This window comes from Malus domestica, chromosome 07 (assembly GCF_042453785.1).
Source record: "Malus domestica chromosome 07, GDT2T_hap1".
Lineage (NCBI taxonomy): Eukaryota > Viridiplantae > Streptophyta > Magnoliopsida > Rosales > Rosaceae > Malus > Malus domestica.
The window spans coordinates 33,283,109-33,418,868 of record NC_091667.1 but is presented as its reverse complement, the minus strand read 5'-3'; the positions used below and the strand labels follow the sequence as shown (position 1 = coordinate 33,418,868).

General features: G+C 36.8%; 9 protein-coding genes, 1 long non-coding RNA gene, 1 other non-coding gene and 3 pseudogenes across 15 annotated transcripts; 8 read left to right on the top strand and 6 right to left on the bottom strand.

The window, feature by feature from the left end:
- The first annotated feature begins 17,596 nt into the window (after positions 1-17,596).
- On the top strand, positions 17,597-18,920 carry LOC103440099 (protein HOTHEAD-like). Its single transcript, XM_070825824.1, has 3 exons — positions 17,597-17,676; positions 18,322-18,386; positions 18,562-18,920. The coding sequence occupies exons 1-3, from the start codon at positions 17,597-17,599 to the stop codon at positions 18,918-18,920; spliced, it is 504 nt and encodes a 167-aa protein (XP_070681925.1).
- A 12,058-nt stretch (positions 18,921-30,978) lies between these two features.
- Positions 30,979-31,688, top strand: LOC139187537 (protein HOTHEAD-like). The gene is made up of 2 exons (XM_070825823.1): positions 30,979-31,496; positions 31,628-31,688. The coding sequence occupies exons 1-2, from the start codon at positions 30,979-30,981 to the stop codon at positions 31,686-31,688; spliced, it is 579 nt and encodes a 192-aa protein (XP_070681924.1).
- A 1,797-nt stretch (positions 31,689-33,485) lies between these two features.
- On the top strand, positions 33,486-33,608 carry MIR399J (microRNA MIR399j). Its single transcript, NR_120966.1, has one exon. It is a non-coding gene; the product is annotated as a microRNA MIR399j (primary transcript).
- A 5,330-nt stretch (positions 33,609-38,938) lies between these two features.
- LOC103439697 (pentatricopeptide repeat-containing protein At4g38010-like) lies at positions 38,939-42,120 on the bottom strand (annotated as a pseudogene).
- Positions 39,016-41,067, top strand: LOC103439696 (uncharacterized). Its single transcript, XM_008378285.4, has one exon. It carries the CDS (start codon positions 39,016-39,018, stop codon positions 40,936-40,938), a length of 1,923 nt encoding a protein of 640 aa, XP_008376507.1. The 3' UTR covers positions 40,939-41,067.
- A 1,885-nt stretch (positions 42,121-44,005) lies between the features above and the next one.
- On the bottom strand, positions 44,006-45,680 carry LOC103439698 (transcription factor TCP19-like). Its single transcript, XM_008378286.4, has 2 exons — positions 45,610-45,680; positions 44,006-45,305 (listed from the first exon to the last, which is right to left on the bottom strand). The coding sequence occupies exon 2, from the start codon at positions 45,290-45,292 to the stop codon at positions 44,204-44,206; it is 1,089 nt and encodes a 362-aa protein (XP_008376508.1). The 5' UTR covers positions 45,293-45,305; positions 45,610-45,680; the 3' UTR covers positions 44,006-44,203.
- Positions 45,681-47,826: 2,146 nt separating this feature from the next.
- Positions 47,827-50,198, top strand: LOC103440098 (peroxidase 66-like; annotated as a pseudogene).
- A 688-nt stretch (positions 50,199-50,886) lies between these two features.
- Positions 50,887-51,393, bottom strand: LOC139197891 (uncharacterized). Its single transcript, XR_011583267.1, has 2 exons — positions 51,278-51,393; positions 50,887-51,170 (listed from the first exon to the last, which is right to left on the bottom strand). It is a non-coding gene; the product is annotated as an uncharacterized lncRNA (long non-coding RNA).
- A 3,651-nt stretch (positions 51,394-55,044) lies between these two features.
- LOC103439699 (MADS-box protein AGL42-like) lies at positions 55,045-67,855 on the top strand (annotated as a pseudogene).
- Positions 67,856-73,360: 5,505 nt separating this feature from the next.
- Positions 73,361-99,293, top strand: LOC103439695 (MADS-box protein AGL42). Of its 2 annotated transcripts, XM_070824974.1 has the most exons (8): positions 73,361-73,504; positions 73,643-73,837; positions 78,279-78,360; positions 97,815-97,876; positions 97,969-98,068; positions 98,172-98,213; positions 98,664-98,705; positions 98,873-99,293. In XM_070824974.1, the coding sequence occupies exons 2-8, from the start codon at positions 73,656-73,658 to the stop codon at positions 99,077-99,079; spliced, it is 717 nt and encodes a 238-aa protein (XP_070681075.1). In that variant the 5' UTR covers positions 73,361-73,504; positions 73,643-73,655; the 3' UTR covers positions 99,080-99,293. The 2 variants fall into 2 exon arrangements, with proteins under 2 accessions (XP_070681075.1, XP_070681074.1); XM_070824973.1 differs by lacking the exon at positions 73,361-73,504 and having other exon boundaries at positions 73,635-73,837.
- A 6,693-nt stretch (positions 99,294-105,986) lies between these two features.
- LOC103439694 (uncharacterized) lies at positions 105,987-110,051 on the top strand. 2 transcript variants are annotated; one of them, XM_008378283.4, is made up of 4 exons: positions 105,987-106,766; positions 106,985-107,073; positions 107,227-108,333; positions 108,759-110,051. In XM_008378283.4, exons 1-4 carry the CDS (start codon positions 106,550-106,552, stop codon positions 109,515-109,517), a joined length of 2,172 nt encoding a protein of 723 aa, XP_008376505.2. In that variant the 5' UTR covers positions 105,987-106,549; the 3' UTR covers positions 109,518-110,051. The 2 variants fall into 2 exon arrangements, with proteins under 2 accessions (XP_008376505.2, XP_008376503.2); XM_008378281.4 differs by having other exon boundaries at positions 105,989-106,766; positions 108,756-110,051.
- A 5,621-nt stretch (positions 110,052-115,672) lies between these two features.
- On the bottom strand, positions 115,673-119,342 carry LOC103439693 (uncharacterized). Its single transcript, XM_008378280.4, has 7 exons — positions 119,002-119,342; positions 118,867-118,898; positions 118,145-118,242; positions 117,936-118,018; positions 117,394-117,471; positions 117,222-117,320; positions 115,673-116,183 (listed from the first exon to the last, which is right to left on the bottom strand). The coding sequence occupies exons 1-7, from the start codon at positions 119,089-119,091 to the stop codon at positions 115,923-115,925; spliced, it is 741 nt and encodes a 246-aa protein (XP_008376502.1). The 5' UTR covers positions 119,092-119,342; the 3' UTR covers positions 115,673-115,922.
- A 511-nt stretch (positions 119,343-119,853) lies between these two features.
- LOC103439692 (probable fructokinase-7) lies at positions 119,854-123,554 on the bottom strand. The gene is made up of 7 exons (XM_008378279.4): positions 123,275-123,554; positions 122,194-122,438; positions 121,540-121,752; positions 121,237-121,434; positions 120,978-121,118; positions 120,517-120,633; positions 119,854-120,301 (listed from the first exon to the last, which is right to left on the bottom strand). The coding sequence occupies exons 1-7, from the start codon at positions 123,294-123,296 to the stop codon at positions 120,161-120,163; spliced, it is 1,077 nt and encodes a 358-aa protein (XP_008376501.1). The 5' UTR covers positions 123,297-123,554; the 3' UTR covers positions 119,854-120,160.
- A 6,350-nt stretch (positions 123,555-129,904) lies between these two features.
- LOC139197478 (uncharacterized) lies at positions 129,905-135,511 on the bottom strand. Of its 3 annotated transcripts, none has more exons than XM_070824971.1 (6): positions 134,839-135,511; positions 134,552-134,601; positions 131,575-133,209; positions 131,358-131,488; positions 131,215-131,290; positions 129,905-131,131 (listed from the first exon to the last, which is right to left on the bottom strand). In XM_070824971.1, the coding sequence occupies exons 3-6, from the start codon at positions 133,196-133,198 to the stop codon at positions 129,972-129,974; spliced, it is 2,991 nt and encodes a 996-aa protein (XP_070681072.1). In that variant the 5' UTR covers positions 133,199-133,209; positions 134,552-134,601; positions 134,839-135,511; the 3' UTR covers positions 129,905-129,971. The 3 variants fall into 3 exon arrangements, with proteins under 3 accessions (XP_070681072.1, XP_070681073.1, XP_070681071.1); XM_070824972.1 differs by having other exon boundaries at positions 134,552-134,592; positions 134,839-134,884; XM_070824970.1 differs by lacking the exon at positions 134,839-135,511 and having other exon boundaries at positions 134,552-134,655.
- Between the last annotated feature and the right edge of the window lie 249 nt (positions 135,512-135,760).

The window sequence follows — 135,760 nt, the reverse complement described above, 5'->3', positions numbered from 1 at the left end:
GCACAGACAGTACTACTTTTTCTTCCAATACTCCCCCTCAAGCTGGATCAAAAGGATTGATTGATCCAAGCTTGAACAAAATCCGTTGAAATGCAGTGAAAGATATCCATTTAGTAAAAATATATGCGAGCTGATCATGGCTTCGTGTGTAGTAGGTATCGATAACGTTGGACTGAACTTGTGCTCGAATATAATGACAGTCAACCTCTATATGTTTTGTGCGTTCGTGAAAAACTGGATTTGATGCAATGTGCATCGCAGCCTGATTATCACAGTACATAGCCATTGGCTGACTATGGGAGAAGCCTAAATCCAGGAGAAGACCCTTGAGCCAAATGAGTTCGCAGGCTATAGAGGCCATGGCGCGATACTTAGCCTCGACGCTAGACCTTGCAACAACGCTTTGTTTCTTGCTTTTCCAAGTAACCAAATTGCCTCCCACAAAGGTGCATAAACCAGTGGTGGATTTACGATCAATGGAGTTGCCCGCCTAATCATCATCGGTGTATCCTGAAATCTATGTATGTCCATTATTTTTCATCAATATTCCGCATCCAACAGAACCCTTTAAATAACGAAAGATGCGATGAACAATTTTGAAATGAGCCATGGTTGGAGAATGCATGAATTGGCTAACAATACTCATGGCATAAGAGATGTCAGGACGTGTAATGGTAAGGTAGATGAGTTTGCCAACCATTCTCTGATAGTAGCTCAGATTAATGATTGGATCACCATCAGGTTCCAGCTTAAGATTGGTAGCCAAAGGTGTTCGAGCTGGCTTGCAATCCATCATTTCAGCTTCTTGAAGAAAATCAAGAACATACTTGCGCTGATTTAAGAAGAAACCTTTACGAGAGTGTGCCATTTCAATTCCCAAAAAATATTTGAGATTGCCAAGATCTTTGATGGCAAATTGGTTGCTGAGATATTGTTTGAGGAAGGTAATTTCTGAAACGTTATCTTTAGTCACAATAAGATCATCCACATATATGAGCACCACCAATTTTCCCGCTGAGTTAGTTCGAACAAACATTGAGGAATCAGCATAACTCCTACGAAACCCAACTTGTTCAAGAACAAAACTAAGCTTACCGTACCAAGCTCGAGGAGACTGTTTTAGACCATAGATTGCTTTGTGGAGTTTGCACACCAAATCTGTGTCATTGGATTGAGAATAACCTAAAGGAAGTTTCATATAAACCTCTTCTTCAAGGTCATCATGCAAGAAAGCATTCTTGACGTCCATTTGAAAAAAAGGGCATGCATGATTAATTGCAGCTGATAACAACACCCTAACTGTGTTCATTTTTTCAACCGGAGCAAATGTCTCCTTATAATCCACACCATAAGTTTGAGTGAACCCACAGACAACCAAACGTGTTTTGTGTCTCTCAATGGTGCCATCTGAGTTAAACTTGGTCTTATAGACCCAACGACTTCCCACTGCTTTCTTATCCTTGGGAAGTTTGACAACCGTCCACATGTGGTTCTCATGAAGAGCTTGAAGCTCGTAAGCCATGGCTTTTCTCCACTCAACATGAAGATTAGCCTCTTGAAAGGTTTGTGGCTTACGGACCCCAGTGATAGTACTTAGAAACGCAACATAGGTAGGTGAGAATTTGTTATAATCAATGGCATTAGTCAAGGGACACATGGCTATATAGGTTACATAATCAAGTAACATGGATGACGGGTGCCTTTCTTGAGCAGGATTGCGACGGACAACATCGGGTTGATCTGGGGAATGAACTATTGAAGGAGCCTCGGGATTTGAACTGGTGGTACTAGTAGGAGTGACTTGAATTTCAAGTGTTTCCTGTGCATTGGTGACATCTTGTTCAGTTTGCATTTGTTGGGATATTGACAATGCAGGATCACTAGGAGAAAATGTTGGTGCATCACAACCAGAATATGACATAGGGAAGAGTTCATTTAGATGATCCCCATGCCGAGAATAATCCATAGGTCGTGAAAAATAAGGAATGCCTTCATCAAACTTAACATCCCTTGAAACCATCATTTTTTGAGTTGTGGGGTTGTAGCATCAATACCCCTTTTGCGTGGATGAGTAGCCTAGGAAGACATATTTTGCAGCTCTAAGATCCAATTTGTCATGGTTTGGGGCTTGAATATGAACAAAACATGTACACCCAAAAACCGAGTTACTTCATTTCAAGACTTCGTAGGGTGATTTGAAGTCCAAAACTTTACTAGGTAATCTATTAATGAGATAGGTGGCTGTGAGCACTCATTGGGACCAAAACTTCTTTGGGACATTCATATTGAACATAAGTGCTCTAGTTTTCCGAAGAATATCCCTATTTTTTCTCTCAGCTACCCTATTTTGTTGGGGTGTTCCAACACAACTTGTTTGATGTAGAATGCCATGCATGCTCAAGTACTGTGACATGTTATGGGACATATATTCGGTGCCATTGTCTGATCTTAAAACATGAATGTGTGAAGAAAATTGAGTGGTGACAAGTTTATGAAAATCTTTAAAAACATTCACAACTTCACTTTTAAGTTTCAAAAGATACAACCAAGTGATCCTTGTGAATCATCCACAAAGGTTACAAAATATTTGTATCCATAAAAGGATTCCAAAATGGGTCCCTAAATATCGGAATGCACGATTTCAAAAGGATTACTAGCTCTTGACATAGAGGAAGTAAATGGTAATCTAGCAAACTTAGACAAGTGACAAACATCACAAGGATTTGTAATTTTACAAAAGCTTAGAAACAAAGTGGACAAAACTCTTCCAGATGGATGCGCTAGTCGTTGGTGCCAAAGTTGTTGTTTTTGCACTAAACTTGAATTAACTTGAAAGACTTTGGGAACTTGGGTTTCCTGGGGTAGATAATAGAGACCATTTAAGAGGAAACCCTCACCAATCATCTTCTTGGTGGCTAGGTCCTGAAAAATAACATTGTGAGGAGAAAAGATAGCAAGACAATTGAGTGAATTTGTGATTTTTCCAACAGATAAAAGTTGGAAAGGAAAGGAGGGGACGTAAAGAGCATCAGACTCTACGTTGTTAGAGATCAAATTCACTTTTCCCTTCCCTAGAACTAAGGCACCCTTGCCATTGGCAACTGATACATGAGAAGGAATTGGTAGTTTTTGAAAATCATGCAAGGTTGTAAATTTATTTGTCATATGATCAGTGGCACTTGAATATATAATCTAATAATCATACACACTACCAACTTTAAGAGCAGTTGAAAAGGAGTTCAAGATACATGAGATGTCTCTTGAAGGTATGCATTTATTTTCAGCCAAAAAGCCTGCAAATTTTCCAAGTAATGCTGTCACATTGTTGTCACAATGGTGGATTGTCCCATCATAATCACTACTTCCTTGTTTCTTATGAAGAAAAGCTGCAAATTCATTAATTAATGCAGTTGGGTTGGAAGTGAAACCTGAAACCCCTTCTGTAGACGAGGAGATTGCATGATTTGCATGGTTGGCTTTGAAATGAGAATGATTGGATTTGAAAGGAGAATTGTGAGAGAATTTTGAAGGGCCCTTCTGATCCTTTGACAACTTTAGTTTTAATTCCGGATGTAAAATCCAACACCAGTCCATTGAATGTCCACTCGCATTGCAATAACTGCACTTTAAGTCTTTTCTCTTTTCCTCGACACCCTTATGATTAGAAGCACAGACCCTGACTTCTGGCATGTATGGCTTGGCTTTTATGGTCATTACCTTTTTGCGTACATCCTCTTGCTGAATAATAGCACAAACACTGGAGAATGAGAGCATATCATGGTTCATCAAAATATGGCTTCAAAGGTCTTCGAACTCAAAACTGAGACTTGCCAAAAGCTGGAAGATTTTGTCTTCCTCAACCCTTTTAATTAGCACCGCAACATCAATGTTGTGAGGACGATAGACATTCAATTCATTCCACATGGTTGTTAGCTTCCCAAGATGTTGCACGAAGGATTGTCCTTCCTGCTGCAAGCCAGAAATATCTCTCTTTAGTTGGAAAACACGAGTTGAGTTGTTTTGGTTTCCATACATTTTTTTGAGATTCTTCCAAAGATGCATGGATGACTCAGCTTAATTGAAAATCTCGACAATTTTTCGCTCCATTGAGTTAAGCAACCACAACATGACCAGCTGATCTTTGCACAACCAAGCATCGTAACTTGAAGAAGAGATTTCAGGTATTTTAATGGCTACATTGACATAGCTGAGTTTAGACCTAACAACCATTTCCCAAGGAAGATAATTAAACTCGTTTAAAAGCACTGAACTAAGACGTTGGTTTGGATTAACCTCAACATCAGATAAAACTGAAGGTGGAGAAACATGGGAACTTTATCTTTTAAGACTTACAGAACTTTCTTCAGCCATGGTTGTGGGTTGAAGAATAGCTCAGAGAACTATCAAAAAAATATACAGAGATAAGCCTGTTAGGGTCAGTGCTCTGATACCATGTTGTAAATTGAGAGTTTCAATATTCATGCAACATCATAATTGTATAAGAGTCATAGTCAAAATATATATACAAGAAGAAAGAAACCGAAACCTATGGCTCATTGATTTACGCCTAGTCCTAGTCAGCTAGTTACAATCCATTGAAATAAGGACAAAAGATAAAGCCTACAAGCTGAAAAAGCTGATGCCATGATGCACAGTGCACGGTACTACTTTAAAAGCCTGCACAAACAGTACTACTTTTTCTTCCTGCTGAAAAGCTGCACAGACAGTATTACTTTTTCTTCCAATAACATGCATAATGCAAAATATATTCTTTGGTTGCTCTGCGGGTGGTCTAATCTCTTGGAAGTTGGCATGGTGGCTCTTCGCTTTCGATTTGCTGATTGAAAGACATTAAATACACTATAATTCGTTTTATTTGGGTGATAGGGGTGTTAAGTGTGGATGATTTTGAAGTAATCCTCTTATCTAGTTTTGGTAGGTGATCATGTTACATGTTTGATGACCTAATCCCAACAAAACCATCCACGTGCTATGTACTTGAAACATCCATGTACACTATGGATAAAGTTGACTAGGCTTAAGCAAAAAAACAAAGTACCATAACCAAATGTATACACTAATAAACAAGAAAATCAAATTAAAAAAAAAAAAAGAGAAAATAAGTTTGGTATGATCTCAACACAAAATACCCTAGCAGTTATTTCTAGCATTATTTAGTAAGAAAAGTTAAAAGTGCTTGTTGTTAGTGAAGTAACTCATAAAAAATTTCTTAAGATGCATCTGAATTCTTAAAGCAGATATGTAGCTGGGTTGGGTTTTCTATTTTTTTTTTTAAAGCAACCTTTTAGAAAAGTTGGGGCCTTAATTGTGTTAGTAAATGAATTTTTCTTTTCTTTTCAAAATTATGGATCATAAACAGCATAAAGTAGAAGCAGCTATATACATGCTTCTCAAAAAACCTTTTTTTTTTCATTGGAGTCAGGTGAACTGTATGTGTTGGAGCCGATTTCCAACCATCAAGGAATGAAACCTGCGCAAGGCAAAAACATGTAAACACCATGAGTCCGAGCATCGGGGAGGGTGGTTCCTAGCGTGGAGGCTCAAATGTTTAAGAAAGAATGGTGAAATGTATTTATGGGTTATGAGTGTCTTACCTCTGGTAAGGAGTCACCAGGTGTATCTATAGGCCCTGCAGAGTCAGTCTACATCACCTAACATTCCTCTCAGTGACCGGGAATAAAGGGGGCCTACGAGGAGACCATTTGACATACGGGTGCCAAGTCAAAGAATGACCGTTTGTCTCTTCTCCATCGTGGGCTGAAGAAGCGGCTATACCAAACTTCATAGCCTAACACTTCACGTGGCCAAAAGGTACTATGCAGTTTAATCTGTGCAGTCTAGTACCTGGATGGAGACAGCTGGCCAAGTTCTTACTCCGGAGTGGACCGACTCACTTCGGCGGTAAAGTCAGTTAGATTCGATCATACCGGGAACCACCTGGTTAGATCAATCCCCATTGAGGGGTAGGCTTGGCCTTTAAGTCACTCCAGGTCTTGCCCTAAGGAGTGTGCGTATATTATCCTCACTCCAGAAAATGGTATTTTTGGGTCTTACTGTACCAATGAATGAAACTTCCATATTGACAATATCTACCCCATATTTTTCTTGCTAAAAGCACTTTTAGCACTATAGTTTACGAAACACTATATGCTTTTTTTATATCTGTTTATTCTCACAGCACAACAGAATCAGTTTAAAAAAAAAAAGGAAAAAAACACATGAACGGTGAACCCCAGCTTGCCCATAATATGTTGGGAAATGGCTAGAGGCAAATTTTGTTGCATTAGAAGTTTTTTATTTAAATTTTGTTGCGTGAATCCTCTGCATTTAAGATTTAGATCAATTTTATATGTTGTACAGTTATAGTCACCAATCAACCAAATTAGAATAATATGAAATGGAAGTCCATTGACTATTACGCTCTCCATTTCTCTGTTATTGTATACATGTTACTTACGTACGTAGACAAGTTTGTTATGAGTTCATGTCTCTTCACATTTCTCACTCTCTGTACATAGTGTAAACAGAAAGAAGCACAATATTCTTGCACAGAAAGAAAGAACAGTTGTAGAGAGAGAAAGTATTTCTTTTGTATTGAATGAATTACTATAGATAATTCCTTTACAGTTATATGTTGTATATATCTAATTACATTGCTTAGTTCCAAAGCTATTATAAGACTCATAAGATCTTGACACTTGTCATAATCTCTACTTCACATAATCTAAACAAACTTAACCACCTCACACATATAATATCTATCATCCTCCCTCAAGCTCAGGGTGAGGCTTGCCAAGTCTGAGATTATAACAATGTGTTTGAAACAAAGGAGTAGACAAGCCTTTTGTTAGAACATCAGCAAACTGTTTATTCGAATAAACAAAATGTACTTGCAGAAGCTTTTTAGCAACCCTCTCACACACCAAATGGACATCAATCTCAATATGTTTTGTCCGCTGATACATCATTGGATTATAGGCAAGGGCTATTGTGGACATATTATCACAGAACAATGTGGTTGGACATGGAACTTCAATCTGCATAAATTGTAGAAGCTGTTTAATCCAGTCAATTTCAGCAGAAGTGCTTGAGAGTGCTTTATATTCAGCCTCTATAGAAGACCGAGAAACTGTATTTTGTTTCTTCGAGGACCAAGAAATAGGATTAGGTCATAAATACACACCACTAAACCAATGGTGGATCTTCTGTCATTAAGATCTCCAGCCCAGTCAGCGTCACTGAAGGCATGTAAATCTAATTCCCCTTGTGTGAATTGAATGCCAAGATCTGTAGTACCTTTCAAATATCTAATAATGCGTTTCACAGCAGCATAATGAGAATCCATAAGACAGTGCATGAATTGGCACACCTGATGAACTGAGAACGCTATATCAGGATGAGTGAAAGTGAGGTACTGAATAGCACCTACAATACTTCTATATAAAGAATGATTATTGAAAGGGTGACCATCATCATTGAGTAACCAATTATATGGTAAACAAGAAATAGAGCAAGGTTTGGAATGAACCATGTCTGCCTTGACCAGCAAGTCTGAAACATATTTGGATTGAGAGAGAAACAATCCACTGGAATTTTTAGTAATCTGAATCCCAAGAAAATAATGAAGAAGGCCTAAATCTTTAATATCAAACTCTATGGTTAAAGCTGTAATTACTTCAGTAATAGCCTCAGAATCACTGCCAGTAATTATAATATCATCCACATACAGTAGAAGAATGACCACATACTTTCCAACATGCTTAACAAACAGTAAAGGATCTGAATATGTAGAAAGAAACCCCAGAGAAGGAAGAAATGATGTAAAACGATCATTCCATGCCCTTGGAGCTTGTTTTAAGCCATACAAGGACTTATGTAATCGACAAACATGTGTGGGGTTAGTAGGATCACTAAAGCCAGATGGCTGTGACATATAAATTTCCTCTTGAAGTATGCCATGACAAAAGGCATTCTTCACATCAAGTTGACACAGAGACCAACCAAAATTTGTTGCCAAAGCTAGGACCAACCTCATTGTGGTAGGTTTGACAACAGGGCTAAAGGTTTCCCCATAGTCAATGCCCTCTTCTTGATTGAACCCTTTGGCAATAAGTCTTGCCTTATACCTAGAAATATACCCATCAGCATGTTTCTTGAGTTTAAATACTCACTTGCAGCTTACCAAGTTCTTGTGTGTTGGCAAGGGAACCAAATACCAAGTGTTCTGAACTTTGAGAGCTTGCAACTCTTCTTCCATAGCAGACAACCACAAAAAAGACTTGAGAGTTGACTTATATGTAGCCGGTTCAGTCTGAAACAAATCCACTAGTAAATTATCTTGAACAACTGAAAGATAATACCATTTTTAGCTCTTGTTTGCATATAGTGAGTATTCATAGGAGGAATGAGAAGAATAACCTGCAGATGATCAGGTTGAAACCCATGCTGAATCTCAATACCATTCTCACAATGATTCTCAAAAGTAGACTCATTACATGTATCTGAATATGTCCCAGATGGTATCTCAGGAACCACAAGAAATTATTGATCTGTTGATGCAGTAATGGATTGTAAGGAAGTACTGTGGAAACCACTGTGATGCTTAGAGCTAGATGACATAATATCAGACAGAGTAGTGGTCCTAGGTAATGGGATTGTAACCAAACGATTCTCCCTATTAATGCATATAGAAGGAGATAAGGAGATGAAGACATGTGTAGAAGTAGGATTGGGGGAGACATGATGTTTTAAAGATAAAGTGGAATACGGAAACTCAGACTCATCAAACACTACACGTCTGGAAATGTAATATTTTTCATGAATAATGTCATAACAAATGAACCCCTTGTATTTTGAAGCATAGCCTAAGAAAAGACATTTTGCAGTTTTGGGTTGTAACTTGGTGCTGTTGTAGGGTTTTAACAATGGAAAAATTGAACACCCAAAAATCTTGAGATGATTAATATCTAGAACAGCATTAAACAATAGTTCAAATGGAGATTTTTGTTGAAGGGTAGGTGATGGCATTCTATTAATAAGGTACACAACAGTTTGGCATGCAAATGACCAAAAAAATTGGAGGTAAGGCAGCTGTTTGTAACAAGGTGATAGCTGTTTCAATAATATGCATATGCTTTCTCTCTGCTAAACCATTTTGCTTAAGGGTATAGGGGCATGACAATTGATGTTTTACTCCTTTATCCAACAAAAATTTCTAAAAAGGTTTACTGAGATACTCACCCCCACCATCACTCTGTAAGGTTTTAATCGAAATGGCAAAATGATTTGAAATAGAGTTATAAAAGCCAACAAACGTGGAAAAGACATCATTTTTATTAATAACAGGAAACAACCAATAATGTCTTGTGCATTCATCAATGAATGTCACATAATACCTAAAACCATCTATAGAAGTACAAGAAGATGGACCCCATACATCACTATGAACTACTTGAAAAGGATGAATTGACTTAGACACAGAAGAAACAAAGGACAATTTACAAAACTTGCCTTCCAAACATGTATGACACGTCACATACACTGAGTTAGGTAATACAGATAGATGACATTTCTTTAACATGACAGAAACTACTGAATTGGAAGGATGATCTAATCGATGATGCTAAAGGCTAGAAGAGACTTGGTGTCCAAGATATGCAGCCTGATACTTTGCAGGGATAGCTTTATGCCTAGCCGAAAGTGGAATAAGGTACAATCCATTACTGCAACGTTCTTGAAAGAGGATCCTCCATGTGGCCTTGTCCTAGATCCAAAAGCAAAAAGCATCATAGATCAGCCAGCAATTATTATCGAGACACAGTCGATGCACATATAATAGGTTCTAAGACAATCTATGAACATATAAAACAGAATTAAGCTACAAGAATTTTAATGGAGTATGTAGTGTAAATGAACCAATATGAGATATTGATAAACCTGCACCACTCGCAGACTGAATCATTTCATTAGTGGGATATGGGGAAGCAAGGGACATATTACTCATATCAGTAGTCATGTGTGAAGAAGTTCCTGAATCAGTGAGCCAAAACTGTTGATGAGGAGCACTTGGTTCACTGGACTGAGTATTTGTGACATGCATGGCTGTAGGAGATGAAGATGACATATTTGAGTTCCTAAAATGACAATATTTAGCACTATGATTCTCTTTCCCACAAATTTGACACCCCTCAGAAACTGCACTATCATAATTTCGAAACCTGCAGGTAGGAGCCAAGTGTCCAAATTTCCCACATATCTGACAAGATGTACCAGAAAAACTCTGTTGCCTTAGTGGAGATGTACCAAGAATTCCAGGTGCTTGATTCACAGTATAATTCCCATCGTTAAGCTTAAAGTTCCCAAATCGATTCTAAGAATTATACTGAAATTTGCCATTGTTTTTGTTCTTGTTGTAGGTTGGCTTGAAACCAGAAGAACCTCCATATGAAGTACCATTTAGAGAAGTGTCAATCTTGGAAGATTCACCATAAGACCTCGAGTCAATGTTATTATTTTTGGCGACCATTTCATAGAAATAACATTCTCTCGACCCTTAATGATTGATTGTATGGTATTATACTCAGAGGATAGACCATTCAAAGTTAAAATAACAATATCATCATCATCAAATTGAACCCCAGCAACAGCAAGATGATCACGAGCTTCTTTAATCCTTTACAAATACATAGAGATCGAATCGGTACCTTTCTTAATGTTTTGCAATTCCGACTTCATTTGAAAAATTGTGGCTCGAGTAACAATCGAAAATTGTTCCTTGAGTCGAACCCATAAATCACGAGCACTAGTACTACCAATTGCACATGAAACAGCAGAAGGAGAGAGGGTAGTGGTAATCAATTGCATCAATGCCCGATCATGCATTTTCCAAATCTTGAATTCATCATTTTCAATTGTCGAAGGCACATCGCTTGAAGAAATAAAGGAATCTGCAGAGTTGGATACCACAAAGCGAGTTGGACACGAATGCGACCCATCCACAAAAACCATGAGACCATAGCCTTCAAGAAGCAACTCGATTTGAAAATTCCAAGTGAGATAATTGGAATCGTCAAGCTTAACAGTCATAGAAGATAAAACTGTTGATATAAGAGACGTTATAGGAGATTGAAGAATTTGCAACTGTGCAGAAGTCACCATTGTAGCAAATCAGGAGAAAACCCCAAATGAAAATTTCTCTGAGAACTTAGAACAAACACTTGGTGTGCAGAGAAGAGAAGGCACCTAGTCGAGGAAGCAGAGAACGATCAAGATCCCAAGAAGAAGAGGAACGACCGTCAATGGAAGCAGTTGAGAGGAAACAGAAGAAACAAGATCAAAAAACCGTCAAGCACGAAGCTTTTCAGGCGAAAGATACCATGTAAACAGAAAGAAGCACAATATTCTTGCATAGAAAGAAAGAACAGTTGTAGAGAGAGAAAGTATTTCTTTTGAATTGAATGAATTACTAGAGATAATTCCTTTACAGTTATATGTTGTATATATCTGATTACATTGCTTAGTTCCTAAGCTATTATAAGACTCACAAGATCTTGACACTTGTCATAATCTTTACTTCACATAATCTAAACAAACTTAACCACCTCACACATATAATATCTATCATATAGAACACCAACGCGAAAGGCTACACATCTCACTTTTCTTCTTTCTCTGTGTTCTAAAGAAACAAATATATGGCCCTAAAAACAGAACTCATGAGTAATCATTTCTAAACAACAATGGGCCGGGGTTGGGCTAATAATAAAGGTCAGGGACTAGGTTTGAAACCAACAAATGAGTTCCACTTCTGTTTTAATTGAAATTTTCTGTTGGTTTACAATTAAACGACATGCTATCATGTTCAAAAATTAACTTATCTTTTACATTTTTCGAAAATAATAGGAAGTTGGTTTGATGGACGTTCTTAACTTATCATAAATGATAGACTTTTTTAGTTTCGTTTTATTCTTAAAACATTTAGCTTAAGTGCTCGTTTTGAAATGTTTTTGTCTAAACGATTTTAGTCATTAAAGATTTTATTATCTTATAATTCACTCCAAGGAGAACGACTTCCATGAGCTTCTTCGTAAGTGATTTTTTCTTTTAACATTTGGAAGTGGCATGCCCTTAATCACACCCTTACAAGCTCTAAGTCAATAAACATTTGTAACGATTAAGTGCATGCAAATCCTTTAAGTTATGTTCATACCCTTTAGCTGTGAGTACTCCAAATACAAGACCTTATAGGATAATCGAGGGCTAGTTTCCCTCTAATCGTTTGTACCGGGGGAAGGGTAGGATGTAGCAGTTATATGAGTTGGCCTTGATGTGTAGTTCTTTTCACCCAATGCTTATGCCTATTTCAGAATAAATTTAAGAAAAGAAAAAACTTTCTGTTTAATCTCGATGTGCATCGTCCTAAAGTCATAAAATAAACCTGCCTATGTTATTTTATACTATTGATGTTAGTGTTTGTGTGTGTTTTCAGTATGTATTTCAATGGAGGTGGTCTTCAAAGATGGAGAGAGTTACAGAGAGAAGAAGCTGCAAAAAATGACTCTTCAAATTTCATTCATAATTCTGCAAAATACAAGCTAACCGTTATGTTGAAGAAAGGAAGGGAGATCCTTCACTCTTCAACATACAACACAATCTTAGCCATTCATTGCTATCATCCTAAGAGATGATGCCACTTGGCTTATTCTACTACTTAGGCTAGACACAAGATTAAAAAGCCATGTGGACTATGATCCAAAGGCTCACATTCAAACTGAAACAAAACAGAGAAACATAGTTCTTGTTACCAAGTGTCAGCTAAAGGATTATACACCAACACTCCCTTCTAATCCTTTGGCTGATTTAACTCCAAGTAGCTCCCTTAGATACACAAATCGATCTTTAGGTAAAGCCTTAGTCAGTATATCTGCAATCTGCTCCTCTGTCCTGCAGTACACTAACTCAATCTCTTTGGCTTGAATTGCTTCTTGGATGAAGTGGAACTTCCTGTTGATGTGTCTTGTCTTTTGATGAAAGACTGGATTCTTTGCCATAGCAATAGCTGATGTATTATCACACAAGATCTGAGTTCCTTCCACTTGTTCTTCTCCAAAGTCTTCTAGAACAAATCTCAGCCACTTTGCTTGTGATGTAGCCTCTGCTGCACTAACATATTCTGCTTCTGCAGTAGACAGTGCCACAGTGTTTTGTTTGATTGAAGCCCATGAGAACATACCCGATCCTAGTGTGAATGCATACCCTGAAGTACTTCTCATATCATCCTCACTTCCAGCCCAATCACTATCACAGTAGCCGATTAGAGTAGTAGCTTTTCCCCTTTCAAAGACAATACCAAAATCGATTGTTCCCTGGATGTATCTTAGTACCCTCTTAGCTGTTCCCATATGTTTCTTAGTGGGATTATGCATGAACCTTGCCAACATACTTGCTGCAAACATCACATCAGGCCTAGTTGCAGTTAAATAGAGCAGACTTCCAACAAGCTGCCTATATTCTCCTTCATCCGCAGGTTCACTTCCATCAACTTTACTCAACCTCTCATTCATTGCAAGTGGAGTAGCAACTGACTTGCATTCTTTCAGACCAAACTTCTCAATTAGTTTCTGTGCATATTTCTTTTGGTGTATAAAAATGCTGTTCTCAGTTTGCAGCACACCCATTCCAAGAAAATGATGTAATAAGCCCAAGTCAGTCATCTCATAGTGTTTCATCATGTCATTCCTGAATTCTTCAAGCATTTGTGGACTGCTACCAGTATATACAATGTCATCTACATATAGAGAGACAATAATGATACCTGAGTCCTTACTTGTCTTAACATACAAAGTTGCTTCACTTGAACTCTTTTCAAACCCTGCATTATTGAAGTATGCATTAATCTCATCATACCAGGCTCTTGGTGCTTGTTTCAAGCCATATAGAGCCTTGTTCAACTTGTACACCTTTGTTTCTTCACTTTCCTTCACAAAACCTTGAGGTTGCTCAACATACACTTCTTCTTTCAGTACCCCATTGAGAAATGCAGACTTTACATCTAATTGATACAAGTTCCATTTCTTCTGTGCAGCAAGGGCAATTAAGGTCCTAATTGTATCCAACCTTGCCACAGGGGCAAAGGTTTCATTATAGTCGATTCCGGGCTTTTGTGAGTAGCCTTTAGCCACCAACCGAGCTTTATTCTTCTGCACCGTGCCATCCAAATTAAGTTTGGTCTTATAGACCCATCTAACACCAATAACAGGCTTGTCATATGGTCTCTCAACAAGCTGCCATGTGTTGTTCTTCTCAATCATGTCCAATTCAGTTTTCATTGCACTCCTCCATGAATCATCTTTGACTGCATCCTCATAACTTTCTGGTTCAATAACACACATGTTGCATTGAGGCATGATTTCATTGATACTTCTCCATTTCTTCGGTGTATCATCATAAGTTGGAGATCTCTCAAGCATATTCTCACTTTGAGAAACATTGTATTCTTCAAACTGAGGATCTTCATCAATCTCACAGATTTCATTAGCATTCTTATGTTCAGTGACTACTGGAAATGTCACTCCAGTATCTATATTGCAGTTCCAATCCCAAGATTTACTCTCATCAAATGTGACATCCCTTGAGAGAACAATCTTCCTTGAAATGGGATCAAACAATCTGTAGCCCTTCTCACTTGAACCATATCCTACAAAGATACACTTGTGACTGTTTTCTTCCAACTTATGTCGGAGATTGGAAGGGATATGCACATAGCACAGTGAGCCAAATATCTTCAAATGAGCTATTCTAGGTTTTCTACCACTGTAAGCTTCAAATGGGGTTGACTTCTTCAAAGTTTTGGTAGGACACCGATTGATCAAATAGACTGCAGTGTTCACTGCCTCTGCCCAAAATGCATATGGAAGGTTTTTCTCATGTAGCATTGACTTTGCCATCTCCACCACAGTCCTATTCTTTCTTTCGGACACTCCATTCTGTTGAGGAGTGTAGGCCATAGTCAACTGTCTCTGAATTCCTTGATCATTGCAGTATTTGTCAAACTCTGCAGAAAGGAATTCTCCCCCTCGATCACTCCTAAGACATTTAACCCTATATCCACATTGTAACTCAGTCATTGCCTTGAACCTTTTGAAACATTCAAATGCATCAGACTTGTTTCTCAGAAAATACACCCATGACATCCTTGTGCAGTCATCAGTAAACAGCAAAAAATATTTGTTTCCAGAATGAGACTCTACTTGCATTGGACCACAGAGATCTGTATGAATCAACTCCAGTGGATCTTTAGCTCTCCAAGTTGAATGAGAAGGGAATGAGTCTCTGTGTTGTTTACCCAACATGCAGCCTTCACATACACTTTGGGACATTTCTAGTTTAGGTAATCCATGCACCAACTCCTGTTCTTCAAGTACCTTGAGACTTCTCTCATTCAAATGACCCAATCTCTTATGCCATATCCGAGCACAATGAGTGATACCTGCCCTTAGTGCATACTGTGTTGCAGGCAACATTGTCAAAGGAAAACATCGATTGTTGGTCATATGTACCCTCACTACTAAATTATCCAGTGACCATCCATAAAAAATATTCACTACATTACCTCCAAACAGCAAATAATAACCATTTTCCATCATTTGCCCTACACTTAGAAGATTCTCCTCAAGTCCGGGAACAAGCATTACTTCTTGTATATGTTTTCTTCCCAATTTAGTTTCAATCACCAAAGTTCCCTTTCCTGCCACTTCACAGATTTCTCCAGTTCCCATCTTCACTTTGGATGTCAAACCTCTCTGAATATTGACCAATAATCTATCATCTCCTGTCATGTGGTTACTACAACCACTATCAATGTACTATGAGTTATTGACTTTCACATCAGTCACTGCATTGCAGGCATAAAACAGTGATCCTGTTTCTCCCATTTGCTTCACATAATTAACTTTCTGCACGCCCCTATTCTCATGACAATCTCTCATGGAATGACCTGGCTTACCACAGCCTGTGCACTTTGGTTTACCTTCATACCAACACTTCCCATAGTGCAACCTGTCACACCACTTACAATCACCCTGAGCATTGTTTTGCTTCTGAACATAATTAGGCCTATGATCCCAATTCCTTTGAATAATGTTCTGTCTCTGAGGATAATTTGGTTTGTGATCCCAATTCCTTTGAGTATTGTTCTGTCTCTGAGGAAGGTTTGATTTATGATCCCAATTCTTTCCCCTTGATTTCCAACTCTCTTGAGACCTTTGATTCCCAGAAAATCCACCACTTTTGACACCCTTAGATGCTACATTTAGACTTGTAAATGCCCTCTCAGTCGAAGACTCAGTATGTAGATCAAGCCTCTGTTCAAATCCTTTTAGAGAAGCTACAACCTCTTGGACCTCAATAGTTTCAAGATCTCTAGAGTGCTCAATTACAGAACAAATTGCATCATATGTTTTCGGAAGACTAATAAGTAATTTCTGCACAATTCTCTCCCTAGATAGTTCTTCTCCATAACTTTTCATCTGATTAATAATATCAAACAATCTAGAGAGATACACAGATAATGATTCACTGTCCTTCATACGAGTATATTCAAAATCTCTACGTAAACCTTGCAATTTTACATTTCTTACTTGTTTATCTCCTCGGAATTCGCCCTTTAGAGCATCCCAAGCTCCTTTGGATGTTTCTTCATTCACGATTCTGGGAAAAATCTGATCCGATACTGCACCTTGTATCATTCCAAGCGCACGAGCATCCTTCATCAAGATCTCACTGAACGACACTCCATCCGGCATCTCCTTCTTCGTCTCATCGACCACAGCTTTCTCAGACTTCGGATCTGGTGGTACAAACCCATTTTCTACCAGCTCCCACAAACCATACGATTTCAGTATAGTTATCATACGAATCCTCCAAAATTCATAGTTCTCTCCATTGAAGACCGGAGCTCTAAGCTCGACATTTCCGGACCCAGCCATATGAGACTTGGATACACGAAATCACAGTTTTCAGGTTCGATTGAAGCTCAAAGATGTAGCTCAATCGCACAGATTTCACGCCCAGATTAGACGATGAAACCAGGCTCTGAGGCCATGTTAGTGTTTGTGTGTGTTTTCAGTATGTATTTCAATGGAGGTGGTCTTCAAAGATGGAGAGAGTTACAGAGAGAAGAAGCTGCAAAAAATGACTCTTCAAATTTCATTCATAATTCTGCAAAATACAAGCTAACCGTTATGTTGAAGAAAGGAAGGGGGATCCTTCACTCTTCAACATACAACACAATCTTAGCCATTCATTGCTATCATCCTATGAGATGATGCCACTTGGCTTATTCTACTACTTAGGCTAGACACAAGATTAAAAAGCCATGTGGACTATGATCCAAAGGCTCACATTCAAACTGAAACAAAACAGAGAAACATAGTTCTTGCTACCAAGTGTCAGCTAAAGGATTATACACCAACAATTGAGTGGGATAATATTGATTAATTCTCCCACATTACAATTAGTCAGATTTATAATTCAAGGAACTATCCAATAAAATTTCCACCCAGAGAAAGGAAAAAGAATGGCTTCTTCAGTTCTTTGTTCACTTTTTCCCCAGAAAGAAGAACTCACATCTGGAAGCAAACCGAGTCAGGTTCGCAGGTAACTGACTACGTTAAAAGACCACCATTGATATCTTTGAATTAATTGGATTCAACCAATACCTCTCCGGGCAGTTGAGCTACTTCACAAAAGTTAATTCCACTTAATTAGACCTAGCTACCATAAACTTTCGATCAAGGCATGCAAAAACAAATACTGGGTGGGTGTACGCAGTTGAATAAATAGGACAATATATGTAAGATCCAAAATTCATACCATTAATAAACATTTCAACTTTACGTGATGTCTTTATATATTCCTCAAATTTCAATAATAGTTATTGTTCTCATGCATGGGTCCATGACTTTGAGATTTGTAACTTCGACTGTGCAACAAGGAAGCGACTAATTAGGGTTTTAACTACTGATCAAAAAAGGGAAATTGTGTGTATGAAGAGCTTTGAATCTTTACATGATGAGTAGGTGAAAATTTATGTTGTTCAATTAAAAATGTATGTATAGGTCTGTTTTTGTGCACAAAGAACGTTAGCTAGGCCACTAGGCCTTAGTGTTTAGGCTTATTTAAAGGTGATTAGCTAGTGTGGTTTTGGTAATTAGTTTGAAGAACACCCCCAGATCGTCATAGATATATTTCAAAATTAATAGTATAATCTCTGGGTATATTAGAGATCACAATGTGTATTAGATTCTTTGGAGCTTATCTTCTTGCTGGAATTCTCTTGTTGCTTCCCATTTGTTATTCTGATAAAGGTATGAATATTGTACACATTAATTGTTACAAAATTAAATAAATGCATCACCAATACGATTAATCGTTATTTTTTACTATAAGTCTGTGTACAGCTCCGGACTATACATTTGTTAGAGAAGCAAAATCAGCCCCAGCAGTGGTTCACTTTGACTACATAGTCGGGATGTCCATTAGCCGCCACTCTCTCTCACGGTGCCAGTTTTTTAGTCCTGGAAAGAGGCGGCTCGCCTTACGGCAATCCGAACATAATCAACATTGAAAATTTTGCCCCCACTCTTTTGGACACCTCTCCCACATCCCCAGGCCAGCACTTCACCTCCGAGGATCGCGTCTTTAACATCTGCACACGCGTGCTGGGTGGCGGCTCAGTATTGAACGCCAGGTTCTACAAGCGCGCCAGCACACATTACATCAGGGAAGTAGGTTGGAACCAGGGAATGGTCGATCAGTCGTATGAATGGGTTGAGAAAGTGGTGGCTTTTGAACCGGAGATTTTGCAGTGGGAGAGTGCTTTCAGAGATGGTTTGTATTGAGTTTCAAGGATTGAATTGTATTTCACTCATAAGTTCTTTTACAATTGTACAGCAATATATAAGAGGATTAACCTCTTGCTTTACGCCACAACAGGTTGCTTAGGAAAAATAAATAACAGCCCCTTAAATTAAGGGAGTTGACAACTTGCTTTACACCACAACAAGTGGCTTAGGAAAAATAAATAACAGCCCCTTAAATTAAGGGAGTTGACAACTTAGATTAAGAAGTTGACACCCTTGAAGTAAGGAAGTTGTCTGGCTTAGGGAAAATAAATAACAGCCCCTTGAATTAAGGACCATAAGCTTCCCTTAATATTCAGAAACCGACTTCCAATACTCCCCATCAAGCTGGATCCAGAAGGTTTATGGATCCAAGCTTGGACAGAAGCCATTGAAACTGATGAGAAGCCAAGGGCTTGGTGAAAATGTCGGCCAATTGGTCGAAGCTTCGTGTATACCGTGTCTGAATTACCTGCGACTGCACATGTGCCCGAACGAAATGACAGTCAACCTCAATGTGTTTCGTTCTCTCGTGAAACACAGGATTAGATGCTATATGCATGGCTGCTTGATTGTCACAGAATAAGGACATAGGAAGAGTTGCAGAAAACCCTAAATCACACAGAAGACCCTTGAGCCAGATCAACTCACACGCAGTGGAAGCCATTGCACGGTACTCAGCTTCAGCACTGGATCTGGCGATAACAATTTGCTTTTTACTTTTCCAGGTGACCAAGTTTCCACCGACAAATGTACAGTGGCCGGAGGTGGACTTACGATCGATTGCATTGCCTGCCCAATCAGCATCACAATACCCTACGACTTGAGTGTTGTCATTCTTCCGCATGATGATACCACGACCCACTGAACCTTTTAAGTAGCGTAAGATCCGTTTAACCAGAGTCAAATGTTCAAGAGTTGGGGAGTGCATGAATTGGCTCACAAGACTTACAGAATAGGTGATGTCGGGTCTAGTGATTGTGAGGTAGATCAATTTTCCAACCAATAGCTGATAATGGGTGATATCAGTGAGTGGCGTGCCCTTCAAGCTAGGTTTTTGCTTACTGTCAAGTGGAGTGGTGGCTGGTTTAGCATCGCTCATGTTAGTGTCCTTGAGCAGATCCAAGATATACTTTCTTTGGTTAAGAAACAGTCCTATGTGTGAGGTTGCCACTTCTATACCAAGAAGGTACTTCAATATCCCAAGGTCTTTAATTGCAAATCTTTGTCTGAGAGACTGTTTAAGAGTGGAGATCTCGTCAGTATTATCACCAGTAATTATCAAATCATCAACATAAATCAGCACAACTAATGTGCCCACAGCTCCTGTGCGAATAAATAATAAGGAATCAGTGTTGCTGCTTTTGAAACCAACACTAGTGAGAACTAAGCTTAGTTTGGCATACCAAGCTTGTGGGGATTGCTTTAGGCCATAAATGGCTTTGTGCAATCTGCACACCACATTCGGTTCATTGCTTTGTGGATGCCCTGGTGGCAATTTCATATAGACTTCTTCTTTGAGATCACCATGCAAGAATGCGTTCTTCACGTCCATTTGGTACATGGACCATCATTTGTTTACAGCTACAGACAATAACACTCTTACTGTGTTCATTTTGGCCACAGGTGCAAACGTTTCTTTGTAATCCACCTCGAATGTTTGAGTGAATCCCCGAGCCACCAGTCTTGCTTTATGTCTCTTAATTGAAACATCTGACTTGAATTTGAGTTTATAAATCCATTTACAACCCACTGATTTCTTGCCTGTTGGAAGTTTTGTGATGCTCCAGGTATTGTGTTGATTTAGAGCTTTAAGTTCTTCTTGCATTGCCTCTTTCCACACCTCTTGGTTGTTGGCCTCGTGGAAATTCTAAGGCTTATGGTAACTGGATATAGTACTTAGGAATGCAGCATGATCCGATGTCACTCTCTTGTATGACACACAATTGGAGATAGGATGTGTGGGTTTGTACATGACAAAATCCTGAAGTCTTGTGGGAGTTTTTCTAACACGCATTGGATTGCGTCGAGGAGCTGGAAAAGTTGTTTCACACTCGTTCGCATCATCTTAATTGTCACAATTGTCATGCAGTGTATCCTCAGAGTGAGACCCTTCATTGCTATCTTCATTAGGAGAAGCATCAACGTTGACATAACTAAGCTCGCATTGTTGTGGTCCTTCCAGTTCAATTCTTGGTAGTGGGAACACATCCAAGATGCCATCCCTTTGGGCTATGATTTCACTTGACTTGCTGAAAAAGGGTTAGTTTCATGAAATCGCACATCTTTGGACACAATCAACCTCCTTAGTTGGGGATTATAACACTTATATCCCTTTTGTGTAGAGGAATAACCAAGAAAAATACATTTGGCAGCTCTAGGATCTAATTTATCTCGGTGAAGAGATTGAACATGCACAAAACGGATGCAGCTAAACACTCTAAGATGTGAGAGGTCAATTTTCCTTCCTTTCATGACCTCGAGTGGAGACTTGAATTCCAAGACTCGGCTGGGTAATCTATTGATGATATATGCAGCTGCCATAACGCCTTGAGACCAAAATCTCTTTGGTACATTCATTTGTAGCATTAGTGCTCTTGTTTTTTCAAGTAGGTCACGGTTTTTGTGTTCGGATACACCATTTTGTTGAGGTGTTCCAACACAACTTGTTTGATGCATGATGCCATTAGTGCTCAAATATTGTTGCATGATATGGGACATATATTCGGTGCCATTGTCAGACTTTAAGGTTTGAATTTGAGAGGAGAAATGGTTTTTAACAAGGTTATGAAAGTCCTTAAAAACTTTCATAACTTCATTCTTAGACTTTAAGAGATATAACCATGTGACTCGAGAGAAGTCATCCACAAAAATCACAAAATACTTATAGCCATCAAATGATTCACTAGTTGGTCCCCATACATCTGAATGAACTAGTTCAAAACACTTACTAGTTCTAGACAAGGAAGACTTAAAAGGTAGTCGAGTGGATTTAGACAAGTGGCATGTTTCACATGAAATAGCATCCTTTCCCAAGTTTGGAAATAGAGTTGACAAAATGGGTGAAGAATGATGAGCTAAACGTTGATGCCACAATTGATTATCTTGAATGGGGTTGAGCTTGGCTTGAAACCTTCTCGGATTGCTATTTGATATGTAATAGAGACCATCTAAATAAAACCCTTCACCAATCGTCTTCTTGGTGGCACAATCCTGAAAGATAACATTGTGAGGAGAAAAAAATGGCTAAGCAATTCAAGGTATTTGTGATCTTTCCCACAGATAGAAGTTAAAATGGGAAAGAATGAACATATAAAGCCATTGATTCAATTTCGTCTGACATTAATTTTATTTTTTCCTTTCCTAAGACCTTTACATTCTCACCATTTGCAATTGAAACTTGAGAAGGGTTTTCAAATTTTTCAAATTTTTGAGACTTAGACACATGGTTGGTCATATGATCTGTGGCACCCGAATCTACAACCCAAAAATCATGCAACATATTTATTTTAAGAGCAGTTTTAAAGGCTTTCATGATACCTTGCATGTCCTCTTGGGGTACGAGTTTCGTGTCTGCCAAGAACCCTGCAAACTTGCCGAGCAATGCCGTCGAGTTCCCTTCTTCTATGCTACCAGCATGATCACTTCCAGCACCTACTTTCTTGCTTTGAAGATATGACATAAACTCGTTCATGAGTTCAGCTGGATTCGCTGTGAAGTTCTTGAGTGGATCTGGCCCATTGGAGGTGGAGTTAGACGCATGATTCGCTCGATGTGAAGTACGGTTCATCCTTTGCACACCCTTGCTGTCCTTCATGAACTCAAGCTTTAACTTTGTGTGTAAAATCCAGCATGTGTCTTTGACGTGAACCGTATTATTGCAGTGTTGACACTTCAAGTTCGGATGCTTTCCTTTGTACCTCTTTTCGTTGGTTATATATGCCCTAGCCTCAGGTACACTAGTCGTTGTACCCATGTTCATGAGTTTCCTCCTTACTTCTTCCCGTTGAATCGTCGCACACACACTGGTGAAGGAAGGAAGCTCAGTGTTCATAAGTATGTGACATCGAGGGTCTTCATACGTTGAATCAAGACTAGACAAGAGTTGAAATATCTTGTCTTCTTCTGCTCTCTTTCGTAGCAGTGCTGCGTCGGTTGTATGAGGGCGATAGATTTCCAACTCATTCCACATGCTTTTCATGCTTCCTAGGAGTTGCACAAACGATTTGCCATCTTGCTGCAGATCAGAGATGTCCTTCTTTAATTGGAAAACCCGTGCAACATTGTTTTGGCTGCCATATATTTCCTTGACCGCTTCCCATAGCTGGTACGAGGATTCTGAGTAGCTGAATATTTCAGCTAATTTACGTTCCATGGAATTCAAGAGCCATGACATAACCAGCTGATCCTTGCTAAGCCAGGATTCATAGTTTGGTGACGAAGCATCAGGTGTTGGAGAACAATTTAGAAACAGAAATAACAGAAATACAGAACTTGAAATATTTATACTTTATTACTCAAAAATACTTGCAATACAGAATGATACACAACGACTATAGAAAATTAAATATGAGAATATCAAAAGTACTAACTTGATTACAGAAGGTAGAGGCTAGCATAAAAGCTATGTCCTTCGAACAGTAATTCCGTCCCACTCTTGTGCTTGTGGTTCTACAACGTCTGCTCGACCAGGATACAACTACCTAATCCTACAACCCGCACTGGATTATAGAATTCTAGCGAATTGCTTTGTGTGTTTACTCTCTCTGGAAAGTTTGTACGGAAGAAAAGGAAGAAGAAAGGATGATCGATGATGAACTGAAGACTCCAGTTATATAGGCTCTTTCATACCTCTTCAAATACCTTTTGGATGTATCTGAAGCTTTACAACTCTTTACAAAAGGTTGTATCTTTAATCAAAACGTTTTTAATTAATTTAATTAAAAACTTAATTCGAAATTAAAACTAATTGATCAGATTAATTTTAATTCTTAGGCCCCAAGTGCCCCAAGGCCCTTGTCTTGATTAATTAATATTAATATTATGGTATAATCATCAAGCCCAATCCACAGAAATGGTGGCCCAAGCCTCAATTCCCATTCCAAGTGGTCCAACACATAACTAATATTGTAGAAGACAAAAAGTATATAAAGGTACTTTGGAATCTTGTTTTCACCAATGTGGGACAAGAGTCTCAAAACTTCCAACAATACCCCACATTTTGAGACGACTATTTAGTCTTAGAGAAACTAAGATACGAGAGTAAACAATAGATGTGACATACATCAGGAAAGGTGTCTTTTGGACTTGAACCTACCTTAGTATATACTTATCGGATTTACTAGATGACGCAGTGAATATAAAATCTTGAATTGTTCATCTCCGCAGTAAACCTAGACAATAAGCAAAACATATGCCACACCAACACATCGCAAATTCATACGTTTGTGTTCATTTTGGTCCTGAACAAATCCTGGATTCATGAGAGCTTTAGAGAATGTAGCCATATAAATCTCATAAATGCGACCCCACATTTTTTCTCATATAGGTGATATTGATTAAGAATAAGCTGCTACTATTCCACTTGACTTACAAGTATCAATATCATTAAACTAATGTATCCTATACTCATCAGCAGTCACCACACTTCTTCCATCATAGGAATGGGTATGTAAGTGTGTTTCTTCTTGAATCTAGCCAAACCAGTTGGCCTATTGAACCTAGACCATGGGATCTCCAATCAACTAGGTTAGGTTTCCATTTAGCAGTTTCATTTTACTCTATTGGCTTTAAACCCATTCCCCTCAATGTATGCTTAACTTGCTCTCTAGATAAGCCTTTAGTAAGCGGATCCGCAATATTATCTTTTGACTTGACATAGTCAATAAAAATTACACCACTAGAGAGCCATTGCTTTATTGTATTATGTCTTCGTCTAATTTGTCTAGACTTCCCATTGTATACACTATTTTTAGCTCGATATTGTGCAGCTAAACTATCACAGTGTATACATATTGCCGTTACAGGTTTAGGCCATATGGGAACATCTTCCAAAAAATCTCTTAGCCACTCAGCTTCTCCTCCAGCCATATCGAGGGCTATAAATTCCGATTCCATTGTTGATCAGGCTATGCACGTTTGTTTGGAGGATTTCCAAGATATTGCTGCTCCTCCTAAAGTAAATACATATCCACTTGTGGATTTCGTATCACTGCTATCCGATATCCAATTCGCATCAGTAAATCCTTCAAGCACAGGAGGATACCTTGTATAATGCAATCCATAATTTATTGTATGCTTTAAGTATCTCAATACTCGAATTAAAGCTTCCCAATGATCATGCCCAGGATTGCATGTATATCTACTCAGTCTACTTACTGAGTAAGCTATATCAGGCCTTGTACAATTCATAATGTACATAAGGCTTCCAATGACTTGTGAATATTCACGTTGAGATATAGCATCACCACTATTTTTCTTTAGTTTGCTATCGGCATCATAAGGAGTAATTGCATCTTTACTTTCCAAATGACCATACTTTCTAAGTGTTGCTTCTATATAATGGGATTGCGTAAGAATATAACCTTCTTGGTTTCTTTTGATTTTTATACCAAGAATCACATCAGCTAGACCAAGATCTTTCATATCGAAACTTGATTTCAATATCTTCTTGGTCCAATGTATTATCTCTTTGTTAGTTCCCATTATAAGCATATCATCTACATATAAACACAACATAACGCAAGCATTATTTTGAGTTTTTGTGTAGACACACTTATCACACTCATTTATCTTAAAACCGTGTGTGATCAGAACATGGTCAAATTTTTCATGCCATTGCTTTGGAGCTTGTTTAAGCCCATATAGCGATTTCACAAGTTTACACACTTTGTGTTCTTTACCTTTAACTACAAACCCCTCGGGTTGTTCCATATATATTTCCTCATCTAAGTTTCCATTTAAGAATGCAGTTTTTACATCCATTTGATGTATTTCCATGTTATGGAGTGCAGCTATAGCAATCAATAATCTTATTGAAGTAATTCTCGTTACAGGTGACTATGTATCAAAGAAATCCAAACCATGTTTTTGACGGTATCCTTTAGCTACCAAACGAGCCTTATATTTGTCAATTGTACCATCTGGTTTTAATTTTTTCTTAAAGATCCATTTGTACCCAATTGGCTTATTGCCAGGGGGCAAATCGACTAATTCCCATGTATGATTTTGCATAATGGAATCTATCTCACTGTTAACTGCATCCTTCCAAAATGGAGCTTCAGGAGTGGACATGGCCTCCTTGAATGATTGAGGTTCTGTCTCGGTTAATAAAGTAACAAAATCAGGCCCAAAGTCCTTTCGGATTTTTGTCCTTTTACTTCTTCTAGGTTCAAGTTCTTCTTCTTGAACTCTAGACGAGGTTGAACCATCATCATGTTCTCTAGGTTCATCAGTAACCTCAGATACATCATCATGTATTCTCTTTTTCAATAAATTAGACTTGCCTATTTTGTATGGAAAAATATCCTCAAAAAATATTGCATTTATAGATTCTATAATAGTATTGACATGTATATCACTTATTTCGGAATGAAAAATTAAGAATCTATAAGCCGAACTATTAGATGCAAAACCAATAAAAACACAATCAATAGTTTTAGGTCCTAATTTTGTTCTTTTTGGCAATGGAACTTGTACTTTTGCCAGACAACCCCACACTTTAAGCAATTTAAACGTAGGGGTTCTTCCTTTCCATAATTCATATGGTGACTCCTTTCTCGTTTTAGGTGGAATTCGATTCAAAATTTTATTTGCAGTAAGTAAAGCTTCACCACACAAATTGTGTGGAAGTCCAGAACTATTCAACATAAAATTGATCATGTCTTTAAAAGTCCTATTTTTCCTTTCGGCAACACCGTTTTGTTGTGGTGTATAGGGGGCTGTTGTTTGATGAATTATGCCATGTGTGGCACAAAATTCAGCAAAAGCATGAGACTCATATTCTCCTCCCCTATCGGACCTTAAGACTTTAATCTTCTTGTTAAGTTGATTTTCAACTTCTGCCTTATATGTCTTAAACATATCCAAGGTCTCGTCTTTGCTATGAAGTAAATAAACATAACAATACTTACTGAAATCATCTATAAATGTTACATAATAATTCTTTCCACCACAAGTTGGATATGATCTAAAATCACACAAGTCACTATGAATTAAATCTAACAAATCATTGGATTTTTCATGCACTGATTTAAAGCTTTGACTTGCAAATTTCGATTCTGTACAAGTTTCACATTTAACATTATCTAGATAATCAATTTTGGGCAGCAAACCTAAATTATGCATTCTAAAAAGAGAACGAAAATTTACATGTCCTAACCTAGAGTGCCATAAATTAGACGAATCAACAATATAAGCAGAAGCATTATTTATTTCATTCATAGCATTAGCAAGTACATTGAGTTTGAATAATCCATCAGCAAGGTAACCATTTTCCCACAAACATTCCCCCTTTCGTTAATACAAACTTATTGGACTCAAAAACTAGTTTGAATCCTTTATTACTAAGGATAGGACCAGAAACAAGATTCTTCCTTATATCGGGGACATGCAGTACGTCAAGAAGGGTCAATTCCTTTCCAGAAGTGAATTTCAGAACACACTTCCCTATTCCAGCCACAACAGATGAGGATGCATTTCCCATAAACAGCTGCTCGTTTCCCTCTATTTTCTGGTACGAAGAGAACATATTTCTGTCACCACAAACATGGCGAGTTGCACCGGTATCTATCCACCAATCAGCATGGTCAGATACAAGGTTGATTTCAGAAATCATTGCAGCCAGGGCATCCACATTGTTTTGAATCAGGTTTGCGCGGTTGTTGTTGCCTTGATTTCCAGGACCTTGATCCCTTCGATGGCGACATTCTTGAGCCCTATGGCCTTGCTTTCCACAAACCCAGCAACTTCCCTTGATTTTCTTGAAGTCTTTGCCTTTCGCACCAGGGATAAAGTGGTTTTCCTTCTTCTTAGTTTTCTGGAATTTTGGCCTTTGCTTTGATGAACTTCCTTCAACAACATTCGCCTTGGCTTCCATACTCGAAACCAGGCCCTTCTCATTCTTTCTGTTATCTTCCTCAATTCCCAGCCTTACAATGAGATCCTCAAGGGTCATCTCCTTTCGTTTGTGCTTGAGATAACTCTTGAACTCTTTCCAAGAAGGTGGCAGTTTTTCGATAATGGACGCCACTTGGAAAGACTCATTGATTACCATCCCTTCAACATGAATGTCATGGATGATTTTCTGGAGATCTTCAGTTTGAGAGACAACAGACTTGGAATCCACCATTTTGTAGTCCAAAAATTTGCCCACGACAAATTTCTTTGAACCAGCATCCTCGGTTTTATATTTTTTCTCAAATGATTCCCACAGTTCCTTGGCTGTTTTGCACACCACGTAGACATCATACAATGAATCATCTAATGCATTAAGAATATAGTTTCTGCAGAGGAAATCATTATGTTTCCAGGCATCTATAGTCGTCAAAGTTTCTGCAGAAAAAATATTTTCTCCATCTGCAGTAGGTTCAGTCTGGTGCACAACATTAGCCAAATTCAAGGTTGTCAGATAAAACAGCATTTTCTGCTGCCATCGTTTGAAGTCTCCGCCCTTAAATTTCTCAGGCTTCTCAGAAAGAGGTTTAGTTCCAGATTGTTCCATACTGTTCGAAGATTGTTGGAGAACAATTTAGAAACAGAAATAACAGAAATACAGAACTTGAAATATTTATACTTTATTACTCAAAAATACTTGCAATACAGAATGATACACAACGACTACAGAAAATTAAATATGAGAATATCAAAAGTACTAACTTGATTACAGAAGGTAGAGGCTAGCGTAAAAGCTATGTCCTTCGAACAGTAATTTCGTCCCACTCTTGTGCTTGTGGTTCTACAACGTCTGCTCGACCAGGATACAACTACCTAATCCTACAACCCGCACTGGATTATAGAATTCTAGCGAATTGCTTTGTGTGTTTACTCTCTCTGGAAAGTTTGTACGGAAGAAAAGGAAGAAGAAAGGATGATCGATGATGAACTGAGGACTCCAGTTATATAGGCTCTTTCATACCTCTTCAAATACCTTTTGGATGTATCTGAAACTTTACAACTCTTTACAAAAGGTTGTATCTTTAATCAAAACGTTTTTAATTAATTTAATTAAAAACTTAATTCGAAATTAAAACTAATTGATCAGATTAATTTTAATTCTTAGGCCCCAAGTGCCCCAAGGCCCTTGTCTTGATTAATTAATATTAATATTATGGTATAATCATCAAGCCCAATCCACAGAAATGGTGGCCCAAGCCTCAATTCCCATTCCAAGTAGTCCAACACATAACCAATATTGTAGAAGACAAAAAGTATATAAAGGTACTTTGGAATCTTGTTTTCACCAATGTGGGACAAGAGTCTCAAAACTTCCAACATCAGGTACTTTGATGCTTCCATTTATGAACCCCAACTTGGACCTTCCACCTAGCACCAAAGACACAGCTCTCGACCAAGGCAAGTAATTAAACTCATTCAACACGACTGAGCTTAATCTTTGATTTGGGTTGACGTCCACCTCATGCACGTTCATGGAGGAAGGCACCTGTGAGCTTTCAGCTTCGGATATCAGCAGATTATCTTCAGACATTTTGAGGGTTGAACACGCTCGAATAGCAGTATAGCAGACGCAGGTTAATTTTCCTGCTCTGATACCATATTGATTTTCAAGGATTGAATTGTATTTCACTCATAAGTTCTTTTACAATTGTACAACAATATATAAGAGGATTAACCTCTTGCTTTACGCCACAACAGGTGGCTTAGGAAAAATAAATAACAGCCCCTTAAATTAAGGGAGTTGACAACTTAGATTAAGAAGTTGACACCCTTGAATTAAGGAAGTTGTCTGGCTTAGGGAAAATAAATAACAGCCCCTTGAATTAAGGACCGTAAGCTTCCCTTAATATTCAGAAACCGACTTCCAATAGTTTGCTTGAAGTGGGAGTCTTGCCTCACAATGGACCTCACAATGGGTTTACCTAAGAGCATTTGTATGGGACTAAAGTTGGTGGGACTATTTTTTATGCAGATGGACATAGACACACAGCTCCAGATTTGCTTCAGTATGCAGACCTAGAAAGATCACTGTTTATTTGCATGCAACTGTGCAAAAAATGTTGTTTAGAAACATTCCCGGTAAGCGTTTACTAACCAGTTGGAAAAATCATATTTTTATATAAAAATTGTAGAATATAGTTTTATTGTTTAGCAGTTAGCTTATGGTGCTACTTTTTGTGCAGGATGACTAAGACCACAAGCTTCTGGTGTGATTTATAAAGATGCATATGGTATTAGGCACCGTGCATACCTAAAGAGGAACTCAAAGAAGAATGGAATCGTCTTATCAGTCCGTGTGATTGGAAGCACTTAGTTGTTGATGCTGAGCGGTGTGGGGCCTGCCTTCCATTTCCGAGCCCACGGCATCTAGGTGATAGCGGACTGCCCCATGGTCGGCCAGGGGATGGCGGATAATCCAATGAATATTCTGCTCATTCCTTCACCTCAACCAGTTGAGGTCTCCCTCGTTCAAGTTGTGGGCATCAAACAGTTTGGAAGCTACATTGAAGGAGCTAGCGGATTGACCCTTTCCATTCCTTCGGCTCATAGGCCACTTTAAGCACTTTTTGAGTCAGGTTTCCATTTCTTTACTTCTATTCTCGTCTTGCCAGCCTTTGCATTTTGGGCTAAGATATTAAATTTTTGGGTAAGTTTCATCGGGCCCAATTACCATAGGTAGGGTTACAAACAAATGATCAATAGGCTTCAAGCCATAGTTTATACAACTTGATATGTATTATTATTCTCAAGCTATATTTTCTATGAAATATTTTCAAATGATTCTATATAGTTTTAGATATAACAAAATGAAACAATTCGCCATCTCAATTTGTTTTCGCTTTTGCAGCCTGAGCACCATCCTTTTAGAGCTTCACCAAAAATCATGGCTTGGGCAGTTGATACTGTAAACGAAATTGTCAATAAAACTCTCAGAGCCGGAGTCATACTTGAAAAAATCATGGGTCCACTCTCCAGAGGCCATCTAGCGCTGAGGAACACAAACCTTAATGACAATTCATTTGTCACCTTTAACTACTTCAAAGAACCAGAGGACTTAAGGAAGTGCATTGAGGGAATGAAGACCATTATCGATGTTGTGAACTCCGATGCCTACTCAAAGTTCCGTTACAAATACATGCCGGTCGAAGCTCTCATTGACCTGATGTTGGCTTTACCGTTGAACAGAAGGCGAAAACATGCCAACGTTACATTCTGTTTGGAACAATTCTGCATAGACACTGTATTGACCATATGTCACTATCATGGAGGTTGTCGAGTTGGGAGGGTTGTTGATAAAGGATATAGGGTTCCTGGCATTGATTCTCTTAGGGTGGTTGATGGATCGACGTTTTATCGCACCCCGGGTACTAACCCTCAAGCTACTGTTATGATGCTCGGAAGGTAAGTGTGTGTGTGTGTGTGTGTGTGTGTGTGTGTGTGTATATATACACATGTGGAATAGTCATGTTAAGAAAAATAATAAAACTGGCATTTTTGTTTTGTTTTTTTTTTTTTTTTTGTATGTGGTGCAGGCACATGGGACAAAGGATTCTGCATGATGGATTACTCCGTGGATCGAAGAAGAAAAACTGATCTGATCACCCTTGTTTCCCAAAGAGAGTAGATTAATGATTGTTGGAATACATGTCACTCAGATATTTGATTAAAACATTGTATAGAATATAGATTGGAACCTTAGGAGTTAATAATCTATATTGTTGTTCTCATATTTTATTTTCCTATCAAAATATATAATTTCCAATTAGCTAGCCCCCTTGTGATTATTCAGTTCACTAAGACTGTTGATGCACAAAACCGGAGGGGTCTTGGAACAACGTAAATCCGACCGTGAATCTGCAAGAAAGTAAATAATACAAGATGTATCGTGGTTCACCCCAATGTTTGGGTTACGTCCACACTGATATTGTATTTATCCGAGATGTTGAAGAGGGAAAGAGAGAGCCTCTTAATAGAGAGTGAGGCTTTTGAGGGTGGGAGTCAGGCCTAAGGATTGGCCTTTCCCAATGAAGAGAGTGAGGAGTCCTTTTATAAAATAAGGGCTCCTCACTTATTACATATTTGCCCCTTCATTTATTACATAATTACATTTGAGTCCCCCAAGTATTTATACGAGATCTAAATACGGAGACCCTAAGTATGATATAAACAAAGACCAAAAGGTAAGCATTTCCGCTTCTGTTTTAAGAGAATAGATAGGAAGGAAACAATTAGGTGCGGATGCTAGAAATTGTAGATAGAATTTGATGATCTAAAGGCTGCTCATGCTTCATGTTGTGTGTCATCTACGAGAAAATTTGCACTTCGTCTGTTGTTCCTTTGTGACCAATAGGTCACGGGCTCGAGTTATGGAAACAGTCTCTTTGCAATGCAAGAGTAAGGCTGCATACAAATGCACAAATACAACAAACGTTTCCCCTCTCCCAATCCTCACAAAACAAAGAGCTTTGTTGACTCGAGATCACCATTTATCCATTGCATGAAACTAGTGTCTCACATTTGTGACATCATAATTCATATGAGTAGTACATGACCATAAATATAGACCCCATTGCAAGAAAGTTGTTTTTTCGAGTGCTAGCTAGGCTTGTTCTAGTTGTGATCATTTTGAGAACTGACTTGTAAAAGGAAGATTGAAAATTTGTATCAAATAAAGAAATGCATTGCTCTTAATCATGGTTTGGTTGGAAAGAGAAATATACAGACACACTAGGTAAGACTGAAATGAACACATGTCTAACTAGCAAACTACTAAAGTTAAATAAATTTGGAGATTCAATAATGATGGCTAATTTCATTATAAAAGTGAGGAAATTTTGTACCCAAGACACAAAATGCTAATAATATACACATGAAAAATGTTGGTTAGGTCCAAAGCTCGAAACCTTCTAATATAATTACACAAAAAAAAAAAAAAAACATAAAACCACGAACATTTGATAGGAAAAAGAGAGTAGAGGGATAACCTGAGGATATGCTATAAAGCCACTGCAAAAGCAGCCCTTGATGGATGTCCCCAAAGCATAATCCTTTCATCTACTTTCTCCTGCTTTCAACTTCATTGCATGGACTCAGAGAGTGGAAGAATCTCACATGAAAGGATAAGGCATTTTCAAGGCTCAGATGAGGAGGAGAAAATCTAGCAACAGGGAATGAACTCCAACCAAATAAAGCCTCTGCAAAAGCAGCCCTTGATGGATGTCCCCAAAGCATAATCCTTTGGATATGCTGTTTCTGCTAACTACTTTTATTCCGTCTCTTCGACTTTTAGTATTTGATCCCAAATCAAACAACTTATATAACACGTACCGGCAGGGTCATCGTTGAAAACCCAGAAGCAGAAAGCAGAAGCAGCTATGCAAGAAGTGCTTGTCTAATAAGCAAATCAGTCATAGGGCTCCTCCCTCTTGGCAGGCACTGGTGTATGGTGCAACTACAGTCACTTTCATTGACCTGCCAAAGGAGAGTTGCCCTGCGATTGCTTTGGCTTAATGAACTGTGCAGTCTGATCATGCGGCAGAGATGCAGTGCATACGAATACTACAAGGTATAATAGCCAAGGTTGACTATCCGATATACGTAAGTGTTTTGTACATACTTGGTACAGCTTTAGTGAATTTATTTTGGGTTGTTTATGTAGTTTCAATTTTTTCATATTGCCTAATAAGTTTGAAATCGTATGAATTATGTCCTTGAGTTGGTTGATTGTCTGGTCCTTCAATATTAAATTGGTATTCTGGCGAGGCATGGAACCGATTTATAGGCTCATGAACAAAAAAGCCCACCGTGTAGCTTCGGCTTAAATCAGTGCGTTATCCCAGAACGACTTGTACAAATGGTGCGGTGTGGCCTATACACCCAGCTCAGAAACAGGTCCTACATATGACACGTTATTAGCTTAATGAAATTTTGGACGTCCCAACATATGAAAGATATAAATTGATGCAAACTCAATATTTCAAGGTGAAATAAGAAATTTGAAACCTCATAGCTTATTTCGAAAATCATCTCAAACTTGAAGAAAGTAAAATATAGTTGGCCTATTAGTTCTAAATGTAGGACGCAAAATCATTTATGGATGCTATTCCGAATCCAAAATACAACAAGTGCAAGGGAAGATAATAGAGTTGTGCATCATCCATCTTGCTCGCTTTGTGTTGTTGGTGGGGCATGAGATGATTTGGTTTTATGAGCATCCTAATTTAATTGTTGAGCTCGTTCTAGAGGATTAGCTATACTATAAAATTATGGTATGGAATACTATTTTTTATTTCATCTTGATTGAACACAAGATTTTTATCAGGGCCCAACTTAACCCTATCCTCTTTTGTACGGTTTCTTCCTTGTGAGTTGTTTTTTAACTAAGCACGCAAAGTTGCTTTTACCATGTGGGGTTTGCACAACGCAAGAGCACATGTGTAGGGAAATAGTGTGATTATTGTCGGTGGAAGCCATATAAACAAGCAGTTACCAATTTCCCAAGCGAAACGATTTTGTAGAAAAATTTCTACAGCTACTTTGACACCAAGGTAAGTGGACTACTAGACAAATAAAACCACTTTTTCAAAGTGAATGATGTTTTGCTTCTTTTTGGTAAAGTTTGTTTAAGGAAAGAAAGCAAATTAATTAATAGTTTGGGGTAATATTTGGTAATAGCCAGATCCCCCCACACCTGGATGTGTTGAATGGGCTCGTGATTTTATGTTCCACTTCATTCCATCTTTCTCAGAATGTCGTTCTCGAAGACTTTGCAGTCGTTCATTTGACAATCCTCCATATACTTACTGAGATTTTTAATGGCCAGTAATGTTTTCAAAAACCCTACTTCTCTGTAATGATCATGCAGAAGATGTGTTGATCTTGATACATAAATATTCACCGCATATAATTAAGAACTGGTAGAAGAAATGTTACATGACTGACGTTTCTGCAGCTGCTTTCTTCCACTTCTCACCTCAAAAGAAAAAAAATAAAGCTTTTCTGCGAGCTTCACCTTCACTTACAATTGCATGAGAATGCCGGCGCTTTTCCGGTACGAGATATCACAGGGCAAAGAGAGGCTGAGAGTCTTAAGACCCTTTAGCTCAAAATTCTTATGATTAGGCCGACTGGTCATATTCGGCCTATGGCTGTCTTGTAAGAACCAGGCCCTCAAAAGACCAAGGGAAAAAAAGAGAGAAGATTGACCTTCAAAAATTCGAATTCAGTCCAGAAATCGTGGGTTCCAAGCAATCGCGCGCAAATGGGCTTGGGATTGGTTTGAGCTTAATTTTTTAATTTGTTGAACCACTTGAACTACAAACTTTTCTTTTCGAGCTTGGGTTCAATTAGTGGAAAATCTTGGTTAATTGTAAGCATTGAATGAATATTAAGGCGTAGTATAGCTATCAAGAATAAAAGCTCATGTTATAGGTCTAGTCAAGGAAACCACATGATCTTAATCGTTTGCCCTACTTCAGGGTGATAATATAGGCTAATATAATTTCAAATGTAATAGTTCACTTTTAATAAAAATTAAGAAAGTGTGAAAATTTACTGGAAACATCTTAATAAATTAAGGTTATATTCTTGATCGCTTTGAAACTTTGAACTTAAGATTTTCTTTTTCAGAATGTTGGGAAGCCCAACAATCCTTATTACATTTCATATACAGATTGAATAAAGCTTTCTGACAAAATATATTCATGTCTTACTTTATTTTTTAGGGTAACTACATTTGACACTCTTACGATTTGAAGTGATATTTAAAATCGGCCATAAGATTTCAATCTTCTCACATTGCACCGTAAGGTTTTGTAATTGTATTAATTTATACTTTTTGTCTACTGAATGCCTAATTCTCCATTGAACTTATGAGTTTTTTAGTTAATTTGGTACAAATATGGCATTCATGTCAATCCAATTAGGGGTTACACACTCACCATATCATACATTTAATGAAGATTCAAATAATTTGTTTGACAAAAGACATAAACTGATACAGTTTTAAAACTTCAAAATATAATGTGAAAAAGTTAAAACTTCGTGCTCTAATTTAAAAATCGCCAAAAACCTAACAGGTGCAAAATGTGGTTAGCCCTTATTTTATATACGTATAGAAGCAATGAATATTAGAGTGATATTTGTATACCTTGTGGCCCAATGGTAAGCATTGGCTAACTAAGTAAACTTTGTTTATTTTTTTTATATATACAAGCGACATTGTGAAAGAGGTGAGAATCTCAAATACAATAATGAATACTAAATGTTCTTAAAATAAACCACCTAAACTTGAAACCGAAACCAACAACATTCTTTTTTTTTCCTTCTTATAAAATAATAACTAACTATAGTCTATAGTCAAAAGAGTGTGAATATTGTTTATTTTAAGACATATGACTACTCAAAGCACATATGATTTTTCCTGCTTACACATTTGAAACTTGGAATTCTAAAACCCTAAAGGTATATTCAAAGGTGGATATGGAAATCAAACCAGAATTTTTTCAAACGATAAATTTTGTTAGATTAACTACCAACTGAATTAGAACTCATGCCGTCATGCAAGGGTCAACACTTTTTCATTATTGTGATAAAAGATCACTTGCAAAAATCAAACCAGATAGATTATGACGGATTTTGCATGATTAACTTGAACTAAATATCTTTCCCAAATAAAATATAAAAAATTGAACTAGATACACACAAATACAGACGGAGGTGGATTGTCTACTCTCCCATTTTTATACTCTTCCCATTTCCTTTTGTTTGTGTGGTCACAGTTAAACCACGTCAATATTTTATATTGATTTTTTATAAAAATAATAAAACAAAAAATAATAAGAATATAAAATATTGACGTAGCTTAACTGTGACCACACAAAACAGAAGAGGATGAGAAGAATATGGAAATAGAAGGGCAGACAATCTCCCTCTAATACAGACACAAACACAGGGTGTGAACCGTGTGATGTGATCAATCAAATGGTTGTTGTTTCTTTATCTTTAACTTTATCTTTTTCTCTTTTGCTTTTTTCATCTTTCCGAAACATCAAGGACATTTCTAGCTAGTAGTAGCTGCTGACTTTCTCTTTGTTCACTTGCTCTTTTCTGATTTAGGGTTTCTTTTTTCTTCACTTAGTATAATACATGCGCTCGACGTTTTTTCCCCAAATAATTAAACCTAAAAATATAGATTTTTTAGCTAAAATGATAAAATAATTTTTCACTTTGGTCTCTGACAATGAAAATCTATAGAACTGAACTTTAAGTTTGTTCATTGTAAATCATTTTAGTCACTTTGTGAATAATCTATCAATCTCCTCATTATATTATCACGTGAGTATTTTTGTCAAACCAATCCCTCCACTTAACGAAGATATTGACTTATTTTTCACGGAATTACCAAAATCATTTATGGTAGACAAACGCAGTAATAACTTCTATTGATTTTCAATGTTAGTGATCCAATAGATAAGTTGTATCAATTTTAGTGAGTATTTAGGCTAAAGAGGCAAAAATATATGCCAGTTTTTTTTTTTTTTTTCTAATCATTTTTGGCTCGAAAATGATGTTTTTAAAATTATTAATATTGTACCCATTCAATTTTGGACCACTGATATTAGATAGAGATAGAGTGGGCAACTTTTGTAAACCATTATTTGCTTGAAAGATGAAACAATGATGCTGATTGCTGACATCAATATTATACCACTCCCTATAAAAACAAATTTTTCTTCCTCACTTCCATCCACATCCATTCCACATCATGTTGGTCACATATATCAAATTATTTATTAGTTTCACACATATTTCATGTAAGTTGGCATGAATAATGTGCTCACTTAGTTACATCTGAATTCCAATCCCCCGTTTGACACACATAATTGATAAGAAGAGAAAGAGTTTTTCTATGTAAAATTTAACCTAATTATTCCAAAAATTAACACAACGAATGCATTTCTGGCCACAATTACAGAAACAAAGCAAATTAAGACGGTTGGAACCTTTAATAAATAATAAATAAATTGGTTTTTAGTACAATTGGCATGCAAAATTTGTACATCGGCACAATCTATGGAAATTAAAAGAACTATTCAACCCTCAGCTTTAAGTAAGTTGGAAGCATTCATAGAGATTACAGAAGCAATGTTGGCCAGCACCGATGATGCGGGCCACAAAGAAAAAAAAGGCCCCTTTTGCCTCTTGCTTTCTCTTGCCGCGTCTGCCTTCCACAAAAAGACATACATCACTCTGCCGGTGCTTGGCAATTATGAGATTAAAGTTTAGCGCGTTTAGAGAGCTCCTTGTAATGCACTAATACATGATTACCACTGTTCATCATGGTCTTACCGACGCACGCCTCGTTGACTAAATGACGAGTTCGGATATAGTCGTTAGGGTTAGTCTAAGTGGTGAGTGAAAGTTGGGTAACATATTAGAATTAAGATAGGTTCAGGGTTCGATTGAGTTCAATGAAACAAAGAAAATGATTGGTTGAGATCCAATCCTTGAGTGTTAGTTTAAGTGGTGTCAAAAGTTAGTACCGGGTTAGAATTAACATATGTCTAGAGTCCGATCCCTCCAATGTAACAAAGAAAATGAATTGTCTAAATCAATTGACCTTTGTGACGAGAGAGAGTGGTGAAACTAATAGGAAGGTTTAATTGGTTAATCATGAAATTAACTATAGAAAATGTCAACTAAGTCACCTGGTTAAGCAGATTTTTTCAAGTGTAATGACCTGTTCAAACTAAAACTACATGTAAGACAAAGTAGACTCCTGCACTTTTTCTTAACCAAAAAACACTTCTTACAAATACAAACCATTGGCAGATGATTTAATCAAAACAACAAACAAAAACCACAGAACAAAACGCGCTTCATCATAATTGTAGAGAGAGAGAGAGAGAGAGAGAGAGAGATGCAGTCACCTTGTTTGAAAGAGTTCACAGAATTATGCCTCAGCGCCTGCTGGCCCAACCCCTTACATAAGCAGTCAGCGGAGCACCACCGCACCATATCCAACTCCGGAAGCACTTCTGCCGCTTGCCGCCGTGACTTTGCGGCCACGACTTCATCATCCATCTTCCCAAACACCGAGTTCACCAACCACGAGTCTCTCCCGTCATTGCAGGAGTCCTTCACAGACTTCACAAATGTTTATTCCAAATACCATGAAACTGAAGAAGTTGATCAAATAAGAGCTAAAGAGTACGCCCATCTCTCACAGTCAAACCACACCTGCCTTGATTATATTGGCATCGGCCTCTTCTCATCTTCCCAGATGCACAAGCACGAATCCTCTCCGCAAGTAAGCTCCGATTTCCCCTTCTTTAGTGTATCGTACAAGACAGGGAGTTTGAAGACGCAGCTGCTTCACGGCGGCCAAGAATCAGAGCTTGAATCTGCAATGAGTAACAGGATTATGGAGTTTCTGAATATATCAGCAAATGATTACAGCATGGTTTTCACCGCCAACAGAACATCGGCTTTTAAACTTGTGGCGGAATCTTACCCGTTCAAGACTTGTAGGAAGCTGCTGACAGTGTATGATTATGAGAGTGAGGCAGTGGAAGGGATGATTAACAACTCAGAAAAGAGAGGAGCCAAAGCCATGGCGGCGGAGTTTTCGTGGCCCAGGCTGAGGATTCAATCGGCAAAGTTGAGGAAGATGGTTGTTAGCAAGAGGAAGAAGAAAAAGAAAAGGGGGCTTTTTGTGTTCCCTGTACATTCTAGGATAACAGGCTCCAGATATCCTTATGTATGGATGACCATGGCGCAGGAGAACGGGTGGCATGTCTTGGTTGATGCTTGTGCATTAGGACCAAAAGATATGGACAGCTTCGGCCTCTCGCTCTTTCAACCCGATTTCCTCATTTCTTCTTTCTACAAGATTTGTGGGGAAAACCCTTCTGGCTTTGCATGCCTCTTTGTCAAGAAATCTGTTGTTTCAGTCCTAGAAGTTTCCACAAGTACAGGAATTGTAAATCTTGTCCCGGCAAAGCAATTGCTTCAAATAGCAGGGGATTCTTCTGGTACCGACACAGAGCTGGAGCAGATATGTAGACTTGGCATGCAGCTAGATGCATTAGGCACGGCAAGTTCTTTCTCCGGTCTGATATCCAATCATACAACTCAGGCAAGAAGATTGAAACAAGAACGCTCTGAGAGAGCTGAAGAAGCTGCAAACTGGGAAGAAATCGAAACGTCTTCAGAGTTTTGGAGATCAGAAAAACATGCCAATTTAATGAAGGATGAGAATTCCAGAAGCAGCGGTAATGGGGACCTAGAGGTTGTATGCAGGGGGCTGGATCTAGTGGATTCACTGGGGCTAATGATGATTACTAACAGGGCAAGGTACCTGATCAATTGGCTGGTGAGCTCATTGAAAAAGCTTAAGCATCCTAACAGCGAGGGAATTCCTCTGGTTAAAATCTATGGGCCAAAGATCAAATTCGACAGGGGACCAGCTCTGGCATTCAATGTATATGATTGGAAAGGAGAGAAGGTTGAGCCTATTCTCATACAGAAACTAGCTGACAGAAACAATATTTCTCTTAGCTATGGATTCTTACACAACATTTGGTTCTCGGATAAGTACACTGATGAGAAAGGGAGAATCCTAGAGAAAAGAGAAAGCGGAGTGAAGGGAACGGGTGCTAACAAGTTCAAGGCGAAATCTGATCTAGGAATTACCGTGGTTACAGCTGCACTCGGATTCTTGGCCAACTTTGGAGACGTATACAGGCTTTGGGCTTTTGTTGCACTGTTCCTGGATGCAGACTTTGTGGAGAAGGAGAGATGGAGATATACAGCTCTTAATCAGAAAACAGTTGAAGTGTAAGTAACATCTACACATTTTGTTTATTCTAATTGGTCTGCAAGTGTAGACATTTGCAGAAAACTGATGTATTCCTTCTTCCTCGGAAAGAGTTTCAGAACCTTCCAAATAATTCATTGGCTTGTTACGTGATCTCGTATTTTGTTACCTAAATCTTATCCTTGCAAAAATTCAAGTTTATTACAGAATACTCTAAAGCTCAAATCATCGAATACCCGCTCTGGGCCATTTCCTAAAGTATCAGAATTTATAACATAAAAATAGAGACAAATGAGAGTATATACCTATCTTATCAGGAATGGATGGGGAAAATCCCCTCAAGGTAGACTTGTTTAGCAAGGATGTTCAAAAACATATGGATATCGTCCTTTCGAGGGTGGCTGGTATCTCCAACTACAAATTCATGGGCCTTACCATCGACCTCTATAACACTCGACTCGGGGGACTTCTGTATTCCTTTCTTCTTCGTCAACTTCCTTACCCTTTTTACATCCACCCATCTTCTATTTATGGCATATATGTTTGATAGGAGCACATACGCCCCGCTATCTTGCGGCTTTTTCAGGAGACGGTCTAATATTTCTTGAGAGAGCTCAATGTCACCTTTGGCCTTGCAAGCACTTAGGAGAGCTCCCCATATCAGCACATCAGGTTCCATGGGCATAGTGTTTATCAACTCCCTAGCTTCACCCAGAAGTCCAGCCCTACAGAGCAGATCAACCATGCATCCATAGTGTTCTAACCTTGGGGAAAGAAAAGAATGTAAGGTTGGCTTATCATCTGATAAAAGGACCGACAGCCTTCGTCAACCAAACCAGAATGGCAGCAGGCAGTCAAAATGGCTAGAAATGTCACTGCATTCGGTCTAGTTCCAGACCGAGTCATTTCTTCAAAAGTTTTGAGCGCCTCATGCCCGTGTCCGTGCATTGCTAAACCACCTAACAATCCGTTCCATGTAGAGACATTCCCACAATGCAATCCGAAAGTCTGCAATGCCATAGGTGTACAGCCACACTTTGCATACTGTCAATAAGAGAGGTTCCAATATCGACATCCCATTTGATACCATTACGTTCAATATACTCATGCACCCATCTTCCATAATCAAGAGCCCCAAGACTGCCACAAGCCCAAAGCACACTTAGCAAGAATAATTTTATCAGGCTCAATGCCTAAACTTTGCATATCACGGAGCAATTCATTACATGTAGATTTTTTTTTTAAGTTGTTATGTATTATTCTTGTTTTTTTTTTTAATTTTATAGAGAAGAATTAGACGGAATTAGTTTTTTTTTTTTGTCAAAAGTCGTTTGTGAGGCACCAACTCCCTTCCAAAGGAGAAAGGACCATTGCACTCAGAAAATCCCCGCCTGGTTGTTATTTATTATTCCAAACTCATTATTTTCGTCTTTGTTGTTTTGAGGGTAGGAATTTCCTCACTTTTGTTTTGATCAAACATCATATATGATGTTAATTTTGTTAAAATGAATCCCTTGATTATTTTTCAAAAGAGTAAACTCGTCTTAATATTCCTACTCACAAACTTCGGTTATACTAGTCATTCATGTTCGCAAGAGCGTGGCCCAGTAGTAAAAGACGGATTACGTGACTTCTTTAAAATTAAAAACTGGAGGTCTCGGGTTTGAAACCCGTTGCTGGTGTAGAAGTCAGTGTGGAAGCCAGACTTGTGGCCAGAGAAAGGCTGAAATGCCTCTGTGAGTCTTTCCAGTTCCCGGAAGTAGTGAATAACCATAGCTTATCATCAGTTGTCTTTTTTTTTTTTTAAAGGAAAAAAGAAAAGCCTTCCGAATACAGGCAAAACCCCAAATCCAATCACTGCCAGGCCTTTTGAGCACACACATGTTAATGGGCCTTTAAGATGTAAACTGACCCGGCCTGTTTACCATGTCTTGGTGAGGATTGCCAACAAAACTACAATCAGAAGAACCCCTAATCAAGGGACACGTGTTACGATGGACAGCCTGGAATGATAAAACGATGGGCAGGGACCACCACGATCTATGAGGGGTCAGCAGTAAGAACAAAAGCAGCCGGACCCGAATTCCTATGGACACGTGGTCCGATCGCATGACCGCACTTCGTGGCCCACCTCAATTTTCTTTTGTTGACCCCCACAAAACTTGCACGTGTACAACTCAAATCTAAAGCGACTATTTAGAGCTTTCTAGTGATTAAATCTTTTGCATTATTTTTGTGTGCGGCTTCTGTAATCTTCATAGTAAATTGATGTGTTTCTATAGTCTCTATCATTAATTAATACGTATTAAGTTTATGATAAATTTTAGAATGATTAAATTTGTTAGAGTAATACTAAGAAGATTAGGGTTTGTTTGGTATTTTATTTGAAATTTTTTATCATTTCTCAAAACATTTCTTAAGAACATTTCTTGAAAATAATTTTCTTTAAGACTCAAAAACTTGATTGGTTTGCAATTTAAAATTTTTAAATCTTACGACTTAAACTAGATAAAGAGATCTAAAAAGAGAGGGTCGCAAAAAATGAAGAAAAATGAGAGAGTATGAAAGAAAGTAAGAGATGATTGAATGAAAGTGAAAGAAGAGGGAGGATCAGACAAGATAGAGACTAAGGAGTGAGACAAAAGAACCGAGATAATGAAGAGAACGGATTGAAAGAGTGACGAAAAAGGTAAAAGAAAAAAAAAGATAGATTTGGAGTGAGAGGGGAGGAGAGAGAAAAGAAATGATTGAATTTAAGTTTAAAAACTCTAAAAATCACTTTTTATGTTTTTAGATAATAGATTATTTTTTTAATTAGTTTTGAGTTCAATTTTTTAAAATAATTTTACCAAACAAGTTTGTAAGCCTAAAACTTGAAAATTGTTTATGAGTTTAAAAGGTTGGATTCAAGTAGAATACTAAACATATCCTTAAAGTTTCTGAATCAAGTTTACAAACTAATTATTATGGTTGTATATAATTAAATTATTAATTAACGTCCTTATTTCTCATTTATTACTTTTCTAATAAAATCATTGAGTAGTAGCCGCAAATCATAATTGTTGAATTTGCTTGAGACATTACATGTAGATTGTCGCAGAGTCTCCATTTATTTGATGAGAAATGCAAACTTTGAACCTAAGGCCACAAAGTAGAGGCAAAAGCCGAAGGATTTGATTAGTACAAACCAAAAGAGACAAAAGCAAAAACAGAAATGCTTTTGTGCATCTTACTATAAAGGCCTAAACCCTCTAAAAACCCTAGAAATTAGTTCACTCAAAACTCCGATTCAAGATTCCGAGTATGTCGTTTGTGCATTTGCAGCCTGCCCCATGAACTGAAGCTCCTTCTTATCATAAATCTCCAACGAAAAATCCCTCAGCATCTGAGTGGCGGAGCTCGGCGGAGCATCGGCGGCGGCTGCAGCACTGGTCCCCGAGGCCGAGTCCAAACTGTGTCCCAAACTAGAAGAGCAGGTCCCACCACCACCCGCGGCTGTGCCGCTCGACATCGAACCCGAAGAAGCCTGCAACTGCCCATCTCCGCCGCTAACACCACCAACTTGAACCCCAGGTTGGAATGCAGAGACGAAATCGGACATGGGTCTGGGTTGGAAATTGAAAATCGGCGCCGTGGAATCCGCCGTCGGAATAGCCCAGAGCTGAGGCTGGTTCTGAATCGCCCCGGAGTTCGGAAACATGAAGAAAGGCCCAGCCGCGCCGGTTGCTCCGACTTGCCACATAGGCACCAAGCCACCTCCACCGCCGCCGTACGTCATTGGTGCTATGGGTGCCAACCCACTAGGCAGAGAGTTCTGGTCGTGCGCGTCAATGAACTCACCCGTGGAACCTCTCATCTTCTTTCTCTTATTGGGTATTTCAGTAATTTCACCGTTGGGTCTGGCAGGGGAAGTAGTGGGTATCTTTAGAGTGCCGCCGACAGAGATGGCGATAGCGGGGACGGTACCTGAGCCGGTGGCTTGAATGATAGCAGGCTCGGCGTGCTCCAGTAGCCATCTTATGGTTTCGCCGTCGGACTTGTGGCCGAGTTCCCGGGTCAGTTGAAAAATCCTGGCTGCACACACGGCGGGCATTCGGATCCTCCGGCCCCGGCCCTCCACCTTCGTGTGGCGGTCCTTCGACGACCTCCTAGCCGGTTTCAGCGCCGTAGAAACGGGTACCGGAACAATCCCCATGGACAGAGATCCCTGCGGGTCTAAATGTTGAACTGGGTCCGTCAGCTCTTCCTTCATCGTCAGCGCCGTCGCCGGTGGGTCCGCCACTAATGGGCCAGACGCTGAGGTGGTGGTGTTGTTACTGTCGCCGCCGTGTTCAAGCTCGTTGCTTTCTTCAAGGCTCTGCCTTTGATTCGACTTCATCTTCTCCAAAAATCTGCCGGACTTCAAGAATCTCAGAAAAATTGAACAACCCAGAAAAAACCCAGATGGAAAAACACAAAATCAAGCTGAAAAAACGAGGAACTCAAAAGAATTTAAGAGCAGGAAAAATCTGGGTTAGCTGCAGAAACAGTGCAAGAACAGAGTACGATTTTTTTACTGGGATTTTAAATCTCTCTTCGTACTTTAGGATTAGATTGGATTAATGAACTAATTACGGAAAGAAAAATCAAATACTTGAACAATTATGAAACTGAAAAGGAACAGTAAAATGAAAGGTTGAGAGAGAGGAAACGAACCCTAGAGAGAGAGAATCAGAAGAGCCCCCACTTTTCCTCTTTTTTCTCCTTGCGAGCCCTACCACTGAGGGGGACCCCCCGAAATGCTTTATTTATCTATTTATAGGGGAAGGGAATCCAATCAACGGTTCTGGAATTTGCACACACATCATGACCCATGCAGATGCTGCCACGTTGTTGAGTCTTGTTTTGTGGGTTCCGTACCTTCAGATTAGGACTTACATGCATAGTCGCTTCATTTTGATGAAAAGGATCGTAGCAATCAGAACATGCCACGTGATCATCAAGAGCACTCATCACATGCTTTCCATATTCTGACCAATAAAAGTAGGATTTTATTCCCTCTGTTTTTTGCCCCTTCTCTTCTCTTTCTCATTCTATTTGAACGGTCACGGTTAAGCTATATTAACATTTTATATTAATTTTTTATAAAAAGAGAAAGACAAAATAGAAAATGTGAGAGGAGGAGATGAAAATGGATGAAAAGCGGAGGGAAGAGAATCCTAATCCTTTTATTTCCTTGTTTTGTTTTAAATTGCCTTAATATTTTAGAAAATCTAATGAAAATGACTTGAAAATTTTGAGTTTTAACGATAATAACAAAATAAAGGGTAAATTGAATAGTATCGAGTTTGACTTTTTAGTGTAAAAATGTGGTTTTTGTTAAAGTGAACAGTACTGCGGGCTTTTTGTTAAAACTCTCTAATATTACGTTCGGGTAATACTAGCGAAATTAAATTTACAAATTAAATAATATATCATTTATATGAATAAGAACGTTTATCAACGTGTAACTCATAAATCAATCATCAACTTTCATATCCTTTAGTTTTTAAAACTTTGTCTACAAATTTAATCTCTCTAACATTACTTTTTACAATCACACGAGGATTCGGCAAAAAGAAAATAATTTGCAAAAAAAGAAAAAAAATTTATGACCAAATCACTTGAAAAGTAAGGTAGAAAAAATACTTGTTATACGTCAGAATTTATTCCTAATGAGTGTCAATAAAAGTTTAAAGGCTAGTTTGAAAATATTCTTAAAATGACTAAAAAGCTTTTGATTCAATTGTTTTCGGGATTCAAAAGCACTTGAAGTGTTTTATGCAAAATTCACTTGCATTTTTACTACTGATAAGTTCCAAAATTATTTTTTATAAAAGTGCTTCCGTCATTTTAAATGTATTTCCAAACAAACTCTAAGAATCCGAATAGCATGTGGTTTGGTCATGCTCAAAAAAGCCAAAATTCGTTTAAGTCCACTCAGCTAATGTCTCGGTCTTGCCATGCTTCGATTTTTGTACTTGGATGCTCCTACTAATGTACCAAACATAAAGAGATGTGACCAATGAAGGTGAGTCAGATTAAAATATAAGGAAAATTAATAAAAAATGCTTGAAATTTTTGAATTTTAATGAAAATGACAAAATAAAGGGTAAAATGAATAGTACCATGATTGACTTTTTAGTGTAAAAATGTGATTTTTCATTAAAGTAAACAGTATCGGAAGCTTTTCATTAAAATTCCATAAAATCTAAGGATATGGTTTGTATGCGCATCCTTCCAGGCTGCCTGGACGGGCACAACCGTAAGTCCATTTTGCCTTTGATATGAACAAATGAGTTCGAAGTAAATTCACCCTATTTCTTGTTTTATTTTCTTTGCATTTACGATGAGTCGCAAGAAATTAATAAGAATGTTCCCTAGTTTCTATTTGTTTTATGGAAAAAATCCCTTTAGTAGGTTATGTATAATAATCTTGCAGTACTATGAACTTGTACATTATCCCCACTTTCTCACCAACCGCACGCATAAACTAACCATGATAGATATAAGCCAACAACAACATTATCAGACTTTTAACGATATTCAAATCTGAAATTTGCTTCTTTTGGAATAATCTTCGAGTTTAATCCATCCAACAAAACGTTGATCCTCCAACTCCAAGGACCAAGAACAGCAACTTAATTAGGTGGATATACTTGGTTTCAAAGCACACAGTACATGCCAAAAGCAGGGTCAAAGTTATACTACACATTATAATTCTGCAGATTGTTTCTCTATTGAGTAGCTTAAAAGTACGATCAATATGCATATAATAATATACATCAAACCCTGAAAATGTATATATACTTGTTATATATCGATCCCATCAAAATTTCTATCAGCACCTTCAAATCTAAACCCTAATTCCTATCTCAATTTGTCCCTGAGATAATGGCTGTGTTTGCACCAAAAACAATCTTCCTCTTTCATGCATTCATTTTACTGCTTTCAACTAGGGTTTCAGAATCAAAAGCAGCGCTCAGTGCTTACTACTACGGTCAAACGTGTCCACAAGCTGAGAGAATCATATTACAAGCGGTGTATAATGCTTCCATGCATGACCCTAAAGTCCCATCTAAGGATGTTCTTCCATGATTGTTTCATAAGGGTACAATCTCTCTCTCTCTCTCTCTCTCTCTCTCTCTAATATATACAAGTCCTTTTTTTTAGCAGGGCGCCCTTTCACTGTTCATGGAACAGGATAAAAATAATCTCAAGTTGTCTGTATGGTGACCATGTACTGCCTACATAACATCGCTTTATACAGTAGAGCTATAAAAAAAAAAGGCAAAAACACTAAATCATGGATATTCACTAGCTATGTGGTCAATACTTAGTAACTATATAAGCACTATGGGGTGCGTTTGTTGCGCCAGACTGTCTCGGACTAGACTAACTGCAGGGATTAAGCTGGACTGACTTAGACTAGACTAAGCTAGACTAACTTAATGAAGCGTTTGGTGCAGTGTCGGACTAAGAAGCAGGATAATGGATTTTTTTTTTTTTGAAACTATTGAAAATTAACATTAGCCAATTGACATTTTTAATTTACTTTTGCCTTTAAAAAACAAATATTATTATGTCATTCCATAAAAAACTATCTTCTACCATTGGAAGAAGAGAACCAACTCACAAACCAACCACATTTCTCAAACTTCTGGATTCCCCATTCTTTTGTCAATCTCTCTCTCTCTCTCACTCTTCACTTCCTCTCACAATCAACTACACCCACTTCAAATCCCATGGCAAGCTCATCCCACTCGCCACTAATAATCAACATCACCCACTTCACATCCCACGGCAAGCTGAAATTGTGCAGAGGCTTCGTCGGTTCGTCCTCTCGGTACCCATCGCCATGGACTTTGCTGCCTTTGTTTCTCACGCCTCGGAAATTTCTAGGAAGAGAGAAGAATTTTTATTGGGATTGTTGTTTTCGTTTTGCTTTTTTGTTTTGAATATGGGCATGGGTGGGTTGGGTTTCAAATTTGGGTTTAAGATCTGGGCATGGAGGCAAATGGGGTTGCAGAGAGGCATGCTTGTAGACGACACTGTTGCACACAACGCAAGCTCGGAGATGGGATTAGCAATCCCAAACGTTTTGAGGGGCCTCGCTAAGACCACGCAGTGAAGGACTTAGTCGGCACGAGTCCGACTTAGTCCCATTAAACTTTGTCCCGCTTGCACCAAACACTGGACTAGTAAGCCAGTCTAGTCCAGTGAAACTTAAGAAGGTCAAACAAACGGGGCCTAGTTGTACTATAGTATCCTACTCCGAGAACGGTGGAACGAGATCCCTGCTAAGAAGCTTGGTCTATATATTGTATAAAAGTTGTGTAGAATTAATCTATGTTGATCTAGGGATGCGATGCGTCGTTGCTACTAGACTCAACCGCAGGAAACCAAGCAGAGAAAGATGGCCCTCCCAATATCTCAGTCCGATCATTCTATGTGATAGACGATGCCAAAGCCAAGCTAGAAGCCGCATGTCCACACACCGTTTCTTGTGCTGATATCGTTGGCATTGCCGCAAGAGATGTAGTGATCATGGTATGTATGCACGCAATTTCCTAGCTACGTACATACTATCCGCTAATCTGAAAGTGTACAGCTAGTACTGTTATCGTTGCAGTATTTCTCATGTTGTGAGACAAATGCTTATATATAGAAGAACCTGACGTGCGTACATTCATTATTGTCATTCCGGAGGTCCGTTTTGGAATGTGCTAAAAGGAAGGAAAGACGGAGGGGTGTCGAAAGCTAATGAGACCATCAATTTACCAGCTCCAACATTCAATGTATCCCAATGGATTCAAAGCTTTGCTAAGAGAGGTTTAGGTGTTAAAGATTTGGTTGCTCTATCTGGTGGCCACACTCTAGGGTTCTCACATTGTTCTTCATTCGAATCCCGGCTTCGGAATTTTAGTTCAGTGCACGATGTCGACCCAACCATGAACAATGAATTTGCTCAGAAGCTAAGAAACAAATGCCCTAAACCAAACAGGGATACCACTGCCGGAGAGTTGTTCGATTCAACTTCCTCAACTTTTGATAACAATTACTACAAGCAATTGGTGGCAGGTAAGGGCGTGTTTGGATCTGATCAAGCGTTGTTTAGTGATTACAGGACTAGATGGATTGTTGAGTCGTTTGCCAAGGATCAAACTGTGTTCTTCAAGGAGTTTGCAGGTTCGATGGTAAATCTTGGAAATGTTGGGCTAATTGAGGATGGTGAAGTGAGACTGAATTGCCGTGTGGTGAATTGATTATGATCACGAAAGGGTAATTGATCAAAGATTTATATTTCTATTGTTTACAATTTGTTCCCGATTTAAATCTCCAATGTAACTTTGATCTTGTATTGAAAATAAAATTTATTTTCCTTATAGGTAAGTTGGTTTTTGCACATACGTTAACACGTCATGCACTTTTTTTTTTCTCTCCACACCCGTCTTTAATCATATTCGGGTTTTCTTTTTCGTTTGTTTTTTTTAATCTAATGATCATAAATAAAGAGAGATGGGTGAAAGAAAGAAAAAAAATGTATAATTATCATTTATATGATACATAAGGGCTCACAATGGACTTCGACGGATTTATATATTTTCATAGAAGGCATAATTACACTTGTTTTTTTTGAGAATTTTATGAATTTTATACAAACATCTATCTCATATCAAATTTGAATTTATGAAATTCTCAAATTAAATGAAGACTAGATGAAACTAGATTAAATGATTGCGTGTGTATAAAATATACTCTGTAAACGTACACATGTTATATCGTTTGGTTACTTAAATTAATGAAGACTGAATTGTCGTGAGTTGCCAATAGCACGAGAAAGACTTACATGGAATGGGTACGTGGAGTTCTTTGTTCAATAATGCATTGCCAAATGCAGGTTTTTCTACATGACAATGTGTTATTGAATCGGGATGTCAAGTGATAGTGAACTTGTTCCATGTAACTTGCTCTCCAATAGCATGATTGAAAAAAGAAATTACACGAGGCTTCCCACACGATCGAGTGCCCTTAAATATTAGAGGGAGATGCTGATAAACCACAAGTGTTTGTATTGTCAAGTCAATTGGTTGAATATATGAGTAAAGGGAAAACTTGTTCTATGTAATTTCAGAACAAACGGCGGCATCGGCATTCTCACGAAAGACGGAGTCAGTGTCGTAATGCCTTTTCAGTTCTGTTGACGATCCTGCCTCTTCCCCTTGAATAACATTCATCTGCCCAGAAGAAATTCTCAAAGTATTGGACTATAAAACTTCGAAGTAAATAATCAACTAACCTATGTAAAAGTTTTGGCAACATATATAACTTAGTTACTCATTACCATAGAGATCTCACGAATCCAGAGGCAACTATTCGATTCAGCGAAACATGGGAGGATCTATATAAAAGATATCAACTTGGAAAATAAGAATGTTTGAACACAGTGCAGTTTGTAGGCTCAACTCAGTTAACCATGAATGATGCCAACGTATTCCATTTATAGAGATTACAACGTATTCAGTTACAAGGAGATTTATGTCCTATATCAAAACATTTACAAGATAAACATATTACGTGTAGTATTCGCTTCATGTTTATCCAAACTCGACTTGCAGGTTTGAATGTTATACGCGGGAAATGGTGTTGCTGTTATCAAGTTTGGCTGACTGGATTGCTGATGTGGATTGGACTGCTGACATGGTTTATCACTAAACACACCGTACGTACCCTATTTACAGTTGTTCCGTTTGTTAGCACCTTTGCGGCCTGGTTAGCGGTTCCAAGATCTTCGATCCACACCAAGGACACAAGGAGTGCCAAATACCATATGGACTCTGGAACCTCAATTTCTTGGCCACATGTTACCGGAGCAGCAGCCATGCATCGTGAAGGCTGCTCACCCACGCTGGTCTCTTACAGCAATCAAATTTGCACTTAAGACTACAAGGTATGTCAAACAATCTACTCAGTAATTTCCAGAATTTCTTTACACACCATTATGTTTTCTCAATACATCGTACGTCGTGGACCCAAAAAAGCACGAAAATGAATCCCTTTCTCGCTTGCTCTGTTTAATGTTTCAACCATACGGGTGGGAGGACTCTGCCTTCCTTTTTCTGGCTTGCTCTGTTTTATGGGTTTGTGGCCCATTTAAATGGGCTGAGCCATTTGGCCAATTTCATTTCTTCATTTGGGCAAGAGATGGAAGTACGTGATTGACCTTGGTAGACAGCTGCCGATCCGAAACATACTTCCAGGCTTCCAGCCAATGTTTCTTTCTGGGTCTCACAAACACGTCCCTGTCTAGCTGCCAGCCTGAAACCCTAACTATTTTTATTTTATTTCCACACTAAAAATAAAAGATAATATAAAGATAATTTGGCCCATCACGTGACAGGGTCGTATCCAATCGGAAATCATGACGACAGGTTGCCGACGGCAGACGCGGCTGTCATTATACGACAATCTTTGACATTTTTCGCTTCAAGATATGAAGAAAAAAAAACTAATGAAAAGTTGCAAAAAAATTTAGTCTTAATGAGAATGACAAATGAAGGTGTAGTGAATGGTAACAAGAAAATGTAAAAATATGATTTTTTGTTAAAAATGATTAGTACCGGTAGTGTTTTGTTAAAACTCCCTATGAAAAATATCCTACATGTAAAGATTCCAATTGTTGATTACCAATGCACGTTTACAAAGCACGTGCTTTGTACAATGTGAAACTTTCTAAGCCAAAGCACGGTCTACCACCAATATCATCAATATTGTTACAATTTAATCACTTATTACTTGATGTTGAGTTTTATCACAAAAGACCTTGACAATATTAGGGGCAAATACTCTCATATATTAATTGTCCATTGTGAGATACTATTCTCCAACACGCCCTCTCACGAGTAACCCGACATAGGAACCGGTCAAGTCATTATACTGGAGCTAATGCAACTTTTTGAGAGCCCGATCATCACTCAGGTACTAGAAGCCAACGCAATTATTCGAGAGCCCAGTCATTTAATGTCCTTAAATTGGAGCTTCCGCAACTTTTCAAAAACCCAACTTAAAGAAGCAAATTTGAGCCCAATAACCAGACTCAAGACTTGTAAAGTAGCCAACTTTGATATGACGTGAAACTTTATAGGCCCAAGCGTGGTATTGCTCGTGGATCCTATGGCACCGTGATGTTGGAGATACTTTGATTTCTTTGAAGGCTTCAATTCCATTTCAATTATTTTTCTTTGTTGCAACTTTTTGATGATGTGCAGCATTTGTTTGCATACTTAAGTTTTTCATGTTTGAGACTTTAAAACATAGTTTAGTGGTCAATGATTTTCACAATTTACATTTTGTTGAGTTGGTAGACAGTAAGCCATCATTTATATTTGAGGTATTTGTCGATTTTTTTCCTGCACTTGTAAGAAGATGTCAATTTTCTTTATGAACATTAATTTTAATCAATTACCCTCCTGAACTTATATAATTAGTTAGTGCACGGCACATGACAATTTTCTAAGGGTAAAGAGTAATTTTATCTCTAATGTGGACAACATATTAGTTTTTTTCTTTCTTCTTCTCTTCTCACTTTTTGTTTGAATTTTATCTCTAATGTGGGCAAGTATGAATCATCTTCATGGTCTTGCTTTTTCGTCAACATATTGGGGTTGTGATGCCATTTCATTAGTATTCTTGTGACTTGATTCACATAACCGTCTTAGTTCACCTATTTTAAACTAACGATATTAGCTAAACTAAAGAGAAATGAGATAGTAATAATGTGATTCAAATTCTTATTTACCGAGAATTAAACCTAAAATCTCTCACTTATAAGTGAAGAAAAATACCACTATACTATAGTACAAACAAAATGACGAACACAATAAAAGATTACATGTAATTAATTAACCAAATAACAAATCACTTAACAACTCATGAGACATCTTTCCGGGGTGCAGGTTGCAAATCTTTTTCTTAATAATGCTACTAAAGAAATCATATCACTAGCTTTTTGAAGAAATCATTTGGCTAGCACTAGCTTTTTAAAGAAATCATTTGGCTAGGCTTTTTAGCTATATATGTGGCATATTTTCACCAATTTTATAGGGTTTTTTTTTCTTTGCTATTAATTATGGTGATCGACGATGATTTAGGGCTGATTTGGTATGACTGTGCTTTAAAAAAAAAACTGCTGTGAGAATAAGCGGCTGTGCTGTGAGAATAAGCGGCTGTGAAATAAATCAGTAGAGTGTTTGGTAAACTTTTTTGTAAAAGTGCTTTTGAAAAAAAAAAAGCAGTCTAATAGTGGGTCTTTTCATTAAAGAAGCACTATAACTCCGTGTGCTTTGAAAAAAAGCCAGTTTTCCAAAGCTGCAAATAGTAGCTTCAGCTTTTTCCTTTGATTTCAGCTTATTCTCACAGCAGCTTCCAAAATAAGCCATTTTTTTCAGTTTACCAAACACCTAAAACTCTCACAGCTTTTTTTCATGGGTGCTTTTTTTTTAAGCATCTCACTCCCAAACTAGGTCTTAGGCAAAGCTAGGATATGGTGAGAGGGAAGATTGAGATTAAAAGAAGGGATGTGCTATCCACATACTATATTTTACTTTTCACACACCTCTTGATAATTTATGTCTGTTAATCTTTTTCAATTCATTCGATCTGACGGCCGAAAATTAAAAAGGTGTGTGAGAAGTAAAATGGGATGTGTGGATATCACACACCTAAAAGAATTGAGAATGACACGAGCCCGCAAGTGACCTTCTCGAAACGTTATCTTGTTGTGATGTTCACGTATTAGGTTTGAAAATCTGCTACACATGACGGAACGTGTTAAGAATGAATCTCATATTGATAAGAAGAGGAACCTTGCATGGGCTACCCTCCATATTGCTAATTGATTTTAAGGAAAACTAATGAAAAATGTTTGAAAATTTTGAGTTTTAACTATAAGGATAAAATAAATGGTAAAATGAATAGTATCATAATTGATTTTTTAATGTAAAAATATGATTTTTCGTTAAAATAAACATTATTATGAGTTTTTCATTAAAATTCCCTTGATTTTATGTCAAAACCTCAACTTTTTGAAAAGAAAGTCAACAATCAGATAAAAAGATCCTACCCTGCGTTTCCTGTCCCAGTGAATATTATTTCTAGGGTTTCTGATCTATTTTCCATCTTTGTATTCCTTCCAATCCAATACCGCCGTGTCCTGGCTGCTCTTTTTTGGGGGTGTTTTCTTGTGTCTTTTCAGTAAGTAATACTTATGGGTCTCTATAAACCATTTTTAGAAACTTAATCTTACATGCTTTTGGGGGTTTTCTTCTATATATATATCCTTTTGGGAATTTCATCTATAATTTGCATTTTTTTTATAACTTATTTGGGGTTTCAAAACAAGCCCTCTCCTGGGTTTTCTTTGCTGTCAGCGTTCTTCACAAATCTGTCATCTTTCTAGTGTTGGATCACTGATTCAAATCTTTCCGGGGTGCAGATTGCGAATCTACTTCTTAATAATGCTACTAAAGAAATCATTTCACTAGCTTTTTAAAGAAATCATTTCACTAGCCTTTTAAAGAAATCATTTGGCTAGCTTTTTGAGCTATACATGTGTCATATTTTCACCAATTTTATAGGATTTTTTTTTTTCTTTGCTATTAACTATGGTGATCGACGATGATTTAGGCAAAGCTAGGATATGGTGAGAGGGAAGATTGAGATTAAAAGAATTGAGAATGACACCAGCCGGCAAGTGACCTTCTCGAAACGTCGAAACGGGTTGTTAAAGAAAGCTTTTGAGCTTTCGGTCCTTTGCGATGCTGAAGTTGCAGTCATCATCTTCTCTCAGAAAGGCAGGATCAATGAGTTCTCCAGCTCTGAGTACGTTTCTTTTGTTAAATACCTTATATTTAAATTCTCGAATCCCCATCTTTCTTTTGTTTTATATGTTTAATAATTTTATAAATAAATAAACGAAGCATCATAAAACGTCTACACGTAGTTGTACCAGCTTGCTAGGGGGAAATATTCTACAGATCTTTCGAGCTTTCTAGCAATATATATTTAATCAAGTACATCCCAAAAATATGTGGCCCCTTTTTCCTCTATTGACTTAGATGAAGGTCAGTGCACATCAGCAGCCGGTTTGAGTTTGAAACTGAAGGAACCAATTGCCCGGAACGAATATAGGAGGAATTTCCACATAAAATTTGAAAATTCATCCACATATGATGAGGTTGAATTTATACTTACTAGTTTGTGAATGACTCTGCATATGGATGATCAACACAATTTCACTGGAGATAGTAGTAGCCTGGTCCTTTATAGTTCTGAATGATTGCTTTCAAGAAGCATATGTGTCTTTTCTATCAATCTATGTAGATTGTTTCCTGTGTGGATTGAATGAGATTTCTTGGGGGCTTTTCAACTTAACATTCCTCCTTAAATACATGTGTAAATGATGTTGTTCTTTGTTTTAATCTATCTGTATGCTTAAAGTTCTGGTAAATTTATCACTAACCATATACCTACGTAATTATTTTGTCCATTTTATCATGTCATAATTTGCTAGCCTGTCAATAGTAATGTGTGTGTGTGTTGTTAAATTTATCACTAACTATATTTTGTTAGGCTCACTTCATAACGTATTTCAAAGATCCGAATGTCTATATTTTAGTACATCGTTCATATATTATCCTTACAAAAAAAATTAGACAAATCCAAAACCTTAAGACATCCATTTGTAGTGAAGAAAAATAGACGAATACAATTCTACAAAGAAACACTAATTTTGATCCAACAGTCATATGGTTTCCATTCTATTCTCTATTTACTTTATTTATTTATAAAGTACGATATTTCATTCATTGATAAGAGCAGTTACATAGACATATTTATGAAGAATTTGGCCCCCAAAAAGGCTCTTTAAACTTTTGCTCCAACTTTTCTTCTAAAAAAACCCTAGATCTTAAAGCCTCAAAGCTATCATCCCTTGGTGTCACATCATAGTCTCTGTTCCGTCGTAACACGATATTGTCCGCTTTGGGCCCTGACCACACCCTCACGGTTTTGTTTATGGGAACTCACGCGAGAACTTCCCAGGGGGTCACCCATCCTGGGAATGCTCTCGTCCGAACTCGCTTAACTTCGGAGTTCCAATGAAATCCGAAGCCAGTGAGTTTCCAAAAGGCCTCGTGCTATAGAAGGTGGGCATGTACATATAAGGCACATCACTCCATCTCCGTTAGTCGATGTGGGATGTTACACTTGGGACGGTGGTAGCCCTCTAAACCCTCATATAGTCCTTCCTCCCGTCTCTCCCTTCCCCTCCATCCTCCCACTGTGTTGCCCCTTTCCCTCCTTCCGCCGTGTACATCACCTCTGTTTCCCTTCCCTCTTCCAACCTTTGCCTGCGCAACAGGTGCCCTCCTTGGAGCCACTTTGCGTTCCCTATCCTCTCGTCTTCTCTCCCACTTTTTTGCAAACAACCCTCCAAATTTTGTAGGAGTTTCTTTTCAAACCGTGTAGGCATTTGAATTTGGCCTTGATTCATGGTTGTGGGTAAGATTTATGGTTGTGGTGGGTCGGATCCACTTCCTATGAATTGTTCTCCATGGTGGTTGTGTGTTCCTCAGCCTACCCACGGCTGAGCCGCCTTACTTGGCCACATATGTGGTGTCTTTTCAATGGAGGTGGTAGATCTATCTAGAAGTAGTGCACCTTTTGCTATGAAGACAAACTGATTAGTGGTTCCATTCTCAAATTAGCTAGTTTTATTGTTTTGTGATGGGTTTTGTGGTTGCTTAGGCAATCTGTTGTGGCCTTGCTGTTTTAGCAATGGTGGTTGTGACCTCACTTGTTTAAGTGATTGCTTTGTGTGGGCACTCATTACCAAATATGACGTTTCTATCTTCTTTGCGTTTGATTTGTATTGTTTGCTGTTTGTGTATGATAGCTTTATGTGGGCATTTGGCACCAAATCTGACGTTTCTATTATCTTTGTTTTGGATTTGTATTGTTTGTTGTTCATGTTTGTGGTAATCGTTGGTGGTAGCTATATAGAGGTTTATCTGATGAATTAGTTGTGCAAATTTCTCTTCAGCTCAAAGATTTGCTCACTAGAGTATATATATATATATATATATATACCTAATATATATATATATATATACACACCTAATATAGCACCCTCTTGTATTGTTCGGTTTCTATCAATGAAATCACTCTATTGTTGCTCTTAAAAAAAAGGTATTCAAGACAATAATGTTCATAAATATGGGAAGAGCACTAGTCACTAATGATCTTGAATAAGTCTTTGGAAATGTTTATACTGGCCTATAGGCTGTGTATGCACTTTTCTATATGTTTATCCGTTGCCGTATTTTGATGGAAGGGGTTTGTTCATTTTTATTATAACTCATGAATTTGAATGAAATGTACAATAGATTTTATGATGTTAGGCCTCCAACTTGGGGAATATAAAAAACCATGTAAGGTTGAACAAAATTATGAGAAAATGATGAAAAATTCAATCTTCTTAAGTTCTTATACTTAAAGAAAAATCGAGTACGTTTGATATCTTATTCCATCTCATAATACCTTACAGTCCAACAAAGTTACAAAAGTAATTGGAGGACGAAGAGACCAAAAAAAAAAAATGACAAGACAAAGAGAGAACGAGCAGGTTATAAAAATGAGGAAAGTGGGAAGGAGAGATGAAACATATAATTAATGGAGATAGTAAATGATAGAGAGAATCATAATTGAAATGTTCAAAATTTTATAATCATATTGTTTAATACTTATAATTAAATTAGCTTTCATGTCAGATTACATCTCAACCATTAAAAGTGAACTAGTCTAATGGTAAGATTTGTATCAAATATTAACTTTAAAGATTGTTGTGTTCCTTTGTTTTAAACATTCAATTTTTGTCGTGTTCCTTTGTTTTAAACAGTCAATTTTTCACCAAGTACTTATGAATCATAATTATGTTTTCTGCTATTCCTTGACACTTATTGAATGGAAAACCTGAACCATTGCGTAACATCAAGTATATATATCTTGTTGTTAAGAGATACTGTAATGAATGGAGCACTATCTAATTTTATCATTATTTGGTTTTGACCTCTCGATTTCTGGATGCTTCAGCATGCACCAGACTATAGAACGATTCCACAAACATGTAAACGGAGGGGAAATCAACATGGTTGAAGTGGAACAATGTATGCAGGTTAGAAGCTCTATCTTGGAATTTCAAAATCCGTCTTTAGATTTCAGAGTTCGTTATAAAACTTGCAATATCTTGATGTTGTGAATCTTTCATTAGATAGACGAAATTAAACCCTAAATCAACAACTCTCTCCGCCTTCCTCTCTTGTTATTCATACAACTAAACCTTAGTATGGATTTGAAATAAAGTCAAAGAGAGGAAGGTTTTTTTACGCCAGTATGAGAATGAATTGACTAAAGAGAGAAGATCAGAAATGTGCAGCTTAATCAATGGAAGTCCTGCGTCCTGCCTCCTACACTTGCAATGCCCTCCTAGTGAACTGAAAGAATTAGTGTTACAGTACCCTTTTCCGATCCCACCAGTCATCTAGTTTGTTTCTATTTATTTTTACGTGGTATGAAGCATTTTGGCATTGATGATTTATAACGTTAAAAAAAATAGCATTGATAATAAAAACTTTATTCATTTTCAAATTTTGATTAAGGTCATTCGGTTTTAATAAGCACCATTAATTATTCAAAAACAAAATATTTACATGTCAAAATAATTAAGTTTTATTTTTAAATATATTCATTTAGCGTTACAAACGTTACATTTGATATATTATATTTATGGCTAAACTTTTTATCATATATTTCTATTTCTAGTTTGTACCCATTTTTAATTAGGAATTTTAATGAAAAGTTCTTGATACTGTTCACTTTAATGAAAAATCACATTTTTACACTCAAAACTCAATTATGATACTATTCACTTTACCCTTTATTTTGTCATTTTCGTTAAAACTCAAAGTTTTCAAACCATTTTCATTAGTTTTCCTTTTTTAATTTGCAATCATTTTTTAAATTGTACCAATTTTATTTTAAATTTTAATTTGTACCCATATATTAATTTCTTTTTGTCCCTTATTTTTTAAACTTTTATTTGTACTCATAATTTTTTTTAACCTTTTATTTGTACCCATAATTTATTTATAACGTACCTATTTTTTTTTAAATGTACCACTTTGTTATATGTAAAATGTATCCCTATTTTTTTTATGTAAAATGTACCCATTTTTAATGTAAAATCTATTTTTTTTTTAATCTAAAATGTGCCATTGGTTTTTTTTTAATATAAAATGTACCCATTGTTTTCTATATAAAATGTACCCACGTTTTTATGTAAATGTACCAATTTTTTATAAATAAAATGTAGCCAAATTTTATTACATAAATGTACTCATTTTATAAAAATAAAATAAAAAAAATAATTTTTTTTAATAATCTAGAACGCACCCCCCATAAGCAATTATTATTTTATCAAAACCCATAAGCAATTTTGAATAATTAAATTGACAGTGTAAATGAAAGCAAAAAAAAAAAAAAAAGGTTGAGTCTTTATTGGTATTATTGCATCTCCTTTATTATTATGTCATTTATGTAGCAGGAGAGACTTCAATCAAAAATCTAAAATGTATAAGGTTTGAGTCTATAATAGTTAGGGACTAGGGACCGCAAATAATTTTAAATTTGAGGCAAGGAAATTAGAAAGGAATTTGTAAAAACTGAGGTCTTCATAATATTTTTCTTTATTTTATATATATATATATATATATATGAAAATTCAATTAGTGAAGCATGATTAAACCGCTAAACGTAGAGCAGAAGGGTGGTAACGCTTGATAGAAATGTTTAGAAATGTTATGCTTTCATTTCATAAACCAATAAGATTACATCTTTGGTATATATACTAATGATATACCCACTTGTGCTACTAACTAATTACATCATTAACTAACTAATCATTAGCTAATTATAATGGTTGTTTTAACAACCTTATAACAAACTCATCTATTTACAATTTTATCCTTATTATCCCCCCTCAAACCAAGCGAAGGTAACCGTAGAGAGAGTTTGTTTCTGAGGAGCATGAATCTCTGCTTAGACAGTGGTTTAGTACATATATCTGCAACTTTGTCCTGTGTGCAGACAAATAGAACATTGACTTGGTTGGCCAGTACTTGTTCTCGGATGTAATGATAATCAACTGCCACATGCTTTGTTCTTGCATGGAAAATTAGGTTTCTAGCCAATGAAATGGCAAAAATATTATCACACCAAGATGTGGAGTAGAAGGAAGAACAAGTCCAACATCAACCATAAGCTTGCAGATCCATGTCAATTCAGCTGCAGTGTTGGTAAATGATCGATATTCGGCTTCTGTGGATGAACGAGCCACAGTGAGTTGCTTTTTTGCACTCCAACTGATAAGGCAATCACCTAAGTAGATACAAAAACCACCAGTAGATCAGCGATCAATGCTACATCCTGCCCAATCATCATCTGAGAAGGCAGTGAGTGAGAGGTTTGGAGCACTTGGGAAACCATAAACCAAGGGACAATGTGCCCTTGAGATAACGAAGAATACGCTTGACTGCCTGAAAGTGAGATTTTCTTGGATGCTGCATGAATTGGCATACCAGGTTCACTGCAAATAATAAATTTGGCTTGGTCCAGGTTAAATATCAGAGTCCACCAACCAAAGACCGATATTCTGCAGGATTAGCATACATGGGAGACTCATGATCCAATTTTGTGGTGCTGAAAAGTGTAACACAAGGCTTGGAACCTTCCATGTGAGCTTTGGTGAGAAGATCCAAGATGTACTTTTGCTGAGATAGAAATATACCAGATGAGGATCGATGAACTTCAATACCAAGAAAGTAATGAAGTGGACCAAGATCCTTAACATGAAATAAGCCACTGAGTTGAGAAATGATGTCTTGACAGAGTTGAGCATTAGGGCCAGTGACGATGATGTCATCAACATACACCAATATGAAAACTAATGATGGATCCCTCTTGACAAATAGAGAGTGATCATTATGTGAATCAGAGTATCTGAGAGACTTTAAAACAGTGGTCAACTTCTCATACCAAGCCCTGGGGGCTTGCTTCAACCTATACAAAGACTTGTGTAATTGACAGACATGATGAGGTTTGGTAGGATCTTCAAACCCAGGTGGTTGTATCATGAACACAGACTTAGTTAAGTTGCCATGGAAAAATGCATTACTTACATCAAGTTGGTTGAGAAACTAGTCGAATTTAGCAGCCATAGTGAGGAGCAGCCTTATGGTGACAGGCTTAGCAACTCGACTAAAAATATTAGTGTAGTCCAAGCCTTGTTGCTGATGAAAACCTTTGGCAACAAGCCTTGCTTTGTACCTGTCAATGGTACCATCAGGTTTTCGTTTGATCCGAAATACCCATTTTGCATTAACTAAGTTGTGAGAAGAATTAGCAGGAACTAGAGACCAAGTTCCAGTTTGAATGAGGGCATTGAATTCCTCTTGCATTGCTTTCCTCCAATGAGGTAATTTGAGGGCCTGAAGATAAGTTGTTGGGGTATAATCTGGGGATATATCAGAAGGGAAAGGATGTTTGGTTGCCAAAAGGGCTTTGGGTTTGAAGATGCCAGATTTTGATCTGGTTTGCATGGAATGAGTGTTGATAGGTAATGAAGGCTGAGCAAAGTTATTAGAGACAAAAATAGTAGTGGGAACTTGAGTTGGGTGTGTTGGTAATGATGAGTTAGGAATAGGGGAAGGTGAGGGTGAAGATGTAGGGAGAGGTGTAGGATTAAGAGAATGAGAGATAAAGGGAAAAGTTAAGGTATTGGGAATGGTGTTATGATTCTATGTAGATGAACTGGTATAGGATTGAGATTATTGAATGAACTCATTTTGAGCAAAAGGAAAGGTAGCTTCATTAAAGATCACATGCCTCAAGATGTATAATCAACCAATGAGAGGATCAAGACACTTGTAGCCTTTATGATTCAAGCTATAACCCAAGAAGATGCATTCCTTGCTTTTGGGATCAAGCTTGGAGTTGGTACAAGGCTTCAACCATGGAAAACACCTACAACTAAATATTTTCAAAGATGTGTAATACGGAGCTCGACCAAATAATAATTCCCAATGAGATGATTTGGTGGTTGTTGGCAATCTGTTGATAAGATAGATGGATGTGGCAAATGCATCATCCCAATAAGAATGAGGAACCTTGGATGCTGCTAGGAGAGCTCTAGCAGTTTCAACTAGATGCATGTGCTTGCACTCAGCACAACCATTTTGTTCTGGCGTGTGAGGGCAGCTAAATTGGTGTGAAATGCCATGCAATTGAAGGTAATGGAGAAATTTGGAACTTAGAAATTCCCTACCATAATCAGATCTTAGAGTCACAATCTTAGAGTGGAGCAAATTTTCAACCAAAGGTTTGAAATGTACAAAAGTGCCAAAGACATCAGACTTGGATTTAAGAGGAAAGAACCAAGTATATTTTGTATAGTCATCAACAAATATGATGTAATATTGATATCCATTGACATAAAGACGTGGTGCAGGACCCCATACATCAGTGTGTAGAAGCTCAAGGATGTACAAGATACAGAAGCAAAGGGCAACTTAGAACATTTGCCTAGAGCACACAGATTTATGTAAAGAGTTTGAAATTGAAATACAAGACTTAGATGCTAACTTATTTAGTATTTTGAATGCAGGATGGCCCAATTGTTGATGCCAAGTATCTTATGAAGCTTTAACATATGCTACAAATGCATGTTGACTGCCAGTAAATGGAGATGCATGAAAAGGATAAAAGCCAGCTCTCACGGGACCTTTAAAGAGCGTTTTCTCAAAAGAAAGGTCTTTCACAAAGTGAATAGAGCACCAATTATCAAGTATGAATTGATTGGCATAAATCAAATCTTGCTTAAGATAAGGAACATGTAGGACATTTTTTAGAGCAAAACAATGAGAGGCAGTGTTAAGTGTAGAGAAGTATAGGCAAACCTTTGCCATCACCGATATAAACTTGTTCCGGTCCATTGTATGGCTCAGGACTTTGCTAATTCGTGTAAGAGTTGGTCATGTGCAAACTAGCTCCAGAATCAAGCAACCATGTGGAAGTAGTAGTTGCATTGTATGTGGTTTGAGAGTTCTTGGTGCCAAAGTGTGTATTCATGCGTTGTGGACACTCTGCAGCTTCATGATCCATTTGGCGACACATTTGGCAAGAGATCTTTCTGGTAGAAAAGTTGTAGTTAGAACAAGAACCACGAACTATGAGTACACTGACTGCCTTGATGATTTCTTTGAGTACCACGAGTATTGTAAGGCCTAGGATTAGAAGAATGTCCACGATATGAAGCACCATAGGAATTCAGATTTGATCCACTCTGAGTAAAGAATGCATGTGATCCAAAGTCACCAGTTGGTGTTGGAAGAAGGCCAATAGAAGAATTAAAGGCTTGAATCGGTGCTGGCGAAGAGACTTTCTTATGAGTAGTTAAGTGCAATTCCTTGCTCAAAAGTAGTCCATGAAGTTCATCAATGGTGGTGGAACCAAGCCTGAACTGAATAGCATCAATGGACGATTCATACTCAAAAGGTAAACCATGCAGAATCACAGAGATCAACTCAGAGTCTTTGATAGGAGCTCCGGCATTACCTAGGGCATCAGCAATTTCTTCAATTTGTTGAAGATAGATCGCAATCGTAAAATCACCCTTCGTGATGATACGAAGATGAGAACGAAGCTCGTGAATGTGCGGTTGCCAATCGTGATTCCAATTTCGACCATAGTTCACGAGTCGAATTGACACCAACAATGTATGGAATAAGAGCATCCAAGAGTGTAGGATGTTCTGATCATTCTCAAACCACACAATGTATTGTGGATTCAGAGTGGCGGTGCAATTTCCAAAACGAGTCAAGAAGAAATTTCGGTGGAGCAGGCATTGTGCCATCAATGATACCGGTGAGATTGTACTGGCTAAAGATCGGAGCGAACAAAGCACTCCATGTAAGATAGTTCGTTGTCGTGAGCTTAATCAAAACCAGATATCTAATATTCTGGATCATGATCAACGAAATTGCCGAGGATTGTGAAGAATTAGGGCAAGAATTCATCGAAGCGGGATGAATAAGAGAGGCAGATTGAGAAGGAGAGCCAGAGTTCGCCATGGCTGAAAAGCTAGGGTTATGAGCTTCAAAGAGGGAAGAAGAAGAGTGAGAAGCAGGAAGAGGAGAGAAGAGGATCGAAGGTCGTTAGACGCAAGCGAGAGGTACCATGATAGAAATGTTTAGAAATGTTAAGCTTTCATTTCATAAACCAATAAGATTACATCTTTGGTATATATGCTAATGATATACCCACTTGTGCTACTAACTAATTACATCATTAACTAACTAATCACTAGCTAATTATAAGGGATGTTTTAACAACCTTAGAACAAACTCATCTATTTACAATTTTATCCTTATTAACACTCACCCCCTAGTAAGGGTAGTGAGCAAATTCAGACTCATTTCTTCATATAAACTTGGACTAAAAATTCGTTTTTACTACTGTGCTAGAGGAACATGCATGGTGCATGTAATAAGCAACCACCCCTTGCATTTGCCGAACTTGAACCCCAAAGAAGATATAGCCTTTTTATTATACCATAACTTGATTTAAACATGGGGCATTTCTGGGTGCTTTGTGTGCCCTGGAATCTCTTGTATTTCCATAGGGCATTGGAAAAATGACTATTGTGTTCACTGTGGGCACAGAAGCACTTAAGCCTCGACAGTCTACTTTCCTGGGAAGTGGTTTTGGGGTCACTTGCCTGGGATGGTTCTTATCGCTTCTCTTCCTACTTGCTTATGTTAGGCACCTTTCTTTTCAGTATAATCCAGAACTAATTATTTAAGAGATTCTGTGTGTCAATTGTGCGTTATAATTATATTGTACCTATGTGAAAATCAGTACCATACATGCACACAATTATATATGTTAATATGTATATTACGTGTACCATAGGATTGCTAGGAAGATTTTTGGATTTTGTCCTTCCTCATCTTGCTTAAGCATCGTCATTATTTTACAATATTGATACCTGATTGGCTGGTACATACTCATCAAATGAGAAAGGAAAAAAGAAAAGAAACTGAGGAGGGGTCTTCAAGTTGTTGATTAGGTTAACTATTAGCAAATCCTTTCACACCTAAGCATGTTTCCATGCGTTTGTACTCTATAGGAGGATTATATATAACATTTCACAATGTGTATACTCTTTAGTTGTGAATGATCATTTTACACAATTTTATTACATAAATGATTTCACTCTTTTGAATTTCTACGCTCTCTTTTAATTTTTCTTTTATTTATTCAATTCAATAGCTTAAAAAAATGTAATGCAAAAAGGAGTGATTTCTTGTAACCTAACCTCGTATATGAGACAAATTTTGGCTGAGAAAAAACTAATTAATCTGCTTATGCATGCAGCGCTTGAAGCATGAATCAGCTATTATGGCCAAAAAGATAGAGATCCTCGAAGCTTCTCAACGGTTTATGGCTTAGTTTTTATCATCTTCTCCTGCACTTTTTGACTCAACTGACGTTTCAGGTTTTCCTGAACTCTGGAATTTGTATGTCTTAGGAAGCATTCGGGAAATGGTTTGGATTTTTGCTCTGTTGAAGAACTCCAAGAGATCAGTAGCCAGCTGGGACGAAGCTTATGCAGCATAAGAGAGAGGAAGGTATTTCAGCTGATGATGATCACAATTCCATTTTCCTCCCAACTCTTATCATTTAAATGGATTTTTATTTTCCTTTTGAAATTTAACTAACTTGAAGTGATTCCAGGCTCAATTATACATGGAGCAGCTGGAACAACTTAAGGCAAAGGTATTTACTTAATTTACTGCTACAAAACTATTAAGGTGATGTTATTAGCACTTCAAAGCTGTTATCCTGCATGTATTGTATAATATTTTTTGGAAAATTGGCTAAAATGAAAAGAAAAAAAAATTACATTCCAATTGTTGAAATTGATGAAAATTAAATATTGACGACATTGAAAAACTGATCATTTCAACAATTGTTAAACTGTAAAATTTAAATATTGACGACACTAGAAAACTGATCATTTCAACAATTAGATTTGAAAATGATCAACTAGGCCAATTTTTTGGAGAGTCAATAATAACTCTCTAACCCTTAATAGTATTTGTAGAGCTCTATATATACATTGTTCAACTGCTTCACTAGTTCTATGTTCTTACAATCTTTCTCTCCTCTAAAATCAGGAGAGGTTCCTGTTACAAGAGAATGCGCAGTTATGTGAAGAGGTAAACGATTTTAAATCCTTTTGAACTGTTTCCATTTAATTACTAACAACTACGTACTGTGCATGACGTTTGAGGTGCTTTTGTTTCCTGATTTCCATTATGATTTTTCTTTCTTCCTGGTGTTTCTTTTCGTGCTTATTTATCTGCACAATAATGATATGATCAGTGTGGTGCAAAGCCGTTGATGGAGTTTTCAGCTCAAAAAGAAAGAGCGTTTGCTCCTGTAAGCTGTGAAAAAGCCGGAGCTTGCTTCTGCTTCTGTAAACTACAGGGGCCGAAGTAGCATGAGTTCTGAGGAGGAGACCGAATTGTTCATTGGACCGCCAATAATGCGCGCTGTTGATCGCATCGCAGTCTAATGTCAACATACATTAGATATATAACGATGCTTGTCAATAATCTCTAAAGACACTGTCATAACAATTAAAAAGGCTTTTTAGGAAGAATGATTATGAGATTGGCATAATTTCCAACTTTGTTTTCTGATAATCAAAATCGATAGAAGTGGCCAAGAGTTTGTCTGTTATAAATGATTTTGGTCATTTTGTGAAAAATCGGTCAATGACCTCACTAAATTGTCACAATGAACGACCATGTGATCATCTTTTAAAAAGTATTTTTGACAAACCAACCCCTCAACTGAACGAGAATATTGATAAATTTTTCACAAATTAGTAGAAAAAAATAATTATGAGAGTTGTAAATTAAAAAAAAATATAGACAGGTATATTCAAGACTTGTCATATGATGAGTTTTGAATGGATTGCAGTGTCATTCAGCTAAATCTAATGACAAGGAAATCTCTACACAAGTTTTTTATTGTATGTGAACGATAAAAATAAGTATATGAATAAACACTACTTGGATGTTGTTTTCTTGGAACCTGCATCTCTTTTACGGTCTCCTATTTTCGAGTTCAAATCTTATACACCTATTTTCTCCTTTGTGGCCCATTTAAATGGGCCGAGCCATTCGACAAATTTCATTTCTTTATTTAGGCAAGAGGTGGACGTACGTGATTGACCTTGATAGACAGCTGCAGATCCAAAACATATTTCCAGGCTTCCGGCCAATGCGTCTTTGTGGATCTAACTACCTTTATTTTATTTCCACCCTAAAAGTATTAAGAAAATATAAAGAAAATTTGGCTCATCACATCTTCCACTTGACGACAGACGATGCTGTCATTGTACGATGATCTTTGTCAAATTGTCGTTGCGCCCTTCAAGATATCAGAAGTTTATGCGAAGATTACAATTGTTGATTCCCAACGCACTTTCAGAAAACACTATTGCTTATAAATATATATTCCTCAGTTCCTCCATCTTTTTCTTTCTTTGTTTTTTATTTTTGGCAAATAAGAAAAGCAGCGAGGTTAATAATCACTATCAGCACGTGCAAAAAGTATTTTTTAAATCACAACATGATACGTACGATTTACACGTTTTAAATGTATTTATATGTATAAATTGAGAAAAAAAAAATCAAATATTTGAAGTAAATGAATAATCTTAGATCATGCTAGAAGAAACTCTTCATAAACCAATTAAAGCAGTTGAATCTACGTAATAAAATCGGTATCTATAAAATTTACGTTAAGAATAGAAAAATAATATTCAATAAACAACTGATTGAATCACATTATTGCTAGCCTATTGTGAGACTAAGCCCACCCCCTTTCCATTAGTGTAGATAATATTGTTTGTTCAAAAAAAATTTTGACAACTAATTTAATCACATTATTGTTAGCCTATTGTGAGGTACTAATTAAAAAAAATGTACAAAAAAATTTAATATTAAAAAAACACTGTTAAAACGACGAAAATACTTCTGTCATATTTGATGCATTATTTTAGGTTGCTTTTGAAGTATTTTGTTTGAGGGGTATTTTTGTCCAATTTTTTTTGTGAAGCTTGTAACACCAAAAAACACTATTCATTGGCTTGTTAACTTTATATATAAGATTTTAATTATTCGTTTGTATTTCACCAAAAGGTTTTTTTTTTTTTTTTCCAGTTCAGGTCTCCAGATTTTCAGCAAATATTCAACTTAAAGTTAAATCTCCATATTTTACATTCATTTATTTGTAATAATTGAGAGCTTTATGATAAATTATACTTTTGTAGGGGTAGGAAGTTTGGAGAGAAAGATAAAGGGAATAATAGAAGTAGACCTAATGTGGGTTCAAGAAACTGAAAAACGAGAAAAATCAAACCAAACAGCGAATCAAAAAGAAAAAAAAAATATCAAATTTTCGAATTAAAATTTTGGGTAAATCTCAGTTTACTACCCCTCATGTTTCGTGGTTTTCAACATTTAGTACATCAAGTTTTTTTCGTCCCAAAGTCATACCTAAAGTGTTAATTTTGGGACAGTCTCATACATCCGTTAGTCAAACTGTTAAGTTTGCTGTTAACTAATGATGTGGCGCCCATGTGGATAATGATTGGGCGTCACGTGTCATTAAGGGGTCCATGTGGATTTTTTTTGAGAAGGGATTAAAAAAAAAATAGTGGTTCCTAAAACTGCAACAACCATGACTTTATCTTCATCATCCCTAACCCCTCCTCCTAAACCCATCTCAATCTTCATCTCCAAAATCTAGAAAAATCAACAACCCTACAAAAATCGAGCTAAAACTTTCAAAACCCAGATCAAATCTCAGCCCCAAATACCCCCTAAACCATGAAAAAAAAATCAAACAAGAAATCTTGAAAATCCAACTTTCCGTCGATCCACACGCATAGCCATGAAGATCCGAACTTTGAATCTCCAAGAGGCCCACAAGCCCACGAGCAGTGGCGGGGGGCCGTCGTACCGCTCGATGATGTGGTACTAGCAGGCCTACCATGTCGTGACGGCCTCCTCCTCCGACCCCATAATTGCCATCCACGACTCTCTTATCTTGTCCAGCCCTCCCAAGCTCGCTCTCAGCCCCAACTCCACCTGCCTCGCCTCCGGCTCCGTCGACCACTTTGTCAAGCTTTACAAGTTTCCGGTCAATATCTCTCAACCAAGTAAACAGACAACACCCAAATATGAATTTCCATCCAAAATCAAATACAACAAATTAGGGTTTCGTAATCTGAGAAATTGGGATATGAGATTTGGGTATAACAAGGAGAAAAATAACAAATTCATAATAAAATTTGAAGCTTTTAAATATACAAATATGCACAAGAATGTAAATGGCAAGTTAATAGTACAAGGACCCATATATTCAAATTTTAGATAAAGAAAGAGAGACAGTGAGAGAAGAGAGAGAAGAGAGGAGAAATGAGAGAGAAAACTTACTCAGGTGGGTGTAAACGGCTCTTTAGGGTTTTGCCCTTCTTGCGAGAGAAAGAGAGAGGAGAGAGAAACTTGAGAGAGAGAGAGAGGAAAAAAAACTTATGAGATAGAGAGAGGAAAGAGGAAAGAGGATAGGAGAGAGGAGAGAGGAGAGAGGGGAGCGAGCGGTGGAGATGGAAGCTAGTGCGGGCGAGGAAGGCAAGGGGCCTACCGTCGCACCAGTGGGGAAGACGAAGGGGGAAGGAAAAAAGGGGGTTCTGTTTTTTTTATTTTATTTATTTTTTATGTTTTATTTTAAATACTTTTATTTAATTAATTTTTTAATTTTTAATGACACATAGCGCCCAGTTATTGTCCACATGGGCGCCACATCATCAGTTAACGGCAGACTTAACAATTTGACTAACGGATGTTTGAGACTGTCCCAAAATTAACATTTTAGGTATGACTCTGGGACGAAAAAAACATGATGTACTAAATGTTGAAAACCATGAAACATGAGGGTAGTAAACTGAGATTTACCCTAAAATTTGTAAACTGAACTGAAATCTATTGGTTCGGTTTTGGTATCAGTGGTTTGGAAACCGAAACGAACCGAACATCTAAACCCTTAAAACGATGTCGTTTTATGTTTTACACCAAACCTAACTAATACACCTTGCATCCTCTTCTATCTCCAAACTCCAAAGTTCAAACTCGTCTTCCAAACTTAGAACCTCATTCTCTTGACGTCATACACCTGACACCTCGCCCTTCGCTTGCCCACCTTGCTCGATTCAATGCGATATGCCTCCATCCTTTCATGTTCTCCACGATCACCTTCTTCACTGTGACATCTCTGTTCATCTCCGACTCAACTAGGCTCTCCCACCCGACCTCACCATCAAGATAAGACATGCACGTGACTCTATTTTAGAAATAAAACAATATAGCAATTTTTTAAGTTCGATTTTGGAGTAAAAGTTCGGGAAGTTTGTGAAAAATAAAAGTTCAAGGGAGTTCAAAGGTCAAGCAGTTACGATTCGAATAGGAAAGATGTGGGATGAGGGGTTGAGAAAGAGGTTTTTTTTGTGCCGATAAGATCGATTTCAAGAGTTAGGATATCCAACTGGAGAAGCACTTGAGTAGGGGTTGGGAGAGGGAGGTGAATGCAAATATGGAAGAATGGGAGATTGATATGGCTAAGTTGGATATAAGACATGTTATTGCTCGTGGAACTTATGGCATCGTGATGTTGGAGGTAATTTGATTTCCCTGAAGGCTTCAATTCGATTTGTATTATTTTTCTTTGTTGCAATTTTGATGATGTGCATGATTTGTTTGCATACCTAAGTTTTCCATGTTCGAGACTTTAAAACATAGTTTAGTGGCCAATGATTTTCACCAAAGATGAAATGGAATTGAGAAATTTTACATTTTGTTGAGTTGGTAGACAGTAAGACATAATTTATATTTGAGATATTCATCAATTTTCCTCCCAAACTTGTAAGAAACAGTCAATTTCTCTTTTTGAACTTTAGTTTTAGCTAATTACCCTTTGAACATTTATAATTGGCAAATTTTCCTGCTAAAATTTAATTTTAGCCGATTACTTTCTGTACATTTACAATTCGCTGATTCCTCCTCTAGGGTTAGATTTAGGAACTTTTCATCCATCTTGGTCATGTGCACAACACATGGCAATTGTATGAGGGCAAACGGGTAATTTTACCTCTAATGTGGAAAACATATTGATTTTTCTTCTTCTCTTCTGCTAGTTCCTCCATATATCTTTTGTTTGAATTTTACCCCTAATGTAAGAAACTATGAATTTTCTCCATGGTCTTGCTTTTCAGCAACATGTTGGAGTTGTGGTAGCATTTCATTATCCTTTCTTGTGACTTGATTCACATGATCGTCTAGATTCGCCCATTTCAATTCAAGACCCAAAAGTTAAAATCCAGAGGATAATCGATTAAAATTAAAGTTAACAGAAAAATTGGTCAAAAAAATAAAAGTTTCAAGAGTAATCGATTAAAATTAAAATTCAGGGAGAAAATTGACAGATCCTTATAAGTTCAGACGAAAACTTGACCAATACCTCTTTATATTTTTTTCTTCTTTTTCTTTCCAAATGACCAATTTTCAGATTTTTTAAATTGTTTTTTTTTTCAGGTTTTATATAAAAAATAATAATAAATAAAAAACCGAATAAAGGCAAACGGAAGTCAAATCAAATCCAAAAAATATCCGAATTAAACAATAATTTTGGTTCGACAAAAAATAAAACAGTAATTTTACTTCGATTTTCAACAAAAAGGATCGTGGGGCCTGAGGATAAAGAGAGTCCCCAATCAGATAAAACGATCCTTCACTGCGTTTTGAGAGATTTTTTAATATGATTAGCACACGAAGTGGTACATCACGTGTTATTATATAAATAGTCAGATATGTATATTAAAAAGTTAATAACTTAAAACGTACAATTTTTTGTTACTTGCATAGAAACACGTGATATATCATTCGGGTTCAAATCACAATAAAAAATTTCTCCAGCGTTCCCTTCTCTTTTAATATTATCTCTAGGGTTTCTGATCTTTTTTCCATATATGTATTCTTTCCAATCCAATACCACTGTGTCCTTGCTGCTCTTGTTTGGGGTGTTTTCCTGTCTCTTTTCATATGGGCTCTCTATATTCCATTTTTGGAAACTTAATCTAAAATGTTTTTGGGGGTTTTGCTTCTATATATCCTTTTGGGTTTCATCTATAATTTGCTTTATTTAGAACTTCTTTGGGGGTTTTAAAGTAAACCCTCTCCAGATGGGTTTTCTTTGCTGTCAGCGTTCTTCACAAAATCTGTCATCTTTCTAGTGTTGGAGCACTTCTTCAAATCTTTCCCGGGTGCAGGTTGTAAATCTTTTTCTTAATAATTCTACTAAAGAAATCCTTTGGCTAGCTTTTTGAGCTATATATGTGGCATATTTTTACCAATTTCTATAAGATTATTTTTCTTTACTATTACTTATGGTGGTGGATGATGATTAGGCAAAGCGAGGACATGGTGAGAGGGAAGATTGAGATTAAAAGAATTGAGAATGACACTAGCCGGCAAGTGACCTTCTCGAAACGTCGAAACGGCTTGTTTAAGAAAGCTTTTGAGCTTTCGGTTCTTTGCGATGCTGAAGTTGCAGTCATCACCTTCTCTCAGAAAGGCAGGATCTATGAGTTCTCCAGCTCTGAGTACGTTTCTGTTATTAAATTCCTTATATTTAAAGTCTTGAAGCCCCATCTTTCTTTTTCTTTTATATGCTTAATAATTTTATAAAAATAAATAAATAAATGAAACAAACATCATAAAACGTCTACATGTAGTTGTACCAGCTTGAGCTAGGGTGTCCGATGATACAAAAAAATGTTCTACAGATTTTTCGAGCTTTCTATCAATTCTGGTCATAATCAAGACTTGAGAATCTACATATGTTTAATGGATGTACCATATGCATCTTTTTAATCAAGTCTGATATCTTTTTAATCAATATATTTGATCAAGTACATCCCAAAAAGATTTGGCCTCTTTTTTCCTCTATTGACCTAGATGAAGTTCAGTGCATATCCTATGCTACTCCCACTGACCAATTTTGTTCATCACACCGGCTCTAATTGTCTTCCTTCCAGTTAGCATATAGTTGAATGGGACATCAGCAGCCGGTTTGAGTTTGAAACTGGAGGAACCAAACTTATTAAACTTACCCGAAAACAATTGGAGTATTTCCACATAAAATTTGAAAATTCATCCACATATAATGAATTTGCATTTATACTTTACTAGTTTGTTGATGATTGGATGGATGACCAACACCATTTCATTGGAGAGAGTAGTAGCCTGCTCCTTTTACAGTTCTGCAGGAGATTTCATTGGAGATAGTGTAGGTCTAAATAACATTTGTTTTATCTGATTGCTAATTATGGTGATTAGATTTCAAGAAGCTTTTTTTGTCGTTTCTACCAGTTTATGTAGAACTTTTTTCCAGTGAATTGAATGAGATTTCTTGGGGGCTTTTCAACTTTACATTTCCCCTTAAGTACACGTGTAGATGTTTCTCTTTGTTTTAATGCATCTGCATGCTTAAGTTCTGGTAAATTTATCACTAACTATATACCTACGTAATTATTTTGTCCACTTGATCATGTCAAAATTGCTAGCCTGGCCATAGTAATATATGTAGAGGTTAGGATCATGGGACAAGCGTCTTTTGACACACGTTTGTTAAGATACATTTCGTCATGTATTTCAACAATTTGAACATATATATTTTAGTATATCATTTATATAACATCCTTGCAAATAGATGAACACCAAACCATTAAGAAATTCATTTGTAGTGAAGAAAATAGACGAATACAATTATTCAAATGAACACTAAATTTGATCCAATGATCATATGGTTTTGGATTTGGGTTAACCGAATATGGTTCTACAAAGAAACAGTAAATTTAATCCAACTGTCATATGATTTTCGGATTTTGGTATTTTTGGTATACATGATTTTTGAGATAAGACAAAAGATAGACGGTTGGATTGTTGAAATACATTACTAAGTGAGCCCCACAAAAACGTGTGTCAAAATGTGAAACCATATGACCATTGGATTAAATTTAGGGTTTCGTTTTTGTCAATTTTCTTCACTATAAATAAATGTCTTAATAGTTTTAGATTTGTCTAATTTTTTGTAAGGATGATCTATGAATGATGTACTAAAATATAGATAGTTCATATTGTTGAAATACATAACGAAGTGGGCCAAACAAAATGGGTGTCAAAAAAATGTGTCCCCGAATCCTGACCCTATATATATTTTGTCACACGTTTTGTAGGGTCTCTTTCGTAATGTATTTCAACGGTCCAACTGTCTATATTTTAGATCTTACCTTAAAGATCATTTATACCAAAAATCACCCAATATGAAACCATATGACCGATGGATTGAATGATAGTCATTTTAGTGTTTATTTGCAAAACGTATTCATCCATTTTCTTCACTACAAAGTTACAAATGAGTGTCTTAATAGTTTTGAATTTATTTAATTTTTGCAAGGATGGTCTATGGATAATGAATTGAAATATAGATTGTTGAAAAGGTTACAAAATGGGACTCAAAATGTGTATAAAAAAATGGGTGTTCCTTGATCCTAACCCATGGGGCAGATATGTGACCATATGTTATACACATGTTTTGTCATGAGTTTTAAACCATTGAATTACCCTACTTTTAATTGTTGAGATTTTACTTGACATGAAAATTAATTTGATTTTTCCTTAATTACGTGTATATATTTAATACAATTCCCATCTTGTCGGTCTGGTTTTTTTTTTGTCAAATGATAGATTTTGTTAGATTAGATGTTAGATTAGATATTGACGGTGTTTGAACCCACAACCACCATGCCAGGGCTCAACACTTATCTACCAGTGTGGTAAAGGGTCACTTGCATATATTCATATGAATTATATATTATCGTCAGGTGGTGATTGTATTGAATAAGTATAAATATTGTAATCAATCCCTTAAAATTAAGAGAAATTAGAATCCCATACAATTTTTTTATATCTTTTAGACTAAACATTTGCGTCTTTTCGAAATTTGATTAAAGTGTTTTGATCAATAAACAGCTTAGCATTTTCAGTTAATTTAAATTACATATCATTATGTATTTTTTGAAAATAAAATGTTAATTATTATTTCTGAATTTATCCTCTAAGTTGTTGGATGTGTTTTTTTTCCTTATTTAGTGGGATATTAGTTATTAACTCTATTATCTCCTTTTCCAATTATATTCTTTTGATCAAAATAAATTGTTTTGTCCTCCAAACATTAAATATTCTCTCTTTTTTTTTCAAATGGTTTGTTTTTATGGATTTTTTTTTCCAAATCATTGGTGATCCACAATAATTTTTTCATTTTTTTTTTGTCAAACTATTTTTCTTTGCATTTTTTTTACTTATAGTTGTTGACAAACTATTATCAAGTACAACATATTATGTGTATATTATCGCTGGGTATGTTTGAATTAAACGTTGATTGGTATGTTCCTTTGCGGTTTTGGTACGTTTGATTTGGTATACATTGTTGATATTGATACATTATTTTCAGTTTTGGTGCGTTCGATTTTGTACACATTATTTATTGGTACGTTTATACTGTTGTCAGTCCTATTTTTGGTACGTTTGATTTCGTTGGATTTAAAAATATTTTAAATCATTTTGAAAAAAATATATATATATATATATATTAAATCGTAGATAATCATTGCTAAATTGTAGGAAGTATTGTGAAATTAAATTGTATTTATCTATGCTTTTTTTTTTTGGCAATTATCTCCAAAGAGGGAGAGAGTAATCAAAATGCTAGATTATAGGGAATTTTGGTGTGAGGTTTTAAGAACTATGGGGCAATGGCAGGTTATGTAATTTTGGTACAAAAAAATATTAATTCTTATGAGAAAAAGAGTTTAATCAAATCTCTAAAAGACATGAATGTTTAATTTCAAATTTTCAAAATTGAGGCACTTACAAAACATCCCTTCCTTCAGTTTTTTTTGCTCCTCCTCTTTGCGATTTCCATTCTATTCTCTATTTATTTTTTATTTTAAACAAAGTAGGATTTTTCGTTTATTGTATAAAAGAAGTTACATAGACATATTCATGGAGAATTTAGCCCCCAAAAGGTTTCTTAAACTTTTGCTCCAATTTGATGTTTCATAGGTATTTGAGACAATAATGTTCATAGATATGGGAAGAGCACTAGTCAATAATGACCTAGAATAAGTATTTCGAAATGGTTATACTAGACTATAGGCTATATGGAATTTTATATTTGTTTATCCGTTGCCGTATTTTGATGAAAGGGGTTTGTTCATTTTTATTATAACTCATGAATTTGAATGAAATGTACAATAGATTTTATGATGTTATGCATCCAACTTATGAAATATAAAAAATCATGTCGGTTGAATAAAACTATGAGAAAAGGAAAGGAGATGAAAAATTCGATCTTCTTATCCTTAAACTCAAATCCGGTACCCTTGATATCTTATTCCATCTCAGAAATACTTCACAGTCCAACAAAGTTACAAAAATAATTAGAATGCTAGAGAGCATGAGAAAACGAAGAGACCAAAAAAATGAGGAAAGTGGGAAAGGAGAGATCGAAACATATAGTTAATGGAGATAGTTAATGATAAAGAGGGAATCATAATCGAAATGTTCAAAATTGTATTTTCAAATTGTTTAAAGATTAATAATCAAATTAGCTTTCATGTCAGATTACATCTCAACCGTTAAGAGTGAACTAATCTAATGGTCTCAAAATTTGTATTCAAATATTGTGTTAAAAATATAGTGCCACAAATCAGGATAGATGTGTGTGTGTGTGTATTAACTTTTAAGATTGTTGCGTTCCTTTGTTTTAAACGGTCAATTTTTCACAAAGGAAGTACTTATGAATCAGATTATGTTTTCTGGTATTCCTTGACACTTAACGAAAGGAAAACCTGAACCATTGCGTAACATCAAGTATGTATGTATATACATATCTTGTTGTTAAGAGATATTGTAATGAATGCAGCTCTATCTAATTTTATCATTATCTGTTTTTGACCTCTCTATTTCTGGATGCTTCAGCATGCACCAGACTATAGAACGATACCTCAAACATGAAAATGGAGGGGAAACCAACATGGTTGAAGCGGAACAATACGTGCAGGTTAGAAGTTCTATCTTCGAATTTGAAAATCCATCTTTAATTTCAGAGTTCATTATAAAACTTACAGTATCTTGATGTGGTGAATTTTGTCATCGGCCATAATCTTCAATAAGATAGAAGATATAAAATATTGATTCATATAAAGTCTGGAAATTATTATATTAGGGAAAAAAATAAGGAACTTTTATCCTATGCTTGGGCGAAGAACAAGTAGTTTTAAAGTTTAATGAAATTTACCCTAAATTTGTTCAGAATGCATTACAAAAATTAGATAGATAGACTTGAAAGTGAGTAGATGCAATACATTGGAGAGAAGTTTCAAATAACTCCTTGAAACTTGTCATTTGAAATTTTTTTATGTAGTTCCTTGTAATGTATTTGTAGTATTTGATGGTGCTTGTGTAGTTCATTAATAGTATTTTTCTAGTGCATTTTAAACAATTAAATCTAAAGCTCGATGGAAAAATCTCGTGATCCAAACATAGGGTTAGTTTTTTTTGTATCAGTTGAGTTGAGTGACTTGGAAAAGAACCAAGTATCTATGATTTATTTCAGGCTAGAAGCTTTAGAGCTACAGACCTAAAGATTAGAGTCCTAGTCGGCCTTTAAGATTCACAAAAAGTAATTTGACATATCCATTAATGCATGGAGAAAGGGTTGTGAATGACGTCAAAGCATGGAAATAATAAGATTAATTATCATCTAGGCACGAATTAATAAAGAAAGATAATTTAAAATAAAAAAATAAAGAGAATTAATATAGCATTTTACTCAATGAACCATGCATATATGAACAAGGTGCTGTGTCGGAGTAGGATCCTTGTCTCTCAAAGTTCTCCTCACTTGCAGTCCCTTCTTATTTGAAGGGTTACTATTAAGCCACCTCAATGTCTTATGTTGACTTTTTTATAAAGACAGACAAAAGAGGAAAATGAGAGAGACCAACAACTTATCAAAACATGTTTTCCAGTAGCTAATAAAACATCTCTTTCAGCTTTAAAATCAAAACACAACACAACAACAACAACAACAACAAAGCCTTTTCCCACTAAGTGGGGTCGGCTATATGAATCCTAGAACGCCATTGCGCTCGGTTTTGTGTCATGTCCTCCGTTAGATCCAAGTACTCTAAGCCTTTTCTTAGAGTCTCTTCCAAAGTTTTCCTAGGTCTTCCTCTACCCCTTCGGCCCTGAACCTCTGTCCCGTAGTCACATCTTCGAACCGGAGCGTCAGTCGGCCTTCTTTGCACATGTCCAAATCACCGGAACCGATTTTCTCTCATCTTTCCTTCAATTTCGGCTACTCCTACTTTACCTCGGATATCCTCATTCTCAATCTTATCCTTTCTCGTGTGCCCACACATCCCACGAAGCATCCTCATCTCTGCTACACCCATTTTGTGTACGTGTTGATGTTTCACCGCCCGACATTCTGTGCCATACAACATCGCTGGCCTTATTGCCGTCTTATAAAATTTTCCCTTGAGCTTCAGTGGCCTACGACGGTCACACAACATGCTGGATGCACTCTTACACTTCATCCATCCAGCTCGTATTCTATGGTTGAGATCTCCATCTAATTCTCCGTTCTCTTGTAAGATAGATCCTAGGTAGCGAAAACGGTCGCTTTTTGTGATCTTCGCTAAATTGCTCCGGTCATTAGTGTGGATAAGTATATAAATGGATAGAGATAGGAAAGCAAACACAAGATGTACGTGGTTCACCCAGATTGGCTACGTCCACGGAATAGAAGAGTTCTCATTAATTGTGAAGGGTTTACACAAGTACATAGGTTCAAGCTCTCCTTTAGTGAGTACAAGTGAATGATTTAGTACAAATGACATTAGAGTACAAATGACATTAGGAAATATTGTAGGAGAATGATCTCGTAATCACGAAACTTCTAAGTATCGGAGTGTGGTATCCTCTTGACTTGCCTTATCTGTCTCATAGGTAGATGTGGCAGCTTTTCTGGAAGTACTCTTCCTCCATCCAGGGGTGGTATCTTTAACTGGTGGAGATGCACAAGGTAATGTATCAATTTCACTTGAAGCTTACTTGTAGTTTCAGGCTTGGTCAAGCGCGATACAAACCATGTAGTAGGAGTCCCCCAAGTCGCCGAGCTAGGGGATTTGTTGAAAGAGGTGACAGACAAGGTAAGCAATCAGAGCTCCGGCTGATTGTTCACCTTCTCCCCATCTTGCAGCAGCATGAAGGATAAAGAGAAGAAAAATGAGAAGAGATGATATGGGATACTTTTGCTTTTGAAGAAGTAACTTTCCACAGGCTTATTCTTGAACTGAGCTGGAGGGTTTTCTGGTTTCCTCCAGAGTATAAGGCCGACTGAAGAATTTGAGGGTCAAAACAAGTCCATCAAATCTAGAGTACGTTCGACCCTGCTGATATGGGATACTTTTGCTTTTGACAGAGTAATGGATGGATCGGCACGTGTGCTGTTACGCTTGTCTCCACATGCTTCCTTGTATCCTTCGTACTTGCCCTATCTGTTCCTCAAGCAGATGCGGTATCTTCCCTGGCAACATAAGATGTTGAAGATGAGTACTCGAGAGCAATACCAGGTAAGTAATCAGGTAAGGGTTCCAGGCTGTCAGTTCCTGGCTGGGAGCTTGATTTCAAGTGCTGACTGATTGCTCTCTTTCTCCTTGTCTTGCAGGTAAAAACAAGGCCAAAGGAAAAGACAGGGAAAAAGCATGATATGGGATACTCTTGCTTTTAACCCTGATGATATGAGATATTCTTGCTCTAGTATAGCTTGTTTGCAGAGGTATTATCGGGGGGAAAGAAAGCTGAATATTTCGAAAGGCTTCGTTGGGAGTGCCCTCTCAGATATGAGGAAGGGTTGAGCATTTTTGCAGGTTTGCCTGTCCGTTGGGGATGGAGGTCGACATATATAGGAGTCTCCCTAACAACAAGTAGTAATGCTATTACTTTACCCTGCTTGGTCATAGCACGGCAGTGGGAGCTGCCAGCTTCACATGTTTTAACTCTGTCAGAGCACTTTGAAAAAGTGGTATGTGGTATCTGGCTCTCGAGATTCGGAGAACGATGCTTCTTCGATTTTTGAGAAAGCAATCATGGTGGGGGTCTGGCTCTCGAGATTCAGGGAGCAGTGTCTCTTCGATTTTTGAGAAAGTAATTATGTTAGAAGTCTGGCTCTCGAGATTCGGAAGGCGGTGCCTCTTCGATTTTGGAGTAAGCAATCTTGTTGGGAGTGTTTTCTCGGATGTGAGTAAAGGTTGGGCATGTTTGCTAGTCTACCTTGCCACGAAGCACGGAGGTTGACACACAGGGACTTTCCAATTATCCAGCAGTGGTACTGTTCCTTTACCCTTGTAGGTAATAATATGGTAGCTAGACCTTCAAAATTTATGTGTCTAAACTTTGTTAGTGCTGTTTCTTTGCTATTCTTTTACCTTTCTTGGTCAGAGCGATGTAGTGGGAGCTGCAAGCTTCACGTGCTCAACTTTGGCAGAGACTTTGACAAAGTTATCTGTGGTACCCATGAGCTATTGTTGCGTGTGGGAAGTGGGTGATTGAACAGTAAGATTCATGTGCTTTCTACTTCACCAGAAGTCTTCGACAGAATGCCCATAATTTCCGCAAAGCTGAGTGTGCGTGTGACAGGTGCTGACAAGGCTAGAAAAGAAGGTGCCTCTTCGATTTCTGAGATCGGCCCTCGTGGTCTCTGAGCAGCCCAGCTTTTGAGAAAGCGAGCGCCTCTTCGATTGATTCGGAGAACGATGCCTCTTCGATTTTTGAGAAAGCAATCATGCTGGGGGTCTGGCTCTCGAGATTCGGGGAGCAGTGTCTCTTCAATTTTTGAGAAAGTAATCATGTTGGGAGTCTGGCTCTCGAGATTCGGAGGGCGGTGCCTCTTCGATTTTGGAGCAAGCAATCTTGTTGGGAGTGTTTTCTCGAATGTGAGTAAAGGTTGGGCATGTTTGCTAGTCTACCTTGCCACGAAGCACAGAGGTTGACACACAGGGACTTTCCAATTATCCAGCAATGGTACTGTTCCTTTACCCTCTCTTCGATTTTTGAGAAAGTAGTCATGTTGGGAGTCTGGCTCTCGAGATTCGGAGGACGGTGCCTCTTCGATTTTGGAGCAAGCAATCTTATTGGGAGTGTTTTCTCGAATGTGAGTAAAGGTTGGGCATGTTTGCTAGTCTACCTTGCCACGAGGCACAGAGGTTGACACATAGGGACTTTCCAATTATCCAACAGTGGTACTGTTCCTTTACCCTTGTGGGTAATAATATGGTAGCTAGACCTTCAAAATTTATGGGTCTAAACTTTGTTAGTGTTGTTTCTCTGCTATTCTTTTACCCTTCTTGGTCAGAGCGATGTAGTGGGAGCTGCAAGCTTCACGTGCTCAACTTTGGCAGAGAACTTTGGCAAAGTTATCTGTGGTACCCATGAGCTATTGCTGCGTGTGGGAAGTGGGTGATTGGACAGTAAGATTCATGTGTTTTCTACTTCCCCAGAAGTCTTCGACAGAATACCCATAATTTCCGCAAAGCTGAGTGTGCGTGTGACAGGTGCTGACAAGGCTGGAAAAGTAGGTGCCTCTTCGATTTCTGAGATCGGCCCTCGTGGTCTCTGAGGAGCCCAGCTTTTGAGGAAGCGAGCGCCTCTTCGATTTCTGAGATCGGCTTTTGTGGTCTTTGAGCAGCCCAACTTTTGAGAAAGCAAACACCTCTTCGATTTATGAGATCAACCCTCGTGGTCTCTAAGCAGCCCAGCTTTTGAGAAAGCAAACGCCTCTTCGATTTCTGAGCAGGCGCCTCTTCGATGTCTGAAGCTCCGTCGAGTGCAGCTTTTTATAGGGGCTGGCATTAAGTTCCAAAGCACACTTGAATCTCCACCAGTAGAAGCTCCATTCTTGCACTTCTAAGATCTTGATTTGTCCGACCTCTTCTCTCTTCAATACCTTTGAAAATGTCTGGCCCCTCCGACCGTCGTTTTGACTTGAACCTTGTTGAAGAGGCAGCCCCGCCTTCTCCAGACAACATATGGCGCCCATCCTTCGTCTCCCCTACTGGTCCTCTTACCGTTGGGGATTCCGTGATGAAGAATGATATGACCGCTGCGGTGGTGGCCAGGAACCTTCTCACTCCCAAAGATAACAGACTACTTTCCAAACGGTCTGATGAGTTAGCTGTTAAGGATTCACTGGCTCTCAGTGTTCAGTGTACAGGTTCTGTGTCTAATATGGCCCAATGCCTATTTGCTCGAACCCGCCAAGTTGAATCATTGGCGGCCGAAGTGATGAGTTTCAAACAGGAGATTAGAGGGCTCAAGCATGAGAATAAACAGTTGCACCGGCTCGCACATGACTATGCTACAAACATGAAGATGAAGCTTGACCAGATGAAGGAAACTGATGGTCAGGTTTTACTTGATCATAAGAGATTTGTGGGTTTGTTCCAAAGGCATTTATTGTCTTCGTCTTCTGGAGCTGTACCGCGTAATGAAGCTCCAAATGATCAACCTCTGATGCCTCCTCCTTCTAGGGTTCTGTCCAGTACTGAGGCTCCGAATGATCCCCCTCCGATGCCTTCTCTTTCTGGGGCTCTACCGACTGCTGAGACTTCTCCTAAGCAACCTTTGTGAAGGCTCCATCTTGTTTGTTTATTTTGACTCATGTATATGTACATATTTGTAGCTTATCGGGGATATCAATAAATAAGTTTTCCTTCATTTCAACGTATTGTGTTAAATACACCAAAGCCTTCTTTGCTAAGTTCTTTGAATTTTCTTTTGTTGAAGCTTGTATGTTGAAGTTTTCTGAGTGGAGCATGTAGGTTGGGGTAATGTTCCTTTAATTTTTCGAGTGAGGAAAACTTCTCGGTTGGAGACTTGGAAAATCCAAGTCACTGAGTGGGATCGGCTATATGAATCTTAGAACGCCATTGTGCTCGGTCCTGTGTCATGTCCTTCGTTAAAATCAAAACACACTTTAACAAAATATCCATCTGAATATATTTTGGTATCAGTATATGCAACTAATTTTGAATTAATAAAAGTGGCTAATACATGTCAAGATTACAAAATAAAACTGAAATTAATAAGAACAATTGATACAAAATAGCTATGAACTGAATAAAGCAAGCAAGATGGGAATCGTTACCCATGCTGCAAGTGGATAGGTATATCAACTTATAGGAGACCAATTCACTCCACCTGAGTCAAGGTCTCATCTGATCAGTTTCTGGGTTGTTTCCATTCTAACCTCATAGTTGAATACTGATTTCACCGTTTCTTCTCAGTGCTAGGATAAGAAACCAAAACTAAGAACACGCTCTATTACTCGAAGGCATAGAGGAAGCTTAACGGAAAAGGGAACAGAGGAGTTCTGCTATAAATTGTTCCGACAAATATACAGTCTCTTCTCTGATCTCTCTCTATCTCTCTTTCTCCCTCTCTCTCTGAGTTAGCATGAAGGCTGCATCTCTATTTATACTAGAGGAAAGGCAGTAGGTGAATAGATACTGGATGGACCATAACAAACTGCTACGTGCAAAGCCAAGGGGTTTTGTGTCTAGTAGTGTGACACCTATTTCACCTCGTGGCAAATCCATTCTAGCTTCCAACTTGATTAGGACGAACTCAAGCTAAACAGATAGCTTACTCACTTACTTGAATGCAGTAGGTGTCAACTGCTTAAGTAGGGAAAACTCTTTCATCACCACATACTCCCACCTCCTGCTAATTTGGAGAGCTCTCCATGTATCCTACAAATACCCCTTTATCCTTTGACATTCTTAGCATCCCTTTCTTTCATTTGCTCAACAAGAGGAGACCAACATTGAAACATAAATAATTATATTTAAAAAATAAATAAAAATAGATCAATAATATAAATAAAATCCGGGTCTTTTACGATCCATCCTATTTAAAATAAATTTTGTGATCGAAATTTATAAGACCTTACTCAACATATAATAGTAGTTGAAGGAAACTATGAGAATATCCAACCAAAATGGTTGCATAGAGATTACCCTTCCATTTTAAGTGGATTGCAATTTTTTATGTATTGGCTTCCAACTCTAGCGTTTCTTCCCTTTATATATAGTAAAACACTGTAAAATCCACTGATAGTAAAACGGATATATGCCAAAACATAAGTTTTCTTTTCAAGCAGCGATAAAATTGAGCTTGACCCATCAAATAAAAACATAACTAATATCTTTTTCCTTTTCGAAACGAGCAAATGAAAATTTTGAAATGAAACACAAAATTTGCATTTGGAACAAATTATTTTTCTTGTGTACTAACAAAATTATTTTCGAAAACCACTTACTCACACAATTTTGCACGAAACCAAAAGCTCAATCCCAAAGCTTAACTCACAGTCACAACTCTAGTTGCTTCGAACAATAATCTTAGGAAAAACGGTTGTAATTAACAAGCAGTCTAACCAAATTAACCTCAACCCCAGTAATTGGAATTTGAGTGAATCCAGTTTCCAAGTGAAATAGTACTAAGTGTAGTATCCTTAATGGCTTCGTGGTATGACAACATTCAGAAATGTGACCCATCACTTGGGCCCACTATTTAATTATTTTATTCTCACCGACATTGGTGATTTCATTTTACTCATCACATAGCCTGAAGCTATGGGAATGAGGATCAATAGTCTCATCACACAACCAGAAGTTGTATAGGAATGAACTTCTTTATCAATGAATTTTATTGAACTTATCACACAACCAATAATTGTGTATGAATGAAGTTTAATAGATTTATCACACAACCAGAAATTGTTTAGGAATGAAATATAATCTACTCATCACACAATCCAAAATTGTGTAGGAATAACATTTCAGTAGTTCATCATACAACCCTGAGTTGTATAGGAATGAGACACCATGTTTAACACTAACTCATGTAGGAATGAGAATGTCACTTAACGGTCCTTCTTTTTGTTATCCCCAAGTAGGAATGAGTCGCATGTGAATTGGTTCCCTCTTCGAAACATAATCGAACTAATAAATAATTCAATAGATCCAACCTGAACTTTAATTTCCTGTCTAAGAGAGTCTCTTACATCAAATTTCTAAGACATTCCCAACTAGGAATTTTCTAAAAGAGATGTAATGTTTGCAAAACTATGAAAATATAGAATTGCTCTTCTCAGTCATCTGATGGACCCTAAGAGAAACTTGTGCTCCAACCACTATCATAGAATCCATGAAAATTCAATGAATAACATGGAACACATGACTTGAAATATATTTTTTTTCAACTAATTGATTGTACTGCAAGTAACCAACAAGATGTAAGCAAAGCCAATGAAATGAAAACTTTTTAAAAACCCATGGAACTACCTATAACTAGAATACTAGTATCTCACACTGCTATACTCAAATTGACACTACAAGTAAGTATCAACAACTAATAAAATGCAAAGGTCCAGGGACCAATGCCCTAGTTCCTTTTAGTTCAACTTTTCTAGTTGGCACTACAGTTCAATCCCAAGGGTATCTAATTCGTATGGTCTGATACCATTTTGTCACACTTCGACTCGAGATCGGCGGAAAAATTCAAACCCATATCCAGCAGGCAAGCTAAAAAGATAAATAAATAAAAGAAACTCAAAACAGGGTAAAAAAATTATTCCTCAATTAAAAAGAAACTCAAGAATTCTTTACAAGGCTAAAATAAATAAATACAAATTCTAGCCTCACATCTAATTCTATCTCATCCCGTCTACCTTCTTTTGACGGTCTAGTTCGTAAACCTGCATAACAATATAGGGGTTAGCTTTAACAGCTCAGTAGAGACATAACATTATCACAGATATTAACAATACTAAATTAAGTTTCATAAAATGATGTAATTCAGTACCAAATCATTGTCGATAACAATGCAAGAGTGCAATGCAATACTCTTCATCTCTACCTGTTAATTCATATAATAAAACACAGACCTGCACGTCCCATACCGTGCATTTTGCTTCTGCAGTGGTGGTTCGAATGTTCTATTATACAAATTAAACCCCATAACACAACCATCCCAATATCCCCTTTTGTTAGTCCTCTTGCCTAAACTCTTCGTCACCAACCCAGAATTATTCTAAAAGAAATTATGCACTAAAGGCTCGTCTGAAACTTGGTACTTACTAAGAGTTTGGCTCAACTACAAAAAATGTCTTTTCCAACTACCCTCCTTTCCAATTTCGTTCTCAACGCCGTAACTACTGCCACATGACACATTATCAATGATTCACAAATACTTTCATTTTAGATATCATAGTATATTCTCAATCAAAAGTAATTCATAGACAACTACAACACAGTCATCCAGCGAAACAATGATGTACACATTTCCAATTAACACTCCACAAGAATTATAGACCAATGAGATAAACAATAATAATAGTATTCCACGAAATTTAATAGAATCAATCTCCGTAAAGATCTGCTGTATTTCTCCTACCTAGATTCCAAAGAATTGCTCCAACTCTCTATTACAAGAGTCCACCACCTTGATCAAGTCCTATTTCACAAATGTAAGACAATTACTAAACGCATGACATGAACTTTAATCCTAATTAAAGTAGCTGGGATTACTAATTTAACAACACCCAATTGAAATATAAATATGCATGCTGTCTTCTTGGTGTATAAGCTGGGTGATGAAAAATAGCCTTGGCCAATAGTCAGATAAAAGCCTGTTTTATGAAATTAAACATATTAAACCACACATATACATGCATTATGTAATCGTTTCCAACTTCAGACATGGTTTATTCGATATACTATATACATGGACATATGCAGATAGTTTGAAAAATGTAAAAACCAGCTAGGTTTAGTTGAAGTACATGCATACACACACACACACACATATATATATATATATATATATATATATATATATAGGGTTTAGGGTACCAACTCAACATACCGACTTTATTTGATATAGGATTTAAAAAGAAGGGACCAACAACTTATCAAAACATGCTTTCCAGTAGCTAACCAATCCATATAAAACATCCCTTTTCAGCTTTAAATCAAAACACACTTCAACAAAATATCTTTCTGCATATATTTTGGTATCAGTATATGCAACTAATTTTGAATTAATAACAATTAATAACAGTGGCTAATACATGCCAAGATTACAAAATACACTGAAATTAATAAGAACAATTGGTACAAAATAGCTATGAATGACTAAAGCAAGCAAGATGGGAATCGGTACCCATGCTGCAGGGTGGATAGGTAAATCAACTTATAGGAGACCAATTCACTCCACCTGAGTCAAGGTCAAGGTCTCATCTGATCAGTTTGTGGGCTCCCTCCCTCCCTCCAAAGGGCTTTGTGTCTTGTAGTGTGACACCTATTCCACCACGTGGCAACCCCATTCTAGCTTCAAACTTGATCAGGACGAACTCAAGCTAGCAGATAGCTTACTCACTTGCTTGAATGCAGTAGGTGGAATGCAGTAGGTGTCAACCGCTTAAGTAGGGTAAACTCTTTCATCACCACATACTGCCACCTCCTGCTAATTTGGAGTGCTCTCCAAGTAGTCCTACGATACCCCCTTATCCTTGGACATTCTTAGCATCCCTTTCTTTCATTTGCTCAACACGTGAAAACCAACATTGAAACATAAATAGTTATTTAAAAAAAAAATATGTAGTCATAAAAATAGATAAATAATATAATTAAAATTCAGGTTTTTACATGTCCGCATAGATTTTTGGTAAGATTCTCAAAGATTCATGTAGTGTAAGTTTTTTTAATTTTTTAAAATATCTTTTATGATTTTTTAGAGTTAGATTAATCTTGACAGTTGAATATTTCAATTTATTGAAATCAGATGCGCCACAAAATGCCACATAGTGCAAAAGCAAAATATTTTATATTTTTACCTTTGAAAATTCGACGGTTGTAGTCACATGAAATTATAGCTGTTTGACAACGTGGGGTGGGCCCCCTTGTCAGCTGTAGACATCGGCATGATGTCGCCATCACCACGTGGTCCCAAGCCCTGGTTTGAGTTGGCAGAGCGGCCAATTGGGCTGCTGCATTTCACACTATTGCCTCCCTTTTGTTTTTTTTGTTCTACCAGTGGAGCAACATTTTTGGGTCTAAAGGCAATTGAACTCAATTGCAAGCGCAATTTGGGCTCTCGAGTTATACTCACAACAAAGAGCAACAAAATCTTCATTATCCAATAAACGAGTGTTATCTTTAATAATATTATAAACTTGTCTGTTGCTTGATTCTGGAGTGTAGAAACTTGAACTATCACATCAGTCTAATCTCCATTAGTTTTAAGGTGCTTTCCATAGTTTTACTTTCGAGATTAATAATAATAGAAGAAAGTAAAAACCCCTTCGATTACATATCAAAGAACTAATAATATTGTTAAAACTAATCCAATTACAGATTTGTCACTAGCCAATAAGTATTGTTCTGTGTGTGAGAACAACAAAACTAATAATATTATAATTTAACAACTCTACATTATTTGATCCGTGAACTGAGGTACCGTTTGGTACGCAGACGGGACGGGACAGAACAGGACGAAACAGATGATGTAAATATTGAAAAAGATTAGGAGAAATTTTGTCATAAAATGTTATAAATTTGTGTTCCACGGATGTGGAACGGGTCGTTCCGGGGGAAGAGGTGGAACGAAAAATCAGCCAAATTTCGTCTCATGGGACAACCCGTTCCACAGTTTTTAGGCGCACCAAACGTGGGACGGAACGGCTCGTCCCGTCCCGTCCCACGTACCAAACGGTACCTGAAAGAGTGAAAGAGTAGGCACCATAGTGTAAACCATCATAGGTTCTTGAAGAAGAAGATTATACAGATACAAGAAAGAATGAAGAAAGAAAGACAGAGAGAGAAGTAGAAGAATTAGAGTTTAGAGAGAGAAATCAGTTATTCAATTGTACTATTCTTTTCTTATTAGTTACAATGATTTGTTACAAGCTATTTATAATATCCCTTTGGTAGCTTACACTCTAAGTCACAACATAACCAACTCAACTAACTTCATACTCATTTGACACTTGTCCATTTCATAACCATTGGATCTTAGTACTCCTAACATCCCCCCTCAAGCTCAGGGGCAGAGAATTTGAGCCTGAGATTGGCACAATGAGTCTGAAAGAGAGGAGCAGACAAGCCTTTTGTCAGTATGTCAGCAAACTGCTCGGTTGAAGACACAAAATGAACCTGCAATTGCTGTGTTGCGACCCTCTCACGAACAAAATGCACATCAACCTCTATGTGTTTCGTTCGCTGATGTTGAACTGGATTTAAAGTCAGTGCTATAGCAGATAAATTGTCACAAAAGAGGACCGGCTTTTCTATAACTGGAATATGCAGAAAAGCCAACAATTGGTTGATCCAATCAAGTTCAGCAGCTGTAGTGGATAGAGCCCGATATTCAGCTTCTGTGGAGGAACGAGAGACAGTATTTTGCTTCTTGGATGACCACGAAATAGGATTAGAGCCCAAAAATACAACCATTCCAGTGGTGGACCGGCGATCATTAGGATCGCCAGCCCAGTCTGCATCACTATATGCAGTAATATCCAGGGAACCCTTGACATAATGAATACCACAACCTTGAGTAGCTCTTAAGTACCGAAGGATCCGTTTAACTGCCATGAAATGAGAGTCCATAGGGTGCTGCATAAACTGACAAACCTGATGTACTGCAAAAGCGATGTCAGGTCGAGTAAATGTCAAGTAGTGTAAAGCTCCAACTAAACTTCTATAAAGAGCCGGATTATTAAAAGGTTTCCCATCATCTTTGAGCAATCGGTTATATGGCAAACAGGGAGTGGCACATGGTTTAGACAGCAGCATTTCAGACTTAGTTAACAAATCTGTAACATACTTATCTTGAGAAAGAAACAGGCCATCCTTCTTTTGCAAGATTTGAATCCCTAGAAAATAATGTAAAGGACCCAAATCTTTAATATCAATTTCCTTAGCAAGTGACTGAATAACCTCAGTAATTGCTGTAGTTGCACTGCCAGTAATAATAATGTCATCCACATACAGAAGTAAAATGACCACAGAACTGTCAACCAGTTTCACAAACAAAGAAGGATCAGTATAAGTAGATGTGAACCCCAAAGATGGTAGAAAGGAGGTAAATCTCTCATTCCAGGCTCTAGGTGCCTGTTTCAATCCGTATAAAGACTTATGTAATCTGCAAACATAGTCCTCATGATGAATATCAACAAAACCAGGTGGTTGGGCCAAGTACACCTCTTCATGCAAAATACCATGAAGGAACGCATTTTTCACATCCAACTGTCGCAATGACCAACCAAAGTGTGCTGATAAAGCTAAGACTAACCACACTGTTGTTGGTTTAACAACCGGACTAAAGGTTTCCCCATAGTCAATCCCTTATTCTTGATTAAAGCCTTGAGCGACCAGTCGTGCCTTATACCTCCCAATGGACCCATTAGCATTCTTTTTTATCTTAAACACCCATTTGGAACCAACTAAATTCTTATGTTTTGGTAGAGGAACCAAAGACCATGTACCCTGAGAGTGTAATGCAGCAATCTCCTCTTTCATAGCCTCATACCATACTGGAGTCTTTAAAGCAGATTTATAAGTGGCAGGTTCCACTTGAGTCCAGTCAACACCTCCATTGTCATGAACAGCCGCAAGAAGAGCAATCTTCTTAATAATACCACTTTTAGATCTTGTCTGCATGGGGTGGAGGTTAACAGGAGGTATGGAGAGAACCACTTGCAATTGGTCAGGTTGGAATTCAGGTACCACAGGGAGTATGGAAGACAAGGGCTGTGTTGGTGATGTAGCAATGGATTGACTGCAACCTGGAGATTCTGTATCTGAGATTGAAACTGTCCCTGGATGGGTAGTAGACCCTTCTGAGATTGGAATAGGTACAGTATTTGGCATGACATTATTTGATGAGGAATTCATATGATAGTCATGGTGTGGGAACACAAGAACATTATTGTGATCTGGAACTGGACTTGGGGTTTGAAGGACTGATGGCAGTGTTGAAGAAGTAGAGTGATGTGTAGTGTGAAGAAACCGATAAGGAAACTCTGTCTCATCAAAAATGACATGTCTAGATATATAGATTTTGTTTTTAGTCACATCATAGCAGATATACCCTTTATACTTAGATGCATACCCCAAAAATACACATTTGGTTGTTCTAGGGTCTAGTTTAGTGTTGGTGTAAGGTTTTAACCAAGGATAACAAGAACAGCCAAAAACTTTCAGATGTTGGATCTCAGGTTTTGAATTATACAGCAATTGGAATGGAGACTAGTTGTGTAAAGAAGGAGATGGCATCCTGTTGATTAAGTACACTGAAGTTTGACAAGCAACGGACCAAAACAGGGATGGTAGAGATGCAGTTTGTAACAAAGTGATAAATGTTTCAATGATGTGTCTGTGTTTCCTTTCGGCAATGCCATTTTGTTCGGGTGTATGAGGACAAGACACTTGATGATGGATGCCTTTATCAGATAAGAATGTTTGAAATGCCTTACTAACATACTCACCACTACCATCACTTTGAAGAGTTTTAATGGAGACTTGAAACTGATTGAGAATAAAATTGTAAAAGGCCCTAAAGATTCCAAAAACATCACTTTTATTGCAGATAGGAAAAATCCAGGAATATTTTGTACAATGATCAATGAGAGTGACATAGTATTTGAAACCGTCAAAAGAAATACACGGAGCAGGCCCCCACACATCACTATGAACAATATCAAAAGGTTTGACAGACTTGACTAGGGAAGAAGAAAATGGCAATTTGCTAAATTTGCCCTCTAAACAGGTCTGACACAGAGATGGGTTTGTATCAGTAACACAGAAAACATTTGACGATGTAAGAACCTGAGAAACTATTGAATTTGAAGGGTGACCTAATCTCTTATGCCAAATACTGTGAGGAACTTGCTTTCCCAGAAAGGCTGCAGGATGTCCTCTGAAGCTTGCTGCAGGAGATGTTGAAGAGATGATGGGGTACAATCCATTGTTACACAGCCCTTTGTAAAGTATCCTCCCTGTGACTTTGTCCTGAATCCAAAAAGAAAACGCATCAAAAATCAACCAACAATTATTATCCAGACAAATCCTATGCACAGACAACAGATTTTGAGACAATTTTGGTACATAAAGAACTGAAGTAAGTTTAATAGGCTGTTTTGAAGTTCTGAGAAGTGTAGAACCAATATGAGATATTGCTAAACCTTCACCATTCGCTGTTTGAATTGTCTCATGTGATGGATATGGAGTTGCCAAGGAGAGATTACTCAAATCTGAGGTCATGTGATTATTGGCACCAGAATCAGTAAGCCATACTTGTTGCTGGGATGGTGCAGATGGCACTGTCACTGTGAATGGAGAATATGGACCACTAGGTGTTGCAGCATGTAGAGCATTGAGTTGAGGATTAGAATTCTTTTGAAAACATGTGTCTGCACTGTGATATTGATTTCCACATATAGTACAACCAGAAGGAGCACCAGAGTTGCGAAATCTGCAAGTATCCGCAAAATGGTTGTTCTTTCCACAAATTTGACAACCCTGTACAGAGTTTGTATTACGAAAATGACATGTTGATGCCATATGATTGTGTTTCCCACAGATTTGACAAGGTTGAGACAGAAATCCATAATTGTTTGATCTTGGTGGTGAAGTACCGAGGATTCCAGGAGCAGGACTCGAATGAAAATTCTTGTAATTGCCATACTTGGGATTGAAGTTAGGAGTGAACCGATTCCTGCCTTTGGTATTATTGAAAGACTTGTATGCAGTCGAATTCGGACTAGCATGGTTATTGTTACAATAATTCCCAGAAAAAGACTGATTCTTGGAAGGTAAACCATTACTTTGAGCCATTAATGCAGACAACACAGGTGAATGAGAACAATTTTCAAGCAAAGTTTCTTCAGCAAGTAATTGAGATCGAAGATCTTTCAGTGATATCACACTCTCCCGACCCCTGATCACAGACCTTATGGTATTGAATTCAGCAGGCAAACCATTTAGTGTAAGAATCACAATGTCATCATCATCAAAGAATACACCAGCAGCAGACAACAAATCTCTTGCTTCCTTAATTTTCTGCAAATATAATGTGACAGAATCAGTACCCTTCTTTATTGTCTGAAGTTCGGATTTGAGTTGGAAAATACTCGTTCTTGTGACTGTAGAAAATTGATCTTTAAGACGTGTCCACAATTCTTTGGAGCTAGTACTTCCAATGACACAAGAAACTGCAGCAGGAGATAGAGTCGCAGTGATCAATTGCATTAATGCCTTATCATGCATCTTCCATATAGTGTAGTCATCAGAAGGAATCCGTGTAGACGAATCACCAGACAAAACTGCAGAAGTAGCAGAGGAATCTTGACTGAATTGAGCAGGACACGGCATTGAACCATCAACAAAACCAATGATGCTATGGCCTTCAAGGAGCTGCATCTGAAAATGCCAAGCCAAATAGTTCGTCTCGTCCAATTTCACATTAACCGAACTGGAAACAGATGAAATCAACGAAGTAATCGGAGACTGTAAGATCTGTAACTGAGCTGCTGTTACCATTGTTGCAAATTGTAGAGAAATTCCAAAGAATCTTGACTGACATCAAATCACAAACAGTTGGTATGCACCCTTTAACGAGTGAAGAACCAGACGAAGATTTGCAGAAAACACCCCAATATATCAGAAACACGATCAACAATAACCCAATATTCCAGAAAACCAAAGCAAAAGAAAAGCAATCACAGTAGCGGAAGCAATCGAAACCAAGATCGACAAAACCGGCAAGCGTTTTACGCTTGTTCGGGCGATGATACCATGTAAACCATCATAGGTTCTTGAGGAAGAGGATTATACAGATACAAGAAAGAATGAAGAAAGAAAGACAGAGAGAGAAGTAGAAGAATTAGAGTTTAGAGAGAGAAATCAGTTATTCAATTGTACTATTCTTTTCTTATTAGTTACAATGATTTGTTACAAGCTATTTATAATATCCCTTTGGTAGCTTACACTCTAAGTCACAACATAACCAACTCAACTAACTTCATACTCATTTGACACTTGTCCATTTCATAACCATTGGATCTTAGTACTCCTAACACATAGATGTTTCTTTGGTTCTAGTACCCTCCTAGTGAACTGAAAGAGTGAAAATGTAGCAGTAATAGTTGTTGGGTGGTGCTATCCACGTAGGCATTTTTACTACTCTTAATTTCGTCAGTTGGATCAAATAAATAGAAGAAGATCAATAGTAAAAAATTAACAAGAGTGCAAAAAGTAAAAATAGGTGTATGAATAGCACTATCCTAATTGTTTTCTTTGGTTTTAATATATATACCCTTTTTTATATGGTATGAATCTTTTTAGCATTGATGATTTCTAACGTAAAAAAAAATAGCATTGATAATAAAAAATAATTTCAAGATTTGAGGCAAGCAAATTAGAAAGGAATTTATAAAAATGTGGTTTTTTTAGCATTTTATTTTTGTTATATATATGAAAATTCAATTAGTTAACTATAGTTAAACCGCTTAAATGTGGCGCACCGCTCACCACCTAGTAAGAGTAATGAGGAAATTCGGACCCATTTGTTCATATTAGCTTAGACTATATTCGTTTTTACTAGGTGTGCTAGAGGAACATGGTGTAATAAGCAACCACCCCTTGCTTGAACCCCAATGAAGATATAGCTTTTTTATTTTACCTATTTTGATTATAGTCAGGGGGCATTTCTGGGTGGTTTATGTGCCCTGGAATCTGTCGTATTTCCAGAGGGCATTGGAAAAAGGACTGTTGTGTTCTCTGGAGGCACAGATGCACCAAGCTCAACAGTCTACTTTCCTGTAAGTGTTTTTTAGATCACTTGCCTGGGATGGTTCTTAACTTCTTATCGCTTCTCTTCCTACTTGCTTCTGCTAGGCACCTTTCTTTCCAATACTAATCCAGAACTAATTGTTTAAGAGATTCTCTGTGGCAATGGTTGGAAATGGATCATACAATGATGAGAGCAGGAACCTTGTGTTGGTATATGGTCCAGCCCATGATCAATGTTCTAGATTATTCTAATAAGCAAGTGAGGTGGCTGGAGCATGCTAGACAATTCTAGCATATTATTAAGTTGATGGAAGAAGTTAGAGAGTACTAGCTTCCTTGGCTGCAAATGGAAAGATCTAGAAGCTACAAGTTTGTGGCTAGTCTAGAATTATCTATGCAAGAGGTTTGAAGAATATGCTAGAAACTAGTAGGATGCTAAACCCTCACCTATAAATATGAGTGTGATGTTGTAGTGAAGTAACCAATTAAGAACCAAGTGTGAGTAGCAAATGATCAATTCCAAAGCTAGAGTTCCACTCCAAGAGTGAGAGTGAGAGTGTTCCACTACACATTGTGAGTGAAGTTTAGAGTGATAGAAAGTGTGTGTCATACTTTCTTGTATCCATCAAGTCTTGTCTTTGGCTTGGTAAGACTACTCTTGTTGTACTCATTTTTTTCATAATAGTGAAGATTGATCCTTGTTTCGTGGACGTAGGCATAAATTGCCGAACCACATAAATTCTTGATGTTCATTTTCTACTTTACCTTGACATTCTCTATCTTGTAGTACCGACATTCCTAACACCTTACATGTGCTTATAAGTAGTTGAAAAACTCTCCATATTTCCAATACCACACATGCTCCATGTCACACAAGTTGTGTTGTCCATGTGTTAGGCTTAAAAATTTTCACACGTGAGGGGGCATGTTGTGAATGAATACCACATTGATGAGAGAAGAGACATTGCATGTGCTTATAAGTAGTTGAGATACTACTCATATTGCTAATTGGTTTTATGTTGAAACTCCATTTCTCCATCAACTGTGTGTTGTAATCTACGTATGTGCAAATCAGTACTATACATACACACAATTGTATTTGTTAATATGTATATTAAGATTGCTGGGAAGTTTTTTGGATTTTGACCTTCCTCGTCTTATTTAAGCATCATCATTACTTTACAATATTGACACCTGATAGGCTGATACATGCTTATCTAACGAGAAAGGAAAAAAGAAAAGAATCTGGGGAGGGGGCTTCAAGTTGTTGATTAGGTTACTATTAGCAAATCCTTTTACACCTAAGCATGTTTCCATGCGTTTGTACTCTATAGGAGAATTATATATCACATTTCACATTGTGTGTACTCTTTAGTTGTGACTGATGATGATTGTTTTAAGACAATTTTGTTACATGAAGTGATTTTCGCATTGCTTTTGACTTTCTGCACTCTCTTTTGAATTTTCTTTTATTTATTCAATAGCATAAAAAAACGTAATGCAAAAGGTCAAAAGGCGAGTGATTTCTTGATAACACTAACCTCATATATGAGACAAGTTCAGGCTGAGAAAAACTAACTAATCTGCATGCATGCAGCACTTGAAGCATGAATCAGCTACTATGGCCCAGAAGATAGAGATCCTAGAAGCTTCTCAACGGTTTATGGCTTAGTTTTGATCATCTTCTCCAGCACTTTTGTACTCAACTGATGTTTCAGGTTTTCCTAAACTCTGAAATTTGTATGTCGTAGGAAGTATTTGGGAAATGGTTTGGATTCTTGCTCTGTTGAAGAACTCCAAGAGATCAGTAGCCAGCTGGAACGAAGCTTATGCAACATAAGAGAGAGGAAGGTATTTCAGCTAATGATTAAACTTCCATTTTCCTCCCACTCTTATCAGTTAAATGGATTTTTATTTTCCTTTTGAAATTTTACTAACTTGGAAGTGATTCCAGGCTCAATTATATATGGAGCAGGGGGAACAACTTAAGGCAAAGGTACTCATTTAATTTAGTGCTACAAAACTATTACGGTGTTGTTATTAGCATTTAAAAAATGTTATGCTGCATTTATTATATAAAAATTCTCGAAGGAAATGGGCTAAAATGATTAATAAAAAAGCAAATCCCAATTGTTGAACTAATGAAAATTAAATATCGATGACATACTGAAAATTTATCATTTCAACAATTGTTAAACTAATAAAATTTAAATACTCAAAACATGCTGAAAAACTGATTTTGCCAACAATTGAGATGTGAAAATTGATTTTTTTGGCCAATTTTCCAATCTTCTGTTATGAATTAAAAATTTAGAGTGCACTTTTTTTAGTGTCTCAATATAACAACTCTCTAACCATTAAAATAATTTGTAGAGCTCTATACATACATTGTTCAACTGCTTCACTAGTTCTGAGTTCTAACCATCTTTCTCTCCTCTAAAATCAGGAGAGGTTCCTGTTACAAGAGAATGCACAATTGTGGGAAGAGGTAAACGTTTTTAAATCCTTTTGAACTGATTCCATTTAATTACTAACAACTCCGTACTGTGCATGACGTTTGAGGCGATTTGGTATCCTGATTTCCATTATGATTTCTTTTTTCTAGTCTTTCTTGCTTCCCTCGTTTATTTATCTGTACAATGATGATATGATCAGTGTCGTGCAAAGCCGTGGATGGAGTCTTCAGGTCAAGAAGAAAGCGCTTCTGCTTCTGCAAGCTATGAAAAAGCAGGAGCTTCTGCTTTTGTAAGCAACTGGAGCCAAAGAAGCATGAGTTCTAAGGTGGAGACCGAATTGCTCATTGGACCGCCAAGAGTGAACTGTTATTCGCATCCCAGTCTGAAGTCAGTATCAGATAAATAATAATGCATGTCAATCATCTCTAAAGACAACGCCATAAAAATAATATAAACAAGAAAATAATGCAATGGAGGCCTATCTTTGGTGGCCATGCTCTCAGATCAATAATAATAGTACGGTAAAAAATTACAGATCATTTTATGTATATGCTGAAAGCTTCATGTTGTAGCACCATATTATTTGCTTACAATGTATGAGCATGGCTGAGGAGGGTGAATGTGGTTGATGTGGGACAACTAGTGGAAAATATAGAGGAGCAGCTCGACAGGGTTAAGTAAAAAAAAAAAAAAAGGGTCTTGAGAAATCTAAATTTAGGGGTCCTGGTTTTCTTGAGCCCATAATACTCCATTTAGAAGAGAACAAGAAGTAATCAAACTTCGTATTACTATAGCAATATTTGAAATGACTTATTAGGTGCTCAAAACGAATACATAGCTTTTCTGATCAAATAATGACATTTTTCTTCATCAAATCTGCAATTTAAGATTTTAGGAAATTTTGATCATTTTCTTCTTTTTGTTTTTTAATACAGTTCGATATGAGTATTTAAGCATCTTATGGACCTCGGACCATCTTATTTATCAAGATAAACTTTGAGATTTTTTTCATGTTCTTCTTTCAAAGCTTTACATATATAATGATATTTTCTTCAAGGATTCATTGTTTTTTTTTTTTTTTTGTTTTTTTTTGTTTTGGTTCAAAGGGATTCATTGATTAAAAAAGGGATTTCAACTCAGAATCTAGGAGGACGTCATGAGGAGGGTCTCCTTCCAAACACATCACGATTAATAGCTAAAGCAAATCGATGGGCAACACCATTGCAAAGACGGAGAATTTCACCTCTTGCAATTGTGAATCCAGTAATTTACATCTGCAATCAAACAACCAAGAGGAGAGTATTCAATCTCCCTTCTATAGACAGCTGTTACTATAAGAGAAGCATCGTTCCCTACTTCAATCTTGGAATGATTTAGAGACATCCCAAGTTTCAACCCCACACATCGCCAAAATCTCAATGTGAGCAGCCGAGGAGACGCTCACAAATCACCGAGCTCACCTCTGCAATAAATGTACCTCTCCAATCTCTCACCATGGCACAAGCACCGCCAACTCCCTCGTGCAATCTTGTCGCCACATCCACATTTATCTTAAATCAGCCATCACTTGGACTGAAGAAGATGAACGGGATGCTTCGGCGTACCATTCAATCTTAGAAACTGTTGATGCCAACTTTAAAGCCATCTCAAACCGATCCGGCCAGAGGGTCATATGGCTAAAAATAGCCTTAAATGACATGAAAACCACCTCCAACTGAGAGTTAGGCCAAATGGCTCATGGGTCTCACCAGACCAAAAATACCAAATTAGGCCAACCAGCTGGCTCATTCTCGGGGCGGCCCAAAATTCAAATGTCAACGGCTACTGGTGTCAGCATGATGCCAGTAGCCGTTGGATTTGAAATTTTTTTTTCTCGGACAAAATTTTAAAAGAATAATATTAATAAATTCTAATTTTAATATTTAAGTTGTAGTCTTTAAATTTAAGTCGTAGTTTTTAATATTTAAGTTGTAGTTTTTAAATTTAAGTTGTTGTAGTCTTTAATTTGAAATAATAAATTATGTTTGGCTTATGGCCCTTTGGACTTCTCAGTTGGAGATGGTTTTTTGTCACAGGGCTATGTTTGGTCTATGGTCCTTTGACCCCCTCGGTTGGAGATAGTATGAAATATGATCTGACACTATTCATTAAAATATAATTTTTGGGATGACTATAAGGCTATAAGGCTAAAGAGGGCCTCTTCGATTGAAGATGGCCTAAACTTGCGCCACCACGGCCCTCCCAAAGCAGTTCTTTCCGCTGCTGCCAAACATAGATAACAATTATTCGTTTTGAGCCCAAACTTGTACCGAAGGCCGTTATAGATCCAATCCATAACAGATGCAAATATTTTTGGGGCCTTTAGAAAGAACTTCTTTTGGGGCTTTAACCTCTTTCCTGTCTCTATTTTAAAAATGGGATGTGCTATCTACATATCCCTTTTTACTTCTCACACACCTCTTGTTAATTTATGTCTGTTGGTCTTCTTCATTTCATTCGATCCGATGGCCGAAAATTAGAAGGGTGTGTGAGAAGTAAAAAGGGGTGTGTGGATATCACACCCATTTGAAAATATTTTACTCTTGTGAAGACATGGTTGACCTGTAGATGACACTTTATCAGTGGCGAAAAATAATTATGCCTATGACCTGGTGTGTATTTCATCCCACCGATCCTCGTTCAAACTAACAATTTAACCAACTTGATAGAAAGTGATGAACTGAATCTTTCATTGAATGAATCAGAATTATACATCAAGAGAGTATTTATACATACATCAAATGAGTGCTGACTCATTATCTACTTCTATCACAACTAACATTATCGTTTATAAAATAAAATGACATGGTTAACCTAATTTATTTCCGATCGCTTTGCTATCCCATACACAAATACCGTACAATAAGGAAAGAAATTCAAAATCTAGTTGTTGGTAGTAGAATACATATTTTTACGTAGATATAATTTTGTGGAGGAAAAATTAGGGGCTCTTCTCTCTCTAATAATGGATACCTGCAACATGATTTTAGCATGCACAAAAAATAAAAATGTAAAAAGGTTATGGGACCTCTCTTTATATCGTCTCGATCATAACATTATTCTCCTTGTTTTCCTATCTTCAATAATAGCCTTCTTTTTCTCTGTCTAACTCTAAAGCCCACCATGACCGATCATACGCTCCTCTCTTTCTCCTTCTCAGCTAGTTGTCAAATTTACAAAACCATAGAAAGTAGAAAAAATACGCGGGAGTTTGTATTTGCTTCCGATATTACAATTTAAAGGTATTATTTTTCACTTGTAAATTCAATTTATTGTCATTAAAAGAAACTTATATATATACAAATAAGATTGGTAATCATAATCTAAGAGGCACTGGATTTGGTTATTTCCTTTTTTGCTGGGTTAAACATGACAGCTATATTACATTTCGAGTTCCCGGGAACAGGACCACTTTGAATTTGAAATGGCTCTCTCTCTCTCTCTCTCTCTCTCTCTCTCTCTCTCTCTCTCTCTCTCTCTCTCTCTCTCTCTCTGTGACAGATTCAATTTAGAATTTAGAGCAAATGTAAGTTGTCAGGAATATGATGTAGGAAGGAATCTGCCAAGTTTTGCGCAAAATCTGAATCGGATGACCTCAACCCTTTATTTGATACTTATAAAAAGTAGCTAATTAGATAGAGGATAAGGTAATGAAAGATTCATAAAGTTCAAAAAATGATAAAATAACTCTTCAACACTCATACACTATCATTGTGTTAATCATGTGACCATGTCCTTCCCAAACCTGAAATTGGTCCTAATTCATTTGTTAATTATATTCAGGTTGGTGTGTTTTAATATATATTGATTACTAAGGACGGAGTGCAAAAATTACTACTCTTAACACATTTTACATGTATTTTCAAAATTTAAGACCGACTTGAATTAAGTATTATTTATTTCTATGTATTCGTTACATTACTTTATTTTATTTTTTATCAGGATTTAGGTATTGTTTAACTAGAAGATAAAATTTGTGGATCTTTATATGGAGTTCTACTCATTCAACGTCTAATAATTTGCTAGTACCATAGTATAAAATATTGATGATATCGGAAATATCGGTAGTCCAAAAACATGGAAATTTCGATGGAAATATCGGGATATTATCGATATCGATAAAAATTGAATAAAAACCACGGAAATTGTAAGAAAAACTTGGAAATTTTTATTGAAACTTTGGAGAATGTTTATTTAGTCAATTATCTATTAGTTCATCAAAAAAAAAAAAGGAAATGCATTACATGATGGATTTAACTAATTTAAGTTGATTATACAGCGAGCTGGCCAAACACTGTGAGTGTAGAAAATATGTAGTAATTAATGAAAAAAAGATTAAACACACCATAATCATTTATATATAATGATTTACTACAATATTTTACACTTTATATATTGCATGGTAAGATACATGAGTGATTTAGTACCACATAAAGTTCCTATGAGGTTCAAAATTTTCACTATCTTCATCATCTCTATGTGTAGAGTAAGTTTAATGTGAAGAGTATTCATCAAATGATAAATCCCCAAAATAGTTTTGCATGTAATTATTAACATGTCACTCATATAAATATAAATATTTTAGCATATTATCACTAAAACATAAGTGATATATGGTGATTACGGGGTTGGAGGAGTAAAGGGGTTCAAATCCCCTTTGTGTTTTTTTTTCCTCCATTTTTTCCCTTTTTTTCATCTTTGTGTTTTTTTTCCTCCCTTTACATCGATATTCCTCCTTTTTATCCCTTTTTTTCTTCTTTGTGTTTTTTTTCCTTCCTTTACATCGATATTTTCGATATTTAAGTGATATTACACCGATATTGTGTTTTTTTCCTCCCTTTACATCGATATTCCTCCTTTTTATCCCTTTTTTTCTTCTTTGTGTTTTTTTTTCCTTCCTTTACATCGATATTTTCGATATTTAAGTGATATTACACCGATATTTTGACAATATTTTGCTAAAATGTGAGCGAAATTATCAACATCAATATTTTCCGATGTTATCTTCGATATTGTCGATATTTGTGCGATATGTACATGGATATGTTCCGAAATATCCGAGATTCGAAAAAACCGAAACATCCTTAATATTTTATCAATATTATCGATATTTCTGACTAAGGGTAATATCAGGGCATATGATTTCACCTTATTCTTCACTTCCGTTCCTATTCGAACAACAGCCTAATTCACAGTACGTATAAAATGCCAAGTGTCATGTCAAGGGAAGAATGAAAGCATTTGAGGGTTTAAGCCATGCTTTTGTGGTCCCCTAATACATCTAATCTTAGACGCTCTGGCCTGGCCTCAGTGGCCTGTCCCGTCCCTGGAAGGTCCAACTGAGGGCACCGAAAAATCTCAGTCAAGTGGGATCTATGCACAGTTTTTGTGGTCCATGCGTGGCATGGTTTTGTTTGTCCAATTGTCCTCGATTGCCTTCCCAGGTTGAGAGAGATGATATTGTTTTTATGATTTATATGTGTATAAGATGCATCGATATTTAAATTATCAAAATTTAGTCAGACAAATCCATTTAATGAAAAGTTAGTAAACTAGATTCAAATTATCAAACTTTAGTCGTACAAATTCAGTCGTCTAATGTGCGGATGCATTTGAATTTTTTCTAAAGAGATAATGCATGTGGCTAGCTAGATGATGGGTGCAACAAATGAACAGTTAATGCAGTTGCATGATTTTAATTTAACGGACTTTACTTTGGAGTTTCCTCATAGGTAGGGTCTGTGTACTTCTTGTGCACAAACTAAACTTACATAGCATATGTATAAAAGGTAAATATTGGCCAAAAAAATTCCATTATGAAAATTAAACGGCCTTGTTTTTGTGTGAAACTATGGCAGTGTGAGAACCTGCTAATTAATTAGTCTGTTATACCATGAATTGGACATCCTCGATCAACAGAAACCAAATTCTTCAGTCCCTCATGAGATAGATTTAAAAAAATAAAATGTTAAAAATTGTAGTGATGAAACTGACAATCGGTTCAGTGTTCATAATTGCTATATGTATGGTGTGCGTTGCTTTTCAATGTTATCGATAATACTGTTCATATTGATATAAACAGTGTTCTGATTCATGATGGCTTATTGTTGACATACAGGAATTCCATTCGATCATACAAATGATGTAATGGCTTAATAAATTAACGAAAAAAATCATTAACATAGTGCACTTCAATTTCATCCTTCACATCATCATCATGTGTGAACATCTATAAGAATTTCTCTAACATCTGCATCATTGGAATACATCAATTCTTTTAAAAGAAAACGATAGATCTAAGATTCAATTCTCTCCGATTTGACATGATATTTGCAAGCAATATTGTAAAATTGATCCTGAATTCAAAAAATAATAATACAATGATCAGTAGTTGTTCACTCTCTTTCTCACTTGTCAATCCATTATATTTTTTAATGTCGTGGTTTAATTTTGATCCCAAGACCCCAATTTAATTAGGAGAGACCCAAAAAAATTGTTAAATTTGCATACAAAACGAGCATTTAGGTTATGAAAATTTTTAAAAAATTGTTATAATTAGTTGCGAGGTTGAGGTTGGTACCAACTCAATTATTGAAATCAAAGACACCTTTGAGTTTGACAGGCCTTGGTTAAGTTAAAACCCTACCCAAGTAGAGAAAAAAGTAGTGATCTTAACCATGGTTAGCAAGTTAGCATCAGAGAATCAAACTATAGTAACTGAACTGAAACAAAAAACGTCATAAACTAATAAAATTGATATTATAACAGAAGGGTTGGATTTAGATGCTCGCAGATCCCCAGTACACGTCCTCGTATAACAAAATCGTTTTGACACATGGGAATACACATACCCACATGCACTGTAGAGATGGATAGATAGATAAGAGATCAGGAGAGTACATGGCTAATTCTCTGATGTCAAATTTTCACCAGAGCGATCCTTCGTTGAACAAATTGTGTATTTTTTAATACATGACAAACGTTTATCACACATTAACACCATTAGAACTAAAACTTGAATCAATGAGAAAATTTCTCAATTTCAAAGATATATAGATAAAACACAGTACACATATTACAATTTAAATATAAAATTAACATCGGATTGCGATGTTGCATATACGCCGAAAAATCTCTAAACAGAGACGGAATATGGTGTTTTGACCAAAAAAAAAAGATACGGAATATAGTGCAGTAAGAAGAGAGCAGAGGAGGTGCGTGGGTCATATCGTCAATCTTTTTCATTTCTTTGCATGTTAATTTCATTTCCCAATGAGAGAGAGAGAGAGAGAGAGAGAGATGGCCAGCAGTTGTTTCATTGGTTTTGGTCTGGTAAAAGCTTGGGAGTGAGCGTCATAAACCACTACGATAAAAAGAGATAAAATGCAGTGCTTGGAAGACACAGAAAAGATACCTAAAAACCCACACTGCTCTGCTTATTAATTTCATCAAATCAAATACAAAACTCTCTCTCTCTCTCTCTCTCAGCGTTTATGCCTTCATGGATCCGCTTTTCTCGCTTCTTCATGATGATCAGTGATCACAGCATCCCCACAAGCTTTTCGTCTGCTATTTTTCCACTCCAAACTCTCACAAACAGTGACCAGTCCTAATCTTACTTTTTTCTCTGCGGCTCAAAAGTCCTCAACACACATACACACACTAGTACTACTGCTTCTGCTTCTAGCGTCTGTCATTTTCATATTTTCATTCCTGTTTTCCCATTGTTGGAGAAGCTCTAGCAATTGCTTTTCATCCATCCATAGACCTTCCCCCATATCAATCTTTCTAGTTTATGTGAAAAGCCAAAAGCAGTTTTCTCCTTTTTCTACTTGTTATGGGAATGAGGGAGTGGAATTGGGGCTCTGGAAAATCCTCCAAGAGAGGTAGAGGCAGTGGAGGACCACCAGACGAAGACATCACCACATCTTCTGGTTGCATGTGTGCCGTCTTTCAGTTGTTTGACTTCCACCAACTTCAGCTTGCCAACTTACACCACCACCACCAACAACAACAACCTTCTTTCGACCCAGAAGTTCTCACAATACCAAAAGGTCCTCGCTTTCTCTCTCTCTCTCTCTCTCTCTCTCTCTCTCAATGTTTTATTTTAAATTTTTTATAATACAATTTTTTCATAAAAGCGACGAGGTAAAGTGCCATGCACCTGAACCTTAGAGGCAAGGGTGAATGCTCTTAATCAGCCAAGCGCTTCGGATAAATGTGGATAACTTTAGTAGTGAATAATTAAGTTCAAATTGTGGAATTGATTCAGGTGTTGAAGCACCTAGAAATAGCTTGGACTCATCAGAAGGGACTTCACTGTCATCTATCACAAAAGAAGAAGAAAATTTAAACAGTCCAGTAAGTCGTTTTGTTGCAATATTTCTTGTCACAAAAAATTATAATATCTATATATTTTTGTATCTAATTTGTTTCCCTTTTGGGGTTTTTCAAAAAGTAAGTCATGATGATAGTGATGATGGAATGGTCCCCCTCAAATTTGTGTGTTTGCAGATTTTGAAGTTCCAGAAAAGTATGCAGATCAAAATAACCAAAGCAAGAATTCCTTCAGTTGATTTTTCATCGGATATTAGCTCACCAGGCATGACAAAGACTCCAAGTTTGGTAGCAAGGCTAATGGGTCTTGACCTTCTTCCTGACCAAACAAACTCACCCTGTTCAACTTCATCATCCAGCACCATCAGTCATAAAAAAAAAACAAAGTCCAGGAAACCACTCAAAGGTAGAGCAAGACGACATGCCATGGACACGAGTGACATGACTACTACAGCTGGAACTCGCTCACTGCCTGAGACTCCGAGAATATCATCAGCCAGAAGATCGGACGTCGATCTTCACCACCGGCTTTCGCTTCAAATCAACAAAGAAAATGTTGGGGTTTCTGAGGACTTGGATTTTTCCAAGTCATCGTACAAAAGGAGGGACTTAAAGCTGATTAATTTTGGAGACCATGAGAACGTGAAAAGCCCAAGTCACTACGCTAGGCAAATTGTGAAGCAGGTGAGGGAAAGTGTGAGTAGGAGAGTTGGTTTGGACATCACAAACACCCCCAGATCATCAGTCAACAGAGACAACAAGAAGCAAGGCAGAGATGAGCTGCTTCTCCAACTCAAATCCAAGAACATTGCTAATGCTAATGCTGCTTCAAAAAGTGCTGTCGCAAAGGAAGGAAGTAGTACTTCAACTTCTTGTTCTCCCAGGCTCAGATTCTTGGACTCCAACAGTCCCAAAGATCAAATTCAAGCACTTCCTTCCAAACCCAAATCACCTCTATCGTCTATACCTCTAAAGCCAAAGCCTTTACAGCCTTTGAAAGAAGAACAGCAGCATCAGAAGCCGAAAAGCCAGGCTGCTTCAGTTCAGAAGCGCAGATCAAAATCAGCAGATGATATTGGATACGGTCCAAGGCTGAAGAATAAGCAGAAGGAAGAAGCATTCGTGAGTTCATCAACGGCTACAAGAGCCATCAGTAATAATCATATTATTCCAGGTGACAAGAAATGCAAGAAAACCCAATTATTGTTGTCAAGCAATGTCCCTACCCTTCTTCTTGTCAAGAAAGATCCTTCACGTCCAGCTACCAAAATCCCCTCAAAACAGGTATGTACGTCGGACCCATTACTGCATACTATTTCCCTTTTGTTTACCAGATCAACAGCCTAAACTATTCTAATGTCTGTGCAAGCGTTAGTCACATTTTCCGGGTAAACCGACTTTCCTTTACTAGATGATAGACTAAATTATCAGTTTGTCAAAATTAGTTTAACGGTGTGACAAACCCTGGAAAACTGACCTTTTTACCGAGCTATTCTAAAGCACGAGTTCAAGGGTTAGTCGCACAGTCATGCTACATATTCATACTTGATTTTATTCTAATAGTTTTAAAATCTAAAGATCATATCTGTACCGATTTTGCATATTATTCTTGGTAGCTAGAAGCATAGAAGTACTTTTACCATTTTGTGATTCCACTCTCTCAACTGATTAGAATATTTTGTTTGCAATGCGTTACGCAAATAAAGCAGCAAGCACAAGAAGTAAAATCTGACGCCCAACAATCGAAACGTAGGTGGTCACAGTTATCTAGTTCCACGAGCCAAACGTACTACAAACATCAACAAGTGACCCGGGTCCCCCACGTGCTCGCCACCCGAGACTGCATCAACTTTACCGGCGACATCCCTAACGGTAACGCCGGCACCAATACCAGATCAACCACCGGTGCTGGTGGAGCAGAGGCAGAGCTGCACCTGTACGTCACAAGAATATTAGCCCGTACCGGCATCGATAAAGACACCCTAGTCTCCTTCACAAATTGGTTCTCTCCTTCCCATCCTCTCGACCCCTCCATTTTTTACCACCTCGAACATTCTTTCTCTACCGCTAGCGGTAAAAACGAGTTTTCGAGTTCGCTTGGTCATAGGTGGAACAGAAAACTACTGTTTCACCTTGTGGATGAAATTTTGGTGGAATTTTTTAGGCCTTATATCAACTTAAAGCCATGGGTTACGAGCTCAAATAATATTCTATTTGAATATTGCAATGGAATGCGTATCAATGGGTCACATTTGATCAACATTTTGTGCTACAAAATTCAGAGCTTCCCATGTGCCGACTGCCAAGTTCTCGAAGACATCGACGCATTAATCGACAAGGACTTGCCGGAATCGAAGGTGCAGAGCGAAATGGCATTTGAGGAAGTAGCAGAAGGGATTGTTAAGGAGGTAGAGAAGGACATTTTGGACACTCTCATACATGAAACGGCTATGTCCCTATGGTTTTGAGTTTTACAATTTACATGCTCGAGATTTTACGTCCAGAACGGGAACGGAGTATTATAAGGGTGGGTGCATGCAGATGCAGGGTCATAGGAGAGGACTGGGGTCACATGGGTGGATCACATGATAAGATGCTATCGGCCCGGTGGAATAGTTTAGTGGGGGGGGGGGGGTTGTGGGGGTCGTGGCAGATTGGGAGCTGTAAAAGGTTGGGGGTTGGGTGGGGAGTTGGGGGTGGGTGCGGGCGACACATTCTTAGGGTTTTTGACAGCCCGACAACCGTGGCAGACAACCCTCAGAGGTATCCATTCCCTTCTCTCCAACCCCTTTATAATTTGTAAATATGCTTTCTTTTACTTTCAAAATTTTTGTAATATAGTTAAAAATTATAAGCACATCTTGTTTTTTCTGGTACGGATTCTTAATATACACATATATGGTGTATTCACTGTTGTATTAGTATTAATTGCAGATTAATAATGAAGCTTAGCTACATGTAACTTTTCTGTATTGAAATAACTGAAGTTTTTATGTTTTTAATTTAGTTTTTACACGGTTATCAATAGGGTAAGGTACAGTACTTTGTATATTGATTTGTCTGTTTGTTTATATTTGGGATTGCAAAGGGTATACGCCGGGAGAATCTACAAAGGATTTGGTTCTTAAATCATGGGGGTCTGAACTTGTAAGTTAATTAAAATGTCAACCAATCAACCAAAACCCCAATTTTTAAATACACACCCCTAATTTTATGGTCTTCACTTTTAACTAATGTCTATCTAACACAGCTCTGAAACTTAATCATGATCGCATAGATCAAATAGTGTATGGTTCGACGACACTCAAACTCTAGTTTACTGAAAGAGATTAAACTTCCGTACTAAAGGAGGAGGTTGTTTAGAGCAAATTATAGAGAGAGGATCCTTGCCGGATCTTTCTTGTGATGATCTCGGAAATCCTCTAATCACATTCGTTCATCTTACATTGTACGACCAATTTTTGTCAGGTACTGTTTATATTCAATTTTAAATATAAAAAATTACAATAATTTTTTACCGTACGATGTACGATAAAACGGATGTGATTGAAGGATTTCCAAGATCCTCACAAAGAGGATCCGGCGAGGATCCTCCTGGCAAATTATAAACCAGAGTTGCTGAATAAAAGGAGTACCATGATATGAACTTTAAAGAAGAATTATGTTCTAAATTCCTCAACTATACAAAGTGCATATGTAAATATTTCAAAGATAGTGTTTCCATTATGCACACAATGCAACCAAACTCTTATCCATATATGAACTCACTATAACTAATTGGTATCAAACCCGTCATCTACTTAAGCCGAACGTAATATCTTTAAGGTAGAGAAATTAATATCACCAAACTTTATCGACCACACAGTCAATCCAATTGATGAGTTTATATATATAGTTGCCATTTAATTCTTCAAATTATAATCTTACATACCTATAGATCTCATAACATAACATAGCATGGCAGTGAGCTAAACATGCCACAAATATATGGAAAAAACTGAGCGGGAAATTCAAATCAAATGGAATGTCACTGACATAATATGTATATTGTCATGCATGTGGGTTGGTGCATATATATAGGATTTAATTATTGGTCCTGATGATGCAGATAAATAGGGCTAGAGATCTGAGGGTTTGACTACATCCAATTAAATGATGTTTGAACTTGTTTGGGTTAATATTTGAACATTGAACCTAGATGAAGGAAAGTCCAAGGATGCCAACTAAAAAGGGACTTGCCCGAAGTCCAGCACCAAGCCCAAAGGCAAAGTGAAGTCTTCTCAGCCAAGAGCAAAGTCACAGCAGTCGGGCTAATTGGCCTATAAAAGGCAGAAGAGGCTCCAGAGACAAGGACACTCAACTAATCAAACAAACAAACATACAAACTCTGCTCTTAAGCCAGATTTGCATTCAAAAGCTGAAATCAACCCAGATTCAGTCATTTTTAGCGACAAGCTATCTCTTGTCCAGTTTAAAGCTCTGTTATCTCCTTTAGTGGCTTAGTATTGATTCCCTTGTGTAAACATGTTTACCATCCATCCCTTTTTAGCGTATAACCCCTGTTAATTTCAAAGAGAAGTAACTGTAAGAAGTTCAACCTTGCCATACAAGGTGAAACCTTGCCCGAAACTCTTTGTTTGTTTTCTAAGTTAATAGATATATTACTTAATGCATTCTCCAGTATGTATTCAAGTCATGTCCACCTGCTTTCCTACTTTAAGAGTCTTATTTGTATCTGGATCTGGTTAGTTTAATGAATATGTCTTCATTAAAAGCAATCTAGGACCAAACAAATGACTTAAGGGGCTCTGGACTCCCTTCATTCCAACATATAAGACCATGAACTAAAAGTCCTTGTTTACAAGGCAAGAAAAAGAACTTAAAGTGAACTTAACACATCCACGACAATCCTTTGATAACAAGAAGTCCGAGTAACTTGGGGTGCAAGTAATCGACTAAAAACACACTTGTTCTACATCTGCTATACTGAGATAGCAGTGGCACGCCTAGCACTTAGTTAGTTTTGATTGCGAGCCTCAAGGCCTACACATAAGCCCCCACAAAGGCACATTTCAGAACTAACTTTGTCCTCTTCTTGTAGCACATCAACAAACAAAAGCCCGACTACACATCCAAAGTGTCAATCCCTTAGGGAGCTGTGCTGAGGTCTGAGGATCCTTCTCTAGAGAAATCTTTGCACGAATAAAAATATTTGGGGGAAATACTTGAAGCTTACATATCTGTATTTTTCTACCCTACTATATGGATATAATCATATAAAGTTTATCAAAACTTTCGTACCTTTGAAAAAAATTTACCCTTAAAAAGGTATGAGAGATTCATGATGCAGGCTGACGATGGAGGTCTCCATTTATTAGGGTTTCTATGAATCAATTGAGACAGTGTCTGTGCCTTCTTGGACGGAAAGAACATGCTACAATTGTTACAAGAAAATAGATAGCGATAGAGAAAGTAAATTAAATGTCTCAGACAAACGTGCTACTTGTTCATGCCTAACGTTACGTTTTCGTGTAAATACGATTTACTAGGGGTGGGCACTTGGAATCGAAAATCGAAACCTAAACCGAAACACGAATCGAATCAAACCGCACCGAACGGTCTGGTTTTGCGGTTTTGAAACATTTTTGGTTTCGAAACCAAACTGCGGCAAAGAAAACGGTTTGGTTTCGGTTTTGGGTTTTCAAAACCGCACCGAAACCAAAACCGCACTATATAATAAAATTAATAAATAAATGTGATATTTTAAACTTTTAATTAGTTCAACTAGGTTACTAGACTATCATTATCATCTAGTTTTGCACTTCGACTCCTGAAGGCTGAAACACATCTTCATCTCCTTAACTCATCTTCTTAAAACTCATCTTTTCCTTAACTCATCTTCTTTAAACTCATCTTCAATTTTACGACTTGGTTGCTTCTGCTTACATCTCTGCGAGTTTGCGACAATGTGACTTGGTGCAGATTTGGTGCAGTTTTGTTGCAATTTTTTACTACAGTTTTGGTGCTGTTTTTCTGTTGTTTTGCTGCTTTTTTATGCATTTTTGCTGCTTTTTTTTTTTTGCAGTTTTGCCACTGTTTTTTGCTGCTTTTTTTTTTTGCAGTTTTGCCACTGTTTTTTGCTGCATCGTTGTTGTTGTTTTTGCTGCAATTTTGTTGCATATTCATTAATTAATATATGAGGAAAATAAAACCGTCTTATGCATAAATAGGTGTATATTTTAAATTGTACATTTTTTTTCTCAAAAACCAAACCGAAACCGTTTGAAATTGCACCGAACCGAACCAAATGGTTTGGTTTCATTTCGGTTTGGCTTCAAAACCACACCGCACAAAATTTCGGTTTCGGTTGTGGTTTCACTTGAAACCGCACCGCGCCCACCCCTACGATTTACTCAGCCAGACCATGACAGCTACCGAAATGACAAAAACCTCATGCATGAATGTGATTTCCATGTGAATTGTGCACCATATCTAATCGAAGAAAGTTAAAATTTTCTATAAAACCAATTAACAATATAGAAAGTCACAAGTTACTTCCCCCGAAGAGGGGTCGTCAATAACTTCTATTGAAGCAGTTTATGTACCTGAGGACGTGGACAATTTGACTAATCCTGCTCGGGCTACGACATTTGCTCATTTAAATGCTACTACCATCACGAAAGAGGGTCGTCGATAACTTCTATTCAAGCAGTTTATGTACCTGCAGATGTGAACAATTTGACTAATCCTGCTCTGGCCACGGCATTTGCTCATTTAAATGCTACTACCATACTAACTCAACTTCTTATAAGTTTTTGCAAAATTTCGTCGTTTTTTGATTTGAAACTTTGCTTTTCGAATCCTCACATTAACTCTCTTGACGTCACAAATAATAAGGGAGTCCTGATGGGAATTGAAAACCCAATGATGGTGACTTGAGTTGCAGGCGTATTTAAGGAGGTGTGGCCTAACTTCCAGAAAATCTTAATGCAAAAATTAAATGGAAACTTTGATGACATACACCACAGGGGCCTGACCGTATCTTCTTCCGGGCAGCTAGTCTTTGGACGTTATGTTGCAACTGTATACAAAGTTGGGCTCTGGTGGCCCGCTGTGTCATACGGCCTATGCATTAGGACATGCCATGAGCCCAGGATATATGATTCTGTCTTAATCTAGATCTGCACAAACCACTCTGCAACTGGGAGCAATGGTCCTTGTAGTTTGGAGCTGATATTCGGCCGGCTTGTTGCCGCACCAAGTAAGATTACGAGAAATTTTTAGTTGTAATGGAAACACGGATGGGACATCATGTGTTTTTATGTAAGTGATGAAAAAATTTAATTTTTAAGTTATTAACTTTTTAACATACATATCCCACCATTTATATAGAGACACGCAATGTACTGTCTCGTGTGACGGTCATACTAAAAAATCTCTCTAAGATTACGCGTGGTTTGATACAATTAATCATAAATTTTTGTGCAAAGTGTCACACAAATAACGTGGCTTGGGCACCTCTACATAAGTTTTTCTTGTAGTTTTGTTGATAAGTTAGATTAATCTCATTCAGAAAAAAGTAGGGATCTTTTGATATGAGTCCAAAGTAACTAAAAATTGGATATATTTCAAAAATCAAAAGTCACTAAAAATGTGATGTTCAACTTAGATTACCAATTAAGAATTCATTAGAAACAAGAAAACTTCAAAGAACCAAGAAATCACATGGCATGATGTTTGCATAGCAGCTTCTACATTCATTCACATTTCCACAGAGATTAAGTATGATGTATACTATAACCTTGATTATATAATATGTAGGAAACCCTAATGATGATCAAACATTAAGATAAACAAACAAATTAAACTATAAAATTAGTGAATGAAACACCTATTTCAAAAGTTGGGCTATAAAATTGAACCTATTTCAAATTTTCCCAAAAAAGTATTGTTTCAAAGTTCTTTACCCCCCCATTTGTTAAGGAAAATGTCTGAAATGACTCCATTAAATTGAGTACACTCTTAATTAAACCCTTTCGATCTAAGTTTGCCAGACTCATATTTAAGGGGTCGTTTGATATGGGTCCAAAGTAACTAAAAATTAGATCTATTTCAAAAGTCAAAAGTCACTAAAAATTGGACCTATTTCAAAAGTAAGGCTATAAAATTGGACCTATTTCAAAATTTCCCTATATTATTTAACCCACTGGGCAAGTGAAAAGACTTAAATACCCTAATCGATTGACAGGTCATTTATATTGCAAGGGTTGAATGAGTAGTCAAACGTAAGGGCATTTTCGTCTGGAAAATGGGCAAAGAGTTAGAATAGCTCAACTCTAGCTTCACCAATCAAAATAATTTCACACTTACAAGGAGTGGATTACCTTGGAAGATTAGAGCCTTCCGCTTTAACCCATTGCGTTCAGAGTCTAAATCCCTCCCCTTTTTAAGTCTAGCATAGAAAAACACCTTGCGATATTTCAGTGTTATTTTGTAAGAGATGATCACAAATCAGGGCAATTACAGATGTCTCGTCGCTATTTCAATGTGGTCTCTGGCAATTATTTCTTCAGCATAGAACATTAGAAGATGAAGCTATCGAAGCGATCGAAGGGGGAAAATATTGGAACAAAGCGAAGATACATTTGAGATTTGAATCCTTTCTTGGTTCTACACTGGGTTAATTACCCACAATTTCCACCTGAATACCGTGAATATTCACGTTACATAATTTGACAACGACCAACAACGTCTACATTCTTGATTCTTGCTTGATATCAAATGCTATAGACAATTAAAGAACACGGGAAGAAAGGTGGACGAAAGAATATATCCAAGAGCTTTCGGCACAGAGAAAAATCAGAATAACAACCCTAAGCATCGAACCCAGCCCCTGTCCAGCCGGGCGGAGGAGGTCCCCTACCCTTGGGCACAGCTCCAAGTCCCTTCCCTCTTCCGTGGAACTGACTTTTCTTCTTTCCTCTTCCTTCTCCCTCAACAGGTGCCTGTTGATTGTGCCCATTCGTGACCGAAACATTTCCAGGATTTCTTGGATTAGGGATGTTTTGAGTGACTCCACCTGATTCTGTTGATCCCGGAACTGTAGGAGCATCTGGACCCATTGATTTCCCATCCTAAACACAGTTCCAAGCTCAAATGGTTATAATATATACATGTATAAGATAATAGACTAGTATGAATAGCCACTGCCATGTAATAGTTCATGAAAAGAAGCGGCTTCATTTTGCTCCTAATGGACCAGACATTAATCCCTTACCCCACTTTTGCCCTCTCCCATGACCACCCCCGGGGGCCATCCTCTTCTCCTTTCCGTAGATATGTCTTAAAATCTTACCATTTAAGAGCCAGAACCCCCTGTGCTAGATGTGTGGATGTTTTTCAAGATTAATCTAGCTATATGGAGGTAAAATCTTAATCTAATTCATCAGTGCTTCTATGTGCCTGTTTTGTGAGTCGATTTTGGGGGATGGCAGCCAGTCACCCTTGCTCATTTTCACTAAAACTGATAATCTATTTTCTTTCTTCCTTAGCTTCTTTCCTAAGGTAACCAAGGACTTGACAGAGATAGCGGAGGTCAAATAAAGTTCCAAGATTGTATGCGCAGAAAAAAAAAAAAAAAAAAAAAAGCAATGTGGGGATAGGAAGAGGAACCATAGTACTACTGGAAGAAGGAAGAAGGAACAGGCGTGGGAACATCTACTGACAAATCATTTCAAGGCATGAGAGTAGAAGTAATGATTCTAATGTAATCTATGTTCAAACTTCCAACGAAATATTCTAGATTCCTATGTGGTATCTTTCAATATACTCCTGCACTGCATAGTGCATACAGAAAATGTAACTTGTGTGAACAAATGAAGTAACACAACTTCTTGGAAAGTTAACAAGGGAGAAAAAAAGAACCATGCAACCTCCAAATCGTAATGAAACATAACCTTTTCTTATAAACAGGCCTGATGCAACACTACCTTGAATACTTATGAATTACACACACACACACACACATGAGGACCATGAGTAAACTGTGGTATAATTGTTGATTTTCAAAAACCATGAAATCTACACCAACTAATAACAAAGACTGCAATGCCATCCAACCCGTACATGATGTTACAAAATATAATCGTCATATATATATAAAGAGAACTTACATGAGAAACAGAAGCTGATGATCTGCTTGGGTTCATAGCTTCAAGTCGTCTTTTTAACTCCTCAAGTCTCGTAAACTGAGAACTGCTGCTTTCTTGCACCTTTTGAAACAAGAGTGTCAAAACAATTTGTCAAGTCTGTAACCTAAGGGACACATGTAACGAAGATATATACCAGTTGGTTTAAGTCTTCACAAAGCTGCTGCTTGATAGCTTCCTCGTCCTTTACAGCCTGTAATGCTGCTTCCCACACCTGATATACATCAAAACAAACAGCTATCAGACAGCATAACAAACAACATTCATGCATTAATTAAATTTTAAACTAATTTTACACAACCATATTCGGCTGTGTACACATCAATCTCTATCCATTTTTGCAATGAATCTTAATTCATGTGTCTTTATCCCTCTGATAAAATGTGTTTGGTAGGTCTAACTATCTAACAAGCTTACTTTTTAACTTGAAACTCCACCACATCACCAAATACAATCATATGCTTTCCAAAAATTAGACAAAACCAGACCAAATTTATATGAAAACTTTGATTTTAAATATCCAAGGTCATCTTGGTCAAGCAGAATGAGCATGTTACTAATTTTCGTGAGCACTTGGTAAACAGGCAGAAGAGTTTTGCTGAATACTGATGAAAGTAAAACAGAGCATTACAAAGTAAGGATAAAGAAAAGCCGTTTCCATAATTAAAAGAGATGAACCTTTCGTGCTTGTTCTTCCTTCAGCTTGGCAGCATGAATTTTCTCCGTTGACATCTCTATTTTCTTCCTCAAATGTTCAAGAGCTTCAAAAGATACAACATACACACAAAGTAAAAGGCAAAAAAGCAATCAATCAACTGTTATACAAAAGAAGAGGAAAACTAATAAAATCAAATAATGAGAGTAACTAACAATGATAATGCAGCAACCTGATTTTTTTGGCCCAGCTGTGAGTTTCATTTCCATTGACAACTGTGCCAGCTCTCGTTCGACATCCCGTATTTTAGAATAGTTTTCTTCAATATATCTGGAGGGATCAACAGTCTGAAATCATATATCATCGAATCTTACTGAACATGGATAATTACACTAACGCAATGTTCCATTGAAACAAATTTGAGAAACATAAAGGGACATAAGGATAAAAGAAGACAGAATCCAAGACTTTAACCTTATCCTGAAGCTCACCCACTGTACATGCCATTTTCAAGACTCGAAAACAGGTGAACCCCAGGTCCCCAAGACAAAGGTAATCAAAGAACGCTTCCAATTTTCAAATAGTTCGTTGGCTTCCTAGTTCCTACACCTCTTGACCACAACTTGTAAAACCCTCGAATCGATTACCAAATACTTTCACATTGCCATCTATATTTTCCTTAACTTCCAGATTAAACCTAAACTACTCAGATTTCTCGGATGCCTAATTCATCAAACAATTTGCTTTTTTTTTTTATTGAAGCAATTTGCATTTCTAAACAAACCAATTAAAGTATCAGTCAATCACTACAACTCAAAATTCAATGATCATCTGACTCATTTCACGGATTAAAGCAACCATAATTCACTACATTACTGCTCAAACACACAATTTAAGCAATAATAATTCCCTAAAACGATCCATATACATTACAATGGAATCAAAGATACTTACTTTCTTAATTGAAGCTGTTCGTTCTCGATTATCTGCAAAAAATCACAACCAACACACACTCAATTCAACAAATTACCAAGAAATTTAGAGAGAGAGAGAGAGAGAGAGAGAGAGGAAGGAGAGAGAGAGAGAGACCTTCTCCGTGTAGGTAATGACAGAAGCCTCGCGAGCAAGGCCGTCGGGTCCGATCTCAGCCTGCAGCGACGGATTCGAATTCGACGCCATTTTTAGCGTCTTTTTTTTTCAATTTTTCAATGGAATTTGAATCAGAAGAGCAACCCCAAGCCAAAGCAAATGGCCTCTGATTCAAACTCTCATTTTCTTCTTCCCTTTCTCTTCAAAACAAACGTGATTATCCTTTTTTAACTTGTTTAATTACTGTTGATTAATTAATACAGGGGGCTTGCCATGATTCGGGTTCGGGTCCGTTTCGACGTGCGGGTCACCGTTCCCGCGAGATTATTATAATGACTAGAACGCCCTTGTGATCTGGATCCGCGTCGTCATTTGTGGCTCGTTGGATCTCGGTTGCTGTTGCCGACACCACATGCGTTATATTGGCGGTAAAAAAGTCCACCAACTGATTTGCGTACAACTAACACTAATCGAAGATGTTAATTTTGCATTTGAATTTTAACGAACTTTACCATCAGAGTTTAAATTCGAATTTTTATCTTCTACGCACGCTTTTTGCTTGTTCTTAATAAGTTTTCGGTCAAGTAAGTTGCAATAACTTTTTACTCGGATTTTCACCTTCGTTCTTGTAGTTTCATTGCGCCATCAACGTTCCAACAACTTGGCTAACATAGACTAAAGTGAAAAGATAGAAGAAAGTAAAATCTCGAGTAAACCGCAAGTGACCCTCTAATACAATGATGAAGAAGAGTGTAGCCCTTACAGGCTTACACCATAGTGTGAGTTCGAACCCCCTCAAACTACCTAATATAACACCTAACCTAGCAAATTTATTGTTTGACCAAAAAAATATTCTCGAGTAAACTACACAGTTTATTAATGCAATTTGGCCGAAAACGCATGTAAGATGAAACAACTTGAGTAAACTACACAGAAATGCTATGATGCTCACACTTTGGACTGGAGTTTTTTTATTGGCAGTGGTTTACATTGTAACCACCAGTGTACGCTGTACCAGAGGCACCTCCGAGTTAAATCGAAGGGTGGGGTCGAATCGAAAATTTATAGGGAGGTCTCCAGGAGCAAAGAGCTCAATGATATCTCAGCAAACAAACTCAAATTACACTAAGATTGATACATGGATTCAGACCATTGCCGTCTACTTTTTCTCAGCAGCCTGCTTTAAGCACTGGAGCACGGCTTCTCTTGTCGGCATTGCAGGAATGGCTCCTCTTTCTGTTACTGTGAGCGCACCGCATGCATTCGCAAAGAGTAGAGCTTCTCGTAACCCCTTCTCGTCCTGCAGGTAAGATTTTTATATGCTGCCGAGTTCCAAGGGAGATGATACAAACTGAAAGCATACAAAGATTCTACACTACATACAGAATTTATAGTCTTCGGAACAGAACATTTAAAGTACGAGGACCAAGTCACATTCGAATTGTAGTGTACGAAAATATTCTATAGGGAGATTTATGGATGATTTTTCTCAATTCCGTTAAGAACAATGCGTACCTGAAAAAGACTCAAGTTAGAAGCTATGCTGTTCAGTACCCCACCAACGAATGCATCACCAGCACCAGTTGTGTCAACAGGTTTAACTTTAACACCACCAACCCGCCCATGGAATTTCTGAGAGTATTTGGAGTGACATCAATTTTCATATTACCAATCTTTATGAAACCGAGTAAAATGGAAGACAAAAGGCAAATCACATTCTGAGCGTCCAACAATTATTTTCCTCAACAAAAATATGCGTCTTTACTACAGGATATTTTTATGTCAACAGCCTCTTGAACAATATTAATAACAATACGATGACAAAAAATTTCAGTCGGTTTAAGTCTTCACAATAGCAGGACTATCTCAAAAGGACTCATTGAAGTCGAGCAGTGACAACATGATAAGTGAGTTCTTTACCGCAAGAGACAAAATATACTGAACACAGAAAGATCAAATATATTTGACAAAGTTACCTGTGTGTAATATCTGCAACCCTCTGATCCTTCAGTTACTACCAAAAGTCTAAGATTAGGATGAAAAAGCTTCGTTAACACCACATTATCATCGCAAGGATCATCACCACCAGTCAGGAATCTAATCTCATCCTCACTTATCTGCAAGTTTGAGGAAACACCTGATGAGAACCAAGGATAAAGATACAAACAGCAGATTTGCACCTAAGCAACAGTTAATGACTTCCGCACTTGAATTTTGTTTATTCAGGTACTATACCTTGATAATATCTGCTTGATCCCATATACTCATTATGCCTTTCAGTGCGGCATCTTCTGATGGCCACAATGGCAATCTTAAATTTGGATCATAAGAAAGGATGCAACCAGACTTCTTGGCAATTTTCATTGCAGCAAGATGGGTTGACCTGCATGGTTCATCAATTAAACTAATTGAACCGTAATGGAAAATTTTTGCCTGCAGATGATATTGTTGAATCAGTAAATTTCTGACAAATGGGTAAGCTTCATATATTCGATGCACTGTTTCCAAATCCTAATCAAAATGAAAATAAAAGCACACCTTCTTAATAAGATTTATGTCAAGCTCTGATTCACGTAGAAGCATATCAGCACTTGGATGACGGAAAAAAAGGAATTCACGCTCTCCATCAGCTCTGAGTGTAACAAATGCCAATGCAGTTCTTGCACTGGGGTCAAATCGCACGCCAGAATTGTCAACATTGTTTTGTTTTAAAATGTCAGCCAACATGTATCCAAATTCATCATCACCTACCTGTAATGCAAGTTGTTATAAGTTAAATCAAGGAGCCACTCACATTCAAATATCCTTATCAGATTTGAGAAAAAGATTAGTTCAAAATATATATTAAAACTAAAAAGGAGCTCGACTGCAGAGATTGGATGTAAAGGAGAACCACTGAAACTGAGAGAAAACATCGTTCGAAAACATGTCTGGAGATTGTGACATGGGTTAAATACACAGTATGAGAAAGATGCATATTTGAATCATGCCATGCTCAACAAAGTCAGTATAGAGTTGAACCATTGGGGGGTTTCAGTAAACAGGTTGAAAGCGTCTTTCTATGTTTCATTATTCTTACACGTGTGGAACAAAATGTTATTAGAGAAATCCTTCTTCTTAACAGAAATCCCAGGAAGAAAGCCAAAAGCCAAGGGGAGAAATTAATACCAGCATCCACAGAATCTAATGTACCTTGCCTATGAAACCTGCTGAACCACCCAGTCTTGCGACTCCAACAGCGACATTAGCAGGAGCACCACCAGGAGCTTTATTAAAAGCAGGTGCTTCAGCAAGTGAAACTCCACCAACGGTGGGCACAAAGTCAATTAGCATTTCCCCAAAGCAAACAACCAGGGACTTGTCATCTTGTGACCCTCCTTTTTTATCTGAGGATGCATCTTTAGAATCTTCACACAAAACCAATTTTTTGTCCAGAGCTGCAGTCACATCATTTAAGCAGTATTAATGATATTGCAAAGAAGTTCAACAAGCTATATCTAAGCCTCGATGTTACATATGTAATAGTCCGCCATGGACATATGTTTAACGTTAATTAACTCAAAAACTTTCTCATCATCTATGCAATTAATAAAACAATACAGTAAGCTAAAAATCACACAGTTGCTCCAACTGGGACTATGTTAGAATCAATTCACCTTCTTTTATCCAATTTTGGTACTAAAACTAAAACTACAGATTAACTGATTCGGAAACTCGAAACTGCATGTTTAGTAAACAAAAATTGCTTATCTTTACAAAAGCATCTGTTACCCGACTAATCCCTTATTGTTTTAATCGTGATTTTTCAAACAGATAACAGATCAACTACCACACACATGTGCAGTGTAAATCGTAACACACAGTGCATCTATACGAAGCAAGAATACAATAAGATTCCGAATCACATACTAGAAAGAAATTATACACCCATAACATGAATTTTTTAAAGAAGTGAATTTTTAAGAGAGATTCACAAGTGGGTAAGCTATGTAAGAGACATTTGATCAAACACGTAAAGAAAAAGATTGATTGCTGCGAAAGATAGATCAAAAATACAGAAACCCAATACAAAGAAATGCCCGAGAAATCAGAAATCATCAATCTTTTCTGCAAATCAACGATCTTTCAGCTAACACAAGTAACTCGAAGAACCCGGATGTGAAATCTCCCAATATAATACTAAATGGATTGAAATCCCAATTTTAATCAGGACGTACGTATACCATCAGAAGCATCGTATATAATCAAAACATGGAAGGAAGATTTAACGAACCTGGGCCGAGATTATTAGCCATCGCAGGAATGGAATTGCAGAGATTGAAGTTTAATGAGAGAGCAGAGTATGCAAGAAGAAATGGAGAGAGAGAGAGAGAAGGTTCAGTGTTGGTGCAATTTAGTTGTAGACTAGTAATAAAGGAGAGGAAGGAACGAAAAAAGAAGGGAAGGAGAGGGACTAAATTTGCGATTAAGTCGTCTGAGACTCTCAAATCAAAAGCTGTTAAAAAAAAAAAATAAAGAAAGAAAGCAAACAAGCCATTTGATAATCTGTCGGATTTTTTATGGGGTAGTGTTATTCACATGTTTGTTTTTATTTTTTACATATTTTCTCAATTTCTTATCATTGAATTAATTAAAAATAATATGAATGTATGAAAAGTAGAAATGAACGTATGAATAGCACATATTTTTATAATAATTCATATCATATCCTCAACTAATTCTTACCTGTTTTGGCTTAAATCTTGTCTATCTTTTTTGTATAATTATATTAATCACGCTTGTATTCAATTCACGTGTTAAATATAAGTATCAGTTGGTATTTTATAACTTTATAACCAGTGGAATATAAAATTTCGACCTAAAAAACAAATAATAATTTTGTAATAATTTAAATCAAAAGAATAAAAATCAATTTGAGTGCAGATAATGAGCATATAGCTCTAATCAACTTTACATCTAAATTGCTGTAAGTCTTCGCGACCCTCGAAATGGTGGATAACCGTAGCTTGCCACAAGTTGTCCCCATTTTTCAAAAAAGAAAAAAAGAAAAAAAAATGAAGCTCTATGTCACAATTTAGTATCACTACATATCAACTCATGCATTAGCTGATTAAAATATATATTACTTTATCACCTTTAGAGTTTTTTTTTATTTTATCAATCTTGTAATTTTAAATTATGAAAGAAGATTTGAATTTTAGTGCAAATTGTGCATATACAACTCTAATCAATTTATCTACATCCATATTTGCTTCTTTTTTTTGTAAGTTTATTTTTATACTTCGATATATTTACATTAAGTCAACAATAATGATCAACTATAGATAATATATTTTACACTAAGACTAGGAAATATAGGCTAAATCACACAATAATCAACAAGAACAATTTTGATATCGAACTTGTGATGTACAAAATCAAACTTAAAACATTTCTCCTAAAACAAAAAATATGTCACTAAACTATATTATCAAGTGGCACTATTTTCTGAAGTTTAGTATCACTACATATTTTCCAACTAAAAATGTATCACTACATATCAACTTATATGTGAACTCACGTGATCATATTTTATTACGACAAAATAATTGTTGGTCTATTTCTAGACAACAAATAGAACAAAATAGAAGAAAAGTCTACGTGTGAATTATTCTTATATTAGAAAATAACAAATTTAAAGTAATTTTTAATCTTTAAATAATTAATGTATACTTGTATGCATCCTTCGTAGTATATGGTAATGTATAATATTTTGTCTTTTGACCCATGTCGGTCTTGAAGGGTCCGAGTGGAAACTGGTTTTCCTAGAAAACTTTGAATCCTTTTGTATATAAGTTATATAGCACTTTACGAACAACTACAGTAGGCAGCTGGTCGATTGTCCATATGTGAGATCACATGAATATATTTTTGGGTAATTACATTCTGTCTTCTCATGTTTTCGTTCAATTTAAATTCATACACTTGTTTTAATTTTTATGATTTGTTTTTTAGTTAAAATGGTTTTTAAAATTGGAATTATTTCTAGAAGTGGTTTATGAGTTTGTCCACCATCAAACATTTTGATTATTTCGTAAAAATCTCTATTAAATGAGGATAAAGAACAAAAACACCCTCAATTTTTATCAAATTATTTGACCAATTGTTTATTAAATTGAGAGTATTCTTGTCAATTGAGTTCTTATTTAACAGAATCTTACACATAATGACCAAAATGATTTATGGTGGACAAATTAATGACCACTGTTATCGATTTCAAATAGGTAAATTTTATTTGAACTCATGTAACATCTTTCCACACCCAATTTACTCTCTACACCCATATTATTATTAATTAAACTATCAATATCACTTTAAACCCAAATTTAATATATCTAAACTACCATCGCAAACCCAATTTACCCAATTTAATATGTTAATTTATCTATAGACCCATTTAAAAATAAAAACTCCAAATCAGTGTCCTGCAATTCATTCAAAGTGTGCTTTATCTGAATTGGATTCCCATTTATTCTTATCTCATTGCCGCTTCATAAACAAGACCTATTCAAATTCACTCACTCACTCCCATTACCACAGTAATTAAACCCTACTCCATAACTCAAAATCATTTTATAAATACACATACAGTAGTAATAATAATTATATAAAGACAGAAATTATATAGAATGGGTTCTTTTGTCCGGTTTGTACGTTTATTAAGCCCAAATGCTTAAGCTAGTATTAGGGCTATAGTGTCATGAGTTCTTTTGGACAATAATTGTTGCTTAGTGGCATTTCCATGAATATATCCATTACGATTGCTTGCACAATTCATGTTCCCTCTTAAGGCCTGCAAGAGATCGATTTCTTTAGCTGTTGAAATTTGTCCTCGGTTTTAACCTCATTGATATTGTTTGGGTAGAAGAGAGAGCTTGATGATTTTAAGGTCGTGGGGATTGGGGAGTAGGAGAGGATGATTTTATGCTTGTCCAAATTCTTAAATCCAAATTCTTTATTTCAAATTCCTCGATTTAAAGCCTCAGGCCCTTAGTTGTCCTTAGAATCGACAGTGGATTCATTAATAAATTTTAGTTTCATTATTAATTTTATTTTGTACTTGATGGTAATTATGCAATAAGATAAAAAAGACATTTCATATTTAAAATTTAAGATGGGTGTAGAGATATGTTATATGGGTTCAAATAAAATTTTCCTTTCAAATATCAATGATCAAAGTGATGAGTTATGTCAATCTTATACACCATTTTAGCTAAAAAGCCTTTATGATTGCATAAACAATTCACGGTTTCGCACTAACGTCATACAACTGTTAGTCGATTTGTCCAATTTGACTGTTAATTTGTTTTTTTCCACAACATCATTTAGCAACCAATTTAACAGATTGACTAACAATTTTATGACATCGGTACAAAATCATAAACTGTTATATGAAATTGAAACTCCAAATAAACCGCAAAATATTCTCTTTCCAAGCCAGAATTCGTTAAATCCAACTCATTGCAACCTCTGATCTGACTCGAATGGTTTGACTCGTTTTACATTAAGAACTGATCTGGTATTTTATTAAGGACGAGATTCGGATGAAATTCTAGGAACATGCGTGTTTATAACACATATGTTCCAACCACTGATCTGACTTCGACCCACCATTTCATAATTATATGCAACCAGGTATAGCAAGTAAAATGATTCAAAGGTATATATTGGTCTCCGTCCCATCCATCAGCGGCATTATTTGGTACCCATCTTGTTTAAACACTTTAGTTAAGTCTGTCACTTCAGTTGGATAAAACTATGGGATAAAATACAATCATGTGCAATAATAATCCACTTTTATGAATTAACTTACTAATATTATAAGTTATTGGGTCCGTTTACGCTGTTTCAATAAAAAATAAGATATTGGTACTATTTAATTTGAGCATTAAATTGTAATGCAATAACGTCTAATTATTATATACTCCTATACAATGTAATCTAACGCCCATTTTAAGCAAGAAAACAAAAGGAATCACAATTAACGGAAGTGGAAGATTGTTTCATTGTTTCATTTTATGCTTCAAATGATTAGGCAAACCTCAGCATATCCCTTCATGGTTATAAATTAGTATATCGATATTTGTGATTATTGGTCGCCTGCAACTCATAAGAGTGCCAGACATCAATGAATTGAACATATCTTAAAAATAATTCTTTACAAGCAATCAAAAGAAGCCCACCCTGCTTGCTAGGCTTGCAGCTGCTCCCTCCCACCATGGTCCTTCCCTTGATCAGTAGTTGCCTTTTTCTTGGGGAACTGGTTAATGATCCCTGTTATCTACATCCATTTTTTTCACCAAATCAACCATGTCTTTATTCTATAAAATTCAATAGTGAATATGTATGTACCAAAGATGTGTACAAAAAATGAAAAATAACTGCAAAAGTGACAAATCAAAAATACAAAACTTAAGCGAATAAAGCCACACAAATAACAAAAAAATTCACATTGGCATAATCCGTATTTAAGCCATGCAGCTAAAAAAAATAACCAAAACCCTATATCCTAACCAAAAATAAAAAAAATAAAAAAATAAAGATATTACCTTAATGTATATGTAATTAAATTACCTAAATGTATATGTAATTAAATGGAAACAAGGAAATGTTTACCATATGTGTAATAGTAAGGTAGGTCCTTCAGATGCAACGTGATTGGCTTTTGAAGGTCCTTTTACTTCTTGAAGCTGAAATTACAACACTATTCCATGCACCAAAAAATAGAAAAAAAATTAGCCATCAAATGTGGAGCATTTGAAATCATCACATGTTGAACATTGAAAATTTATCATCACATGGTGGGATGGAAATTCAAGAATATAAACAATTTAAAGTACCTCACATTTGAGCTGTTTATTTATTTCTGCAGGATCTTTCTCCTGTCAATTTATTCAAAATAATATCATATGATCTCAACTACTAATTGGAATTTGGAAGAGGAGAAAAATGAGAGGAAGCTTTCATTCTTTTTTTTTTAAATTTAGAGAAATTTTGTTTAGATACACAAAATTAATTATACTGTTAGGGATAGAACTCACTTATATTTGAAAATTTTCGGTTCAATACACTACTAGAAAACCCACTTATAAAGACTATTCATAGGCACATCTCCCTGCACTTATATTATAAGGTTCTTCATGAGATATACTCTCATCTCTCATAACATGATGTGTTATGTGATTACAGAGATAAAGAGAAAGGAATTACACAACATAATACACCTAAAAGTTACTTTATATTAAAGAATATATCGTCAATATGGTTAGTTTTGTATGCCTAACGACAATATTATTTTTCACTTAATAATACGGTTTATTGATATTTTTTTTTTACTTATAAGTCAGAAGTCTTATGTTCGATTTTCACTAAATATGAATTTGGACCATATTAATGCTAGCTCATTGTGAGACGTAGCCACTCATCTCACTCCCTTAGTGTAGATAATATCATTTGTTAAACAAAACATTATTATTGTTTAACAAATATTTAAACCTTTCATCGCCCTTCTAAACTTGTAAAGGAGGTCAATTGAACACATTGTAGTTTTGCACGTCGAGCATGTCTAGTTCTCTTTAAGAAATTCCATGCACATAGTTTTGACCAAATTTCAAGACAGAAGAACGAGAAGAAAATCTTATAATCATGATGTTAAATTCCAATGAGGATTCTGAAGATCCTCAAATTGTGTCCGTTCATCGTACATCATACGGTCAAAAATCATTTTAAATACTTTTATTTAAAATTAAATATGAATATTACCTGACGAAAATTAACCGTACGATATACGATGAACATACACGATTTGAAGATCTTCAGAATCCTCACAAAGAAGATCCGGAGAGGATCCTCAAACGTTATATTCAACTTCAACGTGATTTGGGGCCAGGGGACACATAAAATCGCATATGATATATAGGAGGACTGGGATGCATGGTATGCTAGCAATACATATATTATTTTTAGGAAAATTAATGAAAATGATTTGAAAACTTTGAGTTTTAACGATAAAGACAAAATAAAGGATAAAGTAAATAGTATCAAATTTGATATTTTAGTATAAAAATATGATTTTTCGTTAAAATGAACAGTACACAAGTTTTTTATTAAAACTCTCTATATCTTCACCTTTTGGCGCAGTTCTTCTAGTTGATTATACATCATCCGCGTCTGCATATACAAAAGCAGGAGGACAAAAAAGAGTACTGTTGGAACAATAATAATATAAAATAAAGGTGATTAGTATATTTATATGTTAATCCAGAATACAGATAACAGAGTCTATAAATGGCGTTGATCAAGAAGCACAAGAAGAAAAATCAATAATATTGTACAGTGCCACAAATTTTATGCCCAATATTGTTGATTGATGTGAAGCATAGTCGTGATAGTATAGGTGGTGCTTCATTTCGCTCCAAGAAATCCTATATATACACTATGTGCATTAAAGTAAGAGGTGTGCTATCCACACATCCCATTTTACTTGTCACACACCCCTTAATAATTTTTGTCTGTTGATCTTCTTCAATTCATTCGATCCGATGGCCGAAATTTAAAAAGATGTGTAAGAAGCAAGGAAGAAAATATCGGTGATATCGGAAATATCGGTAGTCCGAAAACACGGAAATATCGATGGAAATATCGGTAAAATATCGATATCGATAAAAATTACATGGAAACCACGGAAATTGTAAGAAAAACTTGGAAATTTTTATTGAAACTTTGTAGGATGTTTATTTAGTCAATTATCTATTAGTTTATCACAAAAAATTGGAAGGAAATGCATTGCATGATGGATTTAACATTATCAAGTTGATTATATAGCGATCTGACAAACATTATGAGTGTAGAAAATATGTAGTAATTAATGAAAGAAGTCTAAACACACCATAATCATTTATATATAATGAATTAGTACAATATTTTACACTTTAGAACCACATAGAGTTCCTATGAGGTTCAAATTTGTCACTATCTTCATCATCTCTATGTGTAGAATGAGTGTATTGTGAAGAGTAGTTATCAAATGATAAATCCCCAAAATAGTTTTGCATGTAATTGTTAATATGCCACCCATATGGATCCGAGATTGGTTGAGGTTGTCCATAAGAAAAATCATTTGAAGATTGAGGCTGGGATTGATTCCATGAGTCGCTCGATTCCATCCCAACAGGAATGGGATATGAAGGGTAGGGAAATGGTTGGTTATGAGGATAACCATAGTTACTACTTCCCAATCCAACAGAGTCTGAAGTTCTAGATAACAAGTCATCTTCTTGACTTGACAAAATCTTTTTGCCTCTTTCTCTGCGAGTATAGTCCTTCCCTATGGCACCAATTCCTGGTCCTGCCCGCCTACTGCCATGGTCATCATCCTGGGTTGCATGCGTGAAGTTTGCCTCACCAGTGAAGGGGCTCATATATCCGGGAGGTGGTGGTCCATAATAGTTTCCATATCCACCACCACTACCTCCAGCTCCACTACCTCCAGCTCCACTATGTCCTTCATCATTCCCACCTCCGGTGGTAGGTGAGTCTCCTGATCTTGTACTAGAGCTATCATTAGTATCAGCACGATGTTGTGGTTGTGTAGGATTGGAAAAATGTGGAATTCCAGTGTTGCTTGGTCTTGGCTGCAAAAGTTCTTCGAAAGAGTCAGTGCTGCTAGATCCCACCTCCTCCTCTAATACTCTTTCTACATTTATCCCTTCATTACGTGCTTCTTCAGCAACTCTGGGAGCTGGGTTGCCTTCATCATCATCTAAATGAAGAGGTCTAATCCATTGAAAAAGTTGGTTACCCTCCGTATCATCATCTTCACCAACAATATCAAACACATCTAGTGGGTCACCACGGTCGACATGATCGATTTCTGCTTCCTTATCTCGAATTTGAAGCTTCATGTTGTAGTAGCAATAAACTAATTTTTCCAAGCTACTATGAGCCAACTTATTTCTTTGCTTTGTGTGGATGAGTGCAAATGTGCTCCAATTTCTTTCACAAGCAGATGAGGAAGCCGTTTGTGATAATACTTTTATTGCTAACTTTCTCACAGTTGGTGCATCGGTCCCATACATGATCCACCATTCAGCTACAATGAAAAATAATGTTGATAAGCCTAATAACTCCAACAAATTCTATTATAAACTTATAGTGAAATATGTTTATACTCACTAGGAGACATATTTGTTCGAGCAGCAACTGATGTTGGTTCTCCAAATGTTCTTCTTGCATCTTTAAACCATGTTAGCTGAATACAATAAATTGTGTTAGTTTAATCCAACAAAGTAATTATTATAATTTAAGTAATTGTGTACCTCATTTCCAAATTGGCCAACTGCTGGTGATGCAGGGTCTAATTTATTGTATACATTATGTACAGCACGTATAAGGTTACCATCATCTCCAACACCGGGTCTATATTGGTATCGGGGATTCAAATAATATGCTGTTCAAAGAAACACATACTCTAATAAGATAAATAATACTTATGCAACTAAAGAAATGAATTGCAAATTATGACATAATTTATACCTGCTGCATGCAAATCGTGGTATAATGTTTTATACCATCGGTCTTCAATTATTTTTACGACCCACCTTGCACCATGTTTTCTTTCCAATTCATCCTTCACTACACGCATCAATTCATATACAGCCCCCATAGTAGGATACACTTCTGTGTCAACGATCCGTAAAACTTTGTAAAGAGGTTCAAACACTTGACACACATGTTCTGTTTGACTCCAAAAAGCATGATCAAGCACTATACTTTCCACCATACGACCTGTATTTGAGCGGCTGAAATTGTGGTTGGCCCAATCGTCACTAGTGAATAGTTGCTTCAACCCTGCTTTCTTCTTGAGTAGGCTGTTTAATGCAATATAGTTGGTGGCGAATCGAGTGGTAGCTGGACGAATAATTTCTCCTCTGCAAAATTCACGCATCTTTGCCAACAACCAACCGTGATTGTAAATATAATTAGTGATCGTTCTAGCTCTTTTGACCACAGTAGCAACATTCTCTCTCTTTCCCATTGCCTCAAACATAAGATCAATACAATGTGCTGCACATGATGTCCAAAACACATTATGATGCTTCATTAACTTTTTTCCAGCTTTGACAAATGCAGAACCGTTGTCGGTCACGACTTGGACAACATTATGCTCTCCCACCTCCATGATTACATCCCTCAATAATTTGTAAATATACTTGTAATTCTTTATATGGTCTGAAGCATCAACAGACTTCAGAAAAATTGTCTTGCCCTTGGAGTATACCATGAAGTTGATGATAGATAATCTGGTCGGGCCGGTCCATCCGTCACACATGATTGTGCAACCATTAGTTTCCCACTTTGACCTCAACTTGTTAACATACTCGCCAATGTCTTTATACTCCATATCCAAATATTTGTTTCTTATCTCATAGGGAGTGGGAGGTTGTACTCCAACACCGGCCTGTTGACATCCCACTACCATATTTTTGAAATGATGTGATGAAGCCTTCGCAGCAGGGACATTTTCATAGATAAAGAACTTGCTAATTAGACGCCCCATTCCCTCCTTCACATTACCTCCCTTGAAATAACTCCAAACACTCTTTTGACGTGCGTTTGATGACTTATATAAACTTGGGGCTATTGGTGGTGTTGGTTGTGATTCTCTAAGACTGCCTCCCCGTCTCATTTGTGCACCACCACTTGTCCCGGAACCTTGTCCCCTATTAGGAATTTTATGAAGGTGTTCTCTTTCCCATGCTGACTGTTTGGAGGCACGTAATGCTTGTTTCAAACTGCGTCGTTCTTCAGGTCCCATGTCATCATCACATTCGTCCTCATCGTCATCCTCATCACTGTCAACCGCTTGGCCATAGACTTCTCCCCGTAGCCCAGCTCGAATATTTTCCATTCCTTGTGTCATCTTTTCCTTCTGCTGTTTTTTATTTTTTAATAATGTGCTGATGAATGCCTTCACTTCTGGGGGGACATTATCGCATCGTTGGACATTTTTTGATGGATCTAATCCACTAAGATGATACTTCAGTCGTGTCACTCCGCCACTCTTCATTACCCGACCACAATATTTGCAAATTGTGCCATGTTTGTTTCCGTCTATTGGGTCTCCATGTTCCCAAGCTGGATCACGTTTACTTGACATCTTAAACGTACCTATATTTATTTTTCATTAAAATTAGACAATTATTTTTTGATAAAAATAAGAGAACCTAAATAATAAAGTTATTCTACAGAAGAATTAAATACAAAGTAAAGAAAATGATTGTAAAAAGTTAAGTAATTATACAAATAATATGGAATAATAAAACCTAATATTAATGAATAATAATCCAATTTGATAATAATTCAATTTAATGAATAATAATCCAATTTGATAAAAAAAAAATCCTAATATAAAACATGGTGATGAATAATAATCCAATTTGATAATAATAATCCAATTTGATAATAATCCAATTTAATGAATAATCCACCAATTTGATAAAAAAATTATCCTAAATTAAAACATGGTGATGAATCATAATCCAATTTGATAATAATAATCCAATTTGATAATAATAATCCAATTTGATAATAATCCAATTTAATGAATAATCCACCAATTTGATAAAAAATTTATCCTAATATAAAACATGGTGATGAATAATAATCCAATTTGATAATAATCCAATTTAATGAATAATCCACCAATTTGATAAAAAAATTATCCTAAATTAAAACATGGTGATGAATAATAATCCAATTTGATAATAATAATCCAATTTGATAATAATCCAATTTAATGAATAATCCACCAATTTGATAAAAAATTTATCCTAATATAAAACATGGTGATGAATAATAATCCAATTTGATAATAATCCAATTTAATGAATAATCCACCAATTTGATAAAAAAATTATCCTAAATTAAAACATGGTGATGAATAATAATCCAATTTGATAATAATAATCCAATTTGATAATAATCCAATTTAATGAATAATCCACCAATTTGATAAAAAAATTATCCTAATATAAAACATGGTGATGAATAATAATCCAATTTGATAATAATCCAATTTAATGAATAATCCACCAATTTGATAAAAAAAATTATCCTAATATAAAAGAATAATAATCCAATTTGATAATAAAAAAACCTAATATAAAAGAATAATAATCCAATTTGATAATAAAAAAATCTAATATTAAAGAATAATAATCCAATTTGATAATAAAAAAACCTAATATTAATGAATAATAATCCAATTTGATAATGAAGATGGTAAGGGAAATAAAATAATAAATAATATTAAACATATTAAAATTATCCTAGGGAATAATTATACAACATTACTTAATTACTTAAAACAATTAATATTAACATTACTTAATTACTTACAAAAATTAACATGCAAGTATTAATTACTTAAAAAGATTCACATACGAGTCCACACAAATTTATTTGTTGTTGTATAAATTACAATAATATAAATTTAAGTTTGTAAACTTACCTTAAATATTGAAGCCTTTGTGTTCAAGCTTTGGAATGGATCTGGAATGACTTTGAAAATGGTAAGGAAAATAAAATAATAAATAACATTAAAATTATCCTAGGGAATAATTATACAACATTATTTAATTACTTAAAACAATTAATATTAACATTACTTAATTACTTACAAAAATTAACATAATTAACATGCAAGTAATTACTTAAAAAAATTAACATACGAGTGCACACAAATTTATTTGTTTTTGTATAAATTACAATAATATAAATTTAAGTTTGTAAACTGACCTTAAATATGGAAGCCTTTGTGTTGCTTGGCGTTGGAAAGGATCTGGAATGGTTTTGAAAATGGTATGGGAAGAAGAATGTAAGTTAAAATTCGGTGAATGCCTCTGATGATGAAAGAATGTAAGTATATAACAGACATTGACACTGTTTTACATGTGAAAGACATTGACACTGTTTTGCATATGAAAGACTGTCACACGCTTTCATTATTAAAGCAGTAGTATTTGTTGTGCATGTTCTGAAATTGCAAAAAGTTCTTTGGATCATTGTATCAGAGAGGTAGACATAGGTTTGGAATGATTTGGTTTTCAATAATTTGGAGCATTGGATGCTTTTTTTTCTAACATGCCATCACTCAGACAGTCAAAAAGACTGAATAACTCACACACTCCACCACACACACACTTCGAGACCCCCCCCCACCACACCACACACGCACACCACACACGTACTACCCTATTCCCGAATCCTCTCAGTCTCTCTCGAATCCTCTCAGTCTCTCTCCTCTCAGTCTCTCTCGAATCCTCTCAGTCTCTCTCTTCTCTCTTCTCTCTCTGAGGTCGGTCTGAGCCTTCGCTCTCACCGAGAAGTTCTCAGTCTTCTCCCTCCCTTCCCCCTTCTCCACTTCTTCCACACACACACACAGAGACATCATCACCGAGAAGTTCTCAGTCCTCGTCCGTGTCTCCGTGTCTCCGTGTCTCCCTGTCTCCCTCTGCTCCTCCCATCTCACCCGCCCTAAACCCAGCCGTCGACACCACTCCTTAACCGTCCGTGTCTCCGTGTCTCCGTGTCTCCCTGTCTCCCTCTGTCTCCGTAGTCCAAGCCGTCGACACCACTGAGGACCACGAACTTGTCCCAGCCGTCTTGGATTCGTGAGGAAGACGATGTTCCAGGCTCCTACTTCTCTTCTTCCCCTGTA

Coding starts and splice junctions, on each gene's coding strand:
- LOC103439694 (XM_008378281.4), top strand. CDS start 106,550: ATGGGAATGAGGGAGTGGAATTGGGGCTCTGGAAAATCCTCCAAGAGA. Junction 106,767..106,984: donor AGTTCTCACAATACCAAAAG/GTCCTCGCTTTC, acceptor GAATTGATTCAG/GTGTTGAAGCACCTAGAAAT. Junction 108,334..108,755: donor CCAAAATCCCCTCAAAACAG/GTATGTACGTCG, acceptor ACGCAAATAAAG/CAGCAAGCACAAGAAGTAAA.
- LOC103439692 (XM_008378279.4), bottom strand. CDS start 123,296: ATGGCTAATAATCTCGGCCCAG. Junction 120,634..120,977: donor GTTGCAGATATTACACACAG/GTAACTTTGTCA, acceptor AAATACTCTCAG/AAATTCCATGGGCGGGTTGG. Junction 120,302..120,516: donor CTAACTTGAGTCTTTTTCAG/GTACGCATTGTT, acceptor TCTTACCTGCAG/GACGAGAAGGGGTTACGAGA.
- LOC139187537 (XM_070825823.1), top strand. CDS start 30,979: ATGGCTTGGGCAGTTGATACTGTAAACGAAATTGTCAATAAAACTCTC. Junction 31,497..31,627: donor ACTGTTATGATGCTCGGAAG/GTAAGTGTGTGT, acceptor TATGTGGTGCAG/GCACATGGGACAAAGGATTC.
- LOC103439695 (XM_070824973.1), top strand. CDS start 73,635: ATGATTAGGCAAAGCGAGGACATGGTGAGAGGGAAGATTGAGATTAAA. Junction 78,361..97,814: donor AAGCGGAACAATACGTGCAG/GTTAGAAGTTCT, acceptor GCATGCATGCAG/CACTTGAAGCATGAATCAGC. Junction 97,877..97,968: donor ATCCTAGAAGCTTCTCAACG/GTTTATGGCTTA, acceptor TGTATGTCGTAG/GAAGTATTTGGGAAATGGTT.
- LOC103440099 (XM_070825824.1), top strand. CDS start 17,597: ATGGCTTCTTCAGTTCTTTGTTCACTTTTTCCCCAGAAAGAAGAACTC. Junction 17,677..18,321: donor AAACCGAGTCAGGTTCGCAG/GTAACTGACTAC, acceptor AATGTGTATTAG/ATTCTTTGGAGCTTATCTTC. Junction 18,387..18,561: donor CATTTGTTATTCTGATAAAG/GTATGAATATTG, acceptor GATGTCCATTAG/CCGCCACTCTCTCTCACGGT.
- LOC139197478 (XM_070824971.1), bottom strand. CDS start 133,198: ATGTCAAGTAAACGTGATCCAGCTTGGGAACATGGAGACCCAATAGAC. Junction 131,489..131,574: donor CCACGATTTGCATGCAGCAG/GTATAAATTATG, acceptor TTCTTTGAACAG/CATATTATTTGAATCCCCGA. Junction 131,132..131,214: donor TCGAACAAATATGTCTCCTA/GTGAGTATAAAC, acceptor TTTTCATTGTAG/CTGAATGGTGGATCATGTAT.
- LOC103439698 (XM_008378286.4), bottom strand. CDS start 45,292: ATGAAGTCGAATCAAAGGCAGAGCCTTGAAGAAAGCAACGAGCTTGAA.
- LOC103439693 (XM_008378280.4), bottom strand. CDS start 119,091: ATGGCGTCGAATTCGAATCCGTCGCTGCAGGCTGAGATCGGACCCGAC. Junction 117,472..117,935: donor AGGAAGAACAAGCACGAAAG/GTTCATCTCTTT, acceptor GATGTATATCAG/GTGTGGGAAGCAGCATTACA. Junction 116,184..117,221: donor CATCAGCTTCTGTTTCTCAT/GTAAGTTCTCTT, acceptor AACTGTGTTTAG/GATGGGAAATCAATGGGTCC.
- LOC103439696 (XM_008378285.4), top strand. CDS start 39,016: ATGCAGTCACCTTGTTTGAAAGAGTTCACAGAATTATGCCTCAGCGCC.